The sequence below is a fragment of the Aythya fuligula genome, chromosome 14 (assembly GCF_009819795.1).
Source record: "Aythya fuligula isolate bAytFul2 chromosome 14, bAytFul2.pri, whole genome shotgun sequence".
Lineage (NCBI taxonomy): Eukaryota > Metazoa > Chordata > Aves > Anseriformes > Anatidae > Aythya > Aythya fuligula.
Window position 1 is genome coordinate 16,041,585 of NC_045572.1, and position 131,758 is coordinate 16,173,342.

The window sequence follows — 131,758 nt, forward strand, 5'->3', positions numbered from 1 at the left end:
AAGAAAAAATTTAATAAAATGACAAGTCTGTGAGAGAAATTAAATGAAACAAAACTAAAAAATATATTTTAATATTTTAATGTACTTGGTATTAACTCACTAAAAAGATATTTAATTACTAAAAAGATATTTAAAGCTTAAAATATATATTAAAAATATTAAAATATTTGAAGTTACCAGGTATTAACTCACTGGTAGAACATCGATATTAAAGACAAAAAAAAAAAAAAAAAACTTCAGTTCTTTAGTTCAGAAATTAAGGTGTGTGGTTTCCAGTTTTGTTTAGGTTTTTGTTTGTGTTTTGTTGTTGTTTTTAAATAGCACTAACCTGTAGTGGAGTGTTCTTTTGAATGTTTCCATTGCCGGGATGGTGCTGAACATGATGGGGGAAATTGTTTGAAAGGAAATGAAATGCTAATTATACCTAAAAATGGCAGCGTCTGTTCCATCTGCATAATCTAACTTGTATGGCTGTCAATAAAATGTCAAACCTCTAAACAGGCAAGTCGAGTATTTACGAAAATAGACTTACCTTACAATTGTAAATAGAGCAAAAATCTTTTAGGTCTGAACAGAAGACATATCTTGGACCAGTCAATTCCTTTGCTGGGACCCAGAACAACAGTGGGACAGGCACTGCTTGAACAGGATATGGGAAGGAAAAAATTTTTATTCACTAAGGAGTTAGTATTGCATTAGAAACTGCTTCGGACTTGTCTGGGCTCACTTTACACAATGGGTATTGTCAATCATAGATAATCCTTGAAAATTAAGTATTGATCTCTTTTTCTTCTTATGTATGGCAGCAGGAAAAACTGTCCCCATGCAGCTGCTCCTGCTCAGGTTACCCTTTTAAAAAGCACGGTCAATTTGAGTAGCCCCCCTTCTGTGTCTGTATGTTAGATGCAGTTCCCTGTTGGCTTACCTTTTTGTCTTCAGCTGTAAATGTAGGTCACCTGGCTGCCATGCAGTATGTTCCTTATCTGGAAAACCACAGGTCCTTGCATGTAACTTCACAGTACACTCTATTTGTCTGTCTTGTAAGAAAGTTCATTTTGCTGGAATAATGAGTGGCCCAGCTGCTCTTCTGACATCGGCAGTACCAGCAGCCCTTCTTATACCCATCCTGGGCAGCCCATATCACTCTTTGTGACACAGCCACCTCCAATGTTCTGTCTGCTGTGACACAGCCAGGGCAGGTGCCCAGAGTTAGTGCTGTGCTCTGAGGTGTGACACACCTTCCACCATGTAAGCAAGAAGAAGAAATATAGATATCATTAATAATAAAAAACAATAACCTCTTTAAAATTAATAAATCCCAAATAAATAAATAAATAAAGCTCAACCAACACAATACTGGAGAAATTAAGTAGCTGTTGCAGCATTTTAAAAAACAATAGTTCATCAAATGTTAAATGGCAAGCAAAAACAGGTTCTATCCACTGCCCAATATTGAAGACTTATGTGGTACTTGCTGCTGAGATTTATGGGTTTGAAGGCTAAACCTTGGGAGAAAAATGCTTTTTACTGAAGTAAAGTGATGGAAGGTTCATACCTTAGAATTAAAGACATGTTCCACATGTCCTTACCATATCACAACTGCATCCACAAGTGGCTGGCCGTAGGTGAGGAAATGCTTTTTCCTCACAACAACAACAAAATAAAAAATTGTTAGGGTGATGAAGCACACTGGCCCTAGTTGCCCAGAAGGTTGTGGAGTCTTCTCCTTGGAGATACTGAAAAGCTCTAGTGACCCTGCTTGAGCAGGTGGCTGGAGCAGATGAACTTCAGAGGTCCCTTTCAACCTTAACCCATCTCTGATTCTGTGAATTCAAAATATGTGACCTAAAAAAAAAAAAAAAAAACAAACAAAAAAACAATATTTGTAAAACTTTTTCTTCATTAATTGCATAGTGGTTATGAGTCGTCTCTTGTCTTTATGTATTTTGACTCATTTTTCTGTTCAGCCAAGAAATTCATTTGCTTTTCATTCATATAATGAATAACACTGAACCGTTTATATGAGTTTTTGCCCGGAGCTAGCTCAGGGTTTTCATACCTAGAGCCAACTTGTTTCTGTCCTCTCTGCAGCTCTGCCTGACTCAAGCCTTTCAGACTCCAGAGCAGACCACAGGATTGCATGTCCTCAAAAAAATCCTCTTGTCACTGTAATCACATCTTAAGAGGATTCTGAACTTCATATTCTTTCCAATTCCTCCATGTTTTCAATAGGATATTTTAAAAGGGATGTTTTTTCTTTCAGTTTCAAGCACCATTAAGAGGCTGCCTGTGGAGTTTTGCCTCATCTCTATGTGCAGATACTGCTGCTAGTTTATAGGAACACTTTTCTCCTTCTCTGATAGACATATTTATCATTTGAAACATGATTAGGAAACTGCAGGGTTTATTTTTTCCTTTAAAACACTTAATTTTTACCCTTAAGGAACAGAAACCCATCAGTTACATGTAACATTCTAAATCCCTCTTTTAATAGGCATGCTGTTTTCTCTTTTATTAGGTAACTACTTCACCATCTCCAAAATATCCATGTTTCAAGATGAAAAAGCCAATTTCATTTTGAGCATTTTCTTGTTTCTGTATAGTCTTCTTTTGTAGATTCTCCTCACCACTTTCATCTCTTCCAATCATTCTGAATAGACAGAAATTCACCAGCAGCACTTAAATTCAAAACAAAATAAGCTCTAGGAGGGAACAGTTTTATTTTTCTTAGGCAACACATAATTATCCACTCCTCATTTCATGTGGAATTTATTTTCCCATTAGGCTTTCAAGGGGCTGCAGCTGTATCCTTCCCTTCAATCTCCCCAAAATACTCCCATGCTGGATTTGCTTTCTGGTCATTTTAGCAAACCAATTTAATTGGGGAAAAAAAAAAAAAAAAGAAAAGAAAAAAAAAAAGCTGCCATTTCTGAGAATGAATCCCTCTGATAATATACCTAAACAGGGAGAGCCCCAGGGAAGAGCAGACCTAAATTTTGGTCATCTCTTTTTCTTCCTAAGCATCTTCATTGGGAACCTTAGTCTACAGGCACAGTCTCTCCTTTTTACCTGCAATAGCTGAAGAGCTGGTTCTGTACCCAACACAGCAGGTAGTAAAGTATGTTGTTTTTTGCCTCAGGAAGTAGCAAGCCTGTAGTAGTTCGGACTTTCCTTGCTGGGTAGCAAGATGAAGTAGGCAGACTAGTGACTAGGGAGGTACATGTTTATTCAGGATTTCTGCTTAAATGAATGGAAATGATTGATTTGGGTGGAATAGTATAAGTATGAAGTATGTATGACCCCATAAATTTCATGCTTTGGGCTTATTGTTTTAATTTGGAGAGAAAATTAAAAAGGAGCCTAATGAGAAGGCTCATATATAATCAAAACAAGGCAGGTTAGAGGAGCATAAAACAACCTGCTCCTCTAAAAGCAAAGACTAGTGGGAAAAAAATAAAAATTGCTATCAGACACTGGGAAACTAAAACCTACATTGTCAGAGTATCATCTACCTGACCTATGGCTGAGAAAAAGGATTCTTCTTTCATTTTTTTTTCTGCTCATTCCACAAATGCACCAGTCTTTTAACCTCCCTGCATAGTTTGGGCACTGTTTGAAGAGTAAATAATGTATCTGATCTCTAAGTCAGGCTTAATGGCATCAGAAAGGAAAATAAAGGACACAGAGAACCTTCTTTTCACCATGGTTTCAATGGCCAAAATTTTATTTTATTTTTTTTCCCCAAATAAATGTCTAGTTAAAAAAGAAGAAAATGTTCTTCTAATTGTGTCCTTTAGCTGGTGTCATCCTTTTCTGCGGGGAAGGATGTGCATAGCAAAGATGTTAAAAAAGATGTTAAATAACCACAGGTGTGTTCTAGAATGAATTACTGTTCTGGTCACAGTGTGCTATATTTTATGTTGCCTTATACTCAGCACACTGCATTTTAGAAACGATGCTTCTATTTTATTTTATTTTTTTCTTTTAAGTGTGCTAGTCAATCTTCCTTTGCTCAAAATGTTTGCATGTTTTTCACCTATCAACCACCAAGTCAAAGTTTCTGAAGGTTCAGTCATCAAGAGTCTTAAATGTCACAGTTGATTACTACATAGATTAGAAATCACAGTATAAGCACGATGTATTTATCCTACCCGTTAGGTTCACAAAAATATGACGTGAAATTCAGAATGTGAAAGACCAGAGAGACTTCCAGATCCTTCAGCACTGCTTGAAAAGTATGTAACGTTCTTGCCACCTTTTTGTGATGGCATATCATGTCTGTTTGTAAATCTGATATTCTTGTATCCTTCCTTGCAAAATAGGAGCATGCCAAGTATAACTGTAAGTGACTCACAACTGTACTTGCCATAGTGAAATGAAAGACCTATTTTGCCTGACTCTCAAAGGTGACAGTATTGACATTTTGTTTTTATCTTGAAACAAAATGTGCAGTTTCAAGGGTGCTCAAATTATGCTGCCTTCAAAATAAAGTGTATTGTACATTTCAAATGCTCTGAGGGGCTCATTCACAAAGTTAATTTCCTAGAACAATAAAAAGCAAGAAATATGTTTTCCAGGCACGTGAGCAAAAGAAAGTACATCTTACTACCCCTGGGTAGTAAATGCAATAGAACAGAAAAAAAATGAAGTCAATTAGCATGTACACTGATTTACTGCAATGCATAGCCTGGACTAATGATATTAGTCAGATTATGTTGGCCCCCAGTTGAACTGATGCTGAAGGATTTTGTAGGGTATTTAACCCCTTCATCCTCAGGTTGCTAAATAGATGCCAAAGAGCTGTCTTGTCTTTGGTTTGGTTGGATACTAAGCAAGAACCTTAGTGATACCCATATGTGGATTATTACTAATAATCACGACATTTTAGAGGTGTAAAATTTCACACCTAAGATGCCTGAGTAGATGTGTGCAACACAGTGTCTGAACTGTTATGTTATGGCAGAGTTAAAAAAAAAAAATTCTTGTGCTGAATCTGATGCTTCCCATTTCTGAGAGCATCCTGTGACATACTGGGATATGTACTTCAGGTTCACTCTGCACATTGCCTGTACTGAATCTGTGATAGAACTATAGCTGATGAGAAGGTTGCAACTTCTTAATCCAAATATAAGAACCCATTGTGAGCTTAAAACACCTATTTCTGGGCTCTCTTCATTTCAGCAGGGACTGAATTGAAAGTGATAACCGATAGCTTATATAATTGAAGCATTGAATTAGAGTACAAAAGATGAGGCAAAGGAAGAGGACAAGCTCTGTTCCTTTCTTGAGTTTTTCTTGTCCAAGACTGAGCAAGCAAAGGCAGTAGCCAAAATAGAAATAGGGGTTTAAGACAAGTAATGGATTTCTAGCCTTCAGAAAGAGATCTGAAGTGAATTTATCTTTAGTATTTCTTCACTTGCGGCATGTAACACAATTCAACCTAGGAAGCTAGGTATCATGTATCTAATACTAATAACTATTTAAAGTAGTCTTCAGATTAATGTTTATGTAATACCTACTTTGCGAGGGTGTTTTCCAGACAGAGTCATCCAGAGCTATCTCACTGGACAAATAAACTTGCCTTTGAAAGAAAAATAGTCTTTGCTAAATTAGGAAATATAACCAGAAAGCTATCAATCTAGTCTCTCTCAGGATTATATTTTATTTTATTTTATTTATTTATTTTTAATCACTGAAGGTAAGGACTTTAAGTACATCTGAAGTTCACAGCCTACCTATCACAACATGGATATTCTTTATTATAGTATTTCAGAAGGCATAGGAAATGTCTATTTTTTTTGCAAACTATTTCTGGTTATTGACAAAAGAGGATGCCTGAATGCTTTTAGATGATAACAGTTGCATGAAATGAATCCTCAGCCTTTGAGTCATCCTAAACACATTTCAACATTTCTGATTCTTTCCTCACACTGCCAAAATTTACATAAGTGTAAAAATGTGTTTCAGATGTTCTGAAATTGTTTTTCAACAAAAGACTGAGATCCTCAACCCCCTTCCCACCATCACCTTGATACACTCATGAGTGAAGATTTTAAGAAGAGAAATACCTTATTCACTCCACAATAAAGCAGATTAATGTGAATCTGCTTAAGTTTTGGAAAAGGTTTTATTTGTGTAGTTTGTCCTGAGGTTTGCTTCAGGTTCTGCCCTCAATACCACATATAGACTATTAATTCCTTTTTAGCATTAATGTGTGGGAAAGCTGGTAGTGTTGGTGACAAAATGAGCTTCCCTCTTTGTAGTGAAGATGTTTGGAGGATTTGAATTTTTCATAGCCATCCCCCATATCCCCATCTTGTAATTACCAGGATCAAGAAATTTCCCAGCTTTGCTGGGATGCAACCACAAGCCAGTTCCATTTTGGCACACCATTACTACCATTATATTTGATTTATGCATGTATCAAACCAGGGGACACTTAAAAATACTGTTAATAGAGTCACTGAAAAATGTCTCATGAGCTAGTCACATTTCATAGCACAATGATATGATATTAATGCAGACTTTGCTAAAAGGAGCTAAGTCATATAGACAAAAAAAATATATATATATATATATAGTATTTTGTTTTGAAATACCAGAAGCTGAGAAGGGTGCCAGTGAGAAATTCTGTTTTAGCTTCTGGGGGAAGCTGAGGAAGCTACTGTAGTCGTGTGATGCTTTTCTTGTCTAATACTCTCACAGTGTTCACCATATGTGAACCTGACAAAGCCAATGTGGACACTGGCAGAAGGATTGTGCTGTCTCATATTTTCTTTCCTTATATTTTCTTCTGTCCTGAAAAGGCAGAATGAGACAAGGGGCCCACAAATCCAAGCTGCATGCTAAAAACAATAGAATGTAATATGGAATACCTATTCTTTTGTGGATATTGTTTGAAGGTCAGAAAAAATAATTAGAGATGAAAGACAGAATGAATGAGTTAAATACAGTGCCTATGGAGCATGTTAACTTCATTCAGAAGACTGTGAACAAGGAATTTACTAGTGGTTTTCTTAACTGAGCTGGCATCTTTGCTAGTTTTCACTTTTGTTCTATCAATGAGTAGATACATTATGTGAAGCACTTTGGAAAATGTCTGGCATTTCTCCAGGCTAAATTTGGCGCACTTACTAAATCTTTCTGTCATCAGCTTGTAGTGCTGGACCTGCCTACCCAAAACCTTTATCTTTTTGATTCCTCCTGTTGATTCTAAAGAGAACAAAGAGGGACTGTGGTCTCCCATATGAAATTGTTAGTTATTTTGGGAGTTATTTTCTTCAGGTACCGAGATTGATGTGTGTATGAACTGATCCTTTATCACTGTCTTTATCTTAAAGTGAAAAGACACTATTGCATGATCTCTCTCTCTCTCTCTACTGCTGCTCAGGCTTTACTATTTCCAAGCATAACTGCTTTTGACTAGTTACTGACAGTCCTGGACAACAGTTTCTACCAACATTTTTTGTTTCTGAGAGATCTTAAATAACTATTTACCAATTTATGTTATTGAGATTAAAAGTTTTTGAAGTACTGCTGGGAAGTTCACCTTCAGCTAGCTTGCATTAGCTGATAACTCTGAGAGTACTGGCATCACACCAGCATCCATAAGCAGCTGTGTTTTAGACAAGCTTGGTCTGGTGATAACACTGTTTACAATAATGCTTCAGAGAGGAAGAAAGGCCAAAACAAAGTTAGGTTCAGAAATGTATTTTCAGATGTTGTCTTTCAGGCCCAGGAAAAGTAGGATACTTTAGGACATACAGGCTGCTAACTGCAAAAGTTGACAATATTGGTGCTTAAGTGTACTGCCTTGAGTGTCACCAATACAGCTTGAACCCTCTGTGTTTGCAAGTATTAAAGTGAAAATTTAATGGAAACACTGATTTCAAGGGCTAAGCTTTTCCATTTTATAACTTGGGTTATTACCTAAGACTTTTTTAAACTAAAGTAAAATTGAATGAAGTTGATTATTATCTGTCATACATTGTGTATTGTTTTCAGTGTTTGAAAATTGAGATGGAAAAGCTTATTTTAGACAAGCACAGTTAATCTTGGTTCTGTTTTTTTTGGCCTCTTGAAATGCTTGAAGGAATTGAAAAGCTATCCCAAAATGTTATCTGATTTCCCCTGTAAAGAGAGAAAATGTGAAGAGTAGCTCCCAGGAGCTTGTCTCTGCATGAGACTCATCAGAATCACACTGGCCATAGTGAAGACTTGCAAACTCCTGCTCGTCAGCCTTAGTGATGATCCCTGTGGGAGTTCAGAGCTACTCTGAATTAACCTGCAACAGTGAGCTACTCTAAATTACCCCTGATGAAAAGTGGGAGTGGAGAAAAACAGCTTTGATATCATGCTTCTATTCTCTGATTGCTTCAGCTATCTACAGGGTAAGTATGGCACAGCTGAGGGTTTGGAATGCCACTGGTAGAAGTTGTGTTCACCTCTTATGAGGCATCAAGAATACAGTATTTTAGAAGAACTAGGAACAGTGCGTACTTCTGGGGGTTGAAAAGTCAAATAATATTCTTGTGCTCAAAATCTGAAGCAGAAATGAAAGGTTAGTGTAGACATATCATTTCACATGGAATGTCTATTCTTCAAAACATGTTTAAATATTACTTTTAAAATATGATAATATTTGCATTTATTTTCCATTTTGAAATGGCTTTATATTTACAGATTACAATCTAGAATCAGATAATGAAAGTAAGCATGAAGTAATTTTCTGTCATGGAAGCAAAAATATCTCCTTTGATCTATAATTAATTGATTTTTTTTTTAAAGTTGTACTTTTATAATGGTTTATTTTTGTTTTGCTTAGAAAACAAAAAAATCTGAGATTTCTCATGATGTTTTTGTTCTTACACAGAATATCTAGTTTTATTTTATGTCCTTTTCCCCTCTTGAATATTGACCGTTTTGAGATTTTTACTCTAAGAGATGGGTAGCTTATTCTTAAGGGCTCTTATTTCAGCTCTTCAATGTGTTTATTAATTCTTGCTAAAATGAGCTAAAAATCAGTCATATGTTGATTTTCTTTATGGACAGTGTTTTAGGGCACACTCTTATCCATACTCTTATCCATAGGGATACTTGAATGGAAATAAAAATATGGGAATGTCATTTTGTAATAATCACACAATTGTATTCTTTTTTTTTTTTTTTTTTTTTTTTTAATTTGTGAAGTTCTTTCTCTATAGGTATTTATTTCATTTTACAGAGTACAGAGAGATTTATGTAATAACAAATGTAAAAATTCTTTATTATGTAATTACAGTAAAAATCCTTTTTCATTGAAATTACAACAACTTACAGAGGAACAAAAAGACGAACAGAATGTTATGAAAAATTGGGAAGGTCTGGAAAGGAAATAAATAAATAACGTAGATAACTCTACTGGGACAAAAATAAATAAGTAAATGTTATATTGGAAATATTCTCTTGTTGGTCATTGGTTTCTGTATCATCTATGATCAAGAAAAATATTACTTGACTGAATGCTTCTGAATTTGTCTTGTTATATGATACTTCTGGAGGGAATAATATTTAATTGAGATATAAGTAATTCAGAAGACATCAGTGGAAATGTTAAGATGGGACATCTTTGTGAGAGTAAGACATATGTTCTGACTTTTAAATGCAATTAGAGTGGAATGCAGAATGAGAAGGTATCATGGGGAAAAATGTCCATAGGGATTTTAACCAAACATATTTTGGAAATGCGCAGGAAGTGTTGCATAAAATCTGATTAGAAAAGACAGCAGAGGGAAAGGATTCAGAAGGGAAAAGGGAAGTGTTGAATACTAAATTAATACATGCTCAAATGTAAAAGTGTCCATCTGGCAACTCACCCTTAACCTGTACCTTGAGGAGAAAAGAAACAATGATTTTTTACATCTAAAACATTAGTAGAAACAATCAACCACTTAAAAATACAAATAGGGTAAAGAGAGTTAGGAAGAGTCTAGAAAACTTATGTAAAGTTTGGGAAGATACAATGGAACTGGAGATGAACTGAAAGGTAAGGTATGGATTGTACAGGGCAGGGGTTAATAAGGCAATTGTAAGCATGTAGCCTTTCACAGACTTCTGCTGAGATATGTTTAACAAGGATACAGCTGCTGTTGTATAAATGAAAATGAAAGAAAAGTTGTTGTACTGTGATGTTTCTGACTCCTAGCATGACCCTGACCCGCAGAATCAACAGAATTCAGACTGTAAAGAACAGATGACAGTACAGACGACAGCTCTATTCTTCATATTTGTGATACAGTCACATGCATGCACGTGTGGCTTTAGATATGTGCTCAAAGTAATATAGCGAATAAGTATGGGTTTGAGCAGGTGCTTAAAGTTAAATACACATTCAGTTGTGTTGAATGAGAGTCTAAGCTAACGTGGAGAAATTTAAACTTTTTTTTAAACATATATCTGAAATTTGCTGAAGTTTATCATCACAATTTTATGTGGAACAGGACATACCACGTGAGGTGGGCTGGTTTATGTGGTAATTTCACTGGAGTGTATTCTGTGATGGGGATACTTGTGTCTCTGTAGCAAGGGTCAGATGGGAACAGCACTGATGGGGAAGGACAATAAATGTCATGGCCTTGGATGGACCCATATGGCTGGCATTAAATGGGCGATTGTGGAAATATCCTGGGAGGGGTTCCAGTGAACATGTCAGCTGTTACCATTCAGGAGAGAGTGCAGAAGGCTGCTTTACACAGGGATCCTGGGTACAGTCTGAAGCTGTTGTTCTGGTGGCCCTCCTCTGTCAGGGGAGAGAGGGGATTGATTGCATTGATTGTTTTGTTTGTTTGTTGGTTTCACTTTCTCCCTCCTCCCTTACTTCCCCCCATCACATACACACATTTCCTTGGGCGGCCCCCCTAAGAGACAAGCTGTCTAAAGACAGAAAACCGATCTCAACCTGTGCCCGGAAGACAGAGAAGCAGAGGGGGTGGCACGGTCAAATGAGGCAGACGTGCAGCGTGTGAGAGGGAGAGACCCCAGCAGAGCCCCCCGCCCAGCTGGGCGGCCCAGAGGCAGCTCTGCCCTCTCCAGGAGGGCTCTCTCGCCACGCCTCCTCTAGGGCAGCCCTTGGAAGGGCGCGAGGGCACTTGCTGAGCTCCGGACGAGGAGGGGGCGCCCTGAAAAAAAAAAAAAACAAACAAAAAAAACAACAACAAAAAAAACACACTGAATCCACACCTACAAGAGGAGGACGGCGTGGGAAGGGAGGGAGGGCGGGGAGGACAACGCAACCCACATGCCAGCCTCGCAGCAGCAGGCTCTTCCATCGGGAAGCGAATCCACGGCTCTCCCGGGGAGCTCTGCCCCAGCCGCGCGGAGGGGATGATGATGAGGAGCCGCCTTCATCGAGCCGCCGGCGGCTGCAGCAGCGTGGACAGCTCCCGCCCCGTCCGGCACGGCTGAGCTCTGCTCCAGCACCACGGACAGCTCCGGTTCAGCACCACGGACAGCTCCGGTTCAGCACCACGGACAGCGCCGCCATGGGGGGCCGCGCCCGCGCAGCTCCGCGCAGCGCCCCGCGCCTCTAGGGTGAAGCGGACCCGGCCCCGACGCGCACATGTAAGCTGCTACACCTAAGCCGAGAGGCTAGGAGCCCCCGGGCTCTGCCTCATCCAGAGCCGGCTCGATTTTCGGTTCGTCTGAGAAGCGCCCTGGCTCCAGTGTCGGCCCCTAGTTGTGCTCCGGGAAGTTTTGTTGGGGTTGGACATGTCTCGGTGCAGCTTGGTTTCCTACGAGCCTGGGTCTGGGCTGGTGCTGAGCGGGGTGGGTGGCTGTGGATAAAATCGGTTCGGCTTTCTAGCCTTGGAATTTGTGCAAATCTGTTTGGTCTTGGTGTACCTCGAAAGGGCTTGGTGTTTGTTGCTGGCCACATGGTTTGGAGCCATGCTGTTGTCATCTCTTGTAGCTGGGTGATTTTTTTTAAAAGGGTTTATTCATCCTGGAAATAGTTTGACCAACACAAAAGGGGGAAAAATGACAGATGTTAATTTTGGACATTATATCATGCCTGTTTCAGCTTGCTGGGTCTGAGTGTCAGGAGTCTTTCTCTATATTTTTTTCCAGTCGTATTAAGTATCAAGCAAATAAATATCAAGTAAAAAGGGTGCAGCAATAGGGGAAAATGAAATACACTGAGAACTGAGATTTTCATTTCTTTTCAGACCCTTTTTTTTCTCTTTTTAATGGAAGAGTTTGTTGAAATTCAGCATTACAGTGCCCCCTGCTTGCACAATTAGAAACAATTTTCGTTGCTGTCATCAGTAGTAAAAAATTATGAATGAACAGGTATTCCTCTGTTGTGTTCTGGGTGTGATCTAAGACTGACTTTTAAAGTACTTCAACGGTGAGGATTAATCATTCCTAGTTCAACTAGCCAGATTTTTATTTTAAAGGACAGATTCTCTTCTTGATAGTTCATTTGGTGGCTAAAAATGTTAATGAATGGACAGCTGGAGGTAATGTAATAGTAGACTTGATTTTGATATATCTCATAAGAGGTCCATTATACCTTTGCAATAATCAGTCATTTTCACTACTCTATATATGAAGGAAAAGTAAGGAAGCGGAAAAAAAAAGAAAAAAAAAAAAGAAAACAAAACAAAACAAAACACAGTAAATAGATTATAAAAACAAGAGGAAATTTAACACAAGAACCAAGGTGATTATTTCATGATCTCTTTTGATGTAAAAGACTTGTGTTGGTGAGTGACTTTGCTTTGGAAAGGGAAAAAACATGCTTATTTTTAGTTTGTGAGGGGAAAACAGCTAAGAAGTGGTGGGTGTTTATTTTGTTGTGTTTTTATTATTATTATTATTATTATTATTATTATTATTATTATTATTATTATTATTATTTTGGTTTCATTTTTGTTTTTCTGTGAAAGATGTCTGGTAAAAGTCAAATTCCATTTCCTTTTTTTTTCAAGCCACAGGGAAGAGTTGGATCCCTTCTACTAGACTTCAGAGAGAACATGAAAATTTACGTGTCAATAAAGCTTTAGTTCTCTCTCAGTGTTTTGGGGGTATTAGCCTCAGACCTCATGCTTCATGACAAGAAGATTATGAGACTGTTAGTGTGTGTCATTCATCAATGTCCTTTAATGATGTGAAAGACTTTTTTTTTTTTTCTGCCTGAATGTATCTCACCATAGCATTTATCAAAGGGATTTCAGAAGGTGTGGCTTTGCTGTCTGCACCTGTACTTCCACAAGTAAAGAGGCCTCTTTTCAGAGACTGACCTTGAAATATCATTTTCCTTTATCTATAGGAGCTGTTGGGAATACAGCTTCCTGCAACTGCTTTGTAGGACTACTCTGCAAAGGAATGAATATCTGCAATATTTATTGTGTATGTGCACACCGCCCACCCCCACAACCCCCAGCCTGAATAGAACTAAAATAGTCTATTAATTGTCCTTGGATATGTATGCAGAATGACCAAGTTTTTAGTAGTACTGTAACAGTTTTAGCTATCTCAAGACTAAATAGAAAGGTACTTTTGCATTTCAAAGCATAGAAAGCTTCAGAATTAACTGTTCTAAATCCAAGCCAGCTATCCCAAATGATATTCAGCTGTATACATAGTAAGTCAACAATATATAAAAAACAACACTTAAAACTTTTGTCTTAAAGGATAATGTCCTGACTTAAAGTAAGACTTAGAGAGTTTATTTAAGATACTAGAGAAAATAAAGATCTCAGAGAGATCTGATAACATATGCCTACACAGCACTTGGAACTCCAGAGTACCCTGTTGCATATACTATAATAAATATTTGCAGTTTGTGTTCAGTCTGTGTTCCTCACCTGAAGTCTGGAGTCTCCTACAAAATATATTGTTAATTTTTTAACCAAAAGGTACAACATCTTACTATTTTTGTTCAGAGCCATTTTATTCACTGTTTTAAATGTGTTAATTTCTATATATCGATTTGTGTCTACTTGTAGAGCTTTGTTCCCTTATTTTTTCTTCATGGTTATAGCATGGCTTCAGTGAACAGAATTTCTTTGTGGAAGGGCTAATAGGGAAAAAATGTTCCATTTGATATATAATAGCTGTGGCAATTCCAAAGAGGCCTCAGGGATTCTACAGCCTTTCTGTGCCCAGATTCTTTTTATAAACATTGGTGTAAGTAGAAAGAAAAATAACAAGTAAAATTTCATTCTGACAGTTTCTGAGGCTGCACAAGAACCAAGGGTTATGTTCTGAGAATGGCTTTCCAAAGCTAAAATTTACTTTTCACCATGACAGAGTATATGTTTTATCAAAGCCTCCCCTCATGGTTGTTTTACCACGCGTGGCTCATAGTAATGGTTACTTACCCTAGTTTTCTGTAGTAGTTTCTAGACAAAGAGGCTAATTGTAAGGGAACAAGGGAGAATCCTGTCAGCCTCTCTTCACAAAAATTTAATTCAAAGACTAGTCAGAGTCCTTAAGTACCTAAAGGCACCTTTGTGAATGCCCTGCTCAATTTTCAGGCTTTTGGTCGTTTTAAAGGTGACATCACTTGAGAATTCCAGAATTACTATGGATCCTAATACCCATTCATTTCAATACCTATTCAGACTTCAGATATATCTACTCAACGAGATATCATTCAGCCTGTTCTACATGCTTTTAAAGTTCTGGTTCAAAGCCCTGTTGTAAAAACTCCAATTTAACCTCTTAAGGTATTTGTGTCTTTGAACATTTTCTCCAAGCCTGGTGTTGAGATGGAAGTTTTGCTGATCTAGAGTTACTTTTGCTGTGTGGGAACATGCTGCATGGGAATATGCTGTGTGGGACATGAGAGGTGACAAAAGAGAAAAAGAGGTGACCAAGGAGAAAAAGCATTTTTTAGGGTAGTCTCAAAATGAAGCAGCCCAGTTTCTTCTCTGTGTTTCCCTTGTCCTACATGTATGGCACTCAACCAAGAGAGTTTTGTTGCCAGAGTAAGATTTTCAGCTTCAACAGTGTTTTCAAGTGACAACACACCAAGAACAAACCTCATGTTATGCCATGTTCCCATGTGAGATGTTGAGTGTCTCAGCTCCTAGTAACTTCAGTGCAAGTTCTAAGTATCTATTCTTAGTCATTTTAATTAAGAGCTGAGATACTCCCAGATGATGATTTGTTAAGAGCTAAATCACCTTTCAGAAATGGCTATTCTTCTTCACTTACCACAAGAGTCCAGATGTATTATGGCTCAGTTGGCTTTATAAAGCTGGATGTACATTGCTGCAGGCAGTATTTAGGCCCTGAAATTTTTGGTTTCCTTTTCCCAGAACATTTTCTCTCCAACAACACCGCATACATTGGCATTCTTTCCTAGAAAAACACAATATTTAATTGCAGTGCCTGATGAGTTTGATCGCTAGCTGTCTCAATAAAATATGCAAATGCAGAGTCATTTCAATGCAAACCACCTTTAAATAAAAATGGTAAGATAAATGCAATCAAGTTACAATTACTTTTTTAAGAGAGCACATTACACACATTCAGTAAATATAATTATTTCTGAAACTGCCTGCATATAACTGAAAAGCAGAATAGAAAATGTGCCGAGTACAGTCATGACATTAGAGAAGACTTGGGTTTCCAAGATTCTCAGCTACTGCATATATTACTCTTTGCACTGCCACTTCTCTATCACGATTCAGTGTTCAGGTCAAAGAGTAATTATAACTTTATTTTCAGAACAGGAGTTGATAGCTGAGCATTTCTCATGAAATCATTCAAAGTTAAAAGTATAAATTTTTATTCTTCTCCTGCTCTCTAGAAAGACAATAAAGTGCAGTGCTGAGATATTGATCTTCCCTGCTCATGAACAAGACTGGGGGTCATAATTCCCCTGAGGTGAAGCCCTCTGATTTACGGTGCTCTTGCCCCTGTCTGTAAGCAGTGGAGATTAACTCTGTGCTGTGGGAAATCCCTGCAGAACATTTATTATAAGCACAATGTTGTATATTAATTATCTTTTTGGAGGGCAGGTATGCTATTCTGTTTCTTTTTTTTTTTTTTTTTTTTCTGACACAATTTCTGTTGCTAGAAACAGTGTTTGAAACCAGCATTGTCTCTGGATTGAAGAAAGTGAAATGAAGGTTCTTTTTTGTCATGTCGTTACTTATACAACAGACCAGTGTGAAGTAACTCTAGGCCAAACTCTAACCTCTTTCCTCAGGCAAAGCTCTTAGAAATGGGCCAATGGTAGTATTTTATGTAGTTTTATGTTTACTTTAGGTGTCCTTATAAGATTATTTGTGCATCTCTTGCCTGGATTCTAATTTGGAAATAATATTTCAGTATAAAAAGGCTTTTTAAACATGTATTTTGTCACTCTCTCTATATATCAAGAATCATACTTGTACAGCGGGCAAAATATCTAATAGATTCTTCCCTGCTGGAAATGCTCCATGTTTCTGGGGAGCTTCCAGTACTGACCATTGAATACAATAATAAATGTAAGCTTGCCAGTTATCTTACCATAAAACATTTTAGAACATAAAAATTCTTTTTGTATATCAGAATAATCCAATGGCATTTCACTTTCTTGAAGTAGCTATCACGATTAACTTCCTAAAATATTTAGGCATCTGCAATCCCACCACACTCGTGGGTGATCACTGAGCAACTACTGGAGAAGGATTAATTTCCAGCAGTTGTTTGAACCATTGCCAGATCATCCTTTTGAGGTTCTTAACATTTTAAGATATTTCTTTTATTTCTTTTAACATCCAGGAAATCCCAAGACTGAAAATGTGTAAAGTGTTTTGGGGTACTGTATGTCCTCAATGAACAAAACCACAATTCAGATGGAAAGCATTTATTTATGTGTGAAGATCTTGCTTGAACTCCGAAAGTCTTCAATTTTCTGTTTCTTAACCTTTACAGGTTTCTTAAGTGCTGTCCTGAATAGCTATGGACATGGGCTCCAGTTTACACAAGCACTTTAGCATATGGTTCATAATAGTTCATTTTAAGCACATTAGTCTTCTTGACCTCACTGAGACTGGCTGTGAGATGAAAGCTAATTGCTGTTAGTAATATTTGGGCTCCACTGCAATCAATGGAACCTGTTTAGTCAACTTCAAAGAGGTCCCAGTTTTACTCCAGGCATTTTGCTGCTTTAGAGACCCCTGTCTCCTTCTCAGTGTTAGGTATGTTAGTAGCACAGTATTTTTTTTTTATTTTATTTTATTTTATTTTATTTTATTTTATTTTATTTTATTTTATTTTATTTTATTTTATTTTATTTTACTTTATTTTATTTTACCTTCTGCTGTTTTCTCCTATAAAAAATTTGTGCACTCTTGAGGATTAATTTATTTAACTCTTTGTCCTCCATTATTCTGCCCCTCATCTTTGTGTACTTCCTCAACTTTTATTCATCCTGGAAGGGATTAATTTTAAGATTCATGTAGAATTTTATCTCCCAGTGGAGCATGGAATGTTATGTTCAGTTCCTTTCAGTTTTCAAGTTGTTCTACTGATGTATTAAAGCTTACGGGGAATGGTTCTTACTTAATTATAAACCTCATTTTCAACCGTGTATAGTCACAAAAAAAAAAAAAAGCTTTATTAAGATTTGTTTGAATTTTAATGCAGCTGTTAAACAATACTGTAAAATTTATATATAAATATAAACCTCTCTTTGATACTAGTTTTCTCACCTGGATCAGCTGAAAAAAAAAAAAGAGTTAAAATGACAGGTATATATGTGTATATCTTAATTCCATAAGAACAGCTATCTGAAGAATTTCTGTGTCTGGAAACTGGTATTTGGGGGTTCATATATTCTCTCTCTCTCTTTTTTTTTTTTTTTTTTTTAATCTTGCTTCCTTTACTTTTTTCTTCTCCCAAAGAACACATTACTGAAAGCAATGTTTCTACTCCACTTTGTCTCTTTGTCTCTTGGTATCTTTTCTTCTCGTCATTCATGACACCACTTTAAAACTCCAGTAGTAATTTTTTTTTTCAGAGCACCACATGAACTTTTCATTGAGTGAAGGTCAAAACTGAGTTGGAGAACAGATGGAGCATGGAAAGATGAACCTTTGCCACCCACTGAGCATTAACACCTGCTTATTTGTTACATCTGCCTGCTACAGCTTAGATGCTCCTGAAAATTTTACCCAAGTGATTTAGGACTTGCTATTGGACTGAGTGCAAATGCCATTTGTGAAAGTGTTTTTGTTTTTATCTTTTTACTCAAGCTGTGCATTCTTTGGGGGTGTCAATTAACTTCATGTGTTTAGAGTCTAACAAAGGGATTTTGTTGAGATGTTATTGAAGTAAAATGTAAAGATTAACAGTGAGACAGCACTAAATGTAAAGTGTGAATTTTAAGAAGGTAGGGAGATTCAGGATTTCTTTTGATTTTGTACAATGGGGGAGTCTACATCCCCTTGGAGCCCAGTTGCACATAACAGTTTTCTTTGAAGATTTCAGTGGAGATGGAATAAGAGTAGTTTGTCTTCACCCGTCTACTCCAAGTGAAGGCTTCTCCACCACATAATCAGTGCGGAAACTAATGATCCTTTCTGATCAGTTCATTCCTTTATCTTGTTTGTAGTCTTGTTGTTTTTCAGTACTAGCTCTCAGAAAACTGCTTATTGGGAAGTGACATGATCCTAAATCAGGAATTTTACCTGTGTTTTACAGTAGTGGGCCCTAGATTTGAGTACTTGTATTTAGAGTAACTACCAACTGTACTTTAGCATGAGAATTTAAGCAGTCATACATTGAACTACTCTAGATCAGGAAACAGAAAAATGATATAATGTAACACGAAAGCAAGCAGTATTTCTTGTTTAAGTCTAGAAGGGTGTATGTCAGAAGAAAACTTGCCTGTTGTCAGGAAAACTCTTATTTATTCCACAGATATCCTAAACAATTTTAAACATCTGTTTCATATTATAAAAATCCAGTAAGATCAAATAGTAATGAGGTATTTCTAACCTTACTTCAAGTTATGTGAAATTCTAAATCTCCAAGAATAAAACCAACATTCTTTTCTGTTCTCCTGCAGGTTGAGAAACACCAATTATAAAAACATGCATCGAAGGCACACAACCCTTCGGGAGAAGGGCCGGAGGCAGGCCATTCGGGGTCCAGCCTACATGTTCAATGAGAAAGGCACCAGCCTGACTGCAGAAGAGGAACGTTTTCTCGATTCTGCAGAATATGGCAACATTCCAGTTGTCCGAAAAATGCTGGAGGAATCCAAAACCTTGAACTTTAATTGTGTTGATTATATGGGACAAAATGCCCTACAGTTAGCTGTAGGCAATGAGCATCTGGAAGTGACGGAGCTCCTCCTCAAAAAGGAGAATCTAGCTCGAGTTGGGGATGCACTTTTGTTAGCCATCAGTAAAGGATATGTGCGCATAGTCGAAGCAATATTGAATCATCCAGCCTTTGCACAAGGGCAACGTCTCACACTCAGCCCCCTTGAGCAGGAACTGAGAGATGATGATTTTTATGCCTATGATGAAGATGGAACTAGGTTCTCCCATGACATTACCCCCATCATACTTGCTGCCCACTGCCAGGAGTATGAAATTGTTCACATCTTACTACTAAAAGGCGCACGGATTGAAAGGCCACATGACTATTTTTGCAAGTGCAACGAATGTATTGAGAAACAGAGGAAAGACTCCTTTAGTCACTCTCGATCAAGAATGAATGCTTACAAAGGATTAGCCAGTGCTGCTTATTTGTCTCTTTCCAGTGAAGACCCTGTCCTTACCGCTTTAGAATTAAGCAATGAATTGGCCAGACTAGCCAACATTGAAACTGAATTTAAGGTAATTTACTACCATGGCTTTATCCTTGGTTTGAATGTGTTCAGAGTACTGTATATTTCATATGTCTGATCAAGTCTTGGCTTGCAGTCTTGGGGGGAGGAAACAGAAGCAATAAAATCTGTCATATGCATTCTCCAGATAATAAATATTTGGGACTGAATATTGCTTATTTTAACAGAGCCATCCTTACTTGGAATTTTTATTTTGTTTATTGTGATTACTTAGAATCTTTAGCTTGCAGCAGGAATAAAAATCAAATTATTTTATTCCAAAAATGAAGACCCATTTCCTGTAAGAAAGGTAAGTCTTTCTTAATTGATTTTTAATCTATTTTAGAGACAAAGATCAACAGATTGTCTTAATTGATTAAGAATTCAGCATATCTAGTTGTGTTACAATGACAAAAAGTGTAAATTCAGCACTTTTGCTTTTCTGCAAAACAATTCAAATTGCGTGAATGATGAATTGATGACTGATGAATATCATGAAAAAGGAGGGGGGAAATGATAAAGAGATTGTTATGGAGTTTATTATCGTGCCAAACATAACAGTGACACTTGCAGAACTCTTTGACACGTTCTTCAAGATTTGCATTATCATAATGAGTTTGTAAATATCCAATGTCATTTGCATTATTTCACTAAGTCATGTACATGGGATAAATAGTGTTGTCTTCCTTTATAACATAAATTAATCATGGAAAAAATCATTTTCAGTGGCTCAGTCATCAAGTTAAGACTGTTTTCTGACTTATAACTACTGTGCAGCTACACTCATGATCAATGACTCTGGGGTAATAAAGTCTATGTTGTGGGTAAACTGGGGCAGGATGCCTGTCAGGAATCCATTATTTTCAATTTAGTAAGCTATTCAAGCATTAAAGCATTCCTTTCAAGGTATACAGATTATGCTCTCTAATTTAAGAGTGACAAGAAGCATGCTCTCAAGCTGTTGCACTTGAAACTTTGTAGTAAGTCTGTAATAGGGGAAAAATACCCAAACCACAGACCTTTTTAGGCAACAAAATTAGGGAAAATCTTGCAAACTCTTTTTCCCCTTGTGAATCAGAATTGGAAAGACATAACATTTTAAAAGAAAGTTTTTACCCATGTAACATTCAGTCCTGGAAAAGCAGCTAACAACATTAATATCTCATTAATGTTCCAGCTTCTTTTTAGTAGGAAAACATATCCTGTGTGAAGCATGAGAAGTCTCCGTATTGCATGTCTGTCATCTCTGAAAAGTGGCTTGTTGCAAAAAAACAAGTCTACCAGAATCCTTCCTTTTGTTCATAGAGCTGCCAACATAGTTGAGACTGGCACTGGCAGATACATGAATCCTCTGGGAGCAAACAAGATCTTGAGTGTTGAATAGTCTCATGGTGGTTAGCCTACAGCTCCCCAGGCTGACAAATAGAATAAATCAATAGATGAAAATCATTAAAAATCCTTTTCCAATTTTTTTTTTTTGTATTTCCAGTAAGGTTTTCCAATTTTCATTGCCTTATTAGAAGGTTCTGTATGTTAGTGAGGTACCTCAGCAGTAGTGCACTTCAAAGTTTTCATATTCTTTTAATATATTTACATTTCCAGAAATAGGAAACATCTGAATATTATAATGTATTCTCATTGTAGGAAAAGAAATTAAGATGTATGTATTTATTCAAAAATATTTATTCTTATTAATATAATCATTGTGGTACAGAAAAGGGTATTAATACAGCAGTGTTTTTTTATTGTTTTATTTTTTTTTACAGAAAATTATAGGATTTTATTTCTAGAAAATATAACATTTTCAGAAAATGTATTTAAGAAGTTCACAAATGGTGAAAAATTTATGAAATCAGACAAGTTCCAGAAGACTTCTTTTGTGTGTGCTTTTATAAAAATATTTTCCTCAACCTTTTACTTTTTTCTTTTTCTTTTTTTTTTGAAGTTCTGTAATTACCATCAGCCCAGAGAACTCAACATTTCTCATGCAGATATCTTCACAGCCAGGTGACTCTTCTAAGACTGAAATGTTAATAGCAGAGATAACAGAATCATTTTTATATTTTCATTGATCCCCTTGGCAGATTAAATTTCTAGGAAAACATCTGCAGGAAGTGCCCTTGCAACTACTTTTAAGAGCAGCGGCAGGCTTACATGTAATATTACTCTACATAGCCTGAAAACTGACAGAAAGGCAGGATAGCAGCTGTGTTTATTTACTCTTGTCTTAAAGCTGTGACTGTGAACTCCTGGTTCTGATGGGATCCTACTCTACACCCAGGTCTGTGTTACAACCTTCCATGCTCCCAAAATAAACTACATTCTTCAAGATCAGGAAATGTCCTTGTGATGAAGACAATCAGCCAATTCATTCCATTTAGCAATCCAAGCAAATTAAATTACAGAATCACAAAGTAGGCTATGAAAATATCTCACCAATTGTAAGTGGTAAATAAGATCTCAGGTCCTGTTGATTAAAATGTTACTGAAAGCATGATCAAAAACACCACCTGGAAGACATATGGTGTGTGGTCTTTCTTTATCAATCCTACCAATGTTGTCAGTTCATTTACTATAGCATGTGTTTTGTTTCTAAATGATATGCCTCCTGCTGTTGCTCTTTTGCCTGTTGTCCTTTCTTTATAAAATGCTGAGATCCAAAATTGACCATGTATTTGTGGCATGTCCAGGCTGATGGGCTGCAACTGGCTGCTGCCCTATTTTGAGGAACAATGGCTCTTGTGACAGCAAGTCAAGTGTGTAGATGCCTACAGAGATATGCCTGCTAGGAACTGCTTGTCGTTTCAGTGGGGCTGCAGTAATGTGAGACAGCTGAGGCTCAAAATACTAAATCCTCACGGTATCAAAAAAGAGTGGTAAAATAGCCCAGGAGTCTCAATGGCTTGTATCAGTTAGGGATGATCTGGTATCCCCACAATTAAACTCTTTTTCCAGTAAGATAACACCATCTTTTTTCTACCTAAATTTTTAACTTCACAAGTACTTGACCTAAACATTTTATGAAAAATGACCTTATAAAGCTGTTCAGATTTCTGGCTTTAGCTGTGTAAATGAGGAACTTGGACCAGATCCTGTACCACTTTTTATTTATTTATTTATTTATTTATTCTATATGGAATGTAAAAATAATGTGAAGTTCTAAGAAAACTTGGAAAGAAGAGCTGACCGAAAAGATAAATCTCTGCAGTCCTGACTGGGAAATATTTTGGCATAAAAACATATGGAGTTAGGAAAAAAAATTATTTATATTATTGCTTTTTGAAATGAATGATAAGAAAATGGAAAAGAGCAGAAAACTTGTGGAGGCAAAATAGCTGGGAGAGGAAGCATTTTGTGAGAAGGGAAATAGCAACAAACTTAGACAAAAAAAAAAAACTGAAAACCATCCGGATGATAAACAATAAGATGCTACTTTGAAATTGGAAGGAAGATATAATAATCTTCCTTAGACCTTTTTGCTCTCAGAACAGACTGGTTGGAGACAGCCCCTGAGATTCATCTTCCATTAAAAAAAAGACACTGTTGTGGGAACTTTCCTAATTAGCTTCATGAACACTCTTGCAAATCAATTGCTTAATTTTTCTACTCTGACCTGCTCTTCCTTGAGTGATCCTTTTATCCCTCCATAATCCCTTGCCTTGACATACTCTCTGGCAAGCATCTTACTTCAGATATGTTCAGAAACACCTTTTATTAGTCATATTTATTAATTCAGCAAGATGTTTTTTGAGACTTTAGTGTTTTTTATGTAGAGTTACTTTAGATTTTCATTTAATTTTCCAGCATTTTTGTTCTTTTTATTATTTTTTTTTCAGTCAGATGGGACCTGTGCTTTTAAAAAGACATCTTTTCACTTGTGCAGCCTTTTCTTTGCTGCTTCTCTTTGTTGGGTTTTAAGAAGAGAAGACAGAAGAAACTTCTAAAATCTAGTCCCATAGGTGGAATATACTCACTCCCTTTTTCAACAATTTTATTTTTTCCTCCACAAATACAATCAATTTATCTAGTTCGTATTTTGAAAAGTAAGACTCGCCATTATAAATTCTTTCGAGTATATGAATGGTCAGAATTCCCAAGTGATTGTTTCTTGCACCAGCTCTGTGCACACTGCAGTGGAATGGTTATTTCTCTTCCTGGGGATTCTCCGGCAACTGCTCCAAAGAGCATCTGCTCAGGAGTGAAAAACACTTCTCACTGTATCCCTTTCCTCTGCTGCCTCTTGTGACTCATTGCTAAATTTCCTATTGAGAGAGCAGGCCAGCAGGTTATTCAGCTTTATCCAAAATTAATGCCTGATGACACCGACCTTTGATGTGGCTGGGCCAAAACATCCCTTTCAGATGCCTGTTGATCTGCAGTCTGTGTTGTAATTAGCTTGTTCTCTTCTGTTGTCTCTGTGCTACATCAATTATCTTTGGTTCCTCTAAGGGAAATCCCTGCTGCCTTAGAGGCCATCTTGGTACCAAAGTCAAAAGGATGACTCACTTTATGATTTATTTTTTTTACTCAAGTATGACCCCTGAGAAAGAAGAAAAATCAATACAAAGCTAAATGCATTTATATTTCTAATACACAAGACTTGTACACTTCTGTAGAAATGATGAAAGCTCTTATGTTTTAAAGTATGCTTGTAACTTATAATCTTTATTTTTCTTTTTTTTTTTTTGGGGGGGGGGGCATATAAACATTTCAAGGTCAGTCTTTAATGAGAACATTATTTGTTCTTAGAGGTGAGGTTAGGGATGTGGTTTGGTATTTTTTAACTTTAGAAAATAACTGTCCCTTTTCTTTTTCACTCTCACCTAAAAGCCCTTTAACCTTACTGCCTTGAAAATGTATATTTAAAAGCTATTGGTCTTTTTTTTTTTTCTTTCTTTCTTTCTTTCTTTTTTCAGTTTGCAAATGCATAAGAGGTCTAACCAATTACTCAGCTCATAATACAGGAAACAATCAAGTCCCAGTAAAGCAGAAAAAACAAATTTCCTATTACTAAAATTTTAACTTGTTCTTGGAAGAACGTAGGTATTAAAATAAGAGAGGAAATTAAAGACAGTCATGGGAATAACCTGGGAGAAGGAAAATATATTTAAGTCTTGTAGTGAAATTTGTGTTTCACTCACCAAGTGGGATTCTGCACATGAGGAATTCATTCTTCATGCTGTTCTTTATCAAATACCAATCCACTAATAATAGATTGTACACTGGATTTGTCTGAGCTAAATTAATTAACCACAGATATATTTTGCATTGATATATATAACAGGGACTCTGGAAAATTGATGCAGATAAACCTTCTGACCTTAAAAACAAAGCAACAACAAAAAAACAAACAACCAAACAACCAAACAACAAAATATTACTCTTTTATTGTTTTATTTAAATACTTATAAATTAAGAAATATCCTTTTTTTTTTTTTTTTTTTTTTTTTTGAGAGAGAGAGAGAGCTGTTATTTCAAGTGCTTTCTCTATGCCTGTTCTGTGATTAAATCATTTTCTGCCTGGCATGTTGCCCAAGCAAAATGGTTTTAAAATGTTGCTTGAGAAGAAAATAAGCTTTTCAGCATGGTTTAGAACCAATGCCAAAGCTGTGATGCCTGGAGCTGTCTTGAAAAAATAAATCTGTATCTGTGAATGTGAAAGTATGTTAGCATCTGTCTACGTCTATTCACAGTAAAGCAGAGTAGTGGATGCTATGATTCATAGTAAAGGGTATAACTCAGCTATATACAACCCACATCTGCATCTGGAAAAAATAAGACTTATTCATGAAAGTTGTAACTCTAGCAGCAGTACTCACTGCTTACAAGGTCATTTAGCCTACTTTTTGGGTGGTTGAGTGACGTTGTTAAAATCTCCCAGCTAATATTGGTTAAAAAAATAAATAAAAAGAGAAATCTTCTTTAAGAGTTGACTTTTGATAATAAGTAGAAGGGGAGAGTCATTTACTCTTGATATAGACCATCTCTGAATATTTTGTAGTCAGGATAAAACATAATAATCTTGTAACAAGTTAAGGAGGAATATAACATATTTTGATAGCAGGGTACAAATAATTTAGAAATAATTTCAAAATTTGATTGCATATAAAAACTTCAGCTTCTCACAATTGTATTAATTTCATATTTTGTAACAGGTTTAATGTGGGAGAAAAGCTCCAGTACTTGGTAAAATCATGGCTTATTTGACCATCCCATCCTCTTGGGATTTGTTGAAACCAGGATTTCATCCCCACCTTTTGAAAGAAATACATAAAGTTAAACCAGTAGGTTTGATCTACAGCTGCTTACTGCTCATAGGTTTCTCTCTTTGTACAAATGAGAAATAATCTGTCACATCTTGGATGGAGAGATCCATCACAGCAAACTAAGCAATCAGCAATTGTTTTGGTTGATAGGATTTATGCTCCAGCCCAGCCTTTACCAAGAGTCTGGGCTATCCCAGAGCAGTTTATTTTTGTCTCTCCAGTCTCTAGACAGGATGGGCGGGGTGAATTTCTCTGTGCTGTCCCGTGCTGCTCTGCCAGGGGACATGGGCTTGTGCAGGCAGATGGAGGTGGCTGCTGCTGCAGTGCTGAGCTGCTCAGGACTGGCTCAGCTGCATCCTCACTGCTGCTGCTGCGGAGAGGAGCACTCCTGTTTCCCTGCTGTTTTGCTGCCAGCTGCTAGTAGCACTGGGATAAATAGGAGGAATGATTTGGCCAGTTGCCTGGGTTTAGTTAACAGTGACGGAGTGTTTTCTTTTCTTACCCACTGAGTGTGCAAGGCCAAATGAGTCCTGGTGTTCAAAACTGGTGCATCTACTCGATGGAAATGCGGACGGGGCTCCTGCCACATGCAGCTGGCCATTTCTAGAGGAGACTTGTTGGCCCCTTCCATGCCAGCTCTCCAACAAAAAGCACAGAGTTTGTGTGCCTTTGAGCTTGCCCTTACCAGCACACTCACCATTCATTTTAGAGAGTTTTCTCGGAGCACTTATGGAAATAAAATTGCACAGTAATGCAATTACCCTTTCTCCTCCCCTCAGCAATAAATGGTACCAAGAGGTATACTCTAGAGCACCAAAGATGAAGACATTTTTCAGAAAGATGAAATCAAATTATTGATGGGGAAAACAGATGGAAAATGATTCTATCACTATTGCAATATCAGAGTAACACAATATTGGTAAGCTTTGTGTTTAATTGGAAACACCAAATGCCCAAGCTTTCAGCTAATACCAGTGCATTGGTTTTTAGGGAATAGTTAGGAGCCAAGCAGTTTGTGATGAGCAAGATGACTGGTTTCCAAATACTGCTGCTTATTATTCACATTGGGCGAGGATATCTACTGGAACTACAAAAGAGCATAATTAGAACTATTGCTCTGAATAGAATAATAACACTAGATCAGCAGATGGGAGAATAGAGTCAGGTACATTTATCCAAGGCACTGTAGGGAATTCATATTGTATTAATGAATGTAAACGAAGTAATACATTCTGAGCATCTCAAGTCCAACATCAAAGTGGATGCAGATGGGAAGTGATTTAGTTTATCGCTCATTGTGTTGTTAATTGTTGTTATTGTAGATAATTATAATGAACCCATCCTCACTGCATCTAGGCAGGCTATCCACTGGATTGTGGATAAACAGGAATGGTATACAAACAATTTTATATTACCACAAAATGGAGCTAGGTACTTTAGTGTCTATGGTTTTTGGCATTTACGTGATAAAAAATACCAATTTCCTGGAATACAATTTGTTGCAGAGAATTTTACACCAGTGCAGTGTAGAAATTGCTCATTGCCGAGTGTGTCATTTCATTGTCACCATTTGATCATCAGGAACTGGACTCATTTCAGAACAGAGAAATGTAATTATACACTTTCTATATTCATACTTTTACTTTAAAAAGTGCCACAGCATCATTTCTTAGTGCTCTAAGGGAGAGGATTGATGTCCATACAGCTCAGTGCTCTGCAGTTGGAAAGGTTTTCTGAAGTGCTCAGCTGCTGGTTAGATGCTGTGGGGACCACTATTTCTTCCACCAGCACTTTGTACACTGGTGCTTGTTTCTAGTTTTCAAAGGAGCTGTTGTTGTTGGACATTGGGAACTGTGGCTGTTGACTGTTTGAGACCTGAAAGACACACACTTGTTTTAGTAATCAATGTAGTTGCATTGTGGCTCTCAATTAAGCCAGCATTACTTGCAGGCTCAATTAAAAGGAGTCTGCCTCCTTATATACTGGTGCAGCCTGTAATCAAAACTCTTCTGAGAGACGGGACTTAAGCAAGCTGAAAGTGACAAATTTAGGTCATCTTAGGAAAAAAAAAAAAAAAAAAAAAAAAAAAAAAAAAAAAAAGAAAAAGCATAGGTGTGTTAAGCAATTGATTGATTTAAATTAAAATCCATTATTTTTTCCATCTGGTTATGAGGAAACACGAGGGTTTTAAGCAGCTGATCTGAAATAAGCCATACAATTGAGGAAGAGTAGCTAATGCATTTAGTGCAAACTACCAAATCTGTCTCAAGTTGTATAGGAAATGTTGATTTCTGCCAGTGGAGCTGGTAACAGAAAGGTCAGGGAAGTAATAACCATGGGAAAATCCCACAGAGAAAAAGTATGGAAGGTGTGTGAAATGAGGAGTGTGGCCCAGAGGTAACATTTGCTTTTATATATCTACCGCATCTGATTTGCAGATGTGCTGCACATCCTCTTGTTGTGTGCAAGTGCTCTTGAAGAAAACAAAATAGGTGACAAAAATTTAAGTTAACCCCTGCACTGCACTGGGCTCCTGTTTTTATGAAATGCTTATGGGGTAAGAAAAGGAATTCTTTCTGCAAGATGACGGAATTAAGGTTGTGATAAATGTTCCTCTAACGCAAGGGATGCTTCCATTTTTTAAAAAATAAGAAAAGCCATTTCTCAGTGTCATATCCACACAGAAAGAGCAAGCAAATATTTGTGAATAATGCAGAAGGATCGAGCCTTGCACTGTATCATCATGGGCTTGATTTTGCAGCTGGTATTAATGGATGTTAAGTTCTTCACCAATAGAATTAACAGGATATTATTTTGAAATGAGTATTTTGTAATTAATAAAGAGAAGCTGTCAACAAGGCATAGGGAGACAGACCTCCTTCACTGAATGTGTGCATCCCTGCACTTTGAATGCCAAAGCATTTAGCTAATACCCCTGTATAGCCTGTCCTGTTTATGTTACATCCAGGGCTGCTATCTTCTGAAAACAGGTGTTTCAGCATAAACATTCAAATGAGCTTGAGAAAATCTGCAGGAAGATAAAAAACACCTTTTAATTAGTTGAGCAATCAAAAACACGTGGCTTACTTGTGATGTGGGTTTGAAAACCAGCTGAGATTTTATGAAAGAGAAGCATATCAAGAATCAAAGTTTTTCAGCTTTTTTCTTATGCTAAAAAGCTACTGTGCCAACTCTGAGATTTAAATACTCTAATTTAAAAAAAAAATAAAAAATTGTCGATTAACATCATTTAAGTTGTAAGTGTATTTAAATATCTACAGAGACCTGGAATAAAGTGTTAGTTCTCTGCTGAATAAGATTGATTTTATTCTGTGCCCTGGCATGCAATGGAGATGTTCAGTGACAGTATTTGGCAGGATGAAGGTGACATTGTGTGAAAGGAGTGCAGGAGCAGGAGATGTTCTTCAGGTAACTTCTTAGATGCCTTTAAAAAAAAAAAAAAAAAAAAAAAAAAAAGGTATTATGCTCTGTTCAGGGTGAGAACTTTAAATAAGTCAAATGATCTACCAATTTCAGTATTCACTTGTACAGGAAATATTTAAAATTCTCTTATGCTAAGGAATCTAAAGTTTTGGCTAAAGAGTTAGGAATTGTCTTTTTTCTTTTCTTTTTTTTTTTTTTTTTTTTTTCTTCCCCATAGGATATTTGAAAAGATTATTGTATTTACTTCCTCAAATAATCCATTTGTACAATCCAAAGTAATTTTAGATTACAATTTATATATATGTGTGTGTGTGTTTTTAAGATCTTTGCATAAAATGAAAGCTTTTAGGATATAAAAGTGAAGTGTTTTCCACGTTCCTATATTTTTATTAATGGAAAGAGTGCATAAAATCTGTTAGTTTAGGTCCTACAGAAGCTGTGTATATTGGTATAGTTGGTAGACATATAAGAGACACAGAGAAAAATAGTAGACATAAAGTGGGGAGGTTTCTGCTGCCTTTGATCATTTAAACTTTATAGTTCTTGGAATATTCAGTGATAAATTTACAGGATCTGTTTCTCATAGTTATCACTTTCAATAATGAACTTTATTCTGCATTCAGTTTTATGAACTGATAATGGATATAAATCATACTGCATAATGAGGTTTTTATTGAGAAAAAATAGAAGGAAACAACCTTCTGTTGAACATAATTTATATTTAGTGACATCTGGTGTAACATCAATAATCTATTATTGCAGAAGCTTACTCAATGTTATTCATCTGGACCTGTGGAGGATGTTATAAAAGCACAGTCATAAATTTTAAGGGATTTCCTAAGTCCACCACAGAAATCCTTATCACTGTCTTGGCTAGCTTCTTTAATGGTCTGGTGTATCTGTCGGAAAAAAATGCAAGATGAATTGCAGTCAGTGGGTTGTTTTCATACAGCTCCATCCCCTTGTTGAAGGGAGATGTCTCGGAGATCAGCTTCAGCAATGCATATGAGGAGATGAATTGCAGCTAGAAAGCCTGACCTATAGAGAAAAAAAAGAGGTAAAAAAAAAAAAAAAAAAATGTGATGAATCAGTCAGTGCCATTGAAATCCCTGTAATGATGCAAGGGATGATATTTTCATGGCTCGTTGGAAGGCACGCAATTTTTGGTCCTCACTCAAAGCATACTGTTGTTTTCTGGACTTCTTTTGCCAAAAATAACATGAACACAGACAACACTGTCTGCTTTGTCCTTGGGCTCTTTTATTGCATGCATCTCTTGCTGTCTTCTGACACTCCCTTGCAGGACTTAAAAGCACTTTGCCTTGAGGCATTGCCCCTCTGCACCGCCACACAATGACCTGGCACTCCTCAGAGAGCAATGCAGGTGCCATGCTTAGCTTGGCTCCATTTAGAAAGGACCAAATTGTTTGGAAAACAACACAGGCACATTTTTGAAATGTCAAACTCTTGTATTTGAACAGCTTGTTTATTATATTATGCTCTTTGGGGGTGAAGAAGTCAAGGTCTAGATGGTTTCAAAATGAACCAGTGGCATCTGTTGCTATCTCCAGACAGACTTAGCAACATGCACCTGAGTAGTGAAATGTTTAAAATGAGCACTTGGCTTTATTTTCAGAGATATGCCCATTGAATGTGACACAGCACACTCAAAGCTCTAAAAAATCACTGATGTGCTGCCACTTAAGAAATAAGAGAACATAAACCAATGAGATGTTGTTCTTTCTGGAAGATTAACTCTATAGCCTTGGCATCATCTGTGCATACAGGCATTCAGTCTGGAAATAATAGAAATGCACTTGGCTGTATTCAAAGATACCAGCAGTTACATGCATAGTCAACAGAGCTCTGGGGAAGGGTTTTCAGTGCCCCTGAGAAGACAACATGGTTACAGGAGCAGGAGCAGTGCTAGGACCTTTCATAGCAACTCCTCTCATCTCCCTTCCTCCCACAGACCTTGTGCTTTTTTTCCTTCTGAAGCATATGGCCAGTCATAGACAGTGTAAATACCCAGAAGGAAATTGGTCCAACAGCTTCTAAACTGGCTCTTGCATTTTTCATGTGAAATCTAATTGGTAAATATTTATAAGCACTTTGAGTATTTGACATGATTGTTATTTAAAATCTTCATTTCAAATCTGGCATGTAATATTACTGGCTTCCCCCCTCCTTTCTCTTACCTTTTTTTTCTTTCTACATTCATTTTTATTTGAGGCAGTTTTACAGAATTATTTTACATTTTATTTCCTTTCTGCTGCTTCTCCTCAAAATGATAATCTCATCAATGCAGTATTTCCCTCCGTGATATATGTGTATGTGTGGTGCGGACTAAATGCAAAGAGCCAAGAGCTTCAAGGAGATATCAAGAGTCTCTGTGCTACATGCCTACAGCTTTTATGTGCACTGCAAATTTAATGCTAGGCAGAAATGCCAGATTTACTGCCAAATACATAGCTCACAGAGAGAAGGTTGGATTTAACAGGTCTGTGCCACGCAGTTAACCTATGAATACACTGAGAGCACACAGAGGTTTTCTGGTGCCATGACAGCCCCAGTTACAGGTGCTGGACGTGCATGGTCAGGAGTTGTAGACATCCTAGATTTGTGTGGAAACCCTCATATTCCAGAAAGCCAGGTTTATAAGACAGGCAATATATGATGGACATTATATATACATATATATATATGTATGTATATATATTAGTATATAGACCAACCATCCTCTCTGCTCCCCTTTTTCTTTGCTGACCTTTGTTTGGACATGAAACATGTGTATTAATAAGCAACATTAGGCTGTATTTTTTAATAGAAAAAAGGGTGTAGGTGAAATCATCCTGAGCCAGATACATTGTTGTATATTCAAATGGGTACTCTTCTCTGATATAAGCTTTCTTGATCTGACCTTGTAGATTTAGCAGAGGCTAACAGAACAATTAGTGGTTGTGGTGCCTGCCCTGCTTTTTATACATGTTATTTGGATGAAGTTAGAGTGAATTTAATGAAATGCCCTAAATGGTAACATATGGACTGATTTTCATGAATGGTGCAAGTTGTATTTTACTCACGTATTGTGCACTATCCTGTGGCTCTGTGGCCCATTTACAGCAGCAACTGTGTACTGAGTAGTCTACAACAATTACCACTAAAAAAAATAAACATAATAATTAAAAAAAAAAAAGCTGTTTGACAAAGAAGACAGTTTCAAGCACATTGCTTGAAAGTATTTTGTCAGCATTCATAGAACTAGAGCCTAAAGTGTGCTCTTGAAGCTGGGACTGGGAAGGTAGAAGGCTTGAAAGCAATTTTGAGGGACATGGGGGATTTTCATAATTGTATACAAAGTTGTTTGATCCTCTTTGTTTCTGAACCATTGGCACCACTTCAGTTTCTCAGCTGCACTGATGGGTTCAGCAAATCTCAGACCTGTTTGCTGCACGTCACAGCATTGACACCAAATTTCTCAACTTGCCATCCAAAAAGCACTTGCAGTGCTGGCATATCAGAGGTAGACTCCCCTGGATGAGGACGTTCCTCTTCAATCTTTGATGAGGATTGCTTTTGAAATAGTTATTTTTTCATTAACTAACCAAGTCAGGTGAATGGTCTTACTTTTGCCATTTCACTTAACTTTTTAATCAGACTGTATCCCTCTGACCTGAAACAGTCCTTTTCTGAAGAAGTATGGGTGGTTTTGAACAGATGTAGAGATATGACAGACTTCATTTAGAACATAATCAACAGATAATAATACGGTACTCAGAGAAATTGCAGTGAATGACAAGTACCATTAGCCTTTTCAAAACAGCAAAATCAGACATTTTTAACTCCACATGAACAGTGTCAGGAGGAGCAGGAAATGACTGATTTGGATTTTTTTTTTTTTTTTATTATGTTCTAGTTTTAAAAAATTATATTGTAACATTCCCAAGTGTTATCCAGATTTTTCTCTGATCACTGTCTCTATAGGAAATAAAATACTGTGTTATCTGAAGCAGATTGGCACTCCTGTGCCCTTGGTTGCATCCTTCATCTCCCTCCCTGAGGCTTGCCAGCACTCAGGCTGTGAGGATGAGGCCCCAGCATCCCTCATATATGATTTGTGGTTTTCATTACTGTAAAGATTAGTCTGCTTTATGAAACTCCTACTTTTCAGACTTTTCTAATGTGGTGGTTAATCAGAATACTCAGGAAGTGTTGGGTTATAGTCACTGCCTGGGTACAAAACCTGTCTTTTGCATTGCTGCCCAGAGAACTGAGCTGGGTTTCCTCTTGGCTCTGCCAGCCCTCACAAAGCCATGCCTGGGGGTGAGGACTTTCATCCTTCTCAAAAGCTCATCTCAGCACTCCTTGTGCAGTATCTCAGATGCCCCCAAATGTGTGAACTACAGGCAGTTGATGCAGCACTGGCATATACACCGATACCATGTGCATACACTTGTAAATCTAGTTTTCTGTCAGATTTTACCCTTTCCTGTGACTCATAACTCAGTATTTTATACACAGGTAGGGCATTTCTGCTTGCATCATCAAAGCTCTCTGTGCAAGCCTGGGTCAGGAGATGTTTGCCTGGCAGTGTCCTTCTAATCTCAGTTTTTACTAAAGATACAGCCAACAAACTGCTTGCAAAGGGAAAGACACTGACCTCAGGAGAATCACTGGGTGCTGTGTTCTCATCATCAAATGGAGTAAGATTTCTATGCTGACAGTGAGCATCAAGGAAGCCAGAAAAAAAAAAAAAAATTTGTATAAGAGATCTAGTCAGAAGTCACACCACTTGCAGTGATCCTTGATGGAGTTTGCCAGCTGGGAGTATGCCATTTATATCTGCACCTTCCTGGTTGCTAACTAATTTCCTTAAAAAAAGCAGAAAAGGAAAATTAATCAGAGCTAATGCATACTAGTTGTTCAGATGATGTGGAAATGGTGATGAGAATTACCTAAAATGTGCTGGCTAAGAGATAAGCTTCTGAACTTTCTAAACAGTGTATAAATAGGGAATATTATTACAGCTTAGCAAAGTTTTCACCCTGTTTCTTTTCAGTCTGCTGGGCTAATTAAGTGTCTGCATTACCTGGGGCAGTTACACATTTCATTTCCAGCATACATCTATTTTTAGATCTATTTATATTTGTTGCTTTTCATGATTCCTGCAGTTATTTCTTTGCCAAAGTGTTTGGTCATCTATTCTCTCAGTGAACAGGCAAGTTTTCTACGTACTGAAACATATCTTGGCAGGGTGAAGATTAAAGCACAGAAATGATTAGAGAGGAGTGCTTTGAATCCACACAGTGCAATCTGTCTTTCATTTACATTTCAGACTCTAATTCACACTGTATTTGATAACATTCACTCTACAAACCCTATCTTCACATAATACTTAGGTATTAGATTTAGATGTAAATGTACAATCATTTTCTGCCTGACCTTGAAGACACCTTAAATCTTACTGTCCTAATCTGGCCTTTCGATAGATGTCTTGAGGTCAAGGTTACCTCTGCGGGCAGGTTCCTGCCCTACCAGAAAAAAAGATGTGCTTGTGATTATATTAGATCCCCTTTAAATGAAGGAGGAAAAGGGAAACCTTTTCCAGATTTCAAAATTTTGGGCAGATAGGATGTAAACACGTTTCCCCTCACACAAGATGTCACCACAAAAATACAGGCTATTGTCCAGCTCCTCTCACCAGCCCATTCTCCCAAACACCTATCAGAACTGGCAGCTTCCCATTTCTGCAAGAATGCTCCATCTCTGAAGCACTTTTGTGCTACCTGTAACTACCAAATTTGTTTGTATTGGGTGAAACAGCTCTTCCATGCTGCAAGAGAGCTGCCTTGGGACAGAATTCCTGTTCTCAGAAGGAGGCCAGGGCTGGGGAACCCTGGAACAGGAACTCTGTTTCCTCCATCACTTCCTTAATGGGCTAATGTGAATCCAAGTTTTGTTGGCAAATCCTTGTGCATGAAACTGGGAAGCAAACTTGATGCTGGTGATTTCCCTAGTCTGAAGAACCCTAAAAGTGGCTGCTGTACAAATAAACACTTATGCATTTAAAAAGGTAGTGTAACATCATATTGTGACCTGGGAAAAAATAAAAGCCATAAAAAAAAATAATCAAACCAACTTTGTTAAGAAAGCATTTATTACCAAGAACATCTCAATTCTAAAGAACAACAACAACAACAACAAAAAATACATACAAAGAAATTTATTCACCTCTAAGCATAACACCATCTTTTAGCCACTGCTGTGCTGCCCAACTAATATTTGCACAGTGCTTTGAGATCTTTGCCCAACAAGGAAGGCCGATATGTTGCTATGTGTAAATGTAAGAATTAATAATTTAGAAAATAAAAGAGTACAAAGCCAGGTTACTCTTATAATTTCATCAAAGTCAGGTTTAACTATCCTCTCTTTTGGCTGTTTGCTTAATTAGATAAGCTGCTGAATTTAATTAACTCATCAAACCTAATTTGAAAAGATCTCTCAAGTCAGTAAGAGCTTGTCTTATGCTTATTATTTCTATTTGTTGCATTGAGTCTTTAATATCACCATTTTGTCAGGATATTAATGGTAGCCTTAATTGTGTTCTAATTTACTGCATTTACTCAGATGGTGGCATTTTCCTCATTTTTAAGTGTCAGCATGTGAAAATCAATCACAATTTAAGGCAGTAAAATTACTCTTCCAGTCAGCTATCAAGTCAGCTACGTACCATCTCTTTTCCCACAAGTGTAATTTGGGTTTGCAAGGTGAAATTATTTCATAGGAAATCATGTTGAGTTTCTGAGGTCCTATTTCCTGGAGAAGAGTTATGACAGAAATTACCCTCTGGATACTCTTTTGGGACAGTTTTGTCAAATTGTTAGGTAATACATTTGAAACTGAAATTGATGTTACAACCATATCATTTATTTGAACACATCTGGGTGTGATGCTACAGTTAGATGTAGCAATCTATTTCTCAAAAGTTATTAAAGAAAGTTATTAGTAAAGGATCTAAATAGTAAAATTTGATATAAATTCAAACCCAGTAGGAAGACCTTGTGATATTTCTAGAAGATAGTCATGTAAAAAGAAGAGGTTGTATGATTGAATAAAATAAAAATTCCTTTTTACATTATTTGTTTATTTTTATTTATTTGTGCTAATTTATTATTTATTCCATGGAGGGTTTTTTTTTGGTAATGCAATATATGCTGCTGATAGGACCATTGCTGATTAATTGTGGAAGGATTTCATATATATATTTCATATATATTTGCAAAAGGTTAGCTGTATGTTGGCTGAAATCAAGTGCTTTCTTACTATTCCAGGCAGCAGGTTTTGCAAAAGTAACCCTTCTCACAGTTGCTTGCTCTGGCTTTTTCTGTTGGGTTGTTTGAGGCATGCTCTTAAGTGCAGAGCTGAATATCTTGTGTTTCTCTCTTTTCCCTTAGAATGACTATAGGAAGCTATCTATGCAATGCAAGGACTTCGTAGTGGGGGTGCTGGACCTCTGCAGAGACACTGAAGAAGTAGAGGCAATCCTGAATGGAGATGTGAACATCCATCTGTGCCCTGATCACCATCGACCAAGTCTGAGCAGAATTAAACTGGCTATTAAATACGAGGTCAAAAAGGTAAGCTATTTATTTGAATGTCTGCTAGATATGTATTCACATTTAAATTATGATTCTTTGAAGTCACCTGGAAAATAATAATTGAAAGATGGATTTCAGTGGAACCAGAACTGTCCCTCAGGTTTTAGCATTTTATGGCATGATTTGCTCACATACTTTTATGTGCAGAGGGATATTTGCAAAGGACATGTTATAGAAGGTGCAACATTTCTGTTAATATGATAGACATGGATATACAGATGAGGTCTGAGAAGTCTTCAGCAGTGATCAGGGTGTGTTTCTGTAGCAGACTGTGAGGGTATTCCTTCACTGCAACTTACAGGGAGATGAGCATTGAACCTACCAGATGCTGTGGCAGCTTTAGCCTAAAATTATAAAAGCAAAGGATATAAATCAGCTGCTTACTGGTCCCAGACTATCTGTCTTTCCTTCAAACTAGATCTCTGTTTAGACTGGGGATGACTTTATAGCCTGATTGAAGTTAGCAGACCAAGTCTCTGGTTGCCTCAGTCTTCTCTCAAATGCTCCCTGATCACTTTGCTTTGATCCACAGCTCCGGTTAGTTACTCTCCAAAAGCACTTGCAACCACCAAAAATGTTCCCTTTTCTGTAATGTTACAGAACTAACATATACAAAAAGTACCAATTTCTTCATAGTCAAGACCCTTTATAGCAGTCCACAGGAAAGTGGAATTTGAATTAAATATATATGTATATATAACTTGATTTTTGATCAGAGTTGGATTAAAACCTTAAAAAAAAATAACCTGATGAACTCATATTATTTATTTTTTGGAAACTTATTAAAGCAGATAAAGATTGCTTAAAAGTGATAGTTTCACAACTTCCACTCCCCCAAAACTCCCATCCATATTCTAAGTGTGCAGATTTCCATAAAATCTAGTAAATAGAAGGGACATACATATTGTAAATTTTTGGAGAAAAAAAAAATACTTCTAGAAGTTTTATAAAAAATAATAATAATAATAATTTTATGCAATTATGTTCTGTGAGTGGAAAATTTGATTCTGGCAAATCCTGGGACTGCATGGTCCCAATTAATTGCTTCTTCAACATGCATTGATGGGAACTGGGCTCCTGCAACAGATCTGGAAGAGTGTTCCAAATTTGTGTGCTAACATCTGCTCTCTCTTCCCCCTTGCAAACCCATCACCTGCTCCAGTTTGCCTCTTGACTTTGTTACTGTGCTGGCCAGAGGAGGTCTTTTCCTATTATGAAAGCCATTAGTTAGAGAATCTTAAAACTTATTTCAAATGAATTGCTTTCACGCAAGACCTCGTGGTAAGGAGTGAGATATTTCCTCTTAGGGTGTTGTCTGTCTGCATCGTTCCATCACTAAAACTGAGCATAACATCTCAGGCTGTGCTTTGTAAGATGCTTTTCAACAAGCTGGGTCAAATTCAGCTATTGAAGGTGTTGCTTTGGTAACAGGGGACCAAACTTATTCTGATGCTCATGAACTCGTCTAAAAGACACAGCACATCATCAAGGAGCAGCCCCCAGTGACCCACGGTCCAACAGTTACCACAAAGCTGGTCAGAACATCAAGCCCTTTCAATGTATGAAGTTTTCTTTACCATTTTCCTTGTTTATTCTTCTAAATATTTGTCATACTTTATACACCAAGATCATTAGCCAGGGCTGAATTCTACAGTGCTGCTTTGAGCACATTTGTCCTAAGAGCCTGTTTCAAAGGAACATTTCCTCCATTTCTGGTATTTTATATTAGTGTATCATTTCTTAACGCATGGCCACTAATCTAAAGCATCTGTGGTAGGTCATAGGCAGTTGGTCTCTTTATGTATAAATAACTTCCCATGCCCAGGAAAGCTGATTATCCTTTCTGGATCAGAAACTTGTTGTTCACAGATAATAACTGTTAAACTAATTACAAAACATAAACATGAGCATTAGTCAATCTCATGGTGACTCTCAGCTTAGCACTTTTCAGAATAGTCATTTCAACAGGCAGTATATGTCTGTGTAAGATGAGAGTTTAACTGCTAACTCGAAAATAAGATAGTTTCATTTGTGGGAGGCAGAGATACAGATGAATATTCAGATAAATGGCTTTGGTTATTGGCAGTGACTTATGATAATAGACTGATATTTATTACACATACTTGCTGAACAAAGAAATTGTGTTATGGTAACACAGAAATGATTTCCTGAAGAGGCAATAGAATTCAGATACAAATTTTGTAACCATCGGAGAGGCGTTTAGGCTTAAGTATACAAAACCTGTGCTGTAAAATCTATTTCATTTTATGAAAAATCATATAATAGAGAAGGGTGAGATGGAGAGTGAATTATAATACAAATTTACTAAATTCTTGGACTGATGCTGTAAATTTCAAGTCACATTTCCTAAGCTAATGCAATGACTCACAGGCATCATCTGACCCTCCAAGTGTGAAATGCAGACAGAGGTGCTCTGGGTGACTTCCACCTACAGCACGCAGACCCCCAGACCTCATCAACTTGTCTGACAGCACTGCCTGCCCTGGCCAAGTCTGGGTGCTGAGACAAGGCTGTATGCAACTCACCCAGAAACAGCCCCAGAGAAGTCTGATTGAGGGGAAAAAAAAAAAAAAAAAAGTTGTTCAATGTTATGTGGTGAGGTTTATTATTAAGTTAATCTCTGGATTAAATATTTGCATTTTCAAATGAAATTTTAAGATTATTTTTTTTTAAATTTATCTCTACCACTAGCTTCTTATTTCACAGTCTTATTAGTACTGTAAGTGCCTGTGGTAAGCTTCATTTGATGAAAATTTGCAGAGAACTATTTATATTGAAAATTGTTATTTAACACTTTTTATCACACTTTTATATCCAGAGTCTGTGAAAAGTGTCAAGGGCTCCCATCCTCAGGCAGGATAGCAAATTGCATCTGTGGAACTTCATCAGGCCTTTGCATAAACTTTGAAAATCTTCCCTGTTCATTTAGATTTCTTGAAGTCTCTTACTTCATCACACTTAATGCAGTGCAGCCACAACTTCCACAGTGTCTAAGACTGGTATTTTTATTTAACTTCAGCAGCTGGCCTACCAGCTTCTCCCATACCCTGACCAGCTCAGCAGAGTTGTCCTCCCCCTCAAAGGCCCCACAGTGTTGAGTTTGGGAAGAGGTAAAGGAGGCATACCCTTGAAACGGAGAGCCATTGCTTTCCATTTCATGGATTTAAATCAGCTCTTTCACCTTCTGGCTTTTATTTCCTTTATACCCTTATCAAAACTTTAGGAATGCAATTAATTTACATGCAATATAAATTATTGGTGCTAATTTTGGTCCCATCACAATATCTCCTTCATCTGAAATTCAGCGATCGTGTTCCTAAGTCACAGTTGGCTGGAGGTACAGGCTGCTCTTCTCCTGCATGCACAGCAGCATAACAGGGAGCTTGCCCATCAACCTCATGGTTGCTCTTAGCTAAGAACACAGTGCTTCTCAGGCCTCTGTTTTTGAAGGGCAAATCCCTGCTTGAAAATACCCAGTTCCAAGGGCAACCTGGCTTTGAACTGAATAGGAGGTCAGAGCTGCTTAGCCATCACACCCTGATGGTGCAGGAAATATCTTGAATGCTAAAAGGAGGACAGAAGCCTCCTTACCTCCTCCGTCCAGTAAACCTGAAGCTGGAAACTTCAACACTCAACTCATTCAAGAAAGCATCAGAAGCTCCAGACATTGGAGCTCTGTCCGTTTCTCCTTTTTCTTTCCTTTTTTTTTTTTTTTTTTTTTCTGACAAACAACCTCCTAGCATATATGGCACACTGGCTAGAAAGCAAGTTTAACTCTGTAACATAATTGAAATACTTTATATTGAAGGTCACTGAAGAATTAAGAGACTCTGCTTGTACATATTTCACAGCAAGGAAAAAGCCAAAACTACAGTAGCTTAAAAGCCGTCTTTAAAAACCATATTACTCTAATTCTATACCTGAAAGAACTAAATCATTTTGTACCCCAGGATTCTTGGAAAACTGCGCTCAAATGTCCTCTGTTCAAGTTTTTCAGAGTTATTGCTCCCTTCAAATTAGGTATCTTAATGAGTCATGATTCCTTGAAAATTATTACAATCAGAACAGTTTGTCAGGAGTGAGGTAAACAATTTGCAAACATTTGGGCATGTATTAAATTCTGGATGCTTTTCAAGAAATGGACTTTTAGCCCATGTTCTGGAACTGTTGTAAATTTACTGTTGTCACCCCCGGTATTATTTAATTATGCTTTGCATGTACATACCCCAGTCAAGGACAGATTTCTTCCTCCTCCAGCTGTGCAGGGCTGCTGGCAAAGGGAGGAGAAAGGCTGGGTGCCGAACAAGCAGCAGAGCCCTTTGTGTTGCTGCTGTGCACAAGAGTCCTTTGGGCTGCCATGGCTCCCAGCCCTCTGCTACGCTGCATGAGAGCAAACCCTGTGGAGGAGTCCAGCAGATACTCATGGAAATGGCAAAATTAAAAAGTAGCATTAAGGTGAAACAGTAATTATTTAGATTGGCTGTTTCAGATGGATTATAACCAAAAGTTTGAGATGCTAAATTTGAGTTCTGGTTTCAATGAAAGAAAATAAAATTACTCTCAACAACCAAGCCTGTTTCTCTTCTACACTTTTTCATGTGGGCTATACAAGATCCAGATTAGCCCCAAACTAAGTGAATTCCAGCAGAATTTTGATACCTTAAAAGTTCATCTGCCCTGAAGCACCGGGCCATTCCCCATCTCCATAGCTGGTTAGCAATAGGCTCATAAGATCTGAGAGATCATAAGATCTGATTTTTTTTTTTTATTGAAACAATTGAAGAATTCCAGGTACTGGAAATGTAAAGTTTCCCTTGTGTGTGAATTCATTTCTAATTAAGCCAGGGTGTGATTTTTGCTAGTGAGAAGTATAGATATAGAAGCTGGGATAGCACTCTCTTGGACTCTTCCCTCAGACCACCAATAGCGTAGAAACATGGTTTATGGATGGACCCCAACAAAACCATTTTACTAGTGTACATCAGCTTTACAGAGCACTCCGTGCTTTCTGTTCTCATTTTTGTCCATGTTGCTATGCTCCTTTCTTGTCATCCTTTAATAATGGCAGGGGGCTTCCATGTTGACATTTACCTTTATGTCTAAAGCTGTTGTTTCTCTGTAGGAGGTGACATTCATTCTCTTCTTCCCCAAAGTCAGACTCATTGTTGCTGTATTCTTTTAAATGTAAATGTTGAGTGCCCATCTCTATTTTCTCAGCAGCTCAGTTCATATTTATCACAAAGCCAGAGCACCTCTTTCTTTCACGAGTTTTAAATTAATTAACAGTAAGACACACAAATTGGGTTTAAAAAAAAATTAATAAGAGTTAAACAGAACACCAGATGGCTGTTTAAATCCTATTTAATGGAGAGCTGGAACAGGAACTTTTCTCATAAATGTATTATTAATAATTAACATATGGAGGATGCTCCAAACAGAATACTCATGGCTGCATTAGATTATAATTTTTTCACTGCCTTGGTCACGCGACTCAGGTACTCAAGGACATGAGCAGTCCTAGCTATTGTACACTGCTGCAACAACCTGTGCTCCCCATTCGCTTGCTCAGAGAATGCGGTTTCACCTTGCACAATGTCTTGTACACAAACTGCCTTCCAGGGTGCTCCTCCCCATTGAGTGGGGCACCAGCTGCAGTATTTCCATGCTGCAGGGAAGCCTCAGGTTAGTCTGCGGAATGGGCAAAAGAGGCAGCCCTTGCTCCTGTTGAAGGGCCAGGTCTTCCTCTCAAAGCGTGTGATACCAGCCACTTCCCCAAGCACAGGCTGGAGCAGAGCTCAGCTAGCAAGAGGGACTGGGAAAGCTCAGTGTTTGCAAGAAGGACACAAGGAAATATGTTGGAGAATGGATGGCAGAGGAAGCGTGGGGCCAACAAAAAGTACTGCAGCTCCTCTCTTCAGAGAGCAGTGAGCATATCTGTGCCATGCACCATCGTGGGCGAGCTCTGAGTGCTCTTAGTTTGCAGTTATTCTGCAAATTCCTGCAAGGCTGTGCCCTGGGGAGCATGCTGCAGGGCAGAGGTGGAGAGGGCACACCACCCACAGCCTCGCTCACAGCCTGTGTGCTCTTCTTTACACCAATGGAAAATGGCATTTCAGTAACCCAAATGAAGAGTTTCACCTCCACAGCTTTCAGAGCTGTCTAGGTCACAGAAAATGTCTCTTGTGGCTGTTTGTCCCTCTTTGGAACAGGATGAAAGTTAGGAGTTTCCCATGGGATGAGCACCGATTTTCTGTACTCCTATGGCTGTAAAGTGCACAGATGAAAGCTTGAAGCAGGACAGGGCTCTGTTTTACCATCCAAAAGTGAGGTCTCAAGGAGAACTCCCTGAGAAAAAAAGCTTTCAGAAATTGTTTTTTTTTGTTTTTGTTTTCTGCAATTCCTCGTCTATTTTTTTCAACTCTTTAGTTTCAGGAATGTTTAACTGAGGTCATTCTTTAATAGTTGGGACTGTGGTGGGGAATGAAAAGTACCTCTTGCCTCCATCACTGGAGCCAGCTGATATTGTATAAATGTCATTAGTTTCTACATGAACAGTCATGTGTTTAATAGTTTCTATGTGACTAGGGTAAACACTCAGGTCATTGTGGACTCTTAAGTTTATCCATGTAACTACTCTTTTTATATTTTTATTTGTGTATTAATTATTTTTTTTAGAGATAGGAAAGGGAAGAAGTTATCTCCCTCACAGAAGCAGTTTCTATGTCTGAGTATTTCATTAGCAAGGTTCCTTCCTCCCACTAAAATTCATGGCTCTGATGATTTTCTTTTGCCCAGATGTTTTAATTTCTTTTCTATTCCAAGATGAATCTCATTTTGTTATTTCCTGCCCATACATACATCCTCTCAAGACTTGAATGAATCATTTCTCCATCCTGAGTGGTGTTTGCAATATTCCCAATTTACTGTAATATGCAGACTTAATTACTTTCATTTGCAAAGTGTCACAGGGTCTTAGATGTTCATCAAGACATTGACAAGAGAGCAGAGGAATACATCGAATCTTTTGCATGTATCTCCATCGTAGACAAAAGGACTTAAAAATATCTTTATTAATATTAAAAACCTCTTAGAAAAGAACAATTTACATTGTCTGCTATAAACCTGACCTTAGGTGCCCCCAGTTTGGGCTTCATCTATCTCCCCATAGGCAGTAGGCATGTAAATGTGTATTTGGGATGGAAAATCAGATGGGGATGGATACCAACCCTCAAGAAAAGAATAAGATTCAATATTTCAGATTGAAGAAATTTTCCTAAGTGGTGTTTAAATTTGGATGTTTCCATGGGTAGTTACCTAAGCTGCATCTACCCTATTCTTGTCATACACCTGTAGATGGCTACAATTAATAATTTTGGGGGGACTGTCTACCTCCTAGTGAGGAGTCTTATCTTACAAGCAAGTCTTGTAGCCTTGGAAGTGGAGTTCTCTACCGCGAAGTCATACTCTGAGTATGAACACCAGCCCAGCCTTTCTTCATCACGCAGCCAAGGAAAAGAAGTTGGCACACTTGCTGGGGAGAGGAAGAGTCAAGGAACTTGTTTTTTGGTAGCTTTTTATTGTGGCATATTTTCAGATGAATAATTAAATAATAAGGATTTCCAAGGGGATTTGATTCTGCAGAGATATGAAAAACCTGGAGGCTGGGATTGCTAATTCATTTGCTTGTTTTCAGATAAATAATTCAGTGATAAGACTTATTCATACATGTAAAAAGGCATACTAGACATTAGCAACAAATCTCTTCATAAAACATGCAACTCATTAGCTTGTGAAACTGGAGTTTTCTCAGGAGACAACCACCATATTCACTACCCTAGAGAAAAATGCCTAGCACTAAAAAAGAGCCCCCATTCTTGTCTCAACAAATTATGAAGAAAATTCAGACAGAACAACATTTAAACTGAAATAATTAAAGAATTTTTGTAAACACATTTTCTGGTTATGTATCTAAAATTTATCAGACTAAATTTTACATAACATGAATTGAAAATATGAGAGAACATCAACAATTAAAAAAAAAAAAAAAAGAAGAAGAAGAAGAATCCATTACTAAAAGGATTATTAACTTTGTGTTTTCACTTGGCACTAGAGAGCATTTCTGTCAATAGGCAAATTGCATTTGAAATGGTCCTGGCAGCTTTATTTATGCCATTATTTTTGTTTTATATTAGGCTAATTTGTTTTTATTTGAGTTTAGTCTGTGTCTGTTTAATATGTTGTTCCCATTTCATATTTTGTGCCCAGTCAAATCCTGTTTCTATTCGCATTGCTCATTCACATGGGACCAGGCTGCCTCCTTTAAAGCTCTGCACTGCATGGGTAGTTTAGGCAATTACACCAGCATTGGGATGCTGGGCTGACCTTTGTTGCTTTAGCCCTAGCTTCTTGTCACTTTTACAAAGTGAGATCCCAACCCTGTTAACGTGCTCGCTGATTTAGCAGAACATCTATCCCAAACATGCATGCTTTTATAGAGCAGACTGAGTCACAGGAAAGCTGTATGGTTGCAGACAGTATCTATGCTAAAGTCTGAAGTGTACAAAACCAACATTTTGCACTAGAGATCTCAGGTTAACCAGCAAGTGGATCCAGATATTAGATAAAACTGCACAGGTGTCTTGGGATCTGACGCAAGCATGTATTTCCCCATTGCCAAATTGCTCCAATAAGAAAGATTTCTTAGTTAAGAAAGGCACACGTGAGAGATTTTACAAAAGGCTTAGTTTATTACTAAAAGTGTAATAAATACCTTTTTTAAAAAAAAAAAAAAAAAAAAAAAAAAAAAGCCTTAAAAATAACTCAGAGGTAGCACAATTTGTTTTTATTTTGTCCTGATAATTTCAGGTCATCTGGGTTCTGAATGCAAATAAAATCTCTTCCCCTTTACCACAAAGTTTATAAATGCTGATGTTTGACTCCAGATAGCAGGTCTGAATATTCACCAAGGCTGTCATAAAGATCATCTACAGGATGAGCAAGAACCTCATGAATATTTGTGCGATGATATTAGACAGTCAAATGAACCCCAGGGAGAGAGGAAAAGCTGCAGAAATCCTCAGGGCAGGGACATTTCCTTGCTTCGTGTTTTCTGTGTGTCTCTCCAGCAACTGCAACAACCCAGGGGACCCTTCCTCATGCATGGTTTATTGTTATGCTGTGGTCAGATCCCACTGAAGCTGGTTTGATCTGCTGAATTTTCTTTCATCCAAGTTGAACAGGGATCCATTAAATTCTTTTTTGCTCCCCTGGATGAAGGAATTTGGGCCAGCTGATGCGCTTTCCCTTGTAAGGCTACTCTGGTGCAAAGGGTTTTAAAAACTGGGCCTGTGGCCATGGATAGCATTTAACTGTAATTGGAGTAGGTCTTATTTGTGAAGAGGTCACAGTCCCACAGCATGGATATTTGGGTTGGAACTTCACTTATTTTTTTAAAAAATTAATAAATAAAGGGATAATGATTTGAGTCCAAGTACTTTTCTATTTCTTTCTTAAAATTTCTACAGTGTTCCTTGCACTCCTTATCAGGCCTGACAGAAATTGGAGAGTCAAGCTCCCACAATATTTACCCTCTGACAACCATGTTTGTTGGAGTTTAGCAACACAAGCACTGCTGAAGGCAGATTTTTTTTTCCCCACTCTGGATCATGAAATAAATATGTCCCATCTTGTTTTGTTAAGGTATCTCAAAATAGTTTATTCAAAACAAAGCTCTCTCTGTTCATTTGGAAGTTCAGAGAACACAGAGTACAAGGTGAGAATAAGAAAAGGCTTATCTGTATATATGTATTGGCCTTTTCCTCTACTGTGTATTTCTTAGAAAGCTTCAGTAATTTTCACCGTGCTCTTTCATCTCCCGTTCTGCATTGGTGAAAAAGCACTGCAAGTATGGGGGTCTTTTACTAGATCAAAAGCTGTTTTCCTTTTTTCTTTTTTTCTTTTTATTTCCAAGATTTTTGGGAAAAAAAAAAAAAAAAAAAAAAAGCTTCAGTTCAGACAAAAGCTGTTATTCAGCATAAATGCAGATATTTAGGTCCCAAACCTTAAAAATGCTTTAACTATCAAATGAATCCTCAGAAGTAATAAGTGCTTTGATAGCAATATATATATATATATTTGTTTTTAATTTCTTTAAGTTATGTGCATGTGGGCACCTGTTTAACCCTTTGATTCAGCTCATCCTCTTTGGTGAAATGGCAGTAAATTTGTTACTCTTCAGGGAAGCAGCAGTAATATCCTGCTTTCTGAGCTTCATCCACCTCTACCTATGTTTCTGATACTCCCAGAATATCTCCAGCAGCCCACTGAAAAAGGATGATTTCATATCTCCTTTGATGAAGGATTTGGTGCAAGAAACATGACATGTTCTACACAGAGGTGGAGGAGGGCAAGTCTTGCTTTTCTGCCCTCTCTGTCTCTGTTTTTGCTGCTGCCTGGATCAGGGCTGGCCTCCATCCTGCTGGAAGCAGCAGCACAGCAACTCTGTGAGGTATAACAAGAAGTTCTCTAATAACAGTAAGGTACTTTCATCATCTCAGAGCACATGATGCATGTGGTTCAGGTCCCACCTGGGTTTTGATATGAGTGGATTCCAGGTGCACCATTGTTTCTTAGTTCCCTGCTGACATCCCTGGCAAAACAGGAGAAGCCGCATGTAAACACCATGCTATGCTCACCTTATTTTCCCTTGTACATGGTGGCACAGAGAGGCAAGGTGGTACAGAGGCACAGGGTTATTATGTTTGACTCAAATGTGTCACAGGATTACTTTTGGTGTTTTCTCTAGGATCTCCAGTGTTGGAAACATCATGCAGCCAAATCAGGGTTCCCATGAGCAGGTGCTGCAGTTTTAAGCCTGTTAGAGAAGGTTTGCAGAAGCAACAAACTACATCAAAAGACAAATGTTTAATAACTCAGAAAACTGGTTCAAAGGAGACAAACACAGTTACATGATTGAAAGAAAAATGGCCCACCTCTGCCTCTTGCAGTGTCTGCTGACATTACAAATGTTCTCCTGCAAATCTGTTGATGCGGCTTCTTTTCTAGCTCTCACTTGCTGATTAAACACACCACTGCTCCTCTGAATTGCAGCTTTCATTTGCTGATATTTGCCAGCACTACGGGGCTTATGGTGAAGGGGTGAGCGGGAGGGAATGTGACAGGAGTGTTCCCTGTGAAAGCAGGATGTTGAAGTGTCTGGTTTGCATTGTTGGTTCTGGCATGAAGTTCTTGAACTGTTTGCACTGCCCCACTGAGGAGTTTTTCCTTCCTGCCTCAGCCCTTGGCTATTTAGCATCATGTGCCCGAGTGGAGTAGATAAACCTGTCTGAGTGGTTAATTTTTTTGCCTTGATGGTGGATTTCTGCACTCATAAGTTAATTACAATTCTTTCAGTAATAAAAACATGTTTGTTTGTGTTTTTTTTTTTTTTTCTTTTTTTCCCATGTGATTAATTCCAATCACCAGAGGCCAATCTCTGCCTTTTACCTATCTTGCCATAAGTTTTCTTATTCCTGCTGATAGATTTGCAGCATTTTTTCTGAGATAGATATTTTTCCTATTTGATGTCTCAACATGGGCTGGTGCTCTCAAGAATTTCCTATTTTTCTGTCACCTGCTTAGTTTAAACTGCTGTAGTTTGTCCAGTACTTGGATGATGGAGAGATGCCCTTCACTTAAGGGCTGTGGAGGGTGGTGCTGGATGGAGTGTTTGCAGGGTGCCTAAACACTGCCAGCTCAGGCACCAGCAGTGCTAATACTGACCAGCAGAAGTATCTGGGTCCTCATCACAGGTCTCTGTATAATATACTAGGAAAAAAAAAAAATAAAAAAAATAAGGACAGAAATTCCTCTATTTTACAGTGTTCTGGATCTGAAGGAACTTCAGTTATAGGGATATAAAGATTTTTATTGTCTGTGTAGTGAAACTCATGCATTTTAGAACACAGATGCTGAGGAAATAGTCTTGCTCTCTGTCATGAGAGCTGTAAAGTGCTTTCCCACAACACGTATACATGATAAGCTACAAGAATGAGCTGTCATGCATCAGATTAGACAGCAATGTGGAAAAGATATCATCCAATGAGTTATCTACAGTCATCTCTAAAACATCCTCTTTATTTCTCTGTGCAAAACAGTTCTTTTGGACTCTCAATTCACACTATAGGCTTTGAGATTTTTTTCCATGTTTTATTCAAAGCCACATCTCATCCAGAGCTTGCTTACCTGTGGCACAGAACGCTGACTTTTGGAGCTGTCAATGTGGCTGTGTCTTTCAGCAGCTCTCAAAAATGTCACGCTGGTAAATTTGTTATTTAAGCTGTCTTTTCACATTGGCATGTGATTTTTTATTTATTTTTTTAAGCCTTTTTAACTTAAAAAATACATGTAACTGATAGGCTGGAGAGAAGTGTTATATTTTAGTAAATCATATAGGCATATATGGCATAAGGAAAAAAATGTGACCATCATGTGTATGGCATGGGATCAGAAAAGCTGCTGCAGCCATTTCTGAAACCAGAAACTTTGGAAAGCAGTCTGCTTGAGCTCACAGATCCTGATGGATCATCCTTATTAGCTTGGAGGACTTCTGACCAGGAGGTAAAGCACTTAATGTTTTTAAATGGCCACTTTTTGTGACCCTTGCAGTCCTCCCTACTGCTAGTGCTTCCACTTCAACTAAAGAACCTATCAAATTCCTTCACTCGGAAAGTTTTATTCAGTGAGAGGTAGTCATTTTTTCCTTTTCTTTTTCTTTCTGAGAAACATAGCTCCCCTACCCCGAAGCTTATCAAATTCATCTGAAGAAGTGTATTTTAAATGGTCATTAATGTGCTGTTAAAGAGGAAATGCAGTATTCCACAGCCATCTTAATTGCTGTGCAACTGTATTTCATTCAGCGCTAGCAATGAACTGGTCATTAAAAATCAAGTAACTGTTTTGTTATTATACAATCATCTAGAAAATAGTCCATTAGATTTCTGATGTGATCATCTTTGCAAAGACAATGAAGATAAAAACGCAGTTAGAATTTTCTGGTTTTCAGCTTTGTGTATCGCTTTTCTAGGATGCATTTGGATGAACAGTGTTTTTTCTAAGATGTCTGGACTGACAGGTTTTTGGGGACAGCTGAAATACCTCCATCTGGTTGCAGGGAAAAGGGCTGGAGCGAGGCAACAGCTGGCAGACCTGGTGCATGTCCACGATGCAACACACCCCTGTGTGGGGCCACAACAGCCACAGACCGCCAGTAGCCTCCTCTTTTCTCCTATTTCTGTGCTCTTCCAACCTCTCTCTCCCTCGAGAAAGTTCTGCTTTTTGAAATAGTGGAGGGTTTTATATTTCCCTTCTAAGAACTTTTACTCACCCATCAAACTCATAAATGAAACAGTCAGTTCTCCAAATGTAATCAGCTACATTAGCAACTTATTTATTTTTCATCTTTTCTTCCAGTTATTTTCCTTTTAATTATCTTTCTTTGTTATTAAAAACAGTCATATGCTAAATTCAATCACTCTGAAGAATAATATGAAATAGAGAAGCTTAATCTTTTATTATAAAAATCTTTCAAGGGATCCAGTGGGGCTGTCATTTTCCCATTAAGAAATTGCCCTTTTCAGTTGTTTGCTTCTTGCCTTTTCTTCTTCCTCTGAACAATAAGCTGATGAAGAATCTCAGTTGCAGGATACAAAACATGTACTTTCTGTACCAGAGCACTTCCTTCTGCTTCTAAATTTGTCTTTTTGCCTGAGCAGTAAAGAATGAACCATCATTTTTGAAAGATAATTTGAGATAAAGTATTTAAAGTTGTTCACTGCAAAATATCAGCCAGACATCTTATGGGTTACAAGAGAAGAATAGTGCAAAATGGTTCATTTAAGGTCAATATGTAGTGAATAAAAACAATATAATTTTAGGGCTGTGTTGAGCTACTACTTCAACAGCCTATGTCTTTAGCAATTTAACAGAGGTTTTTTTGAGTTTGGCATCGAAGTGCCTCTATTTCTTTTCTGAATCATGATGTGGACTGTCTTAGCTGCAGACCCTGACCCCACAGAGTTGCTTTGTCCATGCTGACCACTGACAGATGTTGGGTTTGCAATCTTCTGTTTGTGACACCAAAAGCTGTGTTGGATTACAAAGACATGGCATTCCACTGGGCACATTCTGCAGGCTGCTCACCAAAATCTAATTCTCTTCAGACAATGCTACTGATGCTTCTTTTTCTCTTACAGTTTGTTGCTCACCCCAACTGCCAGCAGCAATTACTCACCATGTGGTATGAAAACCTCTCAGGCTTACGGCAGCAGTCTATAGCTGTGAAGTTTCTGGCTGTCTTCGGGGTCTCCATTGGCCTGCCCTTCCTTGCCATAGCCTACTGGATTGCTCCCTGCAGCAAGGTACAAACTCTTTAAGTGCATATTGCTGATGATGATTTCTATTCAAGGCCTGGAATGAAGTCACAGATGTTTCTGTGCCACTGTTGGGGGGTGATTTGTGATTATCTTCTAAAATTGCCTCAGAGGAGGGCTACCTTGAGGGGTTGCTTGATAGATGCAAATAGATCTGTTAGGCATGGTCTCAGGTTCGTCTTCAAAATTAATGAAAGTGGTGGTTGTGGGGGAAGGAGCATTGAGATAACAGGTGAGAATAAGAAATAAGAATGATAACAAATGGAAAGGGGATGACAACATTGGAGTGGGGTGACAAAAGAATAGAAGAACTGCCAAAATGGGGAATAACTAATGGAAGGGTTTTGTTGCCCTTTAAGTTCACTCTGCTGTTTAGACTTTCATTACTTTTCTGTACTTTGTGTAACAGATTTGTCCATTTTTCAAGGTTCCTTTCATCCTTTTCTTCCTCCTTTCTGATCTTATATTTTCAGTTAGTGGAGCATTATTATGGCACATGTGCCTGAAACTCTGGCCAGCCATGGTGGACAGCTTAGTGCTGGAGACTAGACTTAATCATACAATCTTTACAGATTTGAGGGAAAAGATGATGAAACTTGGAAAACTTCCCTTTGCCTAAATATGGCCATGCTATATCTCACAGCATCAAATGGAGCGGGAGAGTTTTGCCAAGGCTTAGAGGTCACAGAACCAAATATTAGTTTGTGTAAAAGCCTGAGTTGTCTGTGGTTTGAACTCGGTAAGTAGGTTTCCATCTCGAGGGAAACTGTTCAAACGAGTTGAGATAAATAGGTATGTGGCAGAGTGATGAAAAGCTTTCTCACTACTCTTGGTGAAAGAAATATAGATAGAGAGAGGGAGAAAAAATGGTGGGAGGGGAGAAGTTCATTTTATGTTCAGCAACACCATCCATTACAAGATGAAGTGTCCTCAGCAAGAGGGTTATCAAAGGTACTTAAATCTGATAGAAATGACTCCTGGCATTGGTAATATTACTCAGTCTTGAAAGCAACTTTTTCCGTTTCTGTCCAAAACTCAGCAAGGAATTATTTCTAACTTTGTCAAGCCCAAGAAATTATAGATCCACTGACTGTTATTAAGGAAACCCTATAATTTCAAAAGATTCATCTGGTAGTATAACCAGGCAAACCTTTGGAAAACAGTCTTCTTAGAATATCTGAGATAATAAAACATGTTTAAGTCTTGGTGTCCTTCAAAATATCTCCAAGACAAGTACTTTCTCTTAGAGTGCTTGAAAATGTAACTTCATTTTATCAAGATATGTACCAACACAAAAGCCCACAGCTCTAATGAACACTGGACAGGACTCCAGGGTTTCTCATGGAGAAGTGCATGTGAAACCAGGGCTGCACTGTGGTTGGTTTTGGTTAGGTCGCAGTGGGAATTTGTGTGTGAAAGTACTGTTGACTGCTTTATGTCAGAGTTCAGTCTAGGAGAGATTTATGAAACTCTTTAATTTCCTTCACATCTGCTGAATGTCCTGTGAGCTGGCACACCAGCCAACAACTACATTTGTGGTGTATTCTCAGAATTACAAGGTTTGTGTTTGAATAGAGTAATAGGTAAGGAGTACAGTTAGAGTAGAAATAAGCAGAGAATTTAAATGAAAAACATTAAAAAAAAAAAAAAAAAGCCAGAAAAAGAGTCAAAATCTTGAAGTAAATTACTTTTGCAGGAGAAAAAATAAATAATTGAAAAAGTTATTTGGTTTTAATTTAATGAGGTAGCTGTGTTAAAAATAAGATGGAGACAGCACAATCCCCTTGGACTTTTCAGTGATTGTGATTTTATTCCACTAAACCTTTCATGCATTCTCAATTTTCAGTGTCAGTTTTTTCTTCACACCACTTTAGATTTTGAAAAACCATATGTAACTTTCTATCCTAAAGTCAAATTGTAAGTTCTTTCGTCAATTGTCTTTCAATACATGGTTTGCCATTGATCAGAACAATGTAGTCTTGATTTTTGATTGGGGCCTTTGATATAAATAACCGAATATTGGCATAATGAATGCATTTTCCCCCTGTGAAATGAAAATTCACCCTAAATCATCGTTATTAAATTCAAGGGCTGAGGGCTGATGCATGAGCATACTATTACTGCAATTTTATGCAGGCAGCTATCCTATAGGAAGATGATACTGAGAGATTTGTGTGTGATGCTCTAGACAGTCCGTGTTTCCCCTGGTCACTTTTTACAAGTTTTTGTTTGTTTGTTTGTTTGTTTGTTTGTTTTTGTCTTTAAGTCACTAAAACAATTGTAATTTTAAACAACTGGGTGAGAATTAAATATTTTTTCCCTAGTAACAATCAACTAAAGATATTTAACTTAAATCAGTCCTGTGGAGTGGAAGCCTATCCTATCCTGAAATGTCTGTGTTGACTTACCCATCTCATGGAGATTGAGACTCTGAAACAAACTGCTGGTTTATATGCTGTTCTCCAGAACATTTTACTGGTGATCAATAGAGAAGATAAGAGTTAGGATGGAAAAAGTGCACAGTCTGCTGCTCAAAAATGTAATGACAAGAGCAAGCATGTCTGTTTGGCCTGCCTGCAGAGTTTTACAAAGTGTCACCTTTCTTCTCTAGTCCATTGAAGTCCATTCAAATGCTACAGAAGTAACAGAGATAATTGATAAGCAGCTTTCATTATCTGGGTTGTTCTTCAGCTTTATTGTAGCCATGCTGGGGATTTACAAACCATAGCTTCCACTGGGACAGACTCAGTATCGTTTATGCACTGGAACTATAATGGTTCAGTTCACCTACATTCTACAGCAATCTTTGTCAAGCTTCTGCTATGAACACACCATTGAAAATAGTAAAATTTTTTCTTTTTCTTTTTGATATTTCTATCTTTATTTGTTCCTATATCTTGGAGTTGAGATTAATTTACATTAGGAAAACTTTGTTTCACTATCACATTTTTTTTGTATTTTCTTTTTTATGTGTTTTTATGCTTCTTCTGATATAGATAGGATATTAAGTCTTGAAATGAGCTATTCTCTTAAGAATTAATCTTTGTATTCACATTCTGTCAGCATTTTTGTCATCCTAACAGTGGCAGGCAGGCGCTTCCCTGCAGTCCCATTCTGATGAAAGATCAGATTTTGATTTAGTAAAGTAATTGAGAAATTGGTACGTACAAGTAGTTACACTCCTTGAGTTTAACTGTGTCGTGTTGCTTGGAAAAAATATCATGTTGTCATAAAACATTAGACTGACTGGAAGTATTGATGCTTCATTAATTTTCACAGCATAATTTAAACTGCAAGAAAGAACATCTGGTAATAGCAAAAAAAAAAAAAAAAAAAAAAAAAAAAACTTGGAAAAATCTAAAACTCATTGCATTCAAGATATAGAATTCATTTCTGAATTTTTGTTAAAATTTGAACCAAATGGTTAAAATTTTATAGGAAAAAACTTCCAGAGTGTAGTTGGAAAATGAATAAAAATATAAATAAATAAATAAATAATCTGATGTCTTGTGTACATTTCATTTCAGTTGGGACGGACCCTCCGAAGTCCTTTCATGAAGTTTGTGGCACATGCTGTTTCTTTCACAATCTTCCTTGGACTGTTAGTAGTAAATGCTTCAGATCGATTTGAAGGAGTAAAAAATCTTCCCAATGAAACCATCACGGATCATCCAAAACAAATATTTAGAGTCAAAACAACACAGTTCTCATGGACAGAATTGCTGATCATGAAGTGGGTATTGGGTAAGCAAAACCAAAATATCTACAAGTCCTCCAGGGAAATTAAACATGACTAGGAATAGTGTGATAGACAGTGATATGCCAAAGAGAGAAATAAATAAATAAATAAATAAATAAATAAATAAATAAATAAAATGAAATGAAATGAAATGAATAATGATTAGCAAATTGTCACTTTTCTACCTTTTCGTTTTCCATATTGAATGTTATAGATGATATTTGTTTACCCTACTTGTTTAATCATTGCGTCTTAAAGAATGTAGTAATCTATATAGTCATAGTAACCTACAGCTTCTCTGTAGGACATTGCTCTATCTAAAGTGAGTAAAAAAAATGTGTTGTTTGGGACATGAATGACTAGCCTGTTTTATTACCCTCACATAAAATCCTATTGTAACTCACTGAACCTCAGTTTCCTCATCCGTAAAATAGGAATATTATTGTTATTTGGTAAAGCACTCTGAGATCTAGTGATGAAAATTACTGGGTAAATAAGGGCAAAAATTATAAATTTTATTAAATTTATAGTATGACATATTTTATATTTTCTATTTTTATGTTTTATTTACCAATGAAGTTATCCAAAAATTCTAAGTTATGGATTCATTTGGATGAACCCTTCAAGTGCAAAACTATGTCAAATGCTAAAAAACTGCTTGGGAGTTTTAGGAAGACTCAGATGTATTAAGTTTTCTGTAGGCACAATTAATTCCCGGCAGATCAGCTACTTTGAACCACTAATCTAAACAAGCTTAGAAGGATTTATTGGGAAATTGAGCCTATCAACTCTGCAGAATCTTTATGTATCTCTTCTATATCTATTTTTATTCATCACCATGATTTTCATTATTTTGTTGCAGAAGGACAAATAATTCCATGGTTCTATAAGCACTGATGGCATTAAACTGCTCTGAAAAATAGGATAGGACTGCTCTATCTGATGACTTCCTGGCCACCATTTCTTTGTTCCCAGTCCCCACAATAAGCAGAATCCCATACAGGATATTAGACAAGAAAAAAAAAAAAAATGAATAGATGTCAGACTGGATAGAGTAAGTCTGTAAGAGATATTTTAAAAATGATATTAAAGCAGTTGGACAAGATGATTAGATTTTAGCCTAGGTATTCTTTTCTTATAGGCAGTAGGTATCTGCCTGCCTGGTGAGTTCCTGAAAGATGAAGAAGAAAACATTTCATTTAAAGCAAGGGTTTTCACTTTCCTGGCAGAAGAAAGGTGATTCATTGTACAGACTTCTGAATATAATGAGATTTTCTAATGACTGCCTACATCTGCACTGACAGTCTTCTCTGGCCATTTTACCTATCTGTCTTCATGGATAATATTTCAGCAATACTATGGAGAAATTCTAGTGTACACAGCCAGTGGACAGCTGTCCTGGGGGTTCGGGCACTTGCTGTTGTCCTCTATGTGACCCTCAAATTTAAGAACTGTCAAAACATGAAGGGTCATGAACTGCCCAAACTTTTGGTGCAAAAACATTATAGATATTGGAAATATACATGTGTAAGTGTAAATATAGTTAAATAAAAATAAAAGTTATAGATAAATATCACAGGCAAACATAGCAAGACGTGCTTTCCAAAGAGACAAATATAAGTAGATAGTAAGTATATGCTGAAGTGTAAGAAAACTCTTAGGTACTAAATATGCATAGACGTATTTAATCCTGCTTGGCAACATCTGCAGCTGCCCTCTTCAGTATCAGGAGCATAGGCGTGTTACCTAGATTGCAGTTCACCGTACAATTAAAAATTGAAATTTTATTTATTCTCAGCTCATAAATTCCTTCCTCCTGTTTCTGTACTTTCTCTTTTCTCCTTCATACTATGACAGCAATGATGAATGCTTAATGATGAATTACTTGTTCCAACCATAGAAGATGATTTTTGATCAATTAGTTTACAGGTCCCTGCTCTTGGTTCCTTTTGGGGGAGAAAAATTGGATGTCTGAGTTATTTGGCTGTCAACCATAAAATAATGATGCATGTTCAGAATAGCATTATTTGAGAATAATGTGACACATTAACGTAACATACTGTGGCCATGAGTGAGTACAACCTGTAATAGCACGCCCTACAATTAGTCTTCCTGGAGGTATGAAAGTTGACCCACATATATATACTGTAAGAGAAAACTACTAGTGCAAGAATTTCAAGCTACAGTTAGGCAAAAAGCTCACATTGCTACGTCTGATTCTTAACTGTCTGTAATGGAGGTGAGTAATAGAGTAAGCCCAGCAGAGGCAACAAATTTCAGCCAGGCAAACGTTTCATCCTGCTTACAAGTCTATATCAGTGCCTTTATTTTCCATTAGCCTGCAGTTCTGAAATTGATATAAAACATTGTTGGATCAGCCAGGTAGTGTTGGTAGCCCATTTAACATCCCTGTGAACAGCCAGATAAGGAATAGCATTTTAGATGAGAAAATGCTGGTCTCACTCCTCTTTGTTACAAATGAGAGTTCAAGGGCTGCTGCTGACAGCCCTGTCAGCACAGAGAAATATGGCAATGCTGTTGTACAAGAACTTGCCCCTTGGTCCATAGCCTTGCAGTGCTGGGCACAGCAATTTAGATTTATGCACCTGCGGCTCGTCATCCCTTGGCTTCCTTTCTCCCCTTGCATCCCAGTTTTCCCATTTCTTCTGTGAGGAAGGCTGGGATTTTCTGCGTGAGTGATAGGCTCAAAATGTTCACTGAAAGCAGAGAGATTTCATTTTGAGAGACAAATTCCCTGTTGCAAAAGCAGCAGAGGAAGCAGTTAAGCTCTGGGTGGACGCAATCTGAGCACCACTGCCTCTGCTAATCCTATGGCCTTTGGCAGATTGAGAAGGGCTCAAAGTAGGTTCTCCAACACCGGCTGCTCATGATTTATGTATCAGGCCAGTGGACATAAAAATCTGACAAACTGTTCCTCTTTGTGCACAGGTGGTGAACAGCACTTCTTGCATGCTTCCATTTTTCTCCTAGACAGGCTGTGCCAGTAACTTGACTCTCCCCTGCTGACACCAGAAGAGCTCGTCAAGGTGACATTTCCAGTTATCCTCACTGTGGGATAGCAGGCACGAGAGACATCCAGAAACTGGAGAGCAGAAGTTGCTCATATCACCTCTCTGTGCATCAAAGTCAGGGAAACAACCTCTCCCAGAGCTATCAAGGGGCCTCAGAAACACCATTACTGAGGTGCCAGCACACCCTGCAAAGTCTGCTTTACCCAGCTGCCTGCCCTTATCTCTGTTCTCATGTCTCATCTTATGTCTGATCCCCTGATTTTTAGCAGCTTTCTCTCTCCTCAATATTTTTATTTTAGAAGCTTTGAATTACTCCTCCACAGTGTATATACAGTTACCCAGCAGCACTGACCACATAATCACTGTAACTTATCTACTTGTCCTGAATAGACATTTTTCCATATGTATGGATAAAAAATGACTGTCACGTAGTTGGCAAAAAGAATGATGTAAATTATAGGCCAATAGTGTGATACTTTCACAGAGTGATTCTAATTTTAGTCAGTCTACTCGATTTTAGACACGTCTTACTTCATTAACGTGTGACTTAGGTATATTAAGTGACAGAGATTAGAAATAAATTTGGGTTGGAGAGTTAATATTTAAACCAGGAAAGACATTTATGGGCATTAGTGAAGAAGTGCTGTGTTTGGCAATGACGTGCAAGTAATATCTCCTGAAGTACTTTGGTACTTTTTATACTGTGTGCACACGTAATGTGCAGCCTAATGTTTCACAGCTATCACTTCTGGGACTTTTTTTTTTTTTAAGATAGAAATGTGTTTCTTTAATATTTCATCCTCACTCCAGGACAGTTCCTGAGAAACCAATTCTTTCACCTTCTGCCTTAGGCTATTTATTATTAAATCTCATCGTGGTGAGTGATAGCTGGGGATGAAGTTCTTGCTTTTACTCAGCTGTGCACCTGTGGACACGAGCAGGAGAGCTGTGAGGTTCCTCTCTGCCCTCCCCCTGCTCACCACTCAGCAGACCACAGGCTTTCTCTCAAGACAGACATATAGGAACTATAATCTATATCACGGCACAGCTCCTGAAATCTGCCTGGAGATCCCAGGGCTCCTAGGTCACGGGCTAGCAGTGCCTTAGAAAGCTAGTTTAGTTTTCCTTTGCCTTTCAAAGCTTTCCCAGGGCACAGGGAACATGCTGCTGCTCTGCATTCCTCCAGCCTCCGGCTAGATTCACACTGTCTTGTTTCCTTCCCTATAACCAACCTCTGGCTGTGCCCCGTGGGACACCGTGTGCTTCCAGAGTCTCTGAAGTAGCCAAGCAAATGCATTTACACACCACACCATGAGAGCTTCCAGCAAAGAAGAGTTCATATAAAGGACAAGGTTGCAGGAGGCTGCATGGCAATTGGCAGGCCCTGCTCCTGCTTGATTAAAAGTGAATTTTGCTGCTGCCATGGAAACAGGATTGGAGGAAATATTTATAATTATCAGTGGGTAAATTACTGTGACATTTTATCCAGTCAGAAGCAAGATTTTGGCCCCAGATCGTTGCTGTGACTGAGAGTCAGGCAAACTGGTGAATCTGACCTGAATCATTTAGCTCCAGTTTGCCCAGTGAATTTGCCTGTCCTCCCTAGCACTACCCAGTAGAAGACGGATGTCAAAATATGTGAATTTTCTGGCTTTGGCATTTGGATTTATCTGTAACTTTATCATTAGGAGGGTTCTAAGTTCAGGTTAAATATTTGAAGTGGTAAAGCTGACTTTAGTGTTTGGAAATTCATTATTAATTAATAGATAAAACTTCATGAAAAGTTCTGCAGTGGCAGAACTTCTGGCTTCTCTTTTCTCTGATCAGGTGGTATTTCCTGCTAGATCAGGGTTCCATTCACAAAGCTATTTCCATTTTCAAAATGGACTCACCCTCTAGGTTAGGAGAGAAGAAAAGCTCTTGCAGAGCAAGCAACACCACCTTCAGTGGCCCAATTTAGCATGAAGATTTTAGAGGGAAGAGAGGAAATCTATGTTTTTTTCCAAGTAGATCAGCTGTAGTTGCCTTCAGTATTTGAAAACCATGCTTTCACTGACAACATCAGAAACTTATTTTAGTTTTTAATAATATAGTGAAATTTTAGCCTCACATGCTTAAAAGATTATTATTTTTATTTATTTATTATTTTTTTAAGGTGACATATGAAGTATTATCTTGAGAGATTCAGTTTAACTGTAGATTTTTATTTATTTATTTACTTTTGCTTTGGTCTTAGAAGCCACCAGTAGCCAGGCAATGGGCTGTCTGAATCCAAAAAGTACCTTCTGTTTATGTTGGTTAAATGCGCTCTGGCCTTTCCACAGGCATGATATGGTCAGAGTGTAAGGAGATTTGGGAAGAAGGTCCACGAGAATATGTGTTGCATCTCTGGAACCTGCTGGACTTTGGGATGCTGTCCATCTTCGTGGCATCATTCACTGCCAGGTTCATGGCTTTTCTCAAAGCCACTGAAGCACAACAGTACGTAGATCAGTACGTTCAAGACGATGACCTCAATAATGTCACCCTTCCCCCTGAAGTTGCTTACTTTACTTATGGTAAGATGCTTTTTGCTATCTAATGCTTCCTGTTCTTTCAGGCTTGTGTGTGGAACTGATGAAATCAGTTTTTGTGGTATTTATAAAGGTTATTTTCAAATTAAGATAAATTATTCTTCTGAGATTTGCCCATTCCAGCCATCTTCATAAATAGCCCAAGGGAATCAAGAACTGAACCTCATTGAGTCTCTTATAAGTCTAAGTCAATCACATCTTTGCAAAATAGCTTGAGTAACAAATAATCAGGAACTGTGAGTGAGCAGGATATAATTTAAATTAAAGATGAATGAACCTGCTCCATTTTCCAAATACAAGAGAGGGAACATGAAAATAAATAAATAAACAAATAAGATCTGGAGCTGCATTTCTAACTGGTGGTGTACTATGCATCTCTGCTAAAACCGATACCTGTGTAATAGACACAGAAACACAAAGTACACCTATAAGCTGCTTCTTCTAGAGAAAATCTCTATTTTGGAGATCCTATATCATCTGTAAGTTCTAACATTTGAAAATGCAAGCAATAGTATAGCCTTGACATTATTTTTGATGGCTGAAATGGTTCTTTGATATTCACAAATGAATAGAGCTTTGTGCCTTATATGTAGGGGCTGGACTCAATGTACAACTCTGCAAGCATGAGATGTAACCCTGGGCAAAATCTGTGGGGATTTTGTTCATGGAAGGCTGCAGGATCTAGAGATCTGGGCCCAGAGGAAAACCCTTAGCTCCCTAGGTTTGCAAGACAATGTTCTAGAAATGTGCTTGGGGATGGAAAAGCAGATCTAGGCTGTCAGATTTCACCCATTGTAGGCTTGCACCATGCAGCACCAGAGATGTGCCCTGACCCCACACCAGGGTGCACAGCCACAGGTTTGCTGATGGGATGAGCTGGCACTGGCTCATCCTCCTGCTTGGTGTGGTCCCCCTGCAGGTAAACATCCCTCTCCCTGCCTGGGCAAGCAAGAGGCTTCTGAACTTACACTGTGGTTTGCCTCTCTCTGGTTTGCTGCTGACCCATTTAAAGTCAGTTCATGCTACAGAGATGCAAAAGGTCTAGAACAGAATGTCACAACCAAGTTCTGTGAATTCCTCCATCTGCTTCTTGTCCTTGGGTTCAGATTACTGAAAATAATGCCTGAGTTTACTGCTGTGTCCTTAAAGATGCCCTATGTTTTAGCTCTGAGTCAATATTTTTGTCAAGTTGCTCAGCTGATGCAATGACACTTATAAGCTACATTAATATAAATTTTCACATTTTCAGTAGATTAAACAAATGATGCATATCTGGTATCAACAAGAAGATTTTCAAAGTAGAAATATTAGAACGACTACATTGCCAGAATTGGTTTTAATTTAAAGATAACACAAAGATAATACACTTGATGGCTATATCTGCTTTATCTGAACAAATCCAAGCCTCCTCGCATAATGGTAGGGAGAGAAGTCTCAGCCTCCCTAATGTTTTCTTATATTCCTTATACTGACACAGTGCCGTGTATCCAAAGCTATGGCCGAGCTCCACTGTGTTGTAGTTTTGGTTTTCCATCTCAAGGGCTTCAGCTGGAAAAGGGACAGCACAGTTGTTGTTCAACTAGGATACTGAAAATACCGAATTTGTTTAAACCCATGTTATTTATTTGCTGTGTGACTTTGGTAAATCCCAGTGACTTTTTCATTTCTCATCTTTTCCATGTGAAAAATACAACTATATCTTACCTATCCTTGTAAAGCATGCTTAGGACTTCAATAACCAGTTGCTTCCAACCTTATTTTTTTTCACCTGGCCAAAACCAACATTCTGCCTTCAGAAGGGGTCATTTGTCATCATAACTTCCATCTGCCTCTTTTCATTACTAATACCTAATGTACGTGTATTGTTTTAGCCAGGAACAAGTGGCTTCCCTCGGATCCTCAGATCATTTCAGAAGGACTGTATGCAATAGCTGTGGTACTCAGCTTCTCCCGCATTGCTTACATTCTTCCAGCCAACGAAAGCTTCGGCCCCCTGCAGATCTCTCTGGGGAGGACTGTGAAGGATATCTTCAAGTTCATGGTCATCTTCATCATGGTGTTCCTGGCCTTCATGATTGGAATGTTCAACCTTTACTCTTACTACCTTGGTGCGAAATACAACCCAGCGTTTACAACGTGAGTACCTAAGAAAAAGTGGCTGCTCTTGCAGGGCTCAGTCCGTCCTGGTCCGTTGCTGCTGCTAAGTCTGCTCAGATAGCCAGGGTGCTGCCAAACACTCTTCTGCTGGTAGTTCTGTAAAGACCATGTAAGGTGCTCAGCTGAAAACAGAGAAGTGTCTGTATAGCAGGTGATTCTGTGTGCAAACATAAGTCCATCTCCTAAACATGCTTAAACATATCTTTGTGTTCTTATTCCTCTTTCTGTGAGCCCAACAATTTTAATTCTCCCTTCATCATCATCTGCTCCCTTCCTATTTCTGCCAGGGCTGCCCACATTCCTTTTTGGCCCTGATTCTTTAGGTTCAATCATCTTTCTGTCCAACCAACACACTCATTCAATTCTATTCTCTCCTACACAAAAAGAAAAAAGAAAAAAAAAAACAAACAAACTTTTAATCTCAACAAGATAAGAGCCCAAAACATACCTGCATGGCTCTGCAGAACTAGTGTTTTCAGGGTTAGAGCTTCCAAATGTACAAGATATTCCTAGGGTTACAAAGAAGGCTGGAAATGATACAACTAATGGGTTTTATACACCACCACCTCCCCTCCCTCTCCCCCTGCCCCCCACAACACTTCTTATTTGTATAAGTACTTTATTTCCTTGGAAATAATTAATGGCATTTTATAAGAATTCTGCCATTTTGTAATTTTTCAGAGATTGTATGTTCTGCTCATTTGAGAGAGCTATCTAAAGTTTCTCTTCTAGCTGCGTGGGGAAGTCAGATACAGACTTTGGCTGGGAAACTTGTACCACAGCCTCCAGTCCTGGCAGCCAGCTCAAGGCCTGAGCTTGGGGAGATGGGTTAGTTCAGAAGTGTTTATTTCTGGAAATCAAAATAACAGATCAGGAAAACGTTCTGTGAGATGTTCAGGAAATTTTCAGTTTCTCTGCTTCTCTATTAATAGTGCAGGACGTCAGCCTCCCTCCTGTGTGCTGGCCATCCTGCAACTTACTGCAATGCCACTATGGGAGGTTTCAGAGGTGGGAACATCCCAGTGATCTGCTGTATCTGCAGGAATGTCCCCTGTGCCCAGAGGAAAGCCTCCTCCCTTGCACCAGCAGAACACCGCAGCAGGCAGCTTTACATGCACACGAAATCACTGTGACTGCCCTGGGGACACAGTGGGGACTTCCCTTCCCATATGCCAACCTGTGAGGGAGGAGGAAAGCTGGGTGTGATGTTTTCCCCTTGCTATGATCTGCCTTCAAGGCAACCGTGCCACACTGGAAATACCTGAGCTGCAGAGCAGGCAGCAGCTGGCATTTGATGTGTCATTTCTCTAACGTGTCACACAGCGAGCTGGGGGCTTAGCTTGTGACTCCTCTAGGAGAAATGACCTTTTCAGCATCATTTCTCCTGCAAGTGGCTGTTTCTTTCCAAATGCTCAGGAGCCAGTTTTACTGCCCTACTCTTTTGTGCAACATGTACTTTGTACCCTAATGTTTAAATTTTCTGATTGAGCCAAATATGCCTTCCGAACCTTTCTTGTAACCTCAGGATACATTTTAATGGAAGGATTTATGAGGCTAGACGCAATTACATTTATCTGTGCTTGGTAGTAAGGTAGAAGAAAATTGAGTGTGTGGGATGTGACTTGCTGCTTATTTGAAAAGGAGATGTCCTTGAAGCACGAGAGGTAATGAGAAGTTGAGTCGATACCATCCCTGGTTGCCTCAGTTATGGTCCTCAGTACAAGTCTCAGGCACATCACAGGAGCACAGCATTAACAAATTCCAGTCTCCAGTGCAATGGTGGTAACTGTCAGATTAACACATGTGACCCAAGTGGGTCTTCCAGGAATTACCGTCTTTTGATAGAAATAATGAGTAAACATTGACCAAAATGAGGACTGCTCACTGGACTAGAGATTGCTTAAATGCCAAGGGATGTCTGGGCTGGGGAGAGTCTTGTCAAAAGGTAGTGCTCCTCCTCGTTAACTTCAGCCTTGTGATTACCTATCCTATCCTGGAAGGACTTTATTTTGTTATGAAGCAAATTTTCCATAAACATGAACTTTCCTTTTAAGAATTTGGAAAAGATTTAAAATAGACTTACTGGCTTCTGGTTACTTAAGCACACTGGAGTGTCAAATGATGATGAGTGAAAATAAGATTCTTTCATCATATGAAACAAAGACTGTAGATTAACATTCATCCTAAAAATCCTTCTCAGATATCTCATTCAACAAACTAGAATCCTTGAAATGTACAGTCCCAAACAATTTTAGTAAGCTATTAACAACATTTTGTTGGCAGACAGGCAGCTACCAATTCCAGCAACGTTTCCTCCTCTGTTTATCCTGAGCTGCCTGTGGGTCTTGCTGAATGCTGTGGTCTCCTTCTGCCATTAACTTGTTTGTGAAAAGATTTCACTATTAGAGTAGAATAAATAACTCAAATATTGTCAAAATTCACTGAGGCAAAGCGTAATGCGTACTTTGCTGTACTCGTAACGACTCTGTGACTTCAGTGACTTCACTGAATACATTTCTTGGCAGACACGGTGAGAATTCTTATGAGGATAGGTGAAATTTTACAGAAAGCAAGTTTTGTACTAAAAAATTTGTCTATTTTAATATGGGTCCTGAATCAGATATCACTTGCCTAACCGGGACAGAAGAAGGCCCTCTGGATTTGCTCATTAATTAGATTGTGGCGGTTCCACAGTGAGCAGACAAAGAGCTACTCACTGAAATAATTTTGCATTGAACATTTGAGAAAACCGTGGCTTACCAGGACAGTAAGAAGGCAGAAGAAAAAAAAAGTGTCTAGATATCACTGAGAGGGAATTGCTTTCTTAGTTCTAATAATAATAATCCGTGAATGTTTGGTGTAATTTACCATGCTGTTGCACTTTCAAAATCATGTGCTGAGTTTTGCTTTTGATGCCTTCTACAGGGCAGTCATGTAGCACCCCAGTGGCCTCTGAACTATGTTATCATGCACTTTCTGTCATTTCTAAGATCTTAATGTTCTTGACATAAAGGAAATAAAAACGTGGTGTACTTTACTTCGCACTGTTAAATACAGAGATTATTTAGCTAACCATAGTATACTTTGAAAAAATTTTGAAGTTCTTCATTGCTGAAAAGTAGACAATTTTCATGACTCTTGCAGCCGACCCTAGTGATGTTTATCTGTTTATTGTATGCTGTGTACAGAACACAGCTCTCAAAACAGCCTGTAATTAAGAACATGCTATGCAAACAAAATTGAAATGGAGGCAAGACTGATTGTGTTCATCTTGCTTTCTGCATCACAAATCAGGCTGAAGGCTACAGCACAAGGTTTTCTGTCTGCTTCTCCCCGAAGGGAAGTGTGACTCACTGTTCAGTGCCAATGTTACTTAGAAGCTTGAAGGCTTTTTTCTTCTCACTCTCCTTTGTCAAAATATGATATTTTTTGCAGATTGTATTACCTCCATTGCTTTTCTGGCAGTGTTAAAGCTTTACCAATCAGTTTAAGGAATAACTTAATCTAAAAGGATGCTTTAAGCTTTCTTAAAGAGGAGGACACAAGACTGACATGAAATTATGGCCTTGCTGCTATCTTTTTCGATGAACAGCACACTGCTCTTTACAGAAGCAAGGAAAACTTGCAACTAGGTGATCACCTCTGGTCTGTATTCTTCCTCTACGCAAAATTTGTGTTTAATTTCCACAGGACTATGTCTGTTGAAACAAAAATCCCTTTGCTCTTTCCTCACTGCCATATTTGGCCCTGACCACAGTAGTGAGAGCACAGCATACCCAACTCAGCAAGGAGCATCAGTCAATCTGCCACTGCCAGCTCCTCCTGCTGTCAGGAGCTGTCAGCCTGGGCAGGACTCCTGACCTCCTTTGTTCCTTCATTTGTCTGCTTCTAGGAAGGATAACCCCTCCCGATGTTGCAGGAGGGGGGTAAATTGCTTAGTTGGCAATGATGAGACACATCAACATCTTGGAAACTTCAGGAACTTGGCTCCAAACATCCTTGTCTCGTGTTTCAGTGAGACATTCTCAAAAAGGAGAAGAAAAAAAGGTTCCCTGTAACCTCTGCCAAACCTCCTGCAATTTGACAGTAGAGTAAAAGGAAGAGAGAAAGCCACCCAGCCTTTCCAGAGGGTAGGGACGAACTAGTACAAGGTCTCCTTAGAAATATTTTTCCCCACGAGTGGGAGAGCTGTGTCTGTCTGTAGGCATTGCTGAGCAGTTTTGGGGTGCTGCAGACAGGTTCACCTCTCACAGCACCTCCCACTACTGTGGGCACTGTTCCCACACATGGCACTGGGAATAAGGACTGTGGACATTTGCAGAGGAGCATGGTGGCTGTGCTGGAGCCGATGCTTGCCTGGGGCAGTCAGGGCCACATACAGGCAGTAATTAACTTTTCAAGGAGAACCTGGCACCACTCCAGAGCAAAGGTTAATGCCTGAGCTGCAGAGAAGGAGCAGATATGGCGTGTTGTATTAAAACCCACTGGCAGGGTGGAAAACTAAGGGAACTTTTCCAAATTAAAAAAGGAAGGTTAATAGCAGGGTGCAGCTGGGATCAAGGCTACTGGTTATGTTTTTGTATTAGTTTGATAAGTGACTTGGATGATAGGTTTCAAAGCCAAAGGTTTTTGGTGTTGTATGCATTCTTTATCTAAAAATACAACATTTAATATAATAAGTGCAAACCAGATTGCTACTATAAAAGTGAAGGGTCTCTAACATAATAATGTCAGCTGCCCTTTCCTGTACTTGAGGGCAGGAGACAAATATATCTCTGCACAGTGTCCCAGCCTTATGAAAGCAGCAAGGAGTGAACACAACAGCACACTCTGAGTAACGTGGAGACTGAATAGAAAGCCACATTTTTAAATGATGTTGTGCAACATCTCTCTGACACATCGCTCAGGGTTATCCCCACATGTAAATGCAGTTATACTGGTGGAGAATGGTACCTAATTATTTACTGCAGTCTTACTAATGCTACATGCAAATGGAAGTGGGAATGCCATGAGTTGTGATGAGACATAAGTACTAGTCTGCTGTGGCAGAAAGGAATTGCCCAGTGCTCTGCACTAGCCTTTCAAAGGGTTGAAATTAATTTGTTTTGCTTGCATGTATAGTGTAATTGATACTGGAGTAGATGTAAAGCTTATTGTTGCCTTAGGACATGTTGTAGTTTGTGTCTATAATCTGTTTTAATAAACATGTAGCAAAATTAAGCTGCCATCTTTATATTAATAATAATAATTTAAAAGAAATCAAAATCATTTGTTAATGGCATTGTTTTCTCAGAAGACATTACCTCCTGGGAGGCCAGGGGAGAGTGGAGGTAATTGCTTGTTAATATTCTAAGGGTTATTCAGTAAAGGCATATTTGCTTCTAACTTAAAAGCTAAGCAAAGAGCTTCCAAAATGTACCAGTTTCCCTCCTTTTCCTCCTTCCTTCATTTCTAGTTGTGGCTGCTCCCCTTCTGCCTGTTGTAGCTTTGGCTCCCTCCAGGTCTCCTTTTGCCCTGTAAATTCAGCTGCAGACTTCCCATCTCTTTGTCATCCCTTCCTTTTTTCCCATCCTTCAACTTTTTATTTTCATCTAGTTCCTACTTTCAAGCAAGGGTAACAATAAAATTAAAGTGCCTCTCTGTAACATCTTTTACTACTCCTTAATTTCAAATTCTTTAGGAACTTAAATTTTTTACTACACATCTTTGGGCATCTGATTTGTTTACAACCTCAATGCAGGAAGAGAAGAAAATCAGACCAGGGGATGACTTTACTTGCACAGTGTGCTGGTTATGTTAATGCCACAAAACAGAACTTTTCACTGACTCCTTCTGGGTAAAAAGTCTCTTTTGCCCCAGAAATTGCATATGAGGCAGTCAACATAGGTTCCTTCTCCCCTTTCCTAGATAATCTCTGTCTATCTTCTCTGGATGAGAAATGAGTGACTGAGTAGAAGTACTGGGCCCTACACAAAATGTTTCAAACAGCAAGTGGCCCATGGAGAAGGAGTCCTTAATAGGGACTCAAAGGCCAAATGACAGGTAACACATCTGAGAAGAACAGATGGAGCAAACAAAGGGGCACTGTCACTTCAGAGTATTTATTAGAAATCATATTTCTTTATCAGATCAGGAAATATGATCTGGCATGTCCCTGGGTGATAGATAATGGCTTGTAATAGCTGTGCCAAGGAATCATACTTATATTGGTGGATTACCACTTTTACTATTAGGGTTTGGCCAGTCCAACCTGGTGCCGACTCTATAAAGTGATCATTTGCTTTATTTTTTAGGGTAGAAGAAAGTTTTAAAACCTTATTCTGGTCAATATTTGGCTTATCTGAAGTGATATCTGTGGTGCTGAAGTACGATCATAAATTCATTGAGAATATTGGATACGTACTCTATGGAGTATATAACGTGACCATGGTGGTGGTGCTGCTTAATATGCTAATAGCCATGATCAACAACTCCTATCAGGAAATTGAGGTAAGATAAGAAACTGCATTACAAACTCAATGTACATAATTATTATTGACAATGAAAATGTGAAAAGAACAAGGAAGCTGCAGTTTATTCCATATGCATGATTAGAGGGTTGTTGAAACACAAATCCTACACTGTGCAAGAGTCAAGGCTGAGTCTGACCCCAAATTAGGGCTGAATTAATAATTAACAATGAATCATTCGTATAACAACTTCAACTTCCTTGTTTTTAATGACCATCTGTGAGCAAACCCAATTTCCTTTACATGTATTTAATGAAAGCAGTTTGTGGTATTTTTTACTCCCTGTGTTAATTATGATAATTTATCCATGTGTATTACCTTAGCTGTGCTGTTTGCTTAAGAAAGAGCAAAGAATATCTCATGTTTGCCTTTTTTTTGTTGTTTGTCAGTTTATTTTCTGTCTGCTCTGTAATGGTTAAACACAAAAGCCCACCTAGGTCTGAAACTCATGGATGCATATATAAAATTACATATTTTTCAAATACCAGGCACACAATCTTTATATATATGTAGGTGGAGGAGGAGTCCCTGGACCTACAAAACTTAATGGCATGAGCAAAAGGCAACATTGAAAGGATATGAATACAACCCTCAAGGAAGGTGTTTGCAGGTTTTACCCAGCTTTGTTCAGTAGTATTAATATTAGCAGGCTGGATTTGTTAAATGCTTTGGACATAAACAAATCCCTGCTCATGTAAATAGTGACAGATAAAAAAGATTAATATTTGGACAATGTTTATGCTGATTCACCTCTTTCTTTTGATTTGTTAAATATCGAGTTTCTGTAGTTGACTTTGTATTAATTATTTGTTCTAATCTTCCCTCAGAACCTAACACTGGAAAAGGCAGGAGTAAAAAACCTTTTCTCACTGTAATGTCTAATTCTTCCATGTACTGTAGTGCAAATATAGCTCTATCGTGCTGCAACTAAGTCTAAATGTCAGAGAGACCTTACATAAGTTCTCTGCCCCAGAAGCTTTCCCATGTGCAGAAAGCAGTCATTTCCCCAAAGATTTCTAATCACATAAGATCAAGTGTTTCCTGAATCCTCTTCTACAGAAACAAGAGTTATTTCTGAAGGGGTCTCAGCCTATTAATGCGTATAGTAAGTAGAGATGCCCTTGCAAGTTTACTAAAGAAAAATCTTAAGAAATATCTTACTAGATAGACTATATTAATTTTCTAGTTTGAGCTATGTGATCACCAGTTTCCTAGAAAAAGGCCTTACCATCCTTTTTGGCTGCTTGGAATTCTATAAAACTTTGTTAAAGAATATTATAACTATCAGCAAGTAAAACAAATGTGAGCTACTCATTCCAGATCCTCCTGCTTGAGAACTGGGAGAAACCTAGTAAATCTCATACTAATTCCTTTAAATCCTCAGCAACAGGGAGATTAAGGAAAAACAAAGTCATTCTACTGACGAGACAAAGTCCCTTTTGCCAATGTATTTTTCTGACAACAGCAATGTCAATAAAGATAGAGGATGTCAATTACTTAGGAATTAAATTCCATTACAGTCAGTGGGGACATGCATTACTGTTAGCTGCAGATATAAGGCCACATTTTTATGCTTTCCATTGAATATCACTCTTCAGCTACTTCTGTTTTTCTTCTGTTTATCCCTCAAGTATTAGTGCTTCCTGGCTACATTGCATTTATGGAAAGAAAAAAATTCTTCTGCCAGCCAGAAACCAGAACTATTTCCATCAGTATCTCTTTAGCAGAAAAGCATTAAAAATGTTAATAAGTGATTTCTACTGTAATTCAGCTTTAGGTTTTTGTGAGGTTCAACCCCAAAGAATGAGAAGGCCAAATAGCAGATGTGAATACTGCTCCATTGGCAGACATTTTTATATCTATGACAGAATTAAGCTCAATTGTGTTCTGCCAGTTTTTGACTGGGTTTCAGAGGTACGGGGTAATCACAGGTTATTAATTTTAGCATGACACAGATGTACATGAGTATGGGGAATTGGCGGACCCACACTTCTATTGATGCTGCTGGCCTCCACATAAGCCACGATGAAAACAGCTGTAGAGCAGCTGTATCTCCTCCGTTCCTTTGTCTGCTAGCTGGTCCTGATACTTGGGTCTGGCCATCCTCCTATATAAATGCCAAGCAGATCCATAAAGAGTGTGCTGACCTTGCCCTTGTACTTGGAAGTGATCCTGGTCCATCCCAACAATTCATAAAGGAGATTCACAGGCACAGTGATTGATTTTTTTTTTTCTCCACCTGCTTGAGTGGCAGAAGGTGAATGGCAGGTCTATTTATCTGGGGACATTATGATGGTGAAAGCAAATGGGACTAACGAGAAAATAAGCTGATGATAGAAGTCACGGACTTAGTCTCCTTTATGGGGGATTTTTTGGCCAATGCAGTGATAACGGTTACCTGGTAATTAGTATTGCAGTTAATCAGAGGCAGCCTTCATTGCTGTTCAGTCTAGCATTTGGAGAGCTTGTGCTCTTTGTTTATTCATTTATTTGGTCAAATTTTCCTTAGTTTGAGATCACCACAGAGAAGCCTAAGAAGACATGTTGTGTCAGGTGTCTTGTTTTGGAAAAACAAGATTCTAGTAATATCTTACCTGTATGTTTGTCCTTATGATAGCTAAATTCTTTCCTATGTACTAATTATGTATTTGTGTGTTCTTTTCTCTTCCCTTCCCAAGGAGGATGCAGATGTGGAGTGGAAGTTTGCACGTGCCAAGCTCTGGCTATCCTACTTTGACGAAGGAAGGACTTTACCTGCTCCTTTTAATCTAGTGCCAAGCCCTAAATCATTTTATTATCTCATACTGAGAATAAAAATGTGCCTCATAAAACTTTGCAAATCTAAGGCCAAAAACTGTGAAAATGATCTTGAGATGGGGATGCTGAATTCAAAACAACGGGTATGTTGCATCTTTACTTTTCACTTTCTTTGTGTGATGGATCCACACCTGCCAGAGACCTTCAGGAGAGGGTTGCATGGTTCACAGGTAGACCAGGGACAGAGCAACCTCTTACCCAGAATTGTCATTGCATGTTATTTGTATTGTATTAGCACCTAGAGGGTCCTCCCAGGCTCATTATACAGGGCACCGTTTGGACACCAGTGAAAGAGCAACTCTTCTAAATGGAAGCACTTTGCAAAGCCAAATAAGCAAGGTCAAAGACCAAGGGAAAAAGCAGGTGCATAAATCAGATCCTAGATCTGGCTCCTAACATACTCAGCAGGCCTTTATGCCTCTTCAAAACATCCTCTGGCCTTTAAGTTATTTCCGAATTTTACTGCCATTACATTAATAGCATTTACTGCCATTCCAGGTTTGGGAACAAGTTTCCAAGTAGGGATTAATAACACCTCCTAAATACCTACAGCTGTAATTATCAAGTTCTCTACTTGCATCTGTCTAGTGATACGTAGCTACTAATGGGCAGATCCTGCCTCTTCCATCTCGTTTTTTGGTCATTTAAAATAGAAATGTGCTTTGTAAGCGCCAGCTGCATGGTGGCATGCTTTTCCCATCAAAAGTGAGTGTCTGCATGATAAACCAAGAGAGCTGCAAGAATATGCTTAATGTCCAGATCCTTCCCAACAGAATTAGTTTTGTTCCTCCCCTGGGGAAATGCCAAAGAAATCAGAGAAAATGATGTTACCCATGGAAATTTTTATCCGCAATGTACAAAGCATGCCTGGGACAGAGTGTTCCTAGTGTATACATTTGTAACACACCCAAACCTACTCACAGGACAAATCCACCTGCAACATTTCTGCATTACACAGGAGAAGAAAAAGTCCAAAACATTCACTGGAACTCAGCTGCAGCTGCTTGGCTGCAGTCATCAAACTCAGTGGATTAAAAGATGTGAGGAGACAGCTTTGCTAATTTAATTTTCTCAGCTCAGGTTGGGTTTGAAACAAGAGAACAATACTGAGAATTGATTCCTGGGGGAAAAGAAAAGCCCTCCAAAATGTGTTGTCTCATTTCTTACGGTCACTGCATGTGAGAGGCTGGTGTGGCTCCTCAGCACATTGCTATTCTAACAACCTGCTTTCAGAAGTGAGCAGCCTACCCCCATTTTTAATCTTACAGAAGTAAAGAAAGGGAACAAGTTACACCAGGAAAAAGAAAGAGATCTTGGAGAAGGTTCTGCAGTTTGCCTTTGTGTAGCCTGCTTTGGGCTTTGTTTGGATCTCTAGGGTTTCCTTAGAGGAGCACACAGTCTGGCAGGATGATGACTCTTGGTGAGCCACCTGGCTCCAGGCAAAGCCCACACCTGGGACAAGATCAAGCTCATATATCACAGAATCACAGAATTTCTAGGTTGGAAGAGACCTCGAGATCATCGAGTCCAACCTCTGACCTAACACTAACAGTCCCCACTAAACCATATGAACCTAAGAGAACTGCATATGTATTGGGCCTGCTCCATGTTTTCATATAATTTAACTGAGTTCCTTATTTGTGAACAGTTTTTAAGTTAGACAACATGTGGCAGCATTTTAGTCCATAAACTCATTTAACACTAATGATTACTGAAGGACCCATTAGAACAGTAAATTCTTGAAATTAAAGAAATATTTTTTCCTCTATCTCAAATAATGATTTAGAAAGATAATATTTTCAAAACATTATTTTAATCAAACTACAAAATGTCTGCTTAGTCTGGATTTCTTCCGCTTCAGAGCATAAACCAAAGTAATACAATTTTCTCTAAGATTCTTCTTCCCCAAGCCATATAAGTGAAAGTGTCTGGCTTGTCCTTTCTTGTGGAATTCATGCAGAACTCACAGTTTCCATGGCTTTGACATAAGCAATGACAACTCCCAGTCATTTCTTGCTTGCCTGTTGATTTTTTTTTTTCACAGATCATCTCTATATTACCATGGCACACCTGGTGAATGAGAAAGAAAAACCAAACAAACAAAAACCAACAACAAAAAATAGAAACACCATTGTTTCACAGGATCTCTGGGCCTGTCAGGGATGAAAAGCCCTTAACTAAGGCCTTCCCTGTACATACACTTGCATGCTGTCACAGGGGTTTTTGATACCCACCAGCTCCTTTGGGTCTACGATATGACTTAATTCCTTTGAGAAAATTTTTTTCTTTAGCACTTGGTCCAAAAAATTCATAGGTGAATAATAATGTCAAAGAAAACTGTTACAAATATTCTCTGTGCTGTAAAAACTCCTTAGAAGCTACTAGAGTGCAAAATTAATAGGTCCAATGTCATCTGATTTAAAAAATAAACTCTGTTTTAAAAAAGTATTTTTTCAGCTAAATGAGTAGCAAATTGTACTGTTGTAAAAGAACTGCTGAAAATCAATTCAGTTTCAGAATGTTTTCATAGGTGCATTGACTTGTTCTCTATAAACCTATTTATTTTTATTCTATTTTTTAAATTGTGTTCTACTTTGATAATCACTAATCCAAGACAAATATATTTTGTTTCTCTTAGCACCTTCTTGTCCAAATATTGAGCGAGCATGTAATTTTTGTCTAGACAATTTAGAATCTCTCTTTTTTTTTTTTTTTTCCTGTAATTTGTGTTTTTCAACCTTTTCTGTCTTTCAAAAGTTCACTTTTTTAGACCTGAATGTGCTGGCTTTTATCCTACCCATAGATCAAATCATTTCCTACTGTTTCTATAAGGCTCTGTTTACTTTGGGGCTGCCTGGGTATGAGAAGCTATCACTGATTTAATCTATCATGATGTTTTATAATTTCAGAAAGTTCGCTTTCAGTCTAGCACTCGAAACACAGAAAATTATTCGGGGAAGAATGCTTATAACAAGCCCACGAGATATCAGGTAATCACAGCATGAAAGCAAGAGCCAGGGAAGAGATCTGTCACTGAAGAGCTCTGCAGGGGTTGTATTCACTCTGGTCCAGCTGCTGCCAGCCTGTGATGAGCTGCACTGTGGCTTAGCACGGTCACAGGACTAGGCTGGGGTACCTCACGTTCACAGTGCTCGGAGAAAAGCGCAGCGTATCATCCATGGCAATAGACATGGTGTTAATGTATGTCATGCTAATTAATTCCACTCAAGGGTGTATAATTTAATACAAGAGATATCATTCAAGCTTTAATCTCCTGGTCTTGCATTGTCAGCAATTCATTTTGTCATGACACCGTGTCACGTCTCCAGCCTTTTCATTATCATTTGCATGTGCTTTCTCTGGCAGTAACTTGTTCTGCAGAGCTAAACCTGCAATGTGGTATGGTTCAAACCCACCCGCGACTGTAGCAGTGGCACAGGGCACCTCAGCCATTGCACGAACTAGCACAGCTCTCTGTCTCGGTTGGAGCATTCGTGCCAGCATAAATATTATTTCTTCTGCAAGCATGTAATAGGATAACACAATAAGCAGAAGGCAACCCATGGGATTTGATGAATCCTGAAAGAAATCTGATGGGAACTGTTATGTCTGAAGGAACTAACATTGAAGAGAGTTGAGAAAAATAATATTTTAATGGGGTGTGATGTGCAATGGCAATTCTAGGACTTGTTTGTCATGTACTGGTGTGGCATCCAGCACAGTGTGTTCCTAGTCTGTACAACATACCAGTAATAACATTTTCCTGGTCTTAAAAGTTGTCTAGGCTTTTGTGCCAAGATAGTAGGTGTCTCTAAGACACCTACTACAGTTAGAAACAGAATTCATTTGTTCTGGCATCTGGAGTTAGTTGGCTTTACACCATCAAAGGCGAAGGGAAAAGAGATGATTGTCGCGCTCAAACTGGCACTTGAGTATTTCTGACATTTTTCTGTACATTCAGACCCACAGGTAACAGAAAGATGTGTCAGCCTCTGCTGGACTCATTCTCTTCCTGCACCTATTATTTCTAAATGAGAACACCTAATGTTTGTGGTAAATTAAGCCCTTACTTCCAAGGTTGAAAAAGCCAAAAGCAGCTGTGAAAAGTATTTGTGTTTTCAAAGAGAGAGATAACTACATGTTATTTTACTTTCCTAATGCTCCTACTAGGTTTCTCTTCAAATAATCTTAGAAAGTTTCCATTGCTGCAGAAAGAAATTGTCCAAATAATACAAGAAAGGTGTAACAATCTTGATTATCTAAATACAAAGAAGAACAAACTTTGATACTCTGGCCAGCAAGCTTTCTTCTGCAACTGGAAAAACCTTTGAAGTAGTGGCTTAGCTCTGAACTGTTTTCTTTAGTGAAATTTATCAAGTGATGTATCTGCGTTTTGTGCACCTGATGTACATGTATGTACGCGCAGTGCTCTTGAGGGATACCAAAAAAAGACAGCTTGGCATTCATTACCAAGAGTCTGTCTTGAAGTTTTATTCAGGATTTTCTTGCAGTAACCAGGTTTATTTTTCTGAGAGGTTATTTCATTTAGTGTAGCAATAAGGAACAGTACCAGGGAGAAGCAAGACTTGGAAGCCACAGGGGCAAAAATGAATTAATTTCCTAAACCTAATGGCAGAAAGATCTATTCAGTGACTAAGTAGCGTCTTGTTAAAGATGGTCACATTTTTAATATTTTGTTTCTGTAGACAAATCTAAGTACATTGTGTATTTGATAAATTAGGCAGGCACCCGTAAACTTTTGGCTTTCATCACAGACAGCAGTTAATATGGTTAGTACATGTATTTGAGTAGTGGCTATCCACAGTACCAGCTATATGGAAACTGGAGTAGAAAGATGTTATCATATTGGTCCAGGTAATAATAGCATCCATTGTCTATGTTGATTCCTTGTTTTATTCTAAATTTCCTCTGTCATCTGTTCTGAAAAAAATAAAAATAAAAATTCTTTTTGGATCCAGAATTTCCCTACTTTCCCCAAACATTACTTCATTTATGTTTCCCCAGGTGGCAACCCTACCTCCCTCTGGATTCTACTACCTTGGCCATCTTCAACACACCGTACGTGCACTGTGCCTCATCTCTGTTGACTTAATTGACTCACCTGCTTAGCCAGATGCCTCTCTGAGACAAGGACAGAGAGTCCTAAACATCCCGCATTCCATGACTACATGACCTTTATATAAATGACTGGATCCTTCTTTGATATTCACATGCCTTTAGTACCATTATAATTCAGAGCTGGCTACTAAGAAAAAAGAGCAGGTGTATTCATAGTATCGTAGGCTGGTTTGCATTGGCAGGGACCTCAAAGCCCATCCAGTTCCACTCCGTGCCCTGGGCAGGGACCTACCCCCAGCCCAGGCTGCCCAAGCCCCATCCAGCCTGGCCTTGGGTGCTGTCAGGGACAGGGCACCCACAGCTTCCCTGGGCAGCCTGTTCAGTGCCTCCCCACCCTCATAGTAAAGAATTTCTTCCTTATATCTAATATGATTTACTCTAATCTGATTCCTTAATTCATGTTCCATAATCTTTGCAGTGTTTTCAGTGATGTTTAAGGCAGTCCTGATTGCTCTGGGAATATATGAGCTCACTCTGAGATGTTTTTCCTTTAATAACGTCCATCTAATCAAAAAACTAGAAAAATAAAAAAAAAAGATGTTTTCTATCTTTTTTCTATCTTTTCTTGGATGTTTGCTGAGGCCTCTGTTGTTTACAGAGCATGCAGAAAGCTTTGAGGGCACAGAAATCTTCATTGAACCTATCACTCTTTTGTCTCAAAGAATGCGATTTGAATACTACCTCTTTCTGGCAGTGGTTAAATCAAAATAGGAGAGTAAAAGGCTCTCCTATTATACTCTGCTTCAAGAAGCTGCTCCCAACATGACAGCATGTGCTGCATTATCTGCCTGAGGACCTTCAAGTCTGAGTGGTGGTGATCACGCACTTAGGTACCCAAAGAAGTAATGTAAATATCTGATAACCTAATTTAGGTATATCTGTTGGGACACCTAAATCATCATCTCTGATAGAACAATGATTTCACATTTCTCACGCTGATGTCACTGGCAATGATGCAGGCCTTCAGCTGTAACCCACTGTGTAGCTCGACTGCCAAAGTTACTTTCCTTTTACAGAAATGTAACATGCATTTTTGGAACAATATCACATTGCAAGGTCGTATTCATAACTGTTTCCTACAATTTCCGTATTCTCTGTTCCATACTAACAGTCATCACCCATGTTATAAATCCACATGGTGCTATTTTTACCCTGTGTATGTCCCTTAAAATCTGCCATTTTACTCTTGCCAAGCTCTCCATTTTTGTTCAAACTCTTTTTCTCTGTCCCTCATTGTCTGTTTTCTCTCCATAAGCCTGAATTCCGAAGCAGAGTCTTTCTGTTTAACCTTGGGTCAGATGTTCAGCTCATCGTCATGAGTGGCTTTGCTAACAACATTAATTAACCACTTAATCCTTCCAGTAAATTATATTTTATTGATACATTAAATAGCAACATGCTAAAAAATGATCTGGATCCCATTTCTTAAATTGCTACTGCATCATCTGTGTTTTCATCCTGTCCATTTGTGTGCATCCCACAAACACCCCAAAGTATCTTTATGTGTACTCATTATGCAATTGCTGTCAATCAACTATTTTAATACAGAGTTCATAATATAAAGTAGAGAATAAATGAAAAGTCAGTAATAAAATTCCCTTTGTTTCCTCTGAGGCCAGGCTTCATCCTTAGAGAAATCAGGCTCTTGAATTGCTCATAATAAGTCTAGAATTAAGGAGGTGTGGATAAGCTCATGTTAAGATAAGTGTTTCTGTTCTCTTTTCAGAAAATAATGAAACGTCTGATTAAGCGGTATGTACTGAAGGCTCAGGTTGACCGAGAAAATGATGAAGTCAATGAAGGCAAGTGGATTTTTATTATTGCCACAAATTAGAGCGTGTAATGTTATTGCTACTGATACCTCCAGTAAGAGGATTTTGCTTTGTTAACACCCTCTGTGAAGAGAGAGCATGCTCAGGCTCACACAAAGGCGAACAATGGTGACTCTGAGCCACCTTAATGCTCTGAAATAATCAGCAGAACACGTGTATCGTAGGATCTGTCTACACTTAGTCCTGCTCTTGCCCACACCTCTACCTATCCTTGTTTTACAACATCCAGGGTACAGCCAATACCTGGCCTTTTCTTGAGGTCTAAATACAGCAGTTTCTGACTGTGCTGCCTACACTTGTAACTAGCCCACAGACATTTTGGAACTGGATAAAGATGTGCACTGCCATGGTGTCATATAGGAATTTTAAGTAGATGGAAAAGAAACTCCTCGTAATACCTTCTCTCTGCTACCCTCCTGTAAATGTCCAGTATGGATGGGGATCTATACATGGAGAGGGAACAGACTTTAGAAGAAAGATGAACTTTCCATATACACTTGCTATTGCAGTTGGTACCACTGCTGCAAGTATGGGTTATTTACTGTAAAGCCAAATATAAAGGGCATGAACCCAGCAACATCATATAGAGTGTCACACACACTGTTGACCAAGCACACTTAAATACTCTCTCATGTCTTAAAACCATAGGGATGACTCCTTTGATTCAATATTGCTAACAAGAATATTTTCCTCCCTTTAGGAGAACTTAAAGAGATTAAGCAAGATATTTCTAGTCTCCGATATGAACTCTTGGAGGAAAAGTCACAAGCTACCAATGAGCTGGCAAGACTAATACAGCAGTTGAGTGACAAATTTGGGAAGAATTTAAATAAGGACATTTGATAGTGGACACAGAGAAAAACAACTGATTTTCTAAACATTTTTCAGTCTCAACCAGCATCTTAGGAGGGCAAAAGCAGTGCAAAAGATGGGTGCCACACACTCAACTTTTGTGAACTAGCAAGTATTGGTAGGAGCACCTCACATTACTCCTGTGTTTGGTGAATTACCAGTTAAAACTTTTAAGACAAAGAAGTGACTTACTGGTAAAAACATATGCCCTTTGACATCAGAAACAAATGCACCATAGGGAAGGCACCTTTAGTTAAAAGCAAAAAAACAAAAACAAAAACAAAAACAAAAACAAAAACATATCTTCACCCGCCTGAGTCCAGTGAAGGGACTGTGCTTGTTTATACCAACTCAGACTGAACTGATCAGAAGTGGGTGAAGTCTGAAGAAAAACTGTGCCAAGCAAATGCTCCTTGCAAAATTTAAAAAAAAAATCCTAACCTTGGGTGTGTACTCTCCTTTTATGTTTACATGGGCATCCATGAAGATAACTTTGAACAGCACTGTGGTTAATGAAAAACAAATGAGAAATCATCTGCTGAAATGACCGAGGCCAAGTGTCTCAGGTGGAGGTCATCTACTTTTTAGGCTGAACGACAGAGTTGGAAAAATAAACAAAGCTTGTTGGGTAAAGCATCCTTTCATCCCCCTGCTAGAACCTGATAAAGGGATTCCCAGCCAAAAATTCCTCTCTGCCTTTTCCAGCTATATTATCTAACCCACTAATGGATATGGTCTCTTCGTACACACCTAGCCTCTCTTTTATCCTCAGATGATCCCAGCTTCAACAACAGTGTACTGACATATTCAGTGATATGAAACTCACTTCCCAGTAATATCCACAGCAGAAATAATATATATTGTGCTAATGTGTTCAGTACAAGGAAGAGCATTAATCCAACAGCAACACAACTCTGCTCTACTTATGGATTTCAGAGGTCAGCAAGCCATAGAGTGAGATAAATCATAAAGAACATACCCAGTAGTTTCAAACATTTAAAACAATATGAAAAGGCTTCAATTCCACCAAGGACAATGTGAAAATAATAATAATAATAATTAAAAGAAAAAGGAAAAGAAAAAAAAATAAAAGAGAGAGGAAAAAAAATCGTCGGAGCAATGATTGTCTTGAGTTATGAGTTTGGCTCTTTCAGAGGACCAGGATGGAATTAAAACTGCTTTAAAGGCTGCAGTAATACAAATAATCAGACTGCATTTTTATGAATGGTAAAAATAAGTCGATGCAAAGCAACTACAGACTTCGATTGCTTGGGTTTTTACATTTAGCTACGTGATTTCAACTATTTAAAGCACACCTTACTACTTGGGAACCACTGAATGGACCTGTTTGTTTACAAGATACACCTATAAGATGACCATTGCATTTAGATATCAGCTAAGAAAAACAAGCAGAACCAGAAGGTGACCTGTGATCAGTTCTTAAGTGCCAGATGAGAACACAGATAGCCTAATAGAATAATAGTTATATTTGTATAAAAACATTAAAAAAGAAAACAAAATAAAAAGTGTACTGTAAGTAGATCTGTTTAGAGAAAAAGCAAAATACTGTATTTTTACCTTTAATAAGATTATCTTGTATACTGTAATATTTTTACCTAAAAATGGGAAAAAATAAAATTACCTCATAATATTTTGTTGTACACTGGGTGAAATATTTGCCTGATCATTTGAATATCCAATACATGGACATTTTATTGTTTTAATGTGATGGGTGAACAACAAAACTGTTGTATGAAGCAATTTTGTCACAGATTTTCTGAAGCCTGAAGTAGTCAAAAACAAAATTTTAACTAAAATACATTTCAAGGGAATAAACTAGGGAATGAGAAGTTCTGCGACCAACTATATTCTCCAAAAGTGACTCTGTATTTGTGGTACTTAATTTGAAATTATTCTTTACTTATTAACATGTTTGCAAAATTTTGTTCTAAGAACGGAAATTCAGTTCAGGTGGCTACACACATATATTGATGGTGCTGAGTGTGCAATCAAAAATTAAATAAGTAACATTTTTGCAGTGACTTTTAGCTGAGAATATAGCTGAAACTGCATTTGCCTCTGCATTACCCCATCTGTATGAAAGGTATTTTCCAATGCTGCAGCACAGAATAGCATTTCCCAGAGCCGTGGCTGGAAATGTGGGAAATCTGTTACTTTTGCATGGTAGATCTTACAATGTAGTGTCAGGATGATACATTTAGATGACAGCATTCATAAGCAAGTATTAAATGCCAGTGCAAGACAGTCACTGCATATAATAATATTTGCAGGAATAGTAACTCACTGGCCTGTCTTTCCTTACCTAAATCAGAAAATGGTGCTGATTTCAAATATTATTCTTTCCCCAGAAGAAGAAAGAATATCTTCCCTGGTAATTTTTTCTCCCTTCCAACCACTGTACAAAACTCATTTCAGTTTTGGAAAACCAGCTCTGTTGCATCAGCCTTGTCTTCAAGATTTGTCTCATTACAGCTCTACACCTGGCTCTTGATCAAAGCATTACTTTACCCTTCCCATTCAGTGTTTTAACATTTCCTAGGAATGTAAGCAGAATTCTTCAATGTAGAGCAAATAATAACCATAATTTGCATTTCTCATCGTACTGCATGCAAAATCACATGAAAAAAGGTAAGTGGAAACGCAGTGAGACATTTACTCTTTGCATATTTAGATGTAACTCAACAAAAGGTCTGTCCTAATATCCAGCAACGCCAACAGGAACATTATTCTGCTGCCCAATATTGCAGTCAGTGCACATTCTGGTCACACATACTGTGAAGAGCTTTGCTGAATTACATGAGCCTATGCAGAAGCACGGCCATGCCCCACCAGCTACCACCTGCTGCCCTGGTACCATCAGTATAAGTCCTGCCACAGCGTGTCACCATGCTGTTCTGCATGCAGAAATATATCTATGAAAGAGCATAATATTTTCTAGAACTTCAAAAGGAGACTAAAAGATATACAGGAAAAATACAGTTTAAAAAATATGCTTCTTCCCTTTTTACATTTACATTCCATGAACTATCAAGGCACAGAGTTTTCTTATATAAATATTCATGACAAGCAAAATCCCACTTCTTCAGAGCACTTTTCTCATCTGGTCCCAGAAACACACACAAAGAAGCTGCACACTATGTATTAATGTGCTATCAGCAGAAATTATGTTAAATTCACTGCATAGTTTATTCTCCAAGCTCTGTTTACAATAAATTAAAGTTAAGAAGCCTTAATAAAAGATCCCTGAGAGAACTCAGAGAGTTTGAAGAGGAAAAATCAGAATAGCTGGGACTAGACCTGGGATGTGCAGGGCCCCTGCCCCATCTCCCATCACCAGTGGGCATAGCTGGTGCCAGAACAACTCCTCTGATGGCTTAAATTTGATCCAGTCTGTAACAGTTCTTACATGTGGCTTTGAAATATAGAATTTATATTTCTTGGACAAATTCAAAATGTAAAGGGATTTTGCCCAAACTATTTGTAGATAGAGAGTTGTGACATTTTATAAGCAACATGTTAGAGGGGTGGTCAGGAAAAGATTAAATAAGGGTGACTGTTCTCCAAGTGATCTTCCTAATTGTGCAAACCCAGCAGGCCAATCAAACTAGAAGTTAAACAAACTGAAGAAGATTGGAACAAAGCCTTTTACTAGCCAGTAGCAATTTATTGACTGCCCAAGTGTTCAGACAATTGCTTCTTGTCTTGCAAAGACAAAACCTTTCAGCTGATGCTACCAGAAAGGGGGCAAAAGCAGAAAGCATTAACATGCCTTTAATTAGGTGAACTGCAAAGCCTTCAGCCATGAACCCCTCCTGTCCAGAGATGCAAATCTTAAAACAAAGGAGCTGCCCAAGGGTATCTGGCATCTTTGCACTGCTCTCAGCAGCATGGGATGGGCTTTGCAGGGCACAGGCTGGGGGTGATGTTTCATACACAGCTTTGCCCTCAGGGCTGGACTAATGCTGCCCACAACTTTACAGAGAACTGCTGCTGTCCCTTGTCCCCAGAAAATACAACTTAAAAGTAAACAAAAAACAAGAGCAGTGGCATGAATAACAGTTTAGGAGACTACCTGCATTCCAATCAGCCCTCACAACACATTAAATTGTCAGAGATAGGCTTTATTTCTAATTATCTGTAAGAGAAATGCCTTTCCAGCAGGCCAGAAGAAGCTGGCCTTATTAAAAGATGGAAGAGATTAAGGATCGTTCAGCAAGGACAACCCGTGAGACATCCCTCTGCCACAACTCACAGGCTGGTGGCATCTCTCCCCGCACCATAGGCCAGGCCAGGGCTCCAGAGCTGCGTGGGGCAGGATCAGGCCACAAAGCAGCTCCATGGCCTCTCCGGCCAGGCAGGCACCTGGCAAGCAGGACTTTCCTTCATTCATTTGGCCTGCATTTGCCTCCCTGCTCACCAACAGGGAAACAGCAACCCTGACTTTGTAGCCAAGGCTGCAGGTTCTGCAAGATGTCTCTCAGATGGGGCCTTAAAGAACTTAATTTTTAGCAAAAGGGGAAAGAGGGGAAGCAGGTGCGACACCTCTAGCTTCCTGTGAGGAGAGGGAGGCACAGGGAAATTCAGGGATTTGCCCTAATGAGCTGGAAGTCAGGGTGCAAAACAGATTTCTGGATAATTGAATCCTATTTGGAGCAATATTTACACATTCATTCTGCCCTCTCTCGCTCCCTGCACTGCACATTTGTAGGGCACATGCAATGTGCAAGGGATAAGCTCTGCCAATGCCCAGTGAAAGCAGTGCAAGGAAGGACACCAAGAAAAAAGACTCATTGCCTCGGTAGCAATATATCATTTGGGGATGTGATTCTCTAAATCTCTGGGAGGTTTTAATGGCTTCATATGACACTGAGATAAGTCTTCACTACAGTTTAATTTAAATAAATCCATACAGAAAGGGAGATAATAGCCAAGGGGGCAAAATAACTAAACTGCTTGTAGAGTTTGTAATGGCTTTAACAGCAAGTAAAAGTGTATCAACTTAAGGTCATTTGAGAGAGATATTTAACACAAATTTGCAGCATGACAAAGAGGATTTGGAAGGGCTTTAAAGGTTATTGAATAGCTAACGAGCTTGTTAATTTTTAGCTAATATTTACTATAATGCAGACTAATATGCAATTCCCATACTAATGATTAATTATACTGCTGCAAGGATTTAATTAAAGCTTACACAGCAGGAGAGACTGGGGGCCTGGTGCTGAGCTGAATTTCCCTGCTGCAGCCACTGGTTCTGAGAGTGGGCAATTAGTCCCCACGTACTGAGGAGGCAGGAGACTGATGGTCAAGATCTTCCAGAGGATGAAGGTCATTCAAAGAGGTGGCACATGGACTTCATAGCAAATTGCATCTGAAAACAAATGAACCGATCCCCAAAAGAAACCCAGACCTGTAGCCCTGTGTCTAAGAGCATTCTGTTCTCTCACAGACTCACAGAATGGGCAGGGTTGGAAGGGACCCCAGGAGATCATCCAGTCCAACCCCTCATATTGCTATGTCACCCTCCCAGTTAAAAAGAGCCTCCTCATATTGAGCCTGAACCTCCTGTGCTTCAGTTTGTGCCCATTGCCTCTCATCCTGTCACTGCCCTCCTCTGAACTCGCTCCAGTACCTCCATGTCCCTCTGGTACTGGGGAGCCCAGGATTTTCTGGTTGTTTTTTTTTTTAAATTAACACATAAGAAAAGACTTGTGAGGTTCATGTTCTGCAGCTCTTCCTAAGGGGAAAATGAGGAGGAGGGAAAAGTACAACCTGAGGTATGAGAGGAAATGAGAGGAAGGAATGTTACAGTGGGTGTCAGGAGGTGCCAGTTAAAATAACAGCCACAACCTGCAATAACCCCACAATCCCTTATACCCCCGGGTAGCCTGGTGGTCTGAGAGGAGAGGAACTATTTACCATAATTTCAGGAGCTTTTTTCTGCCTTTAATGTGAAAAGACTCACAGTGGCGCAGCTGATGCACGATTCGTGCCCTGGCTGCTGCTTGCACTCGGGGCCAGCAGGCTGTGCTCACGAACAAGCAATCTGCAGCTCTGCCTCTAAGGCTCCAACATAAAGCCAGATCGACAGAAGCTGAAAAATCCTCTTTCTGCAGGCTTTTTTTTTTTTTTTTTTTTTTTTCAACTCGTTATAGCAACCTGCCTACATGCTTTAACAACACACAAAGCCACATGAATGTAGCTCTTATTAAACTGTGTCATTAAATGAAGGAAATGTGGAAACGCCACTTTCTTGTTAGATAACATTTCTTCATCTGATTTCAGTACACGCTCAGAGAGGTTTTTTTTCTTTGTACAGTCTTAATTTTTCTGGTAAATATCTACCCTGCTCCCAGGGGACTACATCTTTCAGTGTCTCACACTTATTCACACCTGCCCAAAGATAAAAAATCTCTGTAAGCAAAATTCACCCTTTGGCTGGATTTTATGTTACAGACCTACTGTGTCCAAATCACCACCTGCTGCTTCCCCAAAGTGGAGATTCAGCTACTTACACTTATTTTAAAACAGTATGATTAGATTCTTCTCCAACCCATACCTACACAAGTCAAAATTAAATTGTCTGGAACTTGAAAACAAAGTCATGTTTCTGCTATCATCTCATATAATAAGTAGGGTTTTCTTGATCCATCCTTCAAATTTTAATGGTATTAACAAAATGGGGAACATATGTACATCTAAGGTACATAATGAAGACATATTAGACAAGTAGATTTAAATTAAACATTAGGAAGAAATTATTTATTTTAAGGGTGGTGAGGCCCAGAGGAGCTGTGGGCACCCCATCCCTGGCAGTGCCCAAGGGCTTTGGGATGGGGCTTTGAGCAGCTTGGGCTGGTGGAAGGGATCCCTGCCCAGGGATTGGAATTAGATGACCCTCAAGGTCCTTTGCAACTCAAACTATGCTATGATAATATGATTCTAAGTACAAAAATACTTGTGAGAAACACAAGTGACAGTAGTGGGGCAGCCCCTGATCCCCTGTAATATTCTTCCTTGGATGCTTTGCAAATTCTAATAGGAAATCCCTCCAGCATGTATCCTTCTCGGGACTAGAATTTAGCCTTTAGCCACTACTCTTTCCAGGCACTTAGTCTATATTTGGTTAGAGACACTACTTCGGCAACAAACTAAACTTCCAGAAATACAGAAGTTTATTTCTTGCTATTCTTCTTGCAACAATGAGTCAGAAATCTTTGCATTGTGACAGCTTAAACCAGTGAACTTTATGCTCCCAGATGCAATTAAAAGTCAGACAAAAGCTCAGGGGTGAAGTGTACCCCTCCTGCACCAAAAACAGTTTAACCTTGTTCATGACATTTAGGTCTCCAAGACGCACTGTCATTAAAAATGGACTCCTCTGAGATCTGGATGAAAGGCAGGAGTGACACAGAATTATTGGGATGACACCCACCAAACTTTCTTTGACTTGAATAAGAATTTTACTGCAGAAAAGTTGAGTTGTGTCAGGTAAGGAATTAAAATAAATAAATAAATAAATAATAGTTAAAAATAAATAAATTTAAAATCCCACCATAACTGTACCAGTGAATATCAAAGAAACCAAAACAAGCCTATCGGCAGCTCTGAGTGTCCATCCCACTACTTCACGTGCTCCCGTAGCTTGCTGTTCTCCAGCAGCAGTAGTGCAGGGACCTGGAGCCACCCCGGCGCCACGGGTGCACCCATGTATTGGGCACATACACAGGATAAACCACAGCTTTCATCTTCTTTGGGCAGAGGACTGTGGTTCAGAAATATATTGTTATCATCTAAGTCAACCCTTGAAGTCAACCTGTTCCAGCAACTCGCTTTGAAAATACCACCCACGTTCTATAAAAAATCAGATTTGAGATGCAGCCCACAGAGATTAATGAGGGTTTGAATTTATTCCTCAAGAGCTTCTGATAGTTTTATTTCTCTGCTGTGCCACTATAATCTTCCTATACATGAAAGTTGCTCGCATTCTTCCAGTTAGGGAAAGGGCTTGATTAAACAGCAAATAAAAATTGCATTCGGGAAAGCAAAATAAAATAAAATAAAATAAAATTATAAAGCGATTACTCAGCCTGTATTTCAGCACAAAGTTTGCTATGAAAATTGCTGTGTAGTGGACAAACAGAGTTCCAGGTGATATTTTTCCCAGCTGGAGCTTTGGAGGTTTGCAGTCGGGCCCTGTGCAGGGCACACATCACTCACGGCAGTCCCAGTAACACCCAGCACTGTGGGGGGTGCCTGCAGAAAGCTTTTGACTTGAGGTTTGAGGAGTGAAGTCGGGAAACATAAAGCACTGGAGGGAGCCAGCAAGACCCTTCCAGTAATCCTCAGCTGCACAGACCTTGTGACAATTCCTCGCCATTCAGGCAGTAAATGCTGTTGAAAGCCATCCTACTGAGTGTGCCATGAAAAGCAATCAAGCACACCTTTCTGCACTCACCAGCCCCTTCGCTGTGAGTGCTCACCAGGCTTGTTCGTTAGGGAGGAGTGGGCTGGAAAACATCTCTGTGAATTTATATTTTATTCTATTACTTTACTCACATATGCAGCCCTAGCAGAACACCTGTCTTTTGCCTTCCTCTGTTAGTGTCTCTTTTCAACTTTTTTTTTTTTTCCAAGTTTGCATTGGAAATCCTGGGGCAAGTGGGGGGAGGAAACCCAGTATTGCCTAAGCTGATTAAAAAAAAAAAAAAAAAGGCTGTCCTCTCCACCTCCTCTCAAAAAGAAATGAGAGAACATTTATTTTCACTAAGCACTATATATTTACTGCTATTTATTGTGATTCCAGTGCCTATTCTGCTGTAAGAGACTGATCACATTCTTCCTCTCTTACATGTTGCATGTTAGACACCCTGAAATAGCTCTCAGGACTGTCCCATGAGCCAGGACCAGAACAACAGCATGAATCACCACTGTCTGATACTTGTGATATTCCTGCCTCTGAGTGTGTATCTGTTTGAGTGGCATTGTGCATAATTCAGCACAATTCTACAAGTTCCTTTGTTAACACGCTCAAAATACACATTACTCAGCTTGACGACGAGGTTTTCGCTTACAGCCATCTGGTTGTTTTATTTTAGAAAGAGATTTGGAAGAACAGTGCTTTATTCATAGTTTGTATGAGCAAACACGAGGGCTGCAGGGACGGAGCTCCTCACTGTGACTTGCCTTAACCTCCAGCCTCAGCTTTACCTTAGTACTTCCCACATTTTTTGAAGAAAAAAGATAAAACTTACCATTAACTTTGACACGTTCTTATCATCAGACTTTGAAAGGAAACACCATAAAAGTCACCACAAACCCACCCATGACAATTGACTTCTGCACACCACTAGCACAGGTCAACCTGCACCAGGCTGCAGCTGGATAGCACAATTACACTTAATGCAATTAATGTTCAGATGAGACTTGCCTGTCAGTAGTGGGAGGAGAAAGGGAATGGTGCTCAGTAACACCCAGGGGCAGCCTCTGAGACCTTGTACCTGCAGCTCAGTGTGCAAGGTGGCTGGAAAGCATCATTTGATTTCGAGAATGCTGCCACTGATGGGTGCACCTCTGATACATCAGTGAAAGCTGGCCCTGATTCAGCAGAGCTCAGAGAGCTGAGAAGGGCCATGCTGGTCTTGTGCAGCTGCCTTGCTGTGGTCAGGAAAGGTGCACAGACAAGGAACAAGCTCAGGAAACCACCGACATAAGCCTGAGAGGCTGCAGACCTCCCTCAATGTATGAAGTGTGAGGCACTGTCAATTTAAGTGGGGCTCTTCTACACCTCAGACAGACCCCACAGTGTCTAAATGATAGCCTGGAGCATTCTCAGCCCAGTAAATCACACATAGAAGGAACATGAGCAGGTGGCTCTGTCACAGATTTGATACCTCATCCTATGGTTTCTTTCCTCCAAAGGAAAGATCACCATATTATCTGCAAGGTAAACGTGTTTTTCTTTGGTGAAGAGGTCCCCATCAGCCTTTGGAGAGGCAGGAATATGCCCAGCAGCCATGGCTGAATGAGTTGAAATCATCACAAAAGGGCACTGAAAGAGTTTTATCATAAATGTGCTCCTAGTCATTGTAAATATGTGGCCAACTTAGCACCTACAAGGTATTTCCTGGCCCATAAGGTACTGCAGGACTATTTGCAGTGGCCTTTACCCAGAAGAGGCTGTCGTGACTGGGGGGTGTTTCCCATCCCTTAACCACTGAAGGCTTTGGGGACTGGCTTTGCTTTCCTGTGAGAATCGGAGCCAATGTTACTGGTTTAGAAATGTTTCCATCTGTAATTACTACACAATTGGATGAAGCAAGGGTGCTTTGATCACACGTTCATTATATCTCCCCTGCTTTGAGGATAACTTTGCAGAGTGACAGCATCTGTTTTAATCCCCAGGTGGTGCCAATAAATACAAGAACTGGTAGTTTAATACAAAGCTATCTGTGGTCTCATATTCCTTTCATAGCTAATTATAGAACAAATCTACAAAATATAGCAATGATCCTACAGCTGCAAACTACCCATTAAAGCAACACAAGATGTGTAAAAGATGCTTGTTAGCACCCTCCAAGCCAGTGAATCATCTAATGCCCTCCCATCTGCACAGAGGGTTGCAGATTTCATTTATTTCTCCAGTACCTGTCAGAGCAGAAATAGAAGTTAGTTTTAATGGGGTATCAAAAATCTTTGCTGCCAGGACCAGAATGAAGCCTCCTAAATTGTCGGATTTCACAGCAGAAGCTGCATGACACTTCTGCAGGTCTTTCATAATCCTGCCATGTTAGAAAGTTATAGGGCTGCTTGCAGTTTGATCTGTAAAGCAATCGCTAGTTGGAAAAAATAAGCAAGGCCGTCACCCATTATTTTTCACAAAGAACATTACTGGAAAAAAATAACAAGATAGGGAATAGATTTGTATTGCTGAAACATGGATATTCCCTCAACATAAATTGCAAGTGTCAGCTAGACACACCAGTTTCTTTCCCGCTGTGGGTTTTTAATAAAAGAAACAAGCAAATAAGTAGGGTTGATACCATGAGTCTGCAAAGGCGTCTGTAATCTCAAGCGAGGCAATTTTACCTACAGTGCTCGCTGTGTGGTCCCCAGGGATGTGTTCTTAGCTGGCATTAATTGGCACGGAAAAATCAATGCAGCCATGTGTATAAGCCACGGTTGCTGCCTAGGTCTTTCTTTTCCATTCCCTTCACTTCCTCAGAGGTGTTGTATGTGGACAAATTGCTTCCTGGGATGATATGTGCTAACTCCACAGTCCCTCCAGTAAACTTATTTTTCTTTAATCCCCTCTGGTGCGGAGGCTCATGAAGGCAGTTGTGATTCCTGGATCTCTGCCCTTGGCAAACCTGTGATTAATACCATTCCTTGGTCTTAAAGACTTGGGATTTTAAGAATGTGGTGGGCGAAAACTTGAATTTGCCAGGCCACAGGAGTCTGAAGTATTTTCAGTGCCACATGTTTCCCCCGTGGCATCAGATTATCCTCATTCCTACATTATTTTATCCAGATTTAGCATTTCAAAAAGGAGTGCTTTAGGGGTCCCTTGTAACTTCTTTTTGCAGTACACAGAGAAACACACTCATGATTTTCGCTGCTCTTTCCCTTGATGCTCCATCCCTTTTTGGCTGAGCGATCCTGCTGATACTTCTCTTATGTAAACCTGCAGAGTTTACTTTTCTTTTTTTATTTCTACTCGCTTCTTCTTGTTTCTTGTTGGCATTTGCTTTTCTCTGGTGGTGGAGTGAACATCCCAGAGTGGGCAGGCTGGAAGTCTTGCAGTCTCAGCTGCAGGGTAAAGGGGCAGAAAGACAATCCCCAGGGACAAATGGACATGCCACAGCAGACAAAAAATAAGTCTTCTAGGAGGCACTTTACATTGATCCCAGCAAACCTGCAGCATAAACCAGAATTGTGACCAACCTGCGCGTGGTTAAGAAGGAGCTAATCTCCCCCTGTATTACCTCTCAGGGGCTTCTTCTCCAGACCAGTGTCTGAGGGATTTGCTGGACAGTGACCACAGTGCAATAAGCAATCTGAATAGGGCAGCAATAAAATCATCACACAGATTACAGCTATGGGAAGGTGAGCAGTAACGGTGGTGTAGCCAGGCTGATGCAACACTACAAGCAAGAGTTTCTGAGCATTTGGAGAAAGGACTTCCAACTCAAAACCTCATGTTTTCCCAGCTTTATCATATGGGCTTCTGAAAACCACCTCCTTTCCCCACAGATCTGTGGCCAGTTGTGGAAAACCTTGTGAGCAGCTTGCCTAAGAAAGCTGCTCCTGACTTTCTTACTGCGAGGTCTCCCTGCAGGCCAAGGACCATGCCGCAGATGGCCCAGGCTCTGTGCTCCCTGAGAGCAGGAGGACAGGCTCAAGGAACAAAGGATTTATGAGTTATCAGCAGGCTTGTTTGGAAACAAACCCTCATCCACCTCTGGAACAGCACCCAGCTGTGGGAAGTGGAGCTGAACGGCTGCCCTGATCCTGCCCGGGGAGGATTTTGCCTCCACGGGAGATTTATTGCTGTCCCCATGCAGACACGAGGCAGGTGACAGCACTGCTCAGGCACTTCCCACTCTGCCCTCCAGACCCATGGAGCCGGGAGTAACACATCCAGCCTCGTCCCTCTGACACCGCCAACGGAAGGACAAAGTGAATCTGACTTAATGGCACTTCCCCAAAAGAAAGTGCTCGTATCATTGAGGATTTAAATTATTCTGTCATATATTGCTTCTGGCATGAACTGTTGGCATGGAGACTGATGCAAAATGTAGTACAACATAAATAAAATATTAATGGCACAGGAGAAACTGGAAGTGATTTAAAGAGATACTGAGCTGCCAACTGAGCTACGGTTTGGAGTTTGTCATACGAACAACAGGGAAAATTATGATTAGAGCTATAAAGGGCAACGGGGAACACTCTAACTCTGCCAAAGCCTCCTGGCCTTCAGAAAGACTCAGAAAAGTCTGGCCTGGCACAGCAATGAAGTGAGGAACTTCCTAAAACTGCTTTTCCTTTTTTTTTTTTTTTTTTTTTTTCATGCAGAAATGAAAGGAGGGGTCCATCAGGGACAGGCTGGGATATTGCTGAGAAGAGCACAGGCAACTTCACAGCACACATCGAGATGAGCAAAATGCTGTCACTCCTCCTGCCTCATGGTCTTGAGATACCTTGGCAGGAAAATCAATACCCAGAGAGGAGAGAAAGCAGCACAGACTTGGGCGAGGGCTGGGCTGAGGTGCCAAGAGCTGGCAGCTGAGAAGCAGGGCCAGTTTTTATTAGCACAGACGTAAGCCTAGAGGTTCAGCATCAGTTCTTGTATGTTGAAACATGAACTTTTCATGGGCTCAGGTGATTGCAAAGCTGCTAACAAGGCATAATAACAGTAGGGTAGTTGACAGAGAGGCAAAAGTTACCAGAAAATTTCCTAAGCCAGCACAAGCAATGCATGTCTCACAGCCAGACCAGCCCCACTGCAATAGCAGGCCTCAGTGGGACTGCATCGTTGGATGGGGAGGCAAAATTTCATCTGAAAGCAGCATATTTTTTAATTTAGTAATGCCTAAAAGAATGGGACTTGAGTCCTCACTACTTACACCCCTTTTCTCTTTGTGAGTCTTTGTGATCCACACCCCTTGCTCGAGAAACTTTCTGGCTCCTTGATGTGTGTAAACAACATTAAAAATAAATACATTTTCTGAAGCTTGATAATTTTCCATTTACATAAATTATGAGAATTATTCCCAAGGAGTGTGAATTGGAAGAGAAATACTGAGTGGTTAGGGAATAACAGAAGTCTATCTGTTCTAAATATCCATGAGATAGCCGGAGATGAAAGATTCCCAAATACAGTGCAAAATATTAGTCACAATTTAAAAGCTTTATCTCCAAGCAAAAAATTTGTCCCAAATAAGAATTTTAAATGCAGAATTTCTTATAGAGAGCTTATAGCATTTCCTACTGAATGCTCTGAGCATCGCAGAGCAACACCATAAAGTGCTGCTGGGTGAAGATATTAACATGGGGGACAATGGAAACTGCAGCATAATCGCTGGTGATTTGCATACGTTCATTAACTTGCTATTCAAAATGAACCAGACACAACTGAGAGATCCACATTCTCCGGAGCCACAGGGCTCTGTTTGCAGATGCAAATAAATCAAGTCTGTGTTTGTGCACAGAGATGTTTACTTGTGCAAAAACTTGTCATAGTGCCCTTTGCACAAATTTGTATGACTGCATTTAAAATATTTTAAGCATAACCTCAAAAAGGGATTATGAAAACTTCTTATACAGGCAAATAAATTGCTGGGAATAATATATCAAGATAATATACAAGGAACAAAATAAGTTCACAAATTTTATTTTTTTTATTCAGTGAATGAGGGTGAATGTTTGGACTAGTCCACAGCTGTATTAGTTTATTGCGCAGTATCTAGAAAGTTGCATGAGGTGCTTATTGACTCATGGGATGTGGGGAAACACGGGAGAATGGTGTGGAAGTGCTCATTAAAGTGTTTAGCACATGCACCCATTGTGCTTGTTTTCCTTCTATTGTCTCTCGGGCAAGCCAGGAGGCTGGGCTGTTCTCAGGGAGAGGATGTCCGAAGTCAACATCAAAACCATTTTCCTGGGAAGTGGATTCTGAGTTTATAAACAGAAGTGCTCTCAGCCAGGGCCAAGCATCCCCTTTGCCTGGTTAACGTCACCTCCTGCCGTACCTGCTGGGGCTGGGCTTCTGTAAAGAGCTTTGTTCTGCACTAGTGATGCTGAACACCCATTACTCTGTACCTTCTCCATATAACTCCTCTCTGAGGATGATGTATTCTGGACGGATACAGTCTTTATGCAGAAAAGACTACTCTGCAATTATCGCTTCACCACAGAAGAAAATAGACAAAGACAACCAAGATGTTTTATTCAGAGCATCCATCACTGCAACAGCAATCAAAAAATCATAAAAAAAAAAAAAAACTGGCCAGTGAAAACAAATACCCGCTTGTATATTTTTTTTTCTAATGGTGCCATGGCCCCTAACCTGACTGTGCTTCTAAAAAAATGTCCTTGTTGCACAAGTGCCCAGCCTTTTTCCCCTTTTCTATCATGTCCCCATAGTCTTCCTTCTCCCTGTGCCCCTTCCCTGTTCACACCCTATAGAGCAGTTCCATGCATGGTAAGCTCCTAACCACCCACCTACGGCTGGGATCTCGAGACACTCAGATCACTCTTGTTGGTGTTATTATCATGCTATCATGTTGCATTATATTTCCATTACTATAGCTTCAGATGTTCCTTTATCTCCATTAAGTGCTAGCAAAATCATTTGTGAAGGCATTTGCAATTAGTCAAGTAATTATAAACACATTTATAGTAATTCATCAGCATTAGGTGGCTCAGGAAAAGCAAATTTCCAGGCAGGTGGGTCTCGACAGCTCTAGCATTTTCTCACTGCATAAGGTGAAGGTGATTAGAGATGGATATGGTGGCAGTGGGAGAAATGATCCCAGCTGTATTCCCAGCCTGGTCCCTTTTCCTCCAACCTCACTGGAAACCGAGGAGAGCCAACATAGAGGGCAGCCCCTGCACTGCTGTCCTTGGGAGCTCGTAAAGCCCTGTGATGTATTTTCCTAGCCCAGCAGCTTTTTCTCATTTTATCAACTGTTTAGTAACATCAAGTGAAAGGAAGGCCTTTCACCAACCTTATCAGAAACTGTTCCCTAATCCATCTGCTGAGCAAACCTGAGACTCACCAGCACCAGAAAACCCTCAGGAGTCAGTGGCTGTCTCCTTCCCAAACCACGTCGAGTGCTGCTCACTGCAGAACTGCAGCTGTAAACCAATTTTAAATGATGGCTAAGTCACCTTAAAAGCACCCGCATGCTTCATCAGGCTTTTCCACAGGAGAATTGCTTGGGGGAATTCAAGAAGTTATTTGCATCCCTTCCTGCCACCCCAGCTGCTGCTGTCACCTCTGCCAGCAGAGGTTGTCCCCACCACCAGCCTGGAGACGTAGACACCACCTGCACATCCCAGCTGCCTCCAGGCCAGCCTAGCCCATGGGCTACCTGCCACTAATTGTACCAGCGAAGGCTGTTAAAACAAGCCCTCTGATTTTGTGCAGGAATGGTAGCTCTTATGTAGTTTTTGATGCCGTTGGCTATGACAGCGGCTGCCATCAGCCAAAAAGCTGTAACGAGCATCAAGTGGAGACAGCTTCTGCACCGCTTCAGCACGATCGCAGGAGAGCTCCTGGCTAGACCCTTGAGATGTTTCTCACTGAGCAGCCAAAAGCAGAAGGGCTCGGATGCATTCCTTGCCTCTCATTTGGTTTTGGCTGACCCAATAACACACAAAGGGAACTGATTTGTCTCTTGAATGCCAGATTTTGCAATGATGGCAATACGCAAATGTGTTTCATTGCTCTCCCACTCAGGAAAACAAAATAAAATACAAAAACACAAGAACAAAAGAAAATTATGTGTGCTTGCTGAATCTGGTAGCGAGCAAGCAATATCAGCTGTGAAGTGTCCAAGAGTGCCCAGTACAAATTCTCTGAGAGGGATCAACAGCTTCAGAGGTTCATAAATGTTAATCTGCTTAGCTGAGCTGCTACAAGCTTGTCTCGGCTTTTAAGACTTGCTTTACCAAACAACCATACCTGGTGAGCTGTAGTCATCCCAGCACACCTTTTTGAGTCAGAAGAATTTAGTTTTTCTATTGCAGAAGATGATAGTTCTGCTTTGTAGGTGTAATGTTTGTATGCAAGGAGAAGTCAGAGCCTCAGATGAACCTCAACTTCATTTCACTTCCTGCACCATCTGAGCTACATGGGCTTGTTTTCTTTAATGAGAGCACACTGGCACTTTGTAGATACAACTTTTTTTTTTTTTTTTTTTTTTTTTTTCTTTACAGCAGAACGAATTGTTCACACCTTTAATTAAACACGCTGGTATAGTCTGTGGCTCACTTCAGATGTTCGTCTTGCTGGTGATTGCTACCCTAGTCTTTTCACACACCATTTCCCTGGGTGATTGCAGCCTATTTTCCAAAGAAAATTTAAACGTCTCCTTGACACATGCAACAAAATTCCTTTAGGCAAATAGAAAAAAAAAACTTCCAACACCGCTTTGTTACTACTCGCAGTTGAAAGCCAAGTTTTTTGTCCTTGCTGGTCTGCGTGTATTGTGGGCGAAAGCTCTGAACTTCTCAGCACTGCAGGTGCACTCCCCATGTCCAGTCTCCCTTCACAGGGTCAGTGTTTCCCTGCTAAAAGTGCAGGGCAGTAGCCCTGCGGTGCCCCCCAGGACCAGAGAGCATCCCCAGGGGAGAAGGGCAGCGTCCTGCCTTCCCCAGGCACGGGTCAGTCCCACCTGAGCTCCCTCAGTCCCCGAGTGCAACATTTTTGGCAGCGGAGGCGCAGACGACGGCTCCTCACGCACTGCTTTAGTCATCAAGCAGGGATTGTTTCCGTCTCCGTGTACCCACCAGGAATAGCTACAGGAACATGCTGGCAGCATCCTGTTGTTCCTGAGTGAGAACGGCCCCACAGGAGCTTTCCCGTGTTACCTCACACCTTTTTTATCCGGAGCATCTGTCTGTCCTTGCTGGCCTGGACAGACAGCCCTGGTTACGTCGGGCTGGCAGCAGGCACAGAGCTCAGCCACATCGCAGTTTTGGCTCCCCACAGACAGCTCTGTGTTTTGGGGCACCCTGTTCTCCAGGTGCATGTGGGTGCAGAGGGTGCCCGCTCCCAGACATGCAAAAGCCCACAGACAAATGCAATTCAATGATGAGGAGCGTAAATGCACCACCACACATGCAGGAGCTGCTGTTGCTAATAGAAACATGCTCCATGTCTACAGAGGCAGTCTCCTCGGTAACTGATGCCACCACACGGCCTCATCCTGTGCAGTGCTGGCTGCTTAATGGGAGCAGAGAACCACATAGTGCTGGGCATCTTACCCTACACGGCCCCATTAAAAACAGGCAGTGTTCAGAGTTGTTTCAAAAGTGGATTTTGATTTCCCTGTGGTGCTAAACAGCTACAGGAGGGAGGAAAATATTCCCCCCATGAACATGACATTCAGTCAAATGCTCTAATATAAGAATAGTCAGTAGTCTGCAGCACTCAAGCAATGTCACGTGTTTAATCTGGTGTTTGAATATACCATGGTCACTCTTTGCTACTCTTGGTCTTTAGCTTCCACATCAGAGAGAAGAAACTCCCAAGAAATTAAATAATATTAAGGGATTTACCTAAGCATTTATCAAACAGTACATGGGCCTCACAGCTTGGGCTCTCCCTGTGTCCATACTCACCTGGGACTCCTATGGGATCCTCGAGGGCTTTTCTACAGCAGTGGAAAATTATGGGAATGCATCATGCTCGACGTGGATGCATTCACAACACGGGGTTCCCAGGGGGTTCAGGAACCAAAATGAGAAAAAAAATGCAAGTGTACAACAAAGTTCATGTCATATTGGGTTTGAGAATAGCAACAAAGGAAAAGAACTAAGTGATGTCCAGGGGTAAAGCCTGGTAAAGGGAGTGGAAACGAACTGGGACCCTGTAACAACTCTTTATGATACTCTTGGCAGCTGAATTCAGTGCATAGAAACACCTTCACTTTCAGCCCTGTCATACAGGAGCAGAAGTTCATCTCTGGCTGCCCGCAAGTACAATACCTGCTATTTGTCCACCCATAATGGCCTAAGGGACACATCTAATCGAGCTCTTACCAACTTTCAACTCTTATTTCACGTTGAAGCCCATGAAATATTCACATGCACTGGGATATTGAAAAGCTCTCCTAGTTTTCCACTCACATCTGATCATCTGAAAAAAAAGATTTTATCTCTGCCTACAGACCCTGTGCTGCCTGAACATGGTCTAGTCTTGATAACGCTTGGAAGGGAATTGGACATTATCACACCCAAACTGATGATATCAGCACTTTAACTGGTCTGAGGGGAAGATTTCCCTCTGATTTCTATAGGTGGAGCATTAAGCACTAAGAAAATCTGTGATTTTACTGAGTTGCTTTCTTTTTCTCTCTAAAGAGAAGGTGTGACAAGCTGGTACATTTTCCTCCCTCCACCCTCAAATCTGCCTGACACCTCCTAGAAAAGAGCAGCCAATCTTTATTCTGCTGGGAACTAAACTGAGAGAAAAAACTTTGCATAAATGGGGGCTTGCACCTCCTAAGGTGATGGGAGAAGGCAAAAGGTCCCCATAGGAAAAACAGCCATCACAAAACTCCTCTGTTCTGCAGAGAAAGCTCCCGATGGGTGCAGGTCTGAGGTTCAGTACCCTGCCCTGATGTTCCCCAATGTTTTATGGACAGCTATTTTACCGTGGAAGAACTGGGGAGTTCCTCCCAGTTTCTGGAGGGCAGATGTCAGCCAATATCTGCTGAAATCCTGATATCTGCTGCTGAACAAACACAGCAGGACAAGAGCAGCACGTTGCCCTGGGCCCTGCGTGTGGTCACTACGTGCATGATGTTGGCCAGTTTGCTGACCAAGCAGAAGTCTCCAAGCCTGGCCCTCAGCTGGCCACCTCCTGCGTTAACTGGCAAGGCAGCAAGAAGGACATCTTACCATAGGGTCCCTTCTCATGGTCCCTTGGGGCTGAATGCTGCTGTGGGACATAGGCCAACAGTGGGGGGTCATGGGATGCTCCAGAGGTCATCTCCCTGTCTTGCCCCAAAAAGCAACAGCCCCACTAATGCCACTATCACCAGGTGCTTCTGCAGCCTGTCCTAAGAAATCCCCATGTCTCCAGGTTCCTGAGAAACCCCCAAGTCTCCAGGTTCGTATCTCCGTAGGTAGCCCTAGCAGTCACTCAGCTGTCTTTTGCCACCCTCCCTCCCAATCAGTCATGCTTTGTCTGTCTTTGGTTTTGTTCTGCTCCTCTTTCTGTTCTCTCCCCACTGTCTGTTCTCTCTCTAATTCCTGACATTGATTTGTTTCTCTTCCAGCATTGAGACTAATCTGAGCTTTTCAACACTTTCTGTTCCTCCTCAGCCTTTATTCTGCTCTCTCCCCCTCCCCGTTCCTCCTCATGTCAGCCTCAAGCACAGACCAGGCCATGGAAGGCAATCTGCTCAGAAATCCGTTCCAAATGGTGTTTTCCTTCTTGGAAAGAATCCTCCCCTCAAAATGATGAAAGTTTCTTTTAATTAGAGAGGCCACTGGCCCATCATTAAAATTACCTTCTGCTGACAGGATGCACTTAGCCGACTGCTGATTTGCTCAGTCAACAAGGCTGCTGGATTCGTTCATTAATTCCAGCAGAGAAAAAAAAAAAAGAAAAAAAGAAAAAAAAAAAAAAAAGGAAAAAAAAAAAAAGGCACAACAGAATTGGTTCTGCACTTAAACAGCACCTGTAATTACAGCAGCACATCTGTAGGTAAGGCTAAGGCAGCGTGCTTCTGCAACCTGTGATTTTCCAGCTTCTAACCTGGCTTTTCAGGATCAGCTGAACCAAAACTTCTGCTCTTTGCTCCTCAGCAGGTCTCTCTCATCTGCAGCAGCACTCCAGAGAGGCAGGAATGCATGTCTAAGCCCCAAAGACTATGCAGGACAATCCACTTGTTTCATTTTTGCATCTTCTCTTAATGCCAGTAATTCCTTGGTTTCCCTATGATGGTTTTCAGATTGTCCAGGAGGGCATTTTTTGGCTAAATTTGGGTGTCAGCTCTTACACTGATTACCCAGCTAACTCCCATAAATATCAACACAATGCATTTTCTCCTTGGCTGGACAAATACACTGTTATAGTAATCCAACAGCTGGGGGGTACCTGGAGTGTCTCACCTCTGGCTCCTTCTGGCAGTGACTGGGCTTCCCGGAGAGGCACGGAGGAATGGTTAATGCAGGTTCCTGATGATCCTCAGGAAATATCCATCAATGCCTCTATCTCTGAGGGGATGGAAGGAAACAATATTCATTGATCCTGTCTGATTCAAGAGAAGATATTGCCAAAACCCCATGGGTTTTTGAGCTGGGCACAGCCCTGACCTTGGAGGTGCTGGGGCGAACTCTGGTAGCGGGGCCAACCTGCCCCAGGCACTGGGTCCTGTCTTGCTTCGGGATGCACCCAGCCAATGAACCAGGCTGCTTTGGGATCCATCACTAAGGCTCTGTTGCATCACCCCAAGCAGCCATCCCGGCCAAAACACCCCCAAGCAACCCCCCTGGGAGCAGCTCTCCCAGACATTTGCAGCACATCGGCGCGTCAAGCAGGAGACACCTCCTTACTTAGGGCTGCGGCAAGCTCACAGCACGCCGCAGCAGACCTGCTCAAAAGAGGTTTACTAACCAGTCTAATGAATTGGTGAAGGCAGACTTAAACAGATACCTCTTTTTTTTTTTTTTTTCCTCCTTAAGTTTCTTTTAAATGACAAACGCACTATCTTCTGAATTAATATTTCTCCTTGTTTAAGAGATGAAGGCTGGATCTGAGACATCAGCCAGCCAGCCTTTTGTTGGCTGGGATCCCCAGGGGCTGAGACAGGCTCATTTCTAAATTCCCACTGCCACGCAATAGCAGGTATTATTTTGCTGGTTGTTCATTAAGTTACATCTGAGTAGCGTGGCTACGGAAGGAGAACACGGGCCTGTAGTGCAATAAGTATTGTAAAACCTACGCAGATTTGTCACTGCAGGCTTTTCTCACAATCAATACGATGGCACCAAGTGCCAATTATCTGTTACTAATTAATCCTTTAAAAGTAAATGCTGTGATGGCATGTTGATGTGAATGCAACACGCTGTCCCACGGGGATGGCGCCACGTGTCACCTTGCAGGGGTACGGCTGTGACGGGTGTCCTTGGCTGTGGCAGGCCTGTGAGAGACCTGTCACAGCTGGAGCAGGCACCACACAATGAATTATCTTTCTTCTGGTAAACACACGGGCACACACACACAAAAAAACAGAAACACAGATATATTATATAAAATAAATGACAGCATTGGACCTGAGGATATGTTGCTGACTCCTTGGTATAATGAAAGCAGAAAGCAATTTATTTATTCCTGCAGGAGAAGGGTATTTAACAAAATTACAATTTAAACATTATTTATAGGGTAACCTTGTCTCCAAAACCTTTTACAGTGGAAATAAATTAGGGATCATCCATCATGAGCCAAAGCTGCCATTCCAGTCTCCTCCAGCGTGGTTTCATAGCAGGCTGTACAGTTCCCCAGGAGCCAAGCACCTGGAGCTGATCCGATGTCCGCTGCCCGCAGCCATGCTGGGTTAATGCACCAGCCCAAGTCAGCACCTTGGTAGGAAGTCTGGAGATGCCTGCTTCAGGTAATCAAAGTCCAATCCCCAGGGTTCATCTTCACCAAGGAGTCAGAGCACACTGCCAGGATGTGAATTCTAAGCGCCACAAGCATTGGCATTAAAGTCCTCTGGTCCCCAGTAAGATTAATTTCTTCCAGTTCAGCCCAACCCAGCTGGCCTGAGCTCAGCGACACCCAGGCGGTTTCGGAGAGGAACAAAGGTGCTGCTGTGGCAATGAACACACAAAGCAGCAACTCAGCAGTGTCGGCTCTGCCTGCTCCTTCAGACATGCCAGATTGGTCTTTGGACATATTTCCATTTAAAGGCGGGCGAGTCATCCTCCCTCACTTCCTACCCACTATCTTATTTTAAGTAATGAATCACATGTTTTACTTTTTCTTCTTTTTCCTTTGTGAAGCTGAAAACACAGATCCAGCTTTTCTAGTCCTTTGACATTCCAGACTTCTGCAACGCCAGCAGCAAATAACCTCTGCCACTACTAAACATTATTCTACCATTGCTAAGTGTCATTTGTCATAGAGAACATCACTCTTCTGATTTCTTAAAATATTCCCCATGGTGATAGACTTTTGTTTTTCCCCAGTTAGCAAACTCATTTCCGATGTTCAGAAATAAGGGGAATGCTCCACTCTGAAATTTCAGGATGAACTCAACGTCACAGCCATGATTTCCCAAGCAATGGCTGAAGTAAGAAGACCACATACTATATTGGGGTGTTTTGTCTCACAGAAAGATTATTTTATATACTGAATAGAATGTGAGACCTTGGACACTTTTTGTGTAAAAAATGTCAGGAAAAAGCAAAGTAGTAAGCAAACCCACCCCAGAGACAATTGATTGCATGTCACCAGCACCTTACACGTGATGTCCTTCAGCTGACAACTGTGTCATTAACAGCTGGGCATGCTACATCTGCTCCAAGGTGCCCACACATGCCAGACTGACAGCTCGTCGGTTGTGTTCTTTATTGCTATTGGGCCTGTGAGAGATAATAACAGGGAATCAATTAGCAGACAGATCATTTAAATCATATGCAGCTGCTGCGGACAAACACCCCCAAGTGTTTCTCAGCCTGTGGCACCAGCGTTTTGTCACCCCAAGGCAGGCAGCAGGTGTTTTAAGAGGAGTCAGAGGCAATGAAAAACAAGGACAATTTGGGCAAGAGTTTGCTCTGTCACACAGAGCCATTGCATTTGGCCCATCCCGCAGAAAAGGGATTTGTTGAACCTGCAACCAGCTTCCAGGAGACATGTCAACCCCAAATGTGATGTTTTTAAAGCTTCCCTGTAGTTAAAAACCCTTCTGGTTTGGGGGGAAGAGGAGTTTCTGGCTCAACACTGTCAATCAAGTGCCTTTTACAGGCAGTGAATAATTTCCAACATAAAAATAACAAAAATAACAAACACACACACACAAAAAAAAAAAAGATTCATGAAGAAAAAACAGAACGTAGGAAACCTAGCAAAATAATTACCTACTGAGCCAGCCTGGAAGCTGCAGATTGCTTCACAAGCTTGCTCAGACTTCATGCAAGTACCCAAGACTTTTATCTTGCAACAGGTAAAATAACCAATGCCTACCCACTTTTAAAATTTAGTGACAATAATGAATTGGTGAATATTTATAGGAAAAGCCATGGCACATTAGGTATTCCAAAGGACTCAGGTAAGCGCCACATTCTTTAATACAGTTTTAGGGGAAAGGCTTTAAGAAGCTTTATCAGCATAAAACATATTTTGAAATTCATGGAAATTAATAATTGGCAGAGAAAAGTCAAATCCATCTAAGTGGAATGACTTAACCCTGCTGGACAGTATTTTTTACTAACTATAATGGTTTATCTGTAAGTTGAGAAAGGAAAATTCTCTTCTGTTGTTGAATGTAATGGAACAAAGCAGGAACCCTCTCCAGCTGGCGGGGACTTTATGGAAATAAAATAAGGAGGAAAGTTCTATAAAATAAGGCCCATTCTCCAAAATAAAACCAATTAACCCAGAGTAAATTGAGGAAACTGAGTCAGAGAGATTTCCTTATGACTGAGCTAGGCACTGGGTTTCGGTCTGGCCTGAGCCTCCAGCTCCTGAGTGAGTATTTTCTTTGGCCCCAGGCCCTATGGATTTGACAAGAATTTCCCCTCTGAATCCTTTTCTCTGAGCTATTTGTGCCATTCTCACACCCGTTTGGTGTTTGACTCCAACCTATAGCTCTGTATACTGATGGCAGAGCCCAGGGTTTGGATTCTCCTCCTGGAGGCTCTGGGTGGCCGCAGGGACAGGGCGCAGGGTAGCACAGCCCTGTGCTGCTATATGTTGTTGAATTTGTTCAATTAAATGTATGAATTAAACACTGGGAGAAGCGTGGCAAAGCTCTGTGTAGTTTAATTTATACCCTGACATTTGTTGAGCTTAAACCTGCCATTCTTGCAAAGAGTGGTCAGACCCCTTGTACAGCAACAGATGGATTTAGCAGAAACTTCCTCACACTCGGGTCTCAGGAGAATTTTGTGCTTTACAGAATTGCTTGGGATGCATCTTTCTGCAGCTACAAGCCAGCTTCTGGTAGCAATCATTCCTTCACAGAGAATTCACTTTCTTGTTATCAACTGCATCCCTGTTAGCAAATAGAAATGAGGCTCCCTGCCAGTCAAACCAAACAATTTCTGCTTAAGCCAGGTACATGTCTTCAAGCTGTCTCCTACCAAGGACTGCAAACAAATCTCTCTTATTTATTCTAAATTCAGTTTATCCTCTCTGTGGCTAGTTTCTTGCCCATTTGCTGTTCTTTGCTGAAATACGAGATCAGGGGCATTGGCCGCTTACCCTGTTACAATAAATGAGTCCCTCCTGGTTCCCCACTAAGAGGAATCCATCTTTGCAGAGTCTTTCCCTTCTCTGGGGCTTATCACATGCTGAATTTTTGGGTTCTACACTGGAAGAAGACACTGCATCAAAATAAAAATGATCACCAAGACTTGTAGGGTTTCAAGTGAAAGCCATGTAGACCACATAACTATGTAGGGCTTGGTTCTTTTGGGTTAGAATGGGTGAAGATTTGTTGCTCACTAAAATCTAAGATCAAACGTAAACTCCTCCAGCCTGTCTTTACCACTAACATGAATGTTTCCCCCTTGACAAATTGAAAACACTATATCCATCCCCCAAGGTTTTCTCTGTGATCTACTCAGCCTATGGTCATTTCTACTTTATATGTATAATTTGCCTGGTTACAGAACTGCCCTCAGAGACACACTGTCCACCTGTCATTATCTTCCACAGGCTCCAACACTGAACCGACAATGCAATTTTTCATAGAAATACTCCTTCCTTCCCATCCTGAACTGCTTGGGGCAAAGAGTGGTGTGTTTTTTTCCTGTGCTGTGCCTGACACAGCAGGGGCCAGATTTGCAGTTAAGAAGCATATAATAGGATCTCCAGCATAATGTGGCATAATGAGTGATAACAAGCAGAGAGGTAAATGATGTCATTTGGTGCACGCTGTCCCTGTGGTTCCCTATTGTAAGCTCTTTATTGAACAGTCTTGTCCTCACGATTTCTTACAGATCTAAATGATTGTCTCTATCATTACACCTGTCTCGGTGCCTATTTAACACTTTTTCACAGCTCCTCTTTCTTGCTCCTTGTTCTCAGCCTGCTCCTGTTGGAGCATGCTTGGGTCCTATGCTCCTGTTTATCCCTTTTTATCATCATTTCCCTTGCTGCTTCACTGCCTGGCTTTGTAAGTTATGTGGTCAATCCATGCCTCTAAATGCCAACATGTGGTGTGGAAATGCAGAGGCAGACAGGCCCCCAGACCAGAAGTGACCCTCACAACATCCCTTCTTACTTCCTCCACTGCTAAATAAATTTTTTATATATTTTTTTTTCATATCACACCACTGCCAGCTCTTCCTTGGCTCTCATTAGCAGCTACTCAGGCTCCATTTGAAATACTCTTTCCAGCCCAAAATATGAAAAGAGACGGCAGCTTTGATCTGCCCTGCACCTCACAACTGATGCCTCTGCCCCCAGACCCACCAGCGAAAGGGCTGAGGACCTTCACATCCCTTTTGCTTATCCCTTGTCTCGGGTTTTAGCTAGCATAGTTCTCAGCCCTCTTCTCATCTGTGCCACCTCCCTCTACTTCCATCTTCAGTCCTCACCTTTCAAAACAAGCAGCAGAAGCTAATACAAAGCTGCTTGCTTATATTCCTATTAATCATCTTCCCCTCATCCCATCTGCCACCTCTCTCTTTCAGCCTGGCCCACCCAGTTCCCAAATTTACAGCATTCACAGTGTAAGAGTTAATCAAATCCAATCTCTCAGCAAAATCTGTATCATCTGCTGCTCTGTATTTGGTTTCCAGCAAGGGCTGCTCAGTCCCAGCCAGATCTCCGTTGTTTGTACCATGGTTCCCATTAGATAAAATAAAGAATGTAATTAATTAATTGGTACTCAATCTTGAGAGTTCCACATGGATCACTAGAAATAATCAAAATAGCTCTGCTCTAAGTGAAAATATCTTTTGACTGTTTTTTTTCCATTCGATTTATTATTTTCATGGTAGCAGTAGGCAGAAGCCCCAGCTAACCCCAGGACCTCATCACTGCAGGCTTGATATGAAGCAGATGAGAGGTGCAGTCCACACCAGACAAATAAATCGAGGCAAAGGAGCAGGAAAAGGTTCGCCATAGCTTATTCCACATGTGCACTTGGATAACGCTTGAACGAGTGTGGTTTTCTAACAGAAAAAAAAGAAAAAGAAAAAAGAAACAAAAGATCAGAATCAGTACTTTCACCTCTACCAGGCCTACCTATTTTAAAACAAAATTTCCCAACAGTTATTTGATGTCAAAGAAGAGATTTTTAACTTCATAACCACAATGTGTGATTCACCCCAGATACTGAGGGCAGGATGCTGCAGGCACAATAACAACCAGTGCTGGAAGCCAGAGCAGGGCTGGAGGGCAAAGTCCCAAGAGCCAGAGAGTTGCCTCCTATACAAAATCTCCCTGTGCTTCCTGTGTTTCTCCGCAACTTTTCCCCTTAGGGAACACCTTCTCCTGTATGGAATATGTTTGTAGGTTCCCCTCCTGGATTTCAGAGGAGACGTGTGAGCCCTTCTTGCTCTAACATCATTGCTTTACTGACATCAACCCAGTAAAACAGTGGGCCTGGGGACACCAATGGTAAACCTGTTATCCACCAGCCCAGTACTGCTTCTACCTTCTTTTGGAGTGTGCTACCTCAGGCATTCACTTATTTGACATTCATTATTTTATTCTGGAGTCCAGCTGCTTTAGATATACCCCTCATTTCTTTTCTTCGCAGTGCAGATCATTTAGATGCATGCCTAGCTCTGAAACAAAGCGCCCATTTCTTCCTGCACAGATAAGCCTGGTGAGCTCTGCTGATGGTAATTCATGAGCCTACAATTCTCAGCAGCGGGGACATAAAGGGAGAGGGTTGGGGTATGTTTAATAAAAATACATCTTATAATGTTTACTGACCAAAGTGGCATTCGACAGATGCTCCATCTTCAGCTATGTTTAAATTATTCCCTAAGCAAACAATACAAACTGCACACTTTGTCTTACCCAATGCAAAGATAAACAGAACATGCAAAATATATGGTCCTGGTATAGGATCCCACACAACGATCACTGATTTCTCCTGTGCTTAAATATTTTCTGCACAATGTTTGTTCAGTAATTTATTTCTCCATTGGCCACTACAAATTAAATGTCAAAAACTGTTTATCTTACGAATTTTCAAGACTAATAGTGAGTCTCCCATTTCAGCTTAAATAATATTGCCGGTGAGATACATCTTGATGGATTGCCTAAATAAAGTCAGCTACGGAGATAAAGAAAAACCACAAGCTGCTTTTTTTCCCTCTTTTTGTTAGTTTACTAGAGAGAAATGGCAATAATGTGATAAGCACTATTCTCCTTAAAACTTCTGAGGTGGCTCGGAGGAATTAAAAATCAACACCTGCAATGGATTAAACCAGAGCAGCTTTCCTGCTTTCAGGTCCCTGTGATGAGAAGCCCTCCACATCAGCCCAAGAGCCTGGAATAAGATTGCAGCTAACAGTCTGTGCGTGCACTTAGTGGCAATGCTTCCCAGTAATTAAATTATTTGCTCACTAGTTGTAAATGGGCTGAGACTGACAAAGACCTTTCATACACATGTAACCACCATATGTTAATTTGCAAACAAGTTATACCAATTTATTTCTCATGAAGCTTAAAAGGCAATTTAGAAACATCCTGGCACCACTGCCAAGAGCTTCCTATCATATTTGCTGCAAAAGTACAAGTTGGGCTGTTCTCTTCCTTTCTTGAATCTCAAACACAAAGCATCTAAAGTAGCTCTCCAAAGCCCAAAAGCTGTCACCTACCTGCTGCCAGCAGGTCCTGCTGATTGCCCTGGGCTTGCATCCCACCGCCTGGATGAAAACATGAAGTTAGTCAGGGAAGCTTTGATACTTAACTTTTGTGTCTCTCTAACAATGTCCCTTCTCACTAAAAAATATTTAAAGAAAAGCAGGACAAAAGAATAAAACATCAGGGAGCTAATGTGTCTGATTCATGGTCATGTTTCTCCAGATTCAGGTAATTCCTCTCAAAACTCTGCTTTAGAAATGCAGAAAAACTGAATACAGAAACCAGCAGTACCTCCAGGGAAATGGACTGAGGAACTGAGTTCTCAAGGACAGTGAAAAAAAAAATGCCAGCAGATGCATAACCCTTCTTAGGTCCTGCACTATGTCTAGTGCATCCTAAGCACTAGAGATGCTTGGGGAAGCAAGGAGGTGAGGCTGCCAGGGTGACCTATGTGGCACAGGGATTGAGGGGATATTCTGGACTCACCTTCCAGGGGGTGGAGGGAAGGGCAGGCAGCATGCACCAAGGCTCATTCCTTGTTTGCAGGTCACCAGTGCCCAGGGGTAAATAAATAATGCTTTGGTTGCTGCTTAGCTCTGCCTTTCCTGCTGGAGAAGTCAAAGTGCACTGCAGGTCCTGCGGGGCTTTCAGTGAGGGGCAAGGCAGTACACAGGAGGAGGTGAATCAGTGGGAGATGAGGTGCCCTCAGGGGCAGGAGGGACCAAAACCGGAGCTAGTCGGATAACTGGGATGCTTCCCTGGCTCTTCATGTGTACAAACCCTTGTGGTGAGGGTGGACTGGTGGAAGAGACTGCAACAGATGCACATTTATGATTAATGAGCTTTCTATCTGAGGACTTAAAAAAAATCTTTGAACAGCAAAAGGGGCAGGAAGGATGGCACAGACACCTTCCTGAGGAAGAACAGTACAGCACAAAGCAACTTTGTTTTCAAGTCAAAAGAGACAGAGAATTATCCAGCTCGAGGGTCCCACTGTACCTGTGGGTATTTCCAAAGGAGCTGAAGAAATATGGCCTAATTTCTTTCTACAGCCAGGGGATTACTTGTTCTGACTTTGCAGCAGGGATGAAACAGCTGTGTACAGAAGTATTTTCTCTACATTTCCAAATGTTCTTGCTAACTCTCCGCTGCCATTCGAGGGCTGCATACTGAACCTTTCAGGTACATTGCTGCCCAACTGTCCACACTCTAAATGACCCATAGGTCAGAATGGTGTTACAGAGGGTAGTAAAGCTGGCAGAATCCAGTCTAGCATCTCATGAGCCTTATGATAAATGCTTTTAATAAGGGTTAGAGAGAGGCTCTGTACAACACTTCACATAGCTTACCTGAAGCAGGAGCTGGGAGGGGACAGGAGATGGGACATCCTGGAGGGTCTGTGTTTGAGGCAGCTCTGAGACAGTTCACATGGGCTCTTGCATCAGTAGAAATGCGGGGAAAAGAATTTGGTTATAAAAGCACCAAACCAAAGCAAGAAATCCACCATATGTTACCTGAGCTGACTCCTGTCTCTTATTTTAGCCTTTTAGTAAAAAAAAAAACAACACCTTAATTTCTAAAAAAGAAACGGAAGATGAGGAATTCAGCGATAATAAATGATAAATAGAAAACAAGTAACGTGCTTGGAGTTAAGTACAGTAACTACAATCCAAATAACTGCACTAAAAGGGAGGTAAGAAAAACATAGTAGATCCCACATGTTCTCCAGGAGCTACATGCATAAAATTGTTCCTTTGTTTACATAAACAGTTTTGCCAAAATTTTTGGCATTTTTCAAATACAAACTGTGGTCACCCAACACAGTTTCTTATTCCTGTGACTTGGTCATAACAAGAGGAACAGCTCTGACTCTGCCTTCTATTGATCCACAGCAGCTATGCGATTCCAGCTGCCAAACATTGCTTGGGAGTTAGAAGATTTTATTGTTGAGGAAACACAAACATATACATGGCTGGTTCATTAGGACTCACAAGCTGGAAAATGCTTTCAAAACGCCCTGAATAGAAATATAGATTAGGAGAAGAAATGTCATAAAATGCCTCTTTGAACAATGCTGTCAATGAACCCAGTAGAACAAATACTTCTATGATATGTTTGTTTGCAAAAGAGACTGTGAAAGTCATTATTCTGCAAAATTCTTCTGCAAGAAGGTATTACACAGAGGTATGAACACAGGACCCAGAATAGGAGCAACCCAGATTATCTTGAATATCAAAATGTGCAATTGTGCAGTGCCTGCAAAGGAAGTAAGGATAACTTGTTATTGCATAACTATAGCCTCATTATCATCATGACTCATTTATTATTTTTACAGCATAGCTTCTTCTAGTGTCAGACCCACAGTTATCTCCAAATAAGAGGCTTATATTCAAGTTCTTGTAAATCAAACTTGGAACAAAGAAAATTTTGCAAAATACATTTTGTTGACCTTTTGCTGGTGCCTCTGTGTAGTCTGTCCTAGCCAAATCCCTACGTGCCTTCTTGGACAAACAACCGAGCTCCTTCCCCCAAAATTACACACTCGTTTTGCAGATTCTTTGTTTTTAGTTATTCCATTAGAAAGCAGAAACAACAACGTAAGACTTAGCTGAACAGTGACCCCAAAACATGAGAAACTTGCAACCTCTTCTCATATAGTCTATGAACTGAAAAAGGGTTCAGTTACTTGGCTAACAGAAATATTTACCCAGCTCTAGGGAGAACACTCAGCTGAGGACCCACTGATTGTTATCTAGTAAATCCTCTGGTGATAGCTTAATATGGAATTTGGACGCAAAAGCATAGCTGAATTTCAACAAAAACAAAACAGAACAGAAAAAAAGCATTGAAAACCACTTCCTTGTGGCCTAGAGATATTTTCCTTGTTTATGGTATAATATTCTCTCAGTGTATACAAGATTACTCATATTTTATGTGTTTGTAGACATAGGTCCCAACACATACACAGGTATTGTGTGCACTGCTGAGATGCAGAAGAAAAATCTCTGAGATTTTGGCATCCTGGGAGAAGTTTTACCCAGCTCCCAAATGTCACATGGCAGTTAAAATGGAACTATACTCATGTTTTTATTCAAATAACTACTCTAAAATTACAAAAGATAACTACTACCTTTCAGCATGAATAAACTTGAATACATACTAAAAATAATCTTGCATTAACTCCTGAAGTGACTGCCTTCTGGAAGGTGTAAATGGGTAGAGTTTGCTATTACATGCTTTACATAACCATATGTCAAAAAAATCAATAGAATGAAAATTGCATATCCAAAAAGGGGATAAGTGGATGTGCAGCATTTTGAGAGGCATTTAAACACACATACACACACAATCTAACTCTCAAATCTTCCAGCTAAGCCCAAGCTTTATGACACAATTTTTATTTTTTATTTTTTTTCTCTGATCAGATGGCATCATAATTTTAGGGAAAGACAAAGAGGTCTTTTAGGGGTTAGGATATGTTCCTCTCCCCCTTAATTACAACAGTTTGCACCCAGGAGAGCAAGTAACCTTGGTGAAATCAGTGCATTTATTTGTGGAGTAAGGCAAGCAGGATCTGACCACTAGTGACAAATGAACTCCAGTGGCAGATTGTGGTTTGAACTATAACCCAGTTCCAAGATCCTTTTAAAATCTTTTGGACTTTTTTTTTTTTTCTTCATATCACACCTGCTTTTTTTTTTTTCCCCAATCAACTGTATGATAAAGGAGCTGAAGCTCCTGCAAGTTCAGAGAGTATTTATTTATTACACGACACTTATTTCTTTTATATTAAGTTCTCTCAACGCAAATTGTGGCAACAGGAAGAAGTTCAGAGCATTGAAGGAGAGATGTACTCCATACCTGATGCTTTGGTAGTTTCCTGGGTGTTCCCTGAGGAAGAGGAGAGCTGGCTTGCTTTTCTTTGTCAGAACTCAGAAGCAAACTTTCATTGTTGAATCACACATTATTTTCAAAAAGTACAGCTGCTGAGATTCAACAGGAGAATATTTGAAACTGTGAATAATAAAATATTTATTGAAAACAGTGCAGCAGAGTAGAGCCTTTTATTCCTGGAAGATACCGTGCAGACAGCTTCTTCCTACATGCAAGGATTAGTTCTGTAGATCCAAGTAAAGCAGTATTGCAAAAAGGCAAAGTGTAATACAAAATGAAATCATAAGTACTAAGAGTCTGAGAATTGTTGCAAAGGGTGACTTCAGATCATTTAAAACATAGAAGCCTACACCTTACTGTAACAGAATACTTAAGGATTTGGATGGAAGGAGGGGTATATAGTTTTAAAAATGCTCTAAAAATAACTTGACCTTAACCATGCCATTTCTGTACACCTCTTTAATTCCAAAGGCACATGTTATTTATTTATTTATTTATTTTTAATAATGGTATATATCATTACACAATATTTCTACTCCCCAGAGATATAGGCAGTGGTATCCGAACTTTCAAGGGCTTTCCCTGACAGAGGGAAATGGCTGTGATCCAACCTCCTGAGCGTCACAGGTGATGACATCCAGCCTTCTGTACGAGATAAGATGGATGTTAAGTTTGGTGCAAAATCACACCCTGAAAGGCATCCAGTTGTATCTAAACATAAACAAGACATAAGGACCATTTTCTTAGTAGTTTGTTCCAGTTGCTAATTCCCCAGCTTTTAAGGATTTGCAATTTGGACAAGGCCATTAGCTCTTGCAGGTACTTCTTCTGGCAGGTGGAGAAGCCTTTCAGTATGCAGCACGTCTCCCATGAAGGTGTACCTAGAATCATCTCCCAAGCTTCTTTTTGCTAACGAACCAGATCAAGCTCTGAAACATTTTTCTAGCTGACAAAACATTTATTTAGCTTCTGACTGTAATGATTCTTTGTGGCATTAAAACCTAATCATCTGCACCAAATAATAAGCCCGAACATTGTCTCAGCAGGTGATAATGGTATGTCTATGTGCTATGATCAGTACCTTTGGTTATGAGTCACAAACACGAAACCTGATGGACAAACTCAGCTTTTACATGTGGGAGCTGTGACGCTTAGCTAAGACAAGTACCATAATATCTCCAGTACAAAAATCCAAGGGATGCTGCCTCTGCAGTTTAACAAACTTGAATTTAACAAGCTGTTAAATTGTTAAACAATGTAAAGGGTTGTGCAGCATTGGAATAGGCTGCCCAGGGCAGTGGTTGAGTCACCATCATGGGAAGTCTTCAAGAAACATGTAGATGCAAAACGTAGTACCATGATTTAGTGGTGGATTTTAGTACTAGGTTAAATGCTGGACTAGATGATCTTAGAGATCTTTTCCAACCTGAATGATTCTATGATAAGTAGATTGTATGCATTAGTTGAAGAGCCAAAAAAACATGATCGTACAGTTAAGGACCTTTATCACTGGGAGCAGTCACTTGCCATTACTATCCAATTCTCTCTACTCGCATGTTTTAACAAAGCAGTATGAGTTTATCTCTTACAAAATATAGACTGGATAATTATCATATGTTCCATATGTTGTAGGTCATTCCCACAGCTGCTGATGCTTAATCTGTTGTCTCCTGTTTCTCCATGAAGAGGCATCCTACCAAGTTTTGATGCACATCATATGTTGTATAGAGGAAAAGGATTCCTTTACTATAGTAAAAATTACAAACATAAATAAATAAATAAATAAATAAATAAATAAATAAAAATAAAAGAGAGAGAGAGAGAGGGGGAATTTTTTTTTTGAACAGCACAGCAAAACATTTTAATTGAGCTAATCCAGAAATAAGCACAGTCAAAAAAAAGTACCAAATTCTCTCCTGAGATGGCAAAATTCATCCAGCTCTGAATTCGTGGGGTGTACGATGGAGCAGAGATAAGAAATGATACAAACAGAAACAGTATGAGAAGGGAGGGCATTTACTGGAGAAGTGATAAGCAGCACAGTGCCTGCCAGACTGCTTCGTGAGGAAACCATTGCAGGATCCTTCGGCACTGACTGCGACTTCACAATTTCAAACCCGAGGTGACGAATTCCTGGGGCTTCGACAGCCTCATGTTTGGGGGAAGGTAACGAGAGCATTTTGTCAGCAAAGTAGGTCACGGCTCAGTGGGAGAGGCACGTTGTCACATTAAATTGTGAAGATTCATAGTTTCCAAGAGGGTTTCTTTTTTTTTTTTTCTTTCCCTGACGTTATTTCATTTAGCAAAGTAGAATCCATATTTTAAGCAAAACAAGATGGTTGCAATTTATGGGTCAGCCCATTGTTCTTGCAATGGCTTTGTGAAAGAAGAAAGATTGCACTGTCTTGCTACAAAAGACGGTGATTTTGGTAAGTAAGCTCAATTGTCTGAACAATATTCTGCAAATGAGTGTAAAAAATTATATCAGAGAATAAAGTGTGAGTCATGCAGAATTACTCAATAAGAAGCAGTAAGTCAACTTTCATAGGATTTGGGTAATGTGGATATCTCTTGAAATTACGCCTAACTACAGCAACAGTCATGATGGAAACAAGACCCAGAAAGTGATAAAAATATCCAGTAGTTTCAAGAGTAATAAGTGGAAAACTTCAGGTGACAAAACAAAACAAAACTTGGCCAGCTCATATTTTGGACAGCTCACACGAACTCAGCAAAGTGAGCACAGAAATTACCCAAAGAGGACTGAAGAACTGTGGAGCTTTGCCCCTATCCCGTCAGGAACAAGAGACTAATGACAGGAGTGATTGAGGCTGGATTTTGACACTTGAAAGTACATAGAGTAGGTGTAGAAAAGATTTCAGTTATGCACACAGATGGAAGAAGTAGATCACTGGAGAACTGAAGTGTGACAGTATTACGACAGATAAAGTAATTTATTTTATAGAAAAATGATTATACAGTTGAGAGTCTTTTTTTTTTCTTTCCCAGCAGAGTGAAAAGGAGAGCATATCTGCTTTTCTTTCACATGATCCACAAGATGTGTCATGTGCTTCTGATGGTGTCAGAGAGAAAGAAAATGGTTTAGTGAGTGGGCGCACATTTGGATTTCTACCTGATTGACAACGTGCAAGTCAGGGAATTGGCCCAGCATCAATGAGTGTCTAATTAATTTTGGCAGTAAATGCCACCAACACTGATGGAAAATGGTCATGGAGCAGTTTCAGAATCGATACATGATCTTATATTTAAAGAGCCACCATTGAAATTAATAATAAATTTACTAATTTCCTGTCCCAGGCTTCCTCTTGTAGCATCTGGAGCTTCTTCTAGGCTTAGGAGTGATTTTTTTCCAGTGTTTCTCAAGGGTCCATTCGATTTAGTGATGAAAATATAAAACAAAATGCTGGGGGTTGCCCTCTGGGAGTTACCCAGATCTCAGTGTGAACGTCCTCCCAGATCTGGGAAAATATGCTGTTTGGCTCTGAATTTCACAATTTTGTATCACTTTCCAGTAGTCACACTATGCATAGATCAGAAAATATTCCACATTAGAGTACTAATGCTTCTCTCTTTTGCACCAAATGAAAGCACAAATAAAGCAGGATGGATTTCAGTTTTCTAAATCAGAATGATTTGTAACCTGGCACACCAAGGGCAAATACTCTCTTGTAGCCAATCCAGGAGTTTCACATAAATAAAACATCTGATCTGAAATTTTACTAGAAAAAGATGGAAGAAAAATCTTTATAGATAAGAATTACCTTGAGGTGGCTCAAAATTATTTCAGGAATTAATTGCCTTTGAATTGGCAATGATATTTAGCCACCAGGTAAGCAATTCCTTCTTTTATAAAGTAAGAGCTCAAAGGTATTTGTATTTTTAAAATGGAGGGGAGAATACTTGTTCAAAAAAATTTTTTTCCTGCTTATCTTCCATAATGTTATCTGTAAAACACATGCAGACAGCACAAAGCTATCAGAGCCCTTCACATTCTTTTGTATATTCTTCCTCCGCACACCTCTGTGAGATAGAGAAATTAGGAGCAGAACAAATCATCAAAAGAAATGTATGTGCCTAAATTCCCTTCATTTCAGTAGTCTACGTATTCGCTGAGGATCTAAGTCCAGAGACAGCAGATGGTCGTTTTTCTCAGATATTTAGGCACCTACACATGCAAATAGGTGCCCAGGGGTATTTTCAAGCAAGTCCAAACACTTCGCTCTCTAAATAACCATTAAGAATATCGGTGCAACGTTTTCATCCTACAAGATTTTTCTTAAATATCAAAGGGAAAAAAGCCTCTGTGGAAATTTGTCAGAAATTGAAAGGATGTGTGCCTCCGGGCTAGAAATAGGGCGCCAGATAGATTTGTGATGTTGTAGCCAGATGGCAATATGAGACAGGGCAAAGCAATGGCAGTGGCTCTAGGAATAACCTGGCACTGAAAGAATTAAAAATCTAGGTAAAACTGCTTTTAAGACATTCTGGAAGTTCAGCTGAAATCTCCCCTATAAATGTTAAGCCATGAGTCCTGAACTACAAACAGAAAAGACCAAGGCAGCTCAGAGGGGAGAAGAGCAGACAAAATAACTTCTAAAGAAAAATATCAATGTTTACCTCCCCTCCCACGAGCTTGGAGTGTGTATACTCTTAACTCTGGCTGTGCTGGGTTGTACTAAGCTGCATTTGCTTTTTGTGAGCCTTCCTTTCACAAACTCAAGTTGCCACAGGGTGCTGCACAAAGGGACCATCTGCACCTTATGGCCACTACAAAGCGTTTGGTGTCGCCCGCCTTGGCACGTAGTGAGCGTCCCAGCCTAGGGAGGAGGCCAGAGGTACAGCATCAAGGAGCTTCCCAACCGGTCACAGTATATATTAAAATAAATATGTCTCTTTCACTTGTGAACAACATGCTTAACATTCCTGCGCTCTCACATAAGTACTGGAAAACAAGACCAAAGGCAACCCTCAGCTTCAGAGGTGTTTGCTGGGGACAAGGAGGAGTAGGGCATTACTTTTATTCTTCAGAAGGATGTGTGCTTTTAAAGCTGCTTCTGCAAGAGACAGTTTTAAACAGAGATTTTTTTTTAGCCTCCTGATAGTTCAGCAAATTAGTTTACAGCAGAATACAAAGGGAGATTAGCTTGGGGAACAATTGGAGGCTTAAAATGAAACAAAAAAGTTACAGGGAAAAGTCTCTTAACTATAATTCATATTTCTGTCTCAAAGGGAATTAACAGAATTTTATGACTTTGATCTTCTGAAAAATGGGTTTCCTAACTATATTAGTCATTTTTCTCAATTTTAGATATGGATTCGATGAGAGATAAAACCTCAGCAATTTAAAAGGGACAGTTCCGCCTATATATGTCACAATTTCCCTACTAAAAAACTCAAAAGTTCAGCTGAAGAGATTTTATGGCAGACAATCTGTTATAATTAATGAGTATTCATAATTAATGGCTGGCCTGATGTAGCCTTTGAGAATGATCACAACCTTTCTCTCTCCTTAAAAATTTAGCAACGGGTTAAATGATAGCAAGAGTTGGATAATTCCACCATTAATCAAAGTTAATAGCTTGCAGTTCGCACAGACTGCACTAACTGTACTAATTATTATAAAGCATGAATTTTAATAACAGTACTGTGCTGTATTTCTCACAAGCATAGGTTCAAAACTAATTAAATACAACTGGAATGTATTTGCCTCCATATAGGCAAGGCACATGACTGAGGAACATCATCTTACTGCCTCGTCTCCAAAAGGAATAACTTGATAACACCACCTTCCTCTGCAAAGTTAAATGTCAGGTGAAGTTTTATTTTACCAACTGTGGTATAAAAGATGCAAATATTTCAAGGGTCTAAGATTTGAGGTATTTCTGTTGGCTTTATATTTCACGCACTTTTCCTTTTATGACCGCTGTTATCGATGTGAAAAAGATAATATTGTTATCCTAAATAATTTTGGTTACTGAGCTTGTCAAATGCATTTCCGTGAAGTTATAGCAATGGAATAAAAACCAATTTGTTTGCTCCATGAAAGAGCAGATATTCCAGAAGCAACAAGATTTTAGATGATTAAAGTAATCTCTGTTACAGGCTGATGGATTTTCTTTTTAGTGTATTCCGTAAGCATATTTGTCCAGCCGTCTTTGATGCATTTTGCATTTTACGTCTTTGGGGCATTTTCCAGCTCCCTTGGGTGCTGGTCAGTGGATACCAGGCTGCCCCGTGCTTGAGTGCTGCACAGAGGAGCCACTGCCCTACAACAAAGCACCTCTCCCTGCTGCTTTTTGAAAGCTGATCAGCACTGCCCCATGGAAAACAGCATTTAAAGCACCCCTGCCACTGTATTAGAAACTTGATGGCCAGGGCAACCTGGGCTCTGGACGCGGGTGAGGACATGCAGGTTTTGTTACCAGCACAGCCTGTATAGTGCCACTGGGGGTGGCTGACCAGCACTGCTGCTTCTCTTCCTCGTTTTGAGCTACAGCCTCCCAAAGCAAGGGCTGTGCCCAGCTCGGTGCAGCCCTGTCCTGTTAGTTTCACAGCTGGGGACAGATAGCTTTCCTTGACTAATAATAATTACAGTTTTAGGCAATGATTGCTGAGAGCCAACAACACCCACCCAGGGAGCCACCAGAGTAAAGGAAGAGGGTGAGGAGCCAGGCCCGACGTGGCTAAGCCCTGCGGACAGGAAAACCGAGATGAATTTGAGTGCTTTCTTTCCCCTCCAGCAGACCTTGCTCGCTGGGCTCTGCTCTTACAGACCTCCATTTCCACCTCTGCCTAGCAGCCGGGCTGTCCTCTTTCTCCTGGGTTATAAAAACCCATTAATAACCTAAACCAAACCTCACTTCCCGTAAAGGCCTGACCAGGAACCACCCACAGAAACAAGGAGATGTTTGTCCTAGATTTAACTCATAAATCTGGAAGATGAGGAAAGGGCCTGATTTCATCTGATTCAAAGTTGGGCCTGCTGCAGGCCAGGACATTTCATAGCCACTTATAAAATTAACCTAAATATGGAACTCTGATAATGTACATCCAGTCCTTCTCCAGGATTCACAAAAGGTGGCACAAACAGACATAGAAACCTGACCTACAGGGCTATGAGTCTTTCTCCTGCTTTTTGGGCAAATACGTCCAGTGAACAACACAAACATTTCAGCTCTGCTGTAAGAATTGAAACTACAACTTCACCCTCAAATCCTCCATCAGTCCTTCTCTTGTACATGTGTAGGTCTTTTGGGGAAGGGAAGAAGGAAAGGGGTTGTTTTTCTTACTGATTTCATCAAAAAGAAAATAAAAAATGAAATAAATCCTTTTGTTCTGCCACCGTCCAGGTGACTTAAGTGAGGGAGACAAGAGTTCAGCTGACAGAAACCATGGGTATGGAGTGGACGAGGCAGCCCTGTCCCTGCCGCTGCCAGAGATGCTCTCAGTGTGCTGCAGAAGGCTTCTTCTTAACTCTGAGAAGATCTCAGAGCTACAAAGAACCAGCAATGTGATCTGTTGAGTCAGACCGTTATGAATGATAAATTAGAAATTATAAAACTGTTCTTCTTTATCAAGCAGCACACAAACAATTAAACATCAGCGCTCTTCCCTGGCCTGCTGAGGAACACTGTGTTCAGTTTTCTTTTCATTTTTCACAGTCAGAGATTGAAATGTGCCTTAAAGCAGTAGCCACACAGAGTTTGGTACTTGCCAAACTAAAGTTATTCTAAACCTCTGAGGTTTATGCCTGCTCTGAGAAGGCTGATGTGCTGCTTTTACATTCAATTTCATTCCTTCCTCCAAAGGGCACCCAAGAACCCATGAGTGAGCACCATTCGTGTGAACAATATTTCTCAGAGCTGACACTGTAAGCAGGCTTAGCTCACACCACGACCAACAATAAAGAGTCGACCTTGAGCAATCCATTTGCTTTACTACCTTACACAAGCAGAGAAGCACGCACACCACAAGCCCTAACAGTGCTCAGAGGGAGGATTTCCTACGTGGGGCAGGGGAGCTGTGCTAGCTGGTTTGTTACTCCCTTTTTCCTGCATTAGAGCACCTTGCCACCTTCCGTGATCAGTGCTCAGGACCTCTGCAGGGTGAGGAAGTATTATCAAGCCCATTTTTCAATGTGGGCTGCAAAATGGACCACTTGTACAGACCTTGATCAGAGCGATAAGAGGCTTGGCGTGTGTGCAGGGAGTCTAGGCCACCCCTTGGCTGTAAAGGAAACTTTCATATTTCTCTCTGGGGATAACCCAGCTTTCATAGCTCACCCTCACTACTTGGGGTTGGCTCCTCTCAAAATTTAGTCATCGAGGACCTTAAAAAAACAAACCATAAATCAATAACTCAAGAAGAAAGAGAAACCCCATCTACCCAACCTGTCATTTACTGCCTGACAGAAACTGCCACAGCTTCCCATCACTGACAGATCATGCCCAGATGTCTGCAAAAAAGGAGGAACCGTTTCTGACACCAGACAAGCAAGAAGCAATGAATAAAAACAAGCTCCAATAATAAAACACCCCGTGATGATCTGTGAAGCTTTCCTAGCAATCCGTGTCTCATTCCAAAAACCTAATGCTCGCAAGAGTAAGGTAGGGAAAAACAGGGTGATGCCAGAGAAAGGGGGTTTCTAGCTGGGAGTTCAACACTTTCACAAAAGCTGGTGGGCACACGCAGTCCTGCCTGATCACAATTCCCTACATGAAGCCAATAATATGGTTAAATGCGAAGTTTTACAGCACACCAGTGGGACACGGAGGAGGAGGGCTACATGCAGGTGGGATGTGCTTTCTGCAGCAGCCTGGAGAGAGGCTTGTTCTATTCCATTTGAGAAGAGACATGTATAGGAAAGAGGTGAAAAGTGCTGTTCACCACAGCCTCCCCAAATACAGTGCTGATCCCTAAAGGATGTATTCAGGATGGGATGGGTGTTGCCTTTTACTCATCTCGCAGGTTGGTAAGGGATCTTTGGCACTGAAAGATGAATTCAGAACTAAAACCAATGAGAAGTAACGCGTTGTCCCTTCTTTTCTCAACTGCCTTTTGCACCCAGCTCAGCTCACAAAATGGTGTCTCACGACTAGTGGTCAGTCCTACGAGGTAAAGGAGGTACAAAAGAACCTTTTTCTGCAATTGCACCTTTTGGTTTTACTTCCAAAACACCCATGTGCTGCATGCACAAACTCTGATACTACATTTCCTGGAACATCACTGGACAGCCATCCACATACTCCTGGCTGCACCAGACAGCAGCAGTTGTGCTTCTGTATGCAGCCAGCTGGCTATTGCAGGGACAAAACCACTTCTTTTCAGGACAGGAAGAACCCTCATTGCTACCACACAAGGCCACAAACCCTTGGGATGGGATGGCAGGGAGGGTTCACCCAACAGCCTGAGTTATTTCTCCGTACCTGCTAGAGCAGTGGCAAAACTCACTTGGCTGGCAGGAGGTGCAGGGTGCTTATCCCCATCCTTTGATGGAGCGTGGCTTGCTCTATCACACGGCTCCTCACAACCCAGGGATGAATGAAGGATTTGGGCTGAGCCGTGATAAGATGCACACAAGCTCCCGTTTTCTCTGGACCCACAGACTTCTTTGGACACCTTCTAAATGTTTCTGTTTCAGCTGGTGAAAACACATCACGAGAAACATAATATTAGAGCTCAATTTTAAATATGAGACACAAGTTCCTAAAACAAAATAAAAAAAAAAAAAAATCCAGGCTTCTCAGCACTTGGACCAATTTCTTCAGGCATCCAGATCTGTATTTAAGCACTGAAAGCAACATCCCCTCATTAAGTGTCTGGTGATTAGCTTTAAGACCCTGCCTTTGAACATATAGTCCTCAATATTTGATTCTCAGGCACTTGGAAATAAGTGTTTTACTTCAGAGGGATTAAAAAAGGAAACAACCTCTGTATATTATTTTTATTTCCTCTCCTCTTTAAGTTTTTAAGGCTGCTTCTAAGTGACACTGGAAAATTACAGCCCATGATTTGTGATTTCTGGTCTGCTAACAGAAACAATCCCCCCGACTGCCGCTTACTCCTCAGAGCAGAAGAATCGTAACGCAGATTGTAAATGGTTGCATTACCGAGAAAGATAATGCCTCTTTCCACTCTCATTTCCCTCGGTTGATATTTATCATGGTAGGGGTTGCGTAAGCGTGGAGGAGACAGATCATGCATTATTTACCGCTTTGGAAACGGGGAAAGGCTCCAGCCTTCCACCGCACAACCAAACCCCAAGCACCGGTCACCCTCTAAGATTTGCATCCTGTTTGTTTGCAGCTTGGCTGAGTGTTTGTTAAAGCAAACACGATGGCCCAGGCCACCCAGAGAGCTCCAGCAAATGGTGCTGAGGTTCACAGACGCTGGTTTCCCTTCTTTCAGCCCTAGGGATTTTATGCCAGGATTTGTATCAGGCTACGGCAAGACTGGGCCAAGCTTAGGCCGCAGCTGCCACCGCATCACCATGACCGTAAATAAATGGCCTGGGCTCGGCCAGAGGGACAACATCCAGGTGGGACACCCCAGGCTGAGCACCCAGAATGGGTGAGCAGCCCCTCAAGGGGCTGAGCAAGGGGCCGAGGGGCTGAGCAACCCCTCAAGGTTCCCCCCTTTACTTGGGCAGAACTGACTGCAGCAGAAGGAGCTGCTGGGCATGGGCACCCAAATGAAGAATTCGGGTCTCTCACAACACACCAATGGTGCTCAGCCCTGTCTGCATGACAGCAACGGCCTCCTGGGCCCCAGGATTCATCCCAGTGATACCATCAGGGATGAGGACACTGGCCCAGCTTCCAAGCATGCCAGGAAGCCGCAGCACTCAGGGGTTTATTGCTGCTAAACTCCAGGCACCACCAGAGCCTCGATGTGTGTCCTTGCAGCATCACTTCCAGCGCACATTAAAACCTTACCAAAACAAGTCATTATCTGCTGGAAACCTTAAACAAAGAGAAATAGAAAACAAGCAGCAACAACAACAAAGGTACTAAGTAAGAAGTAAGATAATGAGGAAAAATTACAAGGAACTGAGGACTTTAAATGAGCTTCTGAATTAAGGAAAACAGAGGGAAAGGATCAACTCTTATTTTTTGCAATTAAAGTATTATTTATGGCAATTTATTTTTTTTGAGATTAAGCCCGGATATGGTGCTGTTGAAAACACATTTGATTTACTCCCAGGGCTTCTCATCTGTTTCTCTATCAGCCTCAGACAGACAGCCAAAACACAGGAGGAGTTTTACACACTCCAGAACCTGCACGCACACAGAGCGCTTGTAAAACACGCAGAGGATTTATTCCAGCACCGGCTGCCAGGTGCTTGGACCGTGACCATTAGCAACAGTCCTCAGCCCAAAGCGATGGCACTGGTGCTGCACGATTGCATCCTCAGGGCACAAAACAAATCTTTCAAGAGCACGAGATAACGTTTTGTTGGAGCAGAAGGGAAAATATTTGGGCTCTGTGTTGTGTGTGCAACCTGCACGCAAACAGGAGGGAAAGGGGAGGTTCAGAGCCCTCCTGGCAGTGCCACCTGCCCCTGGGAACACCTCTGGTGGCTCCCAGGAGTGTCCCCTGATGTGCCACTTATGTGCATCCATTGCAGCATTTTCCCCCATTATTGCAGAATTGGTACCATTTGCAGACAAGCCTTTTTAATAAACTTTGTGCTAAAGTAGAACACGTAGACTCTCCTTGCTATTTATAGCGCGCAGCCCCCAGATGCCTTTCTGCTTTTCCTACGGACTAACAAACTCAACAAAATAAACAAGCAAAGAAAGGACGCAAAGTTTGGTTAAACTGGACAGAAGTTCAGGGAGGAAGAGGGGAGGGTGCTGGGAAGACATCCAGACCTCCAGCCATCCACGTCCCGCTGCTGCTCCAAACCTCCCTGACTGCAAGGAGACATGATAGGTAAAACAGTTGCAAACTATATTAGCTTTTTTATGACTCTGTTGACTTTTCCAGCCCCTGTGCTGGCTGCCTGCCTCTCTGTCCTGTTCTTTGAACCCATGCAGAGTAAATATGTGTAACCACGGTTGCTCTGCAGGCAGGAGAAATGTCCCCAGGAGGAGCCATGCCTCCTGCTCTGGTGTTAAACAGACAGGGAAAAGAGCCCGGGCTCTTTGGAGAGCAGCATATGGGAGTCAACTCACTTCAGCTGAAAAGGGGAAAAAAAAATAAAATAAAATAAAATAAAATAAAATAAAATAAAATAAAATAAAATAAAATAAAATAAAATAAAATAAAATAAAATAAAATAAAATAAAATAAAATAAAATAAAATAAATAAAATAAAATAAAAATAAAATCAGCAGAAACTGTAGAGGAACATCTCCATTTGAATTCAATTCTTGACCCAAGGCTTGGAGGCAAACACACGGGTAGTGGCAGGTCCAGGAGCAGAAGGATGTGTGCATGAGGCCACAGGGACACGGGAGCCACCCCCTGCCTCAGAGACAGGCTGGAAGTCCACAGGGCTCCCCCAGGCACTCACAGCTTGTCAGAAAGTCAGGAAGATGCTGCACAAGGCCTTGAGGAGCTCTGCCTTCGAGCAGAGACTTTGTTTTCTTTGATTTAAGTCTGCTTGACCTGGGGATTTCTCCTCTTTTCATTCCCTCTCTCGTGGCGGAAACATTTATTATGCTAATTGAAATGTTTAACCTCCCTGGACCGTCAGCTGCAATGGCTCATCATAAGCAGCGTTAATGTTTGCTGGGACCGGTACCCTGGGGATGGAGAGCGTGTTTGACACTTTCTTCTGTCAAGTTCCCAAGCACTCCTCTCTTCCCTGCTCCTCACCAACCCCCTTTGCCCCCTTCCCAAGTGGCACTGAGCTAACCCGAAGTATTAACCGGGCTTATCTGATGCACGGGAGTGAGAGTGTGAGAGGGAGCTGGCGAGCAGCCAGCAGCTAATAGCAGCATAAAAGCAATTTGATGAAAAAAAAAAAATAAAAAATTAACATGCTAATTGTCAGGCTGGAGAGCGTGCTGGGGCCCAAGTGGAAAAAAAAAAAAAAAAAAAAAAAAGGAAGAAAAAAGGCATTTTCTATCTATGCCAGAGAGAGCAATTTTAACAATAGAGGTCTGAAGAAGAAAGAGATTTTGAAGCAATTTTCTTTCTGTCCCATCCTCTGTTACCCTCCCCCAGCTCAGAACCTCTCAGCAGAGCCCCCGGGCTCTCACAAGGCTTTATCAGTGGATCTCTTCCCTTAGCATCATGTCACTGCCAGACACGGCGGACTTCAGAGCCCGCCGGCACCCCCGTGCAATTCCTCCCTTCCCCCGGTAGCAAGTGACGCCGCAGCGGAGCCTCTGTCGGGAGGAAAAGTCCCGTTTGACACAATTCTGCACAGTCCCACTTCGCAGCGCTGTGAGGCAAGGGCAGAGAAGAGGTTTCCAAACTGCTCCCCCTCCAATTTCTGGGGAGGCTTTTTGCTCTTTCTTTTTTAAACAAAGGGACCTTGGTCTTGGATTTTTTTTTTAATTTATTTTTATTTTTTGTCTCACAAAGCAGCCAAAAGGAATGCCTGGAAGGCTAAAGCAGCAAGCCCAGCTTCTGAACGTTGGCTACCCGGTGTGCCGCTAACTGGGATTAAGGAAGTCCACCAATGCTTCCCAGCACCGGGATTTCAGCAGCGAGGAGGATCCCGGGTCAGAAATCGGCGACCGTGAACCCAGCGGGATGCCAAAGCGGCAGCTGCCTCTCTCTGCAGATCCCGTTTAACCCCGGATTTGCGTGCATCCCACTTCAGAAAAGCACCTGGAAGCCCGCCGTGCCTGCCCCTTGACCGAGAGCGAGCGGCGCCCACCGAAGCCCCGCTGCCTCCCGAGCGCTCCCATGCACACCCCACGGTCCCGGAGCCCCCACGCTGCAGGACTGAGGTACCCGCACCGGTTTTCCTTCCTAGCCGGGGATGAATGCTGTAACTAGGAGCCACGGAGATTTAAAAGAAACTCCCTAAGCCGTGTGAGGGAATTAATTTGCTTTTGCTCCTAGACAAAATGCGGCTCGCTCCCAGCCTTTTACGAGCAGCAGTGTTATTCCCTTCCTATGCCAAAGAGTGACCGTGTGTGCTCTCCTTCTTTACTTCTGCCGTGGAGGAAATTTAAGCAAGAACATGTATAGTGAATTGCTAAATTCAACCAGTGCCACCGAAGCTCACCTCATCATTCAGACCAACACGCCCTACCTAAGCAGCACCCAGAGACCCGTGAGCTCCTCGGCGCTGTACATGTCAACAGCCAGGGTGTTAAAAGAAGGGGAAATAAATAAGCCCGACCTGGTGACTTACATCATTCTGTTTTTCTTTCTGCTCTTGACTGTGACGCTCATTGTGCTCTTCATAAACTGCCAGCTGAAAAATTCTTTTTTTGCTACTCTTCCTTACGACAGATCCCTCCGAGAAGCAAGGAGCCCGTGGAGGACACAAGCTGTCTGACACGAGAGAGAAACAATGTCTTACCACAGTAGCAGGAACCAGAAACCCTGTGCAATAAGACATTTATTTTTTATTTTTTTTTCCATATGTCAGTGAGTGGATTCAACCCTCTTTAAAATAATAGGCTGCATCGCAGGGAAAGATTGCTGAAAAAAATGCCGTATGCAAATCAGAATAGCTGTAAATAAAAAGCTCTACTATGAACTAAAGAGATGATGCTTTAGCAAATTTATATGGTTTCATGATAAAAAAAAATATAAAAAAAAATGCCCCTTGATTCCAGTTTAAGCTCTATATGTATGCAAATGTCATCATCACCCCATTCAGTGCCCATACAAGGATATTTGCATTAACAACAATCCCTGATTTGTGCATCTGGTGGAGCTTGTTACCCACGTTTATGAAGCCATAGCATTGAATGTAAAACACGGTGTATTTACCTAACGGCTCCACACCGAGCATGAGAGTTTACTTTCCAGACCTGTTTCTCTCAACTGCTTCTGAAGATGTTTGGTAATGTAACGGGAGTCATGCCTGGCAGCGGGAGAAAACTAAAAAGGTTTATTTAGGTTTTTGAGCATGATTCTGCTGAGGGTGTTTTTTTGATGTTTTACTGCATCTTCAAGGAGGTTTTAAGTTACTACCAGTTATGTGAACCACTAAATAAATATCTAGGTAACTTGTTTTCAACTTTCTTAAGCTACAAAGGAAATTATTCACCATGGCACGAAACCAGAAAAAAATCAGGATGGAGAGAAGGAAGGAGAGAAAATAAACATCATTAATCGTATGTAAACTAATGAAAGGAGAGAACAGAGTGCTCTGAGTTCAGTACAAAAAGCAGATAACTTCTGAAACCACAAAGCAGTTTTATAGGAGCAGTTGCTTTCGTGCATGGTATCTCCACTCCTTGCTCTGTCTAAAAGTCTAGAACAATTAAAATCATGCTTTATCAGTAGGGCAACAGCATGATTGATTCAACATTCGTTACTGGTAACACACTGTTTTAGATTAATTAGCAATCTGGTTTTCTACTAAAAGCTCTACTTCTGCTTCACCCTGTTAGCAGACGTGATATTTTATAGATGACATTTTTTAATAAACTTGCACTTACAGTGCCATGCAGCACGAATCCCAGAACAGTATTCATGTTTCCCACAGTGGGCAAAGGGCTTTTCAAAAAATAAAATAAAACAAAACCGCAGTGTCTCAACATATGGCTGAATTGCAGATAGCCAGAAACTCTCTTAAAACAATTTTTTACTCCATTTTTTTCTAGTGAATCACCTATCAAAAGAAAGGAGTTCAGGCGGTGTTAGAAGCTGTGCCCCTCAATGCATTGTTAACATGCAGAATACAGCAGAAGTGCTGTGTGTACATATGTACATAATGTATGTAATCCAAACGAGATTGTACAGTGCAATTATACATACAGACAGGCTTCACTCACATACAAAATGCGGATACCTGGGAGTCTGTTTGTAAACTCTTTTACACAGAAAGAAATTGCACAGTTGGTATACTTCAATGTCATTGTCTTGGTTACCATGTTTTATGATGCTCAAAAAAGTTAGTCTACTCTACAGCAGGCTTAAATATTTTATTCCTTGACAGGTGGCTGGTTTTAATCTCATCTGAACCAAACTTAACTGGTGTAATTCCAAACAATTACTCTAATGTTGAAAGAGAGAATAAATTTGAGTGTGTTTATCTCAGCCCATTTTGAATAAATTGAGTTTTTATCAAATCAGGCATTTTCTTATTTATTTTTAAGTAATGACAGCTTGTTTTCAGCCACCAGCCATAATGAGCTTGGTCTAAGAATTTCTGCTGGCGTAAGCCTCAGAACCTGATGAAGCACATGTTGCATTGCACCATAGAGTACTTTTTCTTTTACTAAAATGTTCTAGAATAATACCAGAATAATCCCATCCCCACCCACCTCCTAGCCTGATAGTTGGAGTAGCACCCCCAGAAGAAGCTGCTGTGCTCAGGGGGTTGATGTCCTGGGCAAGCTTTTAGGTGCACAGCCTGCGGTGCTTTCCTTGATACCCAGAGCCACTGCAGAAGAAAGCTCTACTGATGCTATTTTAACCTATGCATGAAATACACGGTAAGAAAACATCAGATATTTTCTTGTTTACCAGGTCCCAAATTCAAACTGACCATAAAATCCACTTCCCAACCACTGGCATGTCAGGAGAGGCACCAAGTGTTTGTTCACTTATTGTAACCAGTTTATAGAGTGCACGCTACCCACAGGGTCCCTAAGGTACCCTTCAACCCATCCCCTCCCCTTCTGCCTGTCCCATGCTTGCCCTGACCCAAACACAGCATTCACTGGGGCTTTACAGCGAGCCCCTCTTCCCCACGTGCCTTTCAAAGAAGCCTCTCCATGTCCCCGTGCTCAGCTCCTCTGCGAGGCAGACTGGAAGATGACGAGCTCACACAGGAAGGACAAGTGACACGCCACAAGTCCAGGGCACACTGCTCTGGGAAGCAACGTGGGCCCAGGCCAGAGAGGCTCTTCCTTTTGTGTTTTGCTTCTGAGGGATGAGTGGCTCCTATAAGGCTGGGAGAGGATCTGTACCCTTCAATACCCAGCCGCACACTCCGCTGTAGCAGGACCTGCGCTGACAGAGGTTGCGCCGCTTCTTCCTCTGACCAGGGAAATATTTCCACCCAGCAGAAGTGACACCTTTTGCATCTGAAGCTGCACTGCCTATAGATTATTATTCTTATTAGTTTTCAGTCTCCTGGTTTTAACCCTTTAGCCCACGGATGGCTTTGAACCTGGTTGTCTCAGCTGGTGGCAGACACTCTCTGAGATGCGCTCCCCACCAGGCTGAGCAGACACCACCAGCACGGTATTCCCCTGCCTAAGCACCTGCTGCTGTGCCTTAAAATGCCAGCTGGGGCAAGCCAGCAGGATCAATCCTTCCTGCTTTTCCTAGGTGCAAAGGGGTTGGGGTGGGCATTCACCTCCTGCTCTTCCCTTCCCCCCAAGCACTAACAAGAGGTTGAGCATTTTCTACACCGTGCCCGATGGCCATCGGGGCTAACACCTGGAAAGGACTCATCAGCAGGACACACAAAGATGTCATAAAAGCAAGGGCAACAGGCAAAGAATAAAATCTGTAAGCTAAATATTTAGTTTCCATTCAGGACACCTCAGGTTGGTGCTGAAGCAGCGCTGTCTGCATGGCCGTGCCATCCACATGGTGTCAAACCACAGAGCCCCAGCAATTTGTAACGGCACTTGCTCTAACGAGCCTGCTTCTGGTAACATCTTGAAAAGAAACAAAGAGCCCTTATCCCTGGACACCACTTGAGAACAGGAATCACCACAACGAGGGCTGCTCCACGGCTCAGCTCTCAGTAAGAGGAGGAAGGAGGGAGCCTGGCACTGGCATGAAGCCATCAGCAAACACCGAGAGCAGCGAGTAGTCAGTCACTTTGGAGTTACACCCTGCAGAGGGGTTTTCTGGCCTTCTGAGCTCACAAAGAGGAGTGTCAATGAATAACTGGGTAGGGCACAATCCCAACTGCCTGGGGACAAGCGGTCCCGCTGGCTCGGCCGTGTACATGGCAGCACAAGGCCTGACCCGATGCCAGCAGATGGGTGCAGGAGAGGTTTGGTTCCGCTCTGCTCTGACCACAGCCTGTGTTCTCCTAACCCTTCTGAAAAGCAGGAGCTTTTTCCACCTGGTATTTGGATCATTTACAACTTCAGATAAGAAATCAGATGGAGAAGAGGAAAGGAAGGCCCATGGGGCTGTGCTCACCATGCAGCAGTTTGCTCTCTTCCTAGCCTGAGCTCTCCAGGCCCTCAGCAAATACACAAACTATAAACTGAAGCAGAAAAGTTCTGTTTAAATCCATTAATCCATATAGAAAGTCTCCTGGGCAGCAAGTTACACTGCCATGTTTTTGCAAGTTCTTTTTCTCCCCTTTCTCATTTTCACCCTCCTGGCAACATCGTATGCCCCCTGTGTGGCCGAGCCTTTGCCCAGGGAGCGAGCATGGTACCCCACCGAATAACCTCTGTGGACACAACCTGTTCACTCCTAATTTCCAGGACTGAGACACTAATCTATTACAGAAAACTAAAGATTTTTTTATCCAGACTTCTTTCAGAGCAAGACTGTTCAGAGACCTGGAATCTCTCCGGTCTCAGGACACAGGGCCCTGTTTGGCTCTCAGAGAAGTTTCTGTGCTGTCTTGCATTGTCCCTAAAATTTCTCTGCTCCAGCCAAAGTCTAACTCACCCACACTGCTCCGAGCTTTCTCGAGAGGCTGATGGGTTTGCTGAGAGTCAGCTCGAGATTGAGACTTCAGAAAATGCGATTTC

The 131,758-nt window shown here is 40.2% G+C and overlaps 2 protein-coding genes across 2 annotated transcripts; both read left to right on the plus strand.

Annotated features, from left to right (window-relative positions):
• Positions 1–10,683: 10,683 nt before the first annotated feature.
• On the plus strand, positions 10,684–84,358 carry TRPC7 (transient receptor potential cation channel subfamily C member 7). Its single transcript, XM_032197162.1, has 13 exons — positions 10,684–10,742; positions 19,046–19,823; positions 36,978–37,160; positions 51,455–51,619; positions 55,159–55,375; positions 60,727–60,960; positions 62,847–63,111; positions 69,426–69,621; positions 72,320–72,541; positions 75,368–75,448; positions 79,324–79,399; positions 80,130–80,266; positions 84,317–84,358. Exons 1-13 carry the CDS (start codon positions 10,684–10,686, stop codon positions 84,356–84,358), a joined length of 2,655 nt encoding a protein of 884 aa, XP_032053053.1.
• A 42,596-nt stretch (positions 84,359–126,954) lies between these two features.
• SMIM32 (small integral membrane protein 32) lies at positions 126,955–127,662 on the plus strand (the record flags this gene model as incomplete). The annotated part of the gene is made up of 1 exon (XM_032197163.1): positions 126,955–127,662. A coding segment is annotated over one exon (453 nt), but the record flags the coding sequence as incomplete, so codon positions are not given.
• Between the last annotated feature and the right edge of the window lie 4,096 nt (positions 127,663–131,758).

Coding starts and splice junctions, on each gene's coding strand:
- TRPC7 (XM_032197162.1), top strand. CDS start 10,684: ATGTCAGCTGTTACCATTCAGGAGAGAGTGCAGAAGGCTGCTTTACAC. Junction 19,824..36,977: donor ACATTGAAACTGAATTTAAG/GTAATTTACTAC, acceptor CTTTTCCCTTAG/AATGACTATAGGAAGCTATC. Junction 80,267..84,316: donor GGAAGAATTTAAATAAGGAC/ATTTGATAGTGG, acceptor CCCAGAAAATAC/AACTTAAAAGTAAACAAAAA.